Source organism: Anabas testudineus, chromosome 7 (assembly GCF_900324465.2).
Source record: "Anabas testudineus chromosome 7, fAnaTes1.2, whole genome shotgun sequence".
In the NCBI taxonomy this organism is placed as follows: Eukaryota; Metazoa; Chordata; class Actinopteri; order Anabantiformes; family Anabantidae; genus Anabas; species Anabas testudineus.
The window spans coordinates 17,004,843-17,146,035 of record NC_046616.1 but is presented as its reverse complement, the minus strand read 5'-3'; the positions used below and the strand labels follow the sequence as shown (position 1 = coordinate 17,146,035).

General features: G+C 41.9%; 9 protein-coding genes across 17 annotated transcripts in view; 8 read left to right on the top strand and 1 right to left on the bottom strand.

Annotated features, from left to right (window-relative positions):
- The window catches only part of fgd (faciogenital dysplasia), a 41,813-nt gene extending 3,382 nt beyond the window's left edge, over positions 1-38,431 (top strand). Inside the window, exons 1-19 of one of the 2 annotated variants that reach the window (XM_026367924.1) lie at positions 20,228-20,319; positions 21,731-21,901; positions 23,695-23,884; positions 24,108-24,723; positions 26,749-26,838; positions 28,212-28,348; positions 29,221-29,377; positions 29,570-29,708; positions 30,733-30,791; positions 31,296-31,442; positions 31,541-31,633; positions 31,744-31,823; positions 32,078-32,108; positions 32,794-32,898; positions 33,373-33,426; positions 34,448-34,549; positions 34,751-34,870; positions 35,847-35,987; positions 36,872-38,431. In XM_026367924.1, coding sequence (XP_026223709.1) covers positions 20,301-20,319; positions 21,731-21,901; positions 23,695-23,884; positions 24,108-24,723; positions 26,749-26,838; positions 28,212-28,348; positions 29,221-29,377; positions 29,570-29,708; positions 30,733-30,791; positions 31,296-31,442; positions 31,541-31,633; positions 31,744-31,823; positions 32,078-32,108; positions 32,794-32,898; positions 33,373-33,426; positions 34,448-34,549; positions 34,751-34,870; positions 35,847-35,987; positions 36,872-37,117 — 2,697 coding nt within the window. In that variant the 5' untranslated portion in view covers positions 20,228-20,300 and the 3' untranslated portion in view covers positions 37,118-38,431. Of the gene's footprint in view, positions 1-20,227; positions 20,320-21,730; positions 21,902-23,694; positions 23,885-24,107; positions 24,724-26,748; positions 26,839-28,211; positions 28,349-29,220; positions 29,378-29,569; positions 29,709-30,732; positions 30,792-31,295; positions 31,443-31,540; positions 31,634-31,743; positions 31,824-32,077; positions 32,109-32,793; positions 32,899-33,372; positions 33,427-34,447; positions 34,550-34,750; positions 34,871-35,846; positions 35,988-36,871 lie in introns of those variants that run through there. The other variant, XM_026367923.1, reaches the window with a different exon arrangement.
- Positions 38,432-47,260: 8,829 nt separating this feature from the next.
- On the top strand, positions 47,261-51,822 carry LOC113167854. Its single transcript, XM_026368753.1, has 5 exons — positions 47,261-47,784; positions 49,330-49,524; positions 50,388-50,535; positions 50,823-50,987; positions 51,099-51,822. The coding sequence occupies exons 1-5, from the start codon at positions 47,700-47,702 to the stop codon at positions 51,433-51,435; spliced, it is 930 nt and encodes a 309-aa protein (XP_026224538.1). The 5' UTR covers positions 47,261-47,699; the 3' UTR covers positions 51,436-51,822.
- Positions 51,823-51,880: 58 nt separating this feature from the next.
- LOC113167855 (caspase recruitment domain-containing protein 19-like) lies at positions 51,881-56,095 on the top strand. Of its 2 annotated transcripts, none has more exons than XM_026368756.1 (6): positions 51,881-52,006; positions 52,913-53,058; positions 53,177-53,333; positions 53,931-53,999; positions 54,743-54,808; positions 54,951-56,095. In XM_026368756.1, exons 2-6 carry the CDS (start codon positions 52,975-52,977, stop codon positions 55,055-55,057), a joined length of 483 nt encoding a protein of 160 aa, XP_026224541.1. In that variant the 5' UTR covers positions 51,881-52,006; positions 52,913-52,974; the 3' UTR covers positions 55,058-56,095. The 2 variants fall into 2 exon arrangements, with proteins under 2 accessions (XP_026224541.1, XP_026224540.1); XM_026368755.1 differs by having other exon boundaries at positions 51,908-51,991.
- Positions 56,096-66,896, bottom strand: LOC113167856 (ninjurin-1-like). Its single transcript, XM_026368757.1, has 5 exons — positions 66,787-66,896; positions 65,304-65,425; positions 60,449-60,687; positions 57,722-57,880; positions 56,096-56,232 (listed from the first exon to the last, which is right to left on the bottom strand). Exons 2-4 carry the CDS (start codon positions 65,312-65,314, stop codon positions 57,738-57,740), a joined length of 393 nt encoding a protein of 130 aa, XP_026224542.1. The 5' UTR covers positions 65,315-65,425; positions 66,787-66,896; the 3' UTR covers positions 56,096-56,232; positions 57,722-57,737.
- A 74-nt stretch (positions 66,897-66,970) lies between these two features.
- Positions 66,971-102,855, top strand: LOC113167853 (serine/threonine-protein kinase WNK2-like). Of its 4 annotated transcripts, none has more exons than XM_026368750.1 (26): positions 66,971-67,626; positions 79,293-79,465; positions 79,587-79,807; positions 79,905-80,062; positions 81,465-81,553; positions 81,998-82,217; positions 83,340-83,619; positions 83,708-83,820; positions 84,016-84,933; positions 85,521-86,711; positions 87,213-87,317; positions 88,685-88,993; positions 89,160-89,203; positions 89,997-90,156; positions 90,255-90,371; positions 90,465-90,632; positions 90,892-90,943; positions 91,213-91,305; positions 91,694-92,484; positions 92,873-92,930; positions 93,030-93,088; positions 93,286-93,950; positions 94,314-94,540; positions 94,747-94,971; positions 99,078-99,379; positions 100,137-102,855. In XM_026368750.1, the coding sequence occupies exons 1-26, from the start codon at positions 66,985-66,987 to the stop codon at positions 100,485-100,487; spliced, it is 7,731 nt and encodes a 2,576-aa protein (XP_026224535.1). In that variant the 5' UTR covers positions 66,971-66,984; the 3' UTR covers positions 100,488-102,855. The 4 variants fall into 4 exon arrangements, with proteins under 4 accessions (XP_026224535.1, XP_026224534.1, XP_026224537.1 ...); XM_026368749.1 differs by having other exon boundaries at positions 83,705-83,820; XM_026368752.1 differs by lacking the exon at positions 84,016-84,933 and having other exon boundaries at positions 83,705-83,820.
- A 407-nt stretch (positions 102,856-103,262) lies between these two features.
- Positions 103,263-113,813, top strand: brpf1 (bromodomain and PHD finger containing, 1). 3 transcript variants are annotated; one of them, XM_026368269.1, is made up of 16 exons: positions 103,263-103,550; positions 104,820-105,601; positions 105,873-106,062; positions 106,154-106,441; positions 106,658-107,175; positions 107,291-107,480; positions 107,566-107,706; positions 108,018-108,146; positions 108,652-109,051; positions 109,437-109,742; positions 109,888-110,166; positions 110,251-110,398; positions 111,452-111,585; positions 111,687-111,802; positions 111,918-112,072; positions 112,657-113,813. In XM_026368269.1, exons 2-16 carry the CDS (start codon positions 104,865-104,867, stop codon positions 112,838-112,840), a joined length of 3,915 nt encoding a protein of 1,304 aa, XP_026224054.1. In that variant the 5' UTR covers positions 103,263-103,550; positions 104,820-104,864; the 3' UTR covers positions 112,841-113,813. The 3 variants fall into 3 exon arrangements, with proteins under 3 accessions (XP_026224054.1, XP_026224056.1, XP_026224055.1); XM_026368271.1 differs by having other exon boundaries at positions 103,264-103,550; positions 107,575-107,706; XM_026368270.1 differs by lacking the exon at positions 103,263-103,550 and adding an exon at positions 103,612-104,194.
- A 2,968-nt stretch (positions 113,814-116,781) lies between these two features.
- Positions 116,782-123,736, top strand: LOC113167282. Its single transcript, XM_026367753.1, has 17 exons — positions 116,782-117,212; positions 117,385-117,400; positions 117,500-117,607; positions 117,695-117,774; positions 117,907-117,996; positions 118,086-118,188; positions 119,338-119,486; positions 119,573-119,641; positions 119,734-119,800; positions 120,183-120,370; positions 120,464-120,511; positions 120,591-120,636; positions 120,751-120,902; positions 120,997-121,053; positions 121,172-121,223; positions 121,340-121,447; positions 121,644-123,736. The coding sequence occupies exons 1-17, from the start codon at positions 117,066-117,068 to the stop codon at positions 122,588-122,590; spliced, it is 2,427 nt and encodes an 808-aa protein (XP_026223538.1). The 5' UTR covers positions 116,782-117,065; the 3' UTR covers positions 122,591-123,736.
- A 1,060-nt stretch (positions 123,737-124,796) lies between these two features.
- Positions 124,797-133,804, top strand: wu:fl23c11 (interleukin-17 receptor C). 2 transcript variants are annotated; one of them, XM_026367755.1, is made up of 16 exons: positions 124,797-125,151; positions 127,071-127,098; positions 127,199-127,333; positions 127,590-127,694; positions 128,900-129,015; positions 129,301-129,430; positions 129,519-129,557; positions 129,794-129,927; positions 130,009-130,071; positions 130,166-130,223; positions 130,327-130,553; positions 130,807-130,857; positions 130,962-131,007; positions 131,170-131,265; positions 131,348-131,386; positions 131,514-133,804. In XM_026367755.1, exons 1-16 carry the CDS (start codon positions 125,032-125,034, stop codon positions 132,329-132,331), a joined length of 2,205 nt encoding a protein of 734 aa, XP_026223540.1. In that variant the 5' UTR covers positions 124,797-125,031; the 3' UTR covers positions 132,332-133,804. The 2 variants fall into 2 exon arrangements, with proteins under 2 accessions (XP_026223540.1, XP_026223539.1); XM_026367754.1 differs by having other exon boundaries at positions 128,900-129,024.
- A 696-nt stretch (positions 133,805-134,500) lies between these two features.
- LOC113166829 (protein disulfide isomerase Creld1) lies at positions 134,501-139,896 on the top strand. The gene is made up of 11 exons (XM_026367005.1): positions 134,501-134,722; positions 135,786-135,906; positions 135,981-136,063; positions 136,573-136,683; positions 137,443-137,534; positions 137,687-137,866; positions 137,966-138,061; positions 138,156-138,239; positions 138,573-138,668; positions 138,768-138,908; positions 139,264-139,896. The coding sequence occupies exons 2-11, from the start codon at positions 135,790-135,792 to the stop codon at positions 139,482-139,484; spliced, it is 1,221 nt and encodes a 406-aa protein (XP_026222790.1). The 5' UTR covers positions 134,501-134,722; positions 135,786-135,789; the 3' UTR covers positions 139,485-139,896.
- The last annotated feature ends 1,297 nt before the right edge of the window (positions 139,897-141,193 follow it).

The following is a 141,193-nucleotide window of genomic DNA, read 5'->3' as shown; positions in this document are numbered from 1 at the left end:
AAAGCACTTCATAATGCCTACTGTTATTGAAAAAAAAAGCAATATTGTCACCAGTTTTCACCACACCCAGCTGTTCCCTCAAGTTGGAAACAGGCTTTAAGACAGTCACTCCCAGTCCTTTTGATTTGTTACGCCTAGATATGAGTAAAGCCTTCTTGTGGCATTTCATTCATTATGTGTCAAGTGTAGACATGAGATACGAGTCTTCCAGGGTGAGAGGAATTTCTTTTCCCCCTCTGAATGTTTAACTCGAGGGAAATCCTTAAAAAAACAGACGAAATATTTTGTTTTGCTTTTTTTTTTTTTTTTTAATCTTAGATTTATTTTGGGATTCCTTGAACGGTCCTGTGAGATCTTCTATTGGTTGATTGATATTAATGTAGATGAGAAATCTGTATTCCACACGTAACCACTGTTATGTGTGACGAATGGCTTTGCAACCCAAGTGTTTCAAACATTTTGTTGCAACAAACAAACAAAGGTTTTAAAAGACTGCAGACTCATCTTTCAACACAAGTCTTCTTTGGCTGGCGCCTGTGACTGAACAGCCGAGTCTTGACTGTGCTATGTGGCAGTGCTAGAAAAAAAAAAAGGATAGCAGCACTGTTAAGTGAAGTGCTGTTTGGTATTAGGATGTTTCTGCTCAGAGTAGCACTCCTTCCTGCACAATGTGTTTATACTGGAGGTCTCTTGGCCTGTAGTAGGGTCTGGCTGACACACTCACACACAAACACACACACACACACACTGAGGGCGGAAGTGACCTAGTTTTCAGAAATGGTACTAACTGTTGAGTATTTCTAGAAATGGACCGAATTATTCTGTGTCACCAAATAAAGAATCATTTAAGAAGAGGGCGTTGAGCGTTACCAGAGTCCAAATTAATCTCATCACGGCCGTCTAGATAGATCAAGTCGTATGTAAGCCAGACGCTGCACGGCAGTACTTTCAGGCTTGTGGGAGTGGGAGTGATTATTGACGGACCCTTTGTGGCTGTTCTAAAAACGGAAAATAATAATGTGAAATCAGCGCTGCGATCTGATAAACAGGACAGAGGAAAGAACCCAGTTCAGAAGCGTTTCACACCCAGAAAGTCTCCGTCACTCATATAGACGAGGCACACAGCTCTCTGTGTCTGTCTATCTGTGCCTCTTCTCCAGTCGGCTGTCTGTCTGTCTGGATTGGACCTACCCTGATGAGGGGGATTTTCCTGGGAAAGTCATATGGAAAGAAAAAAAAAAAGCCTTAATAGTAAAAGCATGTTCCATTCTATTTCTCTCCCTTTGTGTGTGTGTGTGTGTGTGTGTGTGTGTGTGTGTGTGTGTGTTTTATGACTCGAGCTCCTTTCTAGCACACTAAAGGCATTGTATTTTTGCTCTCTGATCATCAGAAGACTAGGCTCTCTTGATGCGGGGCTTCCTGTACACATTGGGGTGAGGCAGGGGGATGTGGAGAGGTGAGGAGGAAGAGTAGCATAGAGATAAAAATGGAGCCAGGTAGAGTCGTCTCTAAGTTGGAGAGTGAGCATCTGCGTTCGGGTTCACAGGTTTAATAACAACACACGGGGCCCTGAACGTGAAGCCTGACCCTTTGTGCCTAGAGTGCACACCACCCAGCTGCTGTAAATCCTTGTGCACCAACTGGAACTGGCTTCGGTTGGGTGCCACAGACAGGCAAAGTGAGACAGTACTGAGAGGTGGTGTAGAGCAGGTGGTGTTTTATTATTTTTTTAATCTTCAACTATTGATGTAAGCCTCAAAAATCCACTTTTTTCTGGGCTGCATTTTCCCAACAGTAGGTTTTTGGATTTATTATGCATTATTATTATTTCTACCTAGAAGAAATCGATTGACATAGATGATTCCATACAGTAAAAAAACATAACACTCATTTGAGTTTGTTAATCTTTGTCAAGTTACATCATTGTTATGTGGTATTTTAGTTGTGAGAAGGAGCTGTTGAAAAACTCCCTTTAGTACTTTCAAGGACACTCGGCTAAAGGTTTGAAACCAATCAGTAATCAGTTGTGAGTTTCATGCATTACCAGCCTACTGATTAAAGCAGCAGTCCCTGATGATAGACAGTGACTCTGACAATGAAATGAAACCTGGAATGCACCAAATAAATTTAGAAACTGATATCATATGCTTTAAAAATGCTCTGCAGTAACATAAACTGGAAACGACTTCTTGCCGAATCGACTTGCTCCTCTAGGACTTTTCATTCTCCATCTGTCAGCTGCACATCAGTCCAACCTCCCACTCTTTTAATCACACACACACACACACACACACACACACACACACACACACACACACACAGACAGAGCACCATTCACGTTTGCTCACCTGATACACCCATGAACCATTGTGTCACTGATTAGACATAGTCTCACTGATTGCAGTCAACAAGGCCTCTCTCCCCTGGGTGCCCTTCCACCCCCGACCCCTTCTGCTCTGTCCTTCTGTTGTCATTAACCATTGTCACTGCCCCTTTCCTCTTTAAGTCTGTAGATAAAAACCAAGCATGACAAAGTTTCCTACCAAAACACTCATGTGACCGGCGTAACAGTTTTTACGTTATATATATATATACATTTTCAAATGTTTGTGTTTCACAGTAGCTACATATACAGCAAGAAACTCTAAATGTTTCCTTGCTCTGTAACTGTTAGAACAGGGCTCTCATTTGACGCCAAAAAGCAAAAGGCAAAAGACACACTAAGGGCGATCGATTATGACTACAGTTTTAACTCGTGTTCTTTGAAAGTCATGTGTCGCACTAAATCACAGTTCTTATTAATGCTGACTCAGTAACAAGGAATAAAGTGACAGTACCCTGTCTATGAACCTCTGCCCTCTGTTTATAATATCACACAGTGATTTTATTGCCACCAGTTAAAATAAAAATCTCTCAACAGCTGCTATACCGCATGTACAACTGTGATTGTGCCACTAGATGGCACTGTTATGTCATTCCTGTTGAGTTCTTTATTGCACCAAGTAGGTGAAATAAGAAACTAGAGACTTTGTGCTTATCTTTAATGTTGAACTAATAATCACTAAAAGCATCTTTTTATAGGAGTGTTCATCAAAATGGGGGTCACGACTTACACACAGGGTCACAGGATAATGGCTGCAAGGTGATTACGTGATAGCAATGCAAAATGATCAAGTCAAATCATGCTCTTAATTTGCCTCTTAAAGCTGGTAAAAAAGAACCATTCACATTGTCAACAATGTAACTTTCAATAAATAGCGTTTTTTACTTTGCCCTGTGCTGGAAAGTAAACGTGTATGTAAAGGTTATCATTGCCGCTGTCTGCGCTCCAGACAGCTCCGTAGCTCAGAGGCTGTGCTGCTCTGTCTGGGTGTCATCGAGGTGTTTCAAACTAAAGGTCACCCTGGCAACAATAGGCCGACTCTTCTTTCTCCTATTGTAGTCTGCTCTGACCATCCACCGTTTATTATGGCGTGCTGCCCTGCCTCCGCAATGACTTTGTGACTTTGCACTGTTTTATGGGCGGTAGATGTGAACTCTGACTTATCGGTTTAATGATTGCAGTCACTTGCAGTTCGCAGTGACTTGCATTTTTTACAGTAAGTGCGAATTCCCCCTCCTCGTGTTAGGATGCATCAGCTAGATCCTTCCTTTGATTTAACATGGTCTCCTAGGAATTTTAAAGCGTTAGCTTCAGTGGCCACTGCAGCGTGCCAACCTCTCCCAGCATTCTTTGCACCAGCAACAGCTCTCATCACAGACCAGTGATAACACCCTGCACCTAATGAGGAGATGACATCTACATCCACACAGATGAATCCTGTTCCAGCGGTCTGCTGGGGGTTATCTTCCTCAAACAGTTATTCCAGGCTCTAACCACATAGCCATTTTTTCATTGAGGTGGTTATTCACTAACAATTACTTCATTAGAACTCGTATAGGTTGATCCTGAAAGGTCAAAATGTAATAAAACAACAAAGGCCGCTTGGCATCTGTTTTAGTCCGTGCATGCATGTGTCTGCGTTCGTGTGCATACAGCCTGTAGATACATGTGTGCCAGGTGAATCTCTCCAAAACGTGCTGTCTGTCTGCTGCTGTGTGTGCCCGAAGCAAAACCCTAAAGTGCATGTAGGTTGTTAAATTGTCATCAATCACCATGTTGCTCTTTGAAGATGAATGATGAGTGTCATTAACCTAGAACACACACACAGCCCTCTGCAGCATGACTTTGTGCCTGCTTGCTTGCTTAATAAGAGATAAAAACAAAACGTTGCATCTTCCTCTAATCTGTTTGACAGCTGGAGCCAACAGTACACTTACAGCTAAAGCTGTCATAAACACAACTTTCAGCCCTATTTCAATAAGTACGGTAGCGTGTGGGCTTGCCTCTCTTTGAGTGACACTCGGTGAAGGATTGCATCATTGTTGTTTCTCTTCCAGTGGAGGAAAATATGACCGGAGCGCCACATTCGGCTTCACTGTTTATGAGCTGAACTCTCTGAGGTATGAATGTGTTGACTCGGTTCCAAGTGGAAGCTTTGGATGTTTTTTGCGTTGTGTTTGGTTCCCACTGCTGGTCTGTTTGTCATGGTTAAATCATAGACATGCCACTGTAACTGAAGTCAAAAGGCTTATTGATAATATATTTAAAATACTGCAGCATGGGCATATTTTAAGACACGTGGACGGTATTGTTGGACAGACAGATTTCCCTCTGGAGGACGCTCTCGTGGAAACACATCAGGGGTTAAACAGTGTTGGTTCACTGAAGCGTTGGTCGTTTTTCACGCTGCTCTTTTGGGTGTACTTTACTTCCCAGTGCGTGATCAATCATGTCAAATCATTGCTGGTGACAAATGCCCAAGTGTGGACTCCTTGCTAGAGACATATTCCCCTCGAGACACACAGTCATACATGAACACTCGTACGCAAACCTCTGTCATCCATCACCGGCTCCCTTCCGAACACCTTTTCCACTAAAGCATAATGCAACACATGAAATGTGAGCGTGTGATTTTGATGCACGTTTGCCTTCTGTCGATGCTGAGCTGGGCGATGCTAACTGCTCTCCATCATCATCCTCTCTCTGTTACTTTGACCCCACATACCTCACATTTTCATTTCATTTTGTGCCAACCTTTGCCTCGTTTGAACTACGTATTTATTTTTACTCTCTGTTTCTCACTCCATCTCTGCTGCACAGTAATCTCTACTGAGCCGTACATAATCACAGGCCATCTGGGCGCCGCAGGGAGAGATGAGCCTGCAGCTCATCAGATGACCAAAATACACCGTGGGTGGACCTACACTCACGTGCATGCACTCACACATGCTATTAAGTCACACCCTTAATAGTTACAAATCATCACAGGGAAGTTAACAGCCATCAGACATTTCAAGACCTTACTCAAGGACGTACACTCCATTCAGACAAAGCACTGCAGTGTAACACAGGGGGAACAAACACAGCACCGCATTTGAAACCAAATCACACCTCTTTCAGCACCATGTAATGATGTTCCACAAGCACGATGGTGCACTTCAACGCTGGCCAACCACAAACCAACAGTGCAGGGAAAAAAATTAAAAGGGCCTTCAAAATAAATGACATTAAACAGTATGTATTGAAATATGTGTAGTTTATCTTCCAGTTATCATCCCGTCAGTCTTTGCTGTACGGCGGAATACAATAATCTGACCCCCAGACAGAGATTCAATCCAAATACCATGTCTACTGTATTTATGATCTGCTATGCCTAATATGCTTTACAGCCTCCTGGACTCATCTTGTCTGAGGGGCTGCACAAAAGCTCAGAGAGATCATTACTAAAATGCTGACTGCTGAGAAACAGATCATACAAAATAGATGTTTAAGACCCTTGCAATTATGTTATAATTATTCCAGTGAGTCTTATGTGATGTGTTGGAGCACATCAACAGAGCTGCTCCCGGTGAACAACTAACCGATGAAGCGGAAGTTTCTATTTTAACCATAGTGGAGCAGCGCTGGTGGTATCCGTTGTGTTTGTGAGAAATGGTGGTATAGCTAGCTGTCTGTTGTATATGCATTTCAATGTTTCTTATATCATGTTTCTACTTCTCTCCCGCAGCTATATCTTTTATCTTTTTTTGCTTTGCACCCCCCATCCTGCCTGCCCCAGACTCCCACAGTCAACATGCGACTAGTTTAGAAATAAAATTTCCAGATCTCGCTGCCACCAGTCAGCACTGCTCTAACAAAGTGGAACAGCAAGTCTGGTGGGTATTTTTTTTATGTTGAGGGGTAACATAGATACTGGGATTATGCCAGACTCTGGCCTCTTTGTAATTCAGATAAGACCTCTCTACTCCAGCAGATAGGTTTAAATATTAATTATGAATTTAAAGCGTCTCCTCTGGGTGAAATATTAATGACTTCTTCTTTAAAGAGAAGCTGTGACTCCTACGAGAGGACGGATGGCTGTGTGTAGATGTGTGCGAGTAATTAACATGTGTGTTTGTTAAAGTAATTTACATATCTTACACATTTTTTTTTTCTTTTAACTGGTGAATGTTTGAGGAGTCGTGGTTAAAGGTGGCTGTCAGGGCCAATATTTGTGAAGGCAGATATCATTAAAGATACTTCTTTTCAAGGACAAAAGAGGCACGCCAATTAAAGCTGACACATGCTTAAGACCGCCTGTCTTCATTTATATCTATAATCTGACCTTATTTCCTCCTGAAAGCTCTAATTGATTCCTGTATTGAATCTCTGTGAGTGCAATTCCCCTCAGAGAAAACTGATTGTGGGCTTAGTGAGTCAACATGAACGTGTTTCAGTTGCAGCGGAGGACTCCAGCTGCGTTAACTGTGTCCTTCCTCGACCTCTGTCGTCTGCCGAGGTTTGTGTGGATGTTGTGTCTAGCCGGCGCGCCACGATCTTCAGAGTGGCGTGAATATAAAAGTTGTTCATCCTCCAATCCCGTGCCTGTGTGTGTGTGTGTGAGCCTAAGCAATAGTGTGTAGATTTTGTCATATGGACGCACGTCTGTGTTGTCTTTCTGTTCGACGGCTTTTTGGAAAAATCCTGGAGTCGGGTCAGCATGCTGTGGAATGCGAATTGTATCCATGACAACAGCTCAGTGTCCTCCTTCCGGCTTTCATCCGCAGGGTGCATGCCATAGCAGCCAAACCAAGTGTGCCATGACATCAACCCACAGACTGATCCGAGCTATTTAAAAAGTTATTTATCTATGCAGATTTCCGTACTGAGTCCCCTGTGACTCTAACTGGGCTAAGTCCTCAGTGTGACAGAACTAAACGAAGAGAGGCGAAACGTGTTTGTGAGTGTTTGTGTACATCAAATCCAGCACAGTCTTTTAAAAGCCAGTTGACTGCACTTTGGCTGGTTTTCAAACAGCGCTGATGCAGTGTTTTGCATATTGTTGATGACATTATTATGCATGTCTCTATGTCTGCTACAGCACAGTGGAAGTCTCCCTAAGTGACGCACTGTTGACTGTTTGATGAACATTGGCTGACCTTGATTTTTCGCATTAAATAGGGACAGAACCATGTTTATTTTTCTTTTTTCAGCTTAAAATTTGTCAGTGGCAGTCTCGTTTTCTATGTTAAACTGGGAAAGAAAACCAGGTGATGAGTGGTATTTTCCATCCCTGTGTAACTGTCTGAGTAACACTCGGGTGGGGAGGGTGTGCGGTTGGTGAAACTATTGGGCAGATGTGTGACAGATGCCCTCCTTAGGGCATTAGAGCGGAGAAGATTTAGACAACTAGAAGTTGCCAATATTCCACTGTGTTCCTTTGTGACAGAGGAAGCAAATACTACGACACGATATCTTCTTTATGACAGATGGAAGGAGGTCCTTGTTGCAATCAGTCAGAGCTGTAAAGGGTGACAGAGAGGCAGGAGAACACTGCCAGCTTGGTTAATTTCCTCTGTCCTGCTACTCCCTGTATGCCACTCCACCTCTTATTTCTTACTAGGCTTATTCCAGGCTAGAACATGGAAATCAAAGCCTTCCAGTTGCTCCTTTTGAAGCCAGATTACACTCTGAGCAGCGATATCAGCCTTACACTAGCAAAAGAGAGGTAACAAGATGGCGAGAGGTTGAAAATTCCTCCCTAACCCTGAGCTCACATTCCTCTCTTTGGTGTAAAGAGGGGGCACGAGCACCATGCTTCATTAGATAACCCACAAAGGCGAGGCTCTATTCTGATTTGAAATGGGTTTTTCCCCTTTATTTGGATTGCCCCTCGGGCTGGCTGCAACATTCTCCATCTCATCTTTCTCTCATGTGAGAATATTTCACGTCGCTGTGGGGTTGAGTAGCCGGCCCTACTGCAGTGTAGAGCAGTACCTGTTCCCCGTCCTGTGTGATGCATAATTCACTGTGTTGAGAATTTCAATCTGTGGCCTGGAATCGACTGTTGAAGGTGATGGGGATTTACACGGGAGGACGAAGTTATTGTTGCTGCTTCAACAGGAGGAAGAGAGGATCAATAAGAGCCCATTTTAACCCACTCTCAGCCACTCTGAATTTCGCATCCTGTGTTTCCTGAATCTGAATCGAACAGAGACACCCATCCCCCTCTTATGTTCTCCCTCTCCTCCACTGTTCTCCTCACACCAAGCCTTAAAGCGCTGTTATCGTTTTGGGAGAGGGGATATTCCAGCGGTGTTTCCATGGTTATCCCTGGCATTTGTCTGTGGCTTCAGAGCTGTTGTCGGGCAGTGTCACCACATCTTTCAGACCGATGTCACCCCAACCATTGAGCGGGGAGAAGGGGAACACAGAGAGATATGAAGGGGGAGCAGCGGTTGTAATTATATGTGCATATGAAGAGGGTTGGAGCAGCTTGGGCACGTCACCCTGGCAGCTTTTATGATCTCTATGTCTGTGGGGGGAAGTAGCCCAGAGACGCGGATGTACTCCCCAGAGACTTGTGGTAAAGTGGGTCCCCAAAGAATACAACAGCATACATTATTTACACATCAGACATACAAATTATTTTCAGGAGAGAACTAAAATGATCCGTTGGTTGGTTAATGCAACAATCAACAACGGTTCTAATAATCAGCTGTTTGAGACATTCAAGAAACAAGCTGCAGCTACTCAGATGTGGCCATTAGCTGCTTTTTTTCTGTTTTAGTTCCTTATTTAGGCACTTTAGGAATACAGATTGTTTTCAGGAAAGAAAGGTTATTATGAAACTGTTATTTTGGAAGGTTGTCAATCAATCATCATTCATCATTTGCAAGTTTCAGGTTCTTAAATTAGACTCTTTGCTGTTTTTCACAAAACCAACTCAATAAGGATGATAATTAAATAGTTTGTTGGCAGAAAGACACTATTACAAATAGTAATATTAAAAGTAGGTTTTGGAATAGGTTAGGTTCTCCGCTTTACTCATATCCTCACACAGTCATGCAACAACTGCGCTGACACACCCACTGATACTTACACACACTTCCCCCATCTTTCATGCAGCCACTTCATAGCCTCTCTCCCTCCTCCACTTTTTGCTCTCTCACTTAACTCTCCCCTCCCTCTCCATCGCCCCCTCCTTTTTCTTTTTACCCCCCTCTACCTCCTGCCAGCCCGGGCCGTCATTAGTTTCCATGGTGACAGTTGGGAGGCATTATTGCCGGCGGAGAACTGCTTCTGGGATCCTTTCAGCGTGGCAGCGGCAGAGGCATTGTTTAGTCCTCTGCTCTGAATGATGCAGGGATCAGGACAGGGAGAGCGCAGGGCAGGAGGAGCACATTTTTTTGGGGCAGGGACGGTGCGTTTGTAGAGGGTGAGGGGAGGAGCAGGAAAAGGAGGAGGAGGAGAGCAAAGAGGTGGAAGGGAGGGCGAGAGAGGGAGAGAGGCAGCGTGGTGGTTAGAGAGTCGATGAGGGAACAGGAGTAGTAGCAGTAGCAGACTCACGCTGTCTCCCTGAGAGCACCACTAAAACATCCACACTCCTCCTCGTGCTGGACTAGTTTTTTTTCCTCTCTTTTGTATTTTTGTTTGTTTTTGTTTACACCCTTTTCACTCGGCAGGAGACGAGAGGATCTACAGAGATTGCATAGAAGAGAGAGCAAAAACATAGAAATCGTTAATAGCAGATGGCACGCTGAGTTTAGCTGGTGAGTGACAAAATATAAGACCTGTATGTGCATCTGTGGGTATAAATGTGCAGAATTATGCACACGAGTTAGTCTTAGTGTGTATGAATGTATGGAGCATGTGCTGATTCTTTACAAAATGCATGTTTTTCTCCAAACCTGTGTCTGGGTCATGTTTGGGTGTGTGGTCTTGTAGCTGTCTGTTGGATGTGGGCTAATTGTTGCTGGCCTCTGAAATATACATGCTAGTCGGCATGTTTTATTGACAACATACACTAGGGGCAATTTTCTCCTTCCCTCACTTTGTGCACTTACTACTGTTTTTTCTTGATCTACTGATGTGTGGTGAGTAATGTAGTGAGCAGCGAATAGTAGCAGCGTTCCTTTCAGTTCATTTCTCCTGTGATGTCTTTCAGATAAAATGGCACTCAGACTATTTTTCCCTCTGACAATTTTACAACTTTCAGTCGATACAGGAGCGGTCAAGGCTGTAGTGAATAAAAGTGACAGGCGAAGACCACTGCTAGCTCGATGATGTCATTTCATGGCCGCATTACAATGACTTCACAGGTGATTGAAAGCTTAAGTGATCACGTAGCCAGCACTTTGTGTATTTTGTCAGTTATTCACCGCTGCTGTGTTAGTGTTTATATTCAGTCTCTTAGGGTTTTTGGCGCACTATAATTTAGCTGACTAGGGAGTTGTCTTAAGGAGCAGGGAGTCTGAGTGTTTCCATGACAACCAGCAGCAGCTGTGTGAGCTGGGCTGAGTTAGTGGCAGACTCTGTGTCATTGCCTAGAGACGGGGAGGCTCAGTCCAATCAACGACCTTTTGACCCAGATCAATGGGATAGTGCTCAGCCATGGAAGCATAGGGTCTGGCTCATACATACATACATTTATACCATGGGATGGTGGCAGTGTTGTGCACCTTTACTTCAGCTTACACTTCCTGTATCATCACAACTTCCACTGGGAGCAGAGCAGTGGTAGTAGTGGTGTAGAAACAGGTTTCTCATACACTGTATATATCAGTTATAGCAGATGGATTCATTTAAAGTGTCATTAAAATTGGATTATTACATGTATGCAGTACAAATAACAAACACAATACTGAAGAAAAACACCACATATCTAGATTATAACCAGTTACTGACAGTTAACGTGTACTAGCTTTACCATCTTATGATCAGTAGTCTCTATCTAAGGCTGTAAAGTATCTTATTGTCCGTGTCCAAATTGCTCACACTTTGCTACAACAGCGTTGTCTAATTTCCCCTGCATCAGCAAAGAAGAATGGTGATCCTATCTCAAGGGTTAAAAAAGAACTGAATCAGCATCTCTGTGACGAAGTCTCAACAAAACCAGTTCACCATAAGCTGGTATTTATGGTGAGGCCGCCATGTAGAAACCTCCTGTGCTCAAGGCCAACACAAGGACTCACACAGTTAGCTGTGTGAAAGGCAAAATGCTAGAACCCCTGTGCAGTGGAAAAAGTAGTGAGTCACTTTTCATCCCCTTTTCTATGTACGGACAGGTTTACTTTTAGAAAAAGCCAAGGGAGAGGATGTCTTCAGCCCACAGTGTCCACAAGTATTCAATACAGGGGTGGGTCTGTAATGTGAGGGCAGCTACGCTGGAGGAGTCATAGGCAGTTGCTCTGTTTGTCTGCTTGTCTGTACTTTCTCTGCACTTTAAACTTCCTTCAAAACTCAAAAAGTATTTGTTTCTTGTCCACCTCATGTCGATACTATATAAACTAATAAAAGTTTGTGGTTTTCCCTTCATTCCTTGGTTGAGTCAAGAGGAAGGGCTTTCTTCATATTGGTCAGAGATGCTGAAGAACTTGTGGTGATACTGACCAAAACACACACACACACACACACACACACACAAACACACACATACTTGCAGATGCCAAGTTTAACAGTCACCCTGATTAGTGTACTCTGTCATCATGAGAATTATTCTCTCTATTTCCTCTTAACCCAAGCACCTGGCATCTTTCTCCACTTAGAGCCGGTGATGGTATTTCCTGTGTTGGCATGATAATTAGAAGAACAAGCAAACAAAAAGAAATGTTAAGTGATTTGACAATGACAGATGAGCAGACAATGCTACCACAGTGTTAACCAGACGAGGCAGAGTGCTTTTTATGTGCCATCAGAATGTATCACACTTCCTGCCTGATATTGCACTATTGAACTTTCACTTATGTTCTTCACATTTTAAGAAGTTGCAAGTGTTTTGTTTTTCATTATCATGCATGTCCTTGCGTCTCTGTTTGTGTGTGACTACGTGCGTGGGCCCTTCGCTTCTCCATTTGGTCTGTGCAGTCAGTCAGAACGTGTTAGGAGCTCTCTTGTCTCCACCGAAGCACGTTGTCGTATAAAACCTTGGCATCAGACACGGGAAGGAATAGAAAGATCACATGTTCACAAACAACTCTGCCAACTTTAGAGAGTAATATCTACCTTTTAGTCTGACCGTCCTCAGAGTGAGAGGCCCTCAGCATCTGTCTGTCACTTAAAATGTTTGCAAGGTTAAAGTGGCCATGCTGAAGCTGCCTTTGTAGTTGTGTCCTAGTGCTCTAGGAGGAGGGATCACTTCCAGAGGCCAGTTACAAGACATCCAATGAATTTCAGCAACAGTGAATAATAAGTGCATGTACAGTAAAGTGTGCAGTGCATGTCTTTAGGTGCTTGTTTGCATTTATTGATGCATAAGAGCTGCCATAATTAGTTTTAATATATTTTCCTTTAGGGATGTGTGGAGAATCCTTTACTGCTATTTTCACATTAGGAGGGAACTTTAATGTCTCCTCGTAAAGTGGAAAGTCAGTACCTGCACACATATGGCTGCTTGCAGTAACTGGGGAACTACCATAAATGGTAAATGTCACGACAGTGAGCTGTTCACAGTGATCTCCCAGTTTTTGTGGTTCGCAAAGCTTGACTGATCTTTCTCTGAGAAAGTGTGGGAATGGGGTAAAGAAAGGAAGAAAGAATAGGATTTATGGACTATTTAGTCGGATGAAGCCAGTTGCGGCTTACTAGAAAAACTAGAAAATGTATAAATGTATTATTTTTCAACTACTGCATTGATCCATTTGAGGAAATTGTTACTGTTGGATATCAGTGTCTTATCCAAGGACACTGCCACATATGGGAAGTGGGATAGGAGCCACTGATCCTGTAGTTCATGGACAAGGGCTCTACCAGTTGAGTCACTGCCTTTTTCCGGTATGTAGGAAATATATTGGCTTTCTCTTCACACTGCTGATGTATCCTTGATGCGGACAAAAGACACTGTGTAGCAGCAATAACCGCAGCCTCTTATGGGCTCTTTTTGATTATTTCTTAACCTCCTTTTGACAAATATAAACAGGCGAGCAGGGCTTTATTATCCTGCTTTGGCTTGTTTTTGGTTTTTTTAGCTCTTGGTTTGATAAACTGCAAAATAATTCACCACCATCAGTGGCATACATACATGTAGCAGTGGGTCAGCTTCTCTAGTTCAAATTCTAACAATGGCACTATATTCTAATAGTGTAAGTGTATAAGAAGCTGAGCATGGCAGACTAACTGTCTGCTGTGAGGGTTCACTGACATGGCTCTAAGCACTCCAGTGTACTTATGCAAGGGGAAATACTAGAGCCATTATAGAGGAAATAGGAGCCTTTATTAGTCTGTCTAGTGTACACCTGGCTTCCATAACAGGCCTGTCCTTGTACAGTGATTTCTGTGTGTGTGTGTGTGTTTGTGTGTCTGTGTGTTCATGGTTCTTGGTATGTCTTGGCTTCTTGCTCTCATGTCGTGGCTAATTCTGCCCTCCACAAACAGCAGCTTGAAAAACTTTGAAGGATGGCGGTTTCCATTCAAAGCTTTTTCTGCACAAAATCTTAATTCAGGCTTCTCCCGCACTGACATTTAAAAGTATTCTCAGGTTTCAAAGTTTGGTGACTCATCTAAGAAATTTCAGCCCAGTGAACTAGTGTCAGGCACTTTGTTCATGAGTTAAGGCAGACTGACAGGGGTTGCTTGCCTCAGATGCTCCTTGCCGGACAGATTCCCAATGCTGATGCTGCCACTCGGGAGCCAAGTGACATTTTGAACATGATTCTGACGTCAAATAAGACGCGTCAATGTTGAGTGCACAGTGACCTTTTTGTGTGTATGTTGGTAAGAGTCCAGTGTGTATCTGCACAGAGGAGCAGTGAGTTACCCTCCTGTTCATCACCTTTCTTTTTCAGCAGCCCAGCCCTTTATGTCCACACACACCCTTTCTGGATAAGACCAACCACACTGGACAAAACTGGACTGGAGTGGGCACCACATTGACCTGTACTCAACAGGGCTGTCCCACTCTGGGACACTTTGACTGTCAACAGTCTCATAGACACTCCCCTGCACATGCTGACATCCCTCCTGCCGGGAACAGATGCAGGGTGGTGCAGTGGGGACCCTCCCACCTCACCTAATACTACCAGAGAGCATTGGGAAGAACACTGTGTTAGGGGACAAATGACAGAAAAGGATAGTGTGGCATTAATGTTGTAGTGGGAAGGTGAGAAAGGAAGAAGTCCATGCTGTTGTTGAAGCCTCTCAAATTTAAGTATTAGCTGTTTTTTTGTACATTTACATATTGATTATAATGCCTTGGGATTATGGACAAATGTTTAATTATTTAATTATAATGTCAAAAAATATCCAAATCTTATCAAATCTATCAATGTATTCGTTATTTTATATGAAAATGATCAAATCCTCCCATTTGAAAAGCTGAAACCAGCAAATATTGGACCCATATCTCTTCTTCTGCAACTGCGCAATAACTGTTATGCGATCATCAAAATATTTGTTAATTAGTTAATCATTTCTAGTGCAAACATGTCCTCCCTCTAATTTTCTCATTTCCAAAAAATAGTGCATTGCAGAGTAGAAATGCTGTATTCAGTGGATATGCTCAGCATGCTCCACTTCCTTCTGTTGTTCTGTTGAGGGAGACTGGTTTTTCCAGAGGTGTAATTCTGTGGCTGCGAGAGGTGTTTTTTGGTTGCCTGTGAAATGTTCTCTCGGTGTGGGTTTCATTTTTATTTGGGAAAGGGAATCATTTGCTCGGCAGTGTTTTGGGTAGCTGCTCAGTGTTTTTCTGCGGTTGGACTGTAACAATTTGCAGCATGATGTAAAAGGTTAGCAGATTACGTTACAATGGTATCAGTGTTGACATGAGTTAAGTGTCAAAGACGTTTTGTGGTTTGTACTGCACATGGGTTTCTATGACGTTCAGCGACCCGGCATACAGATAGAACAGTACGTGCTCATTTACAGCGGCAGCAAAAAGTATGTGAACCTTTTTCAATTTTCATGCTTTTCTGCAATCATTTGTAATAAAATGTGATCTGATCTTCATCTAAGACAACAAATATGATGACTTTCTTGCCACTGTACATGTGTATGCACGGTCTTATGTGCATGTGTTTGGCTCCTGGAGACAATTGAAAAGCCACACGTCTATACCATCAATCTGTCAGCAATTAATCAATCATGGAGTCAACCGCATGACAAGTCTTTAACCGGTTCTGTCCCCCATGATGATTGGTTAATCCCACCAATCAATATATGGTAAAATAATCAATATATTCACACTTCAGAGACCCTTCCTCAATTTTGAGATTGGTCGAGGCTTGAACCTTTAGATTTAACTGCACCATCCCCAATAAAATCTAGTCTTCTAAGAACTAGGAATGATTGAAATTTGTTTTGAAAATGCTATTTCAGGCTTTGGGTGCTGATGAGTCATGGAGCAGACCTGTGTTTGTTAAGTCCTTCCACAGTCCCTGTGGGAATGGAAAGAGCTGTAATGTTTTTTTTCCAGCACCAGCAGTTAGTCATGCCCTTTGCTAGTGAAGGTGTGTTAGTGTTTGCTGAAATGGAGAGGAGAAGATGGTCTCTTTGTGCTCGGCTTCGCCCTGATTGTTGTGCAAAACAGTCGGTGGGGTTTTTAAGTTACACAGAGAAAGCCACCATTGAGCATGGTTACAGTGGGCTTCAGTAGTTTCTGGGACAGTCAGGCAGTTATCTCTGCAGGAAGGTTTGTAAACCCCCTTGTTCTTCTGTGTGTGTGTGTGTGTGTGTGTGTGTTGTCCTAATTGCGATCTGTGGCTGCTTCCTGTACAGTAATGCTCCGCACTGCGTCCAGACAAACAGAGGCTTATTGCTCTGCACTCATAAAAGTCACGTTTTAGCGGTTGCGGTAGTGGAAGGAAGCTGTAAAGTGGAGAGGTTTGTAGCCATGCTATCAAGTCGCCTCCTTGATGATAAATATGAATTTTAGATCATCATTTGTTATTTCCTAACATCATCGTACTGCTTACTGTAAACTGTGAGTGTCCTCCCATGACTTATACCATATCTGTAAACTTGGCAGCCAAATTGAAATGGCTTTGAGTCACACTGTAGGAAAGAGGTCAGCAAACGTGTTACTCACCCTCAACTTTTCTTCTGTCTAGCCAGCAAGGACACGGCAGTGTCTGGAGAATAAAGACTGCTCGTGGACTCATGTTTTGCGCATCCAGTCACACAAACACATGAAATATGACATTTACCGGCTATGACTGATTGCTGGGTGGTGTGGCTTTTGTGTAGATGGAAAGGACAATAGCCGGGATGTGTTCGGATTTATTCATTTGTTAATTCGTTTGACATTTAGAAGTCCACTTTTGTCTGAGCAGTCTGCCTACTGAAAGGAAAAGTAGTTCTTTATAGTTCATCATGACCTACCTACTATATTAGTGCTATAGATCAGCATTGTTGCTATGGCAATAGCCTCTTCTTTGGTGTCTCAGTGCACACTGAAGGACAATCCTTTCTAGAGCAACTCGATTTAATCTGGGTCTCCGCAAGGACAAAACTCAGATATTAACTTGTCTTTTTGCGTTTAGCTTTTGCCACTTCTGGTTGACAGTTACACTGTATCATTAGAGGAAATGAAACACGATAAGTTTGTTTTTTCTCACTGTATTTACAATAACTGCTGCAGATTGTGCTGAAGATTGCTAACACAACTCATCGCTGTTCTCGCCTCTGTCATTCAGCTGCACTTGATCGATGATCACCTTGTGTCTTCAATCATTCGCATTATCTATTTGTTTTGTGCTTCTGCTTACAACAATAGACTTTGACTTTCTGCAACACAATGCTGCCTCCTCATCCTATTCTCAACGTCTCAGTTTCTCCCCGGCTTATCTTCCTGAAATCTCATGGTCCTAATCAGTGGGAGCTGGTGAAATCTTCCCATTTAGTGTGGGAGACATGTCAGTGTAACTGCTGTGCCCACTGACCTGATTTAGCGGGAGATGACAGTCCTAACAAGATGACTTACCCCCCTTTCTCCTTTGCCCCCAGCCCCTGGGAAGCCATGATACCAGTGAAACTTGAGGCACCAGTACTTCTTAAATAACGCAACACAACACATAATCAAAGGCTCCACACTAATGGAGACATTGACAAAGAGAAGAGTGAATGGTTATGATCACAGTGCATGATGAAAAATAAATTAATATAGATTTGTAATCTGGGGCCAGATGCTACTGTACATGATTAGATAGCTGATGATCCTTCTCTATGTGTGTATGCGCATGATTGCACGTGTGTGCATTAATAAAGCCTGTGGTGAATTGAGACTTGGAGCCTCATTAGTCCATGAGGAAAATCTGCTGATTGTCAGAGATTAGGGATTCGCTCCCTAAACACTCTATGCTGGAGCAGCTGTTGTTATACTGACACCAATATTCCCTCTCTCGGCTGTGTTTTCTCTCTCGCTGCGTGTGAGATAGATCCTCTTAAAGTGATGCTCCACCCAAACTGTCCAGGGCCTCTTGGTTAAGACACATACCCACAATGTCACAGCTCAGTTCCTTCCGGTAGGACCATTTGTTGCACGTGGTACCGTATCTGTCTGTCGCTGTTTTTCTTGTCTCTCTGTTAAATAAAGGCAGAAAAAAAACAGACACAGCAAAGGTTTTGTTAAAGCTTGCTTGTTGTTCATAACATTATGCTTTTGGTCTGTTTTGTGGACACGAGAGCATCGAGCTCTGTATCAAATTAAAAAAATTGCCCCATTCTTGTGATTAAGGAACCTGACAGCTTTTTTTTTTTTCATTTGTTTGAATAATACGTGTGTATGTCATTGTCCCTGTGTTATTACTTTCTGGGAACTATCGGTGCGAGTTTCTCTGTGGATTCTGTGCATTTCTGGTTTGTAACTGTTGGGGTGATTTTTAAAAAGTAGATCAAGGTCAGCACACTCATTACTGTCTCCTGCTGCACAAGGGGAGAAGAGACACACGGGGAGGGGGGATACAGAGTGGTAGATGACATGGTGCTAAAATTAATAGTGACAGTTGCCTCTCTTTCATCTCCACTACCTTTGCGCCCTTCTAGCTGTTGGGGTTTAGCTTTGCTTGTTCCACTGTAAGGCTGGCTAAAGAAGTCTGTGGGAGTTGAGAGACTGCTCCTCAGTCTGACTGCAGAAAGCTGATCGATATGACTCTGGGTGGGGACAGGGAAACAGAGACATGGGCACAAGCAGAATGAGAGGAGATGAGCAGGTAATGCAGGCAGAGCCACACTAAGAAATTTGGTGCTGATATGGGAATAATGAGGTGTCGTGCTCATAAAAATGTCAGTGGGATTCAGTTATTCCTTGGTGGTGGAAGTAATGGGAGCAGGGCTGTCAGCTCAGCCCCACCAGGAGTTGGTTTGCAGGGAGGACACCTGATTGAAAGGCTGCCTGACTGCAGAGACTGCTGAATCTGAGTGATCCGTCTCCCAGACAGCACTGGGGCGAGAGGACTGTACTCAAGGGATGATGGGTAATAAATGACTCTGAGGGGGTCGCCTCAGGACTGACTGTGACTGACAGCCAGCTAGGCAATTTTTTGTGTGTACGTGTGCTTTGAGTCTGCAAGTCTTTGGGGTGTTTGAGGAAAAAGGAGAAAGAGCGAGTGAAGAGTTCATGAAGAGGCATACATCTGTTTTTACACTTATAGCTGTTATTTGGACTTCATATGATTTTATTTTTCATGCAAGACAGGACACAAACTGTGGACAACCTACTTAAAACAAAATGTTGCCAATTTTAGCCCAGTTTTTTGTCAACAGGGTTCTTTATGTCTACAGCTGGGTTATAATGGCTCTGTAATGCTGTACCTGTACTGTACATGTACATGCTGATGTGCAGCAGGTAAAGAACAGGCCCCACGTGTTTTTAAGAAATAGAGACAGTGAGAGAGTCTTTACATTTCTATAGAGATTCCCCAGTCAAATACCAGAAGGTATCTCAGTATTTCCGCACGTCAGTTACACAGCAGTCCTGACCTACACTGTAATGCAGTCTTTCAGCATTACAGTGTAGTTACTGTACTGTCTGGGAGCAAGTTTCATCAAAACCATGAATGAACAGACTAGGTTGTTTGTTGTATGCCTAATTAAAGGGTTGTACAGTGACTAATAGTGGCTGAAATGGTTTCTGCAGAGAAAGGTTGTCATAATTCCTACAGGGCGCGGTGGTGATAATGTCCTCCGATGTGTAATTCCTGTCTAATTGTCCTATTCATTCGTCCCTCAATAACTGGAACTGAACGGAGGAAATTAATGAGTGCAGATCAGTGCTCTCCTGTGTGATTTCACAAAAGCCCTCTTAAAATTACACATTTACTCTAGAAGTCTCATTATTTGGATCCCTTTTGAGTCCAAATCGCTTTAGTGTCTTGTCAGCTTCGAGCATTGTTCTGTAGAAAGAATGAAAGTGTGTGTAGAGTCGTGTGATAGGGGCAAAGCTGTCTGCTGTGGGCCAGCTGCGAGTGCGTGAGAAAAGATCGCTGGGCTATACCGTGGCATACAGTTATGTCACTTTGGCCCCAGTGGGAGGTACTTGGATCCAGTTTGGCCAGGTGCAGCTTCTTGAACACACCTGGGAAAGGATACGCGCATGTGTGTGTGTGTGTGTGTGTGTGTGTGTGTGTTTTGTGTTTGACTAAACTATAACGGATAAAGGTGTGTTTTTTTTCCACAGACTAGTTTCAGTTGCATATGGCAAACTGGGAGGGCAGGATTTGTTTTGATATTCAGTGTGTTGTGTGAGTGTTTTTTTTTCCATTTCACTTGTTCTTTGGACTTTGGCTATATGAACAGTTGGAGGCAAGGTACATGTAAAGTTTATTAACCGGCTCCTCTCTTTATCATAACATATTGTTTTCCACTCTGAATGATTTTTTTACATACAGCTTTTTGAAATCATTGTGATATGATATGTATAATGAGTTAGAAGTTACGTAGTCATATCTTTCACTGTGCGTCTCCTTGGTATTGTTGAACAATGATGTGTTGTGTTATTTTGTTCTCGAACGGTTAAGATTTTAATAAAGAAGAGTGTCAGCTCCTTACTCGCTCACTCCTGTGTTGTCAAGCCCCTGTTTGGTGTTAGGCGGTTTGATATGAGGGCCAGGTTTTGTGCTCATGTAACCATGACTACACAGTTTGCATAAGTGCGAGCCCCTACGCTGCCATCCTCTTTGTTGTTTGTCTTTCCCAGGAATGACCTCAGCTGGTCTTGGGTGAAATAGTTCTTCTCTAGGCAATCATTTGGCCAAAAGGTGTGCTTGTTCACATGATCATAGATTTTCCATGGAGTCGTTGTCATTTATAGATGGTATATAGCTCGGCCAGGTATATAACACAACATCTTTGTTGTTTGAGACAAAATCCAAGGACAGTCAAAGTGAAAATAAAACCAACCGACCGTAGATTTCCCCTGCATGCTATTCTGCTGTGGTGCAGAGAAGGTAGGAAAGCCTGCAGTACGCCACATGGGGCAGGCAGCGCAGCAGGACTCATTACACACTGAATTCTCTCCTTCCACAGCCTGCAGCATGGCTGAATAATACCAAATTATATGTGCCAGGGCTCATGTGGGGGCTTGGTGCAATTTCAGGATGTAACTCATTTGAGAAAGAGTTGAGGTGACTGTATCGAATCCATGAGCCTGCAGGAACTCTGTTGTATGGTTGTAGTTTGCATAGTTATTATTGTGGTCTGCTGAGGGTCATGAGCATGTATAATGGACATACACATAAGATAACAACTGAAGTGATTCTAAAGCACACACACACGGTACAGTAATCACAGGAGTCAAAACACAATGGAACAAAGTGCAGTCCAGTAACTTCCAAAGACAGGTCAGACTGAGCAAACCAAAATCAGAAGGACACAATTCTACATTGTTGAGCGATGTACTCTCTCTTGCGCTCACACACCATCTATGCACAGAGTGTGCAAAGAAGATTAGATATTAGCCAGTTCCTCACAGCATGGGAGAAACTAATATGCAACCACTGCTCCGTCTGCTGCCTCAGGCCTGGTGTTAGGATCAGTGCTGCACAGGTTTCTCTTCTATAGTTTCTTTGCTCTTTTCCCGTCCTGAAACACACACCGAGCTCAAGGTCGTTCTCCTGCAGTACCACATCATGATAGCAGGATTATTATACTGCATTTAGATGAGTCTCATCATACTGATCAATACCTCATATTGTCTTTCTTTTGTTCTCTTCCGCACAGATCTCCCTGCCTCCTCTCTGCAGTACCAGTGTGGATCAGTGGACTACCTGTGCTCTCCACGGCTGGTGAAGAAAAGTCCAACCCCAAGACAATGTCACGACAGGCCTGCCATCAAACCGCGGCCCCATCTCTCCACCTTATCCAGACAGCCAAACGCACAGAAACCTCAAGGTAAAAACTGTGACACAGTGTGGCCCCTTCAAAGACAGTTTTGACACTGGTGCTGTCATTATAATTGAAAGGTGCAGCAGGATCAGGCCGCTGTCATTTATTCCGCTCTCACAAACACTCTTCTATAACATGGTACATGTCAGCTGTCTGGCCTCACTCTGTCACTCATACAGCTCAGTAGGTCACCTCAGCAAACACTACTGATGTAAAGCAGGCCAATGGCTCCCAAGGGTGTGGGCATTTGAAGAATCACAAACATGAACAACCTGTGTTATGTTCAGGGAATATTGAGGAACATACTAGGACATTACCCCTCAGACTAGACCCAGTTTAAGAGGCTCACAAGTATTCAAAGTGTTTGGGAACTATATGACAAGTAGGATCCCTGCCTTACATATGACATTACTATATACTGTATATGAGCACTATATATAGATCCTTGATGAAATCACAATATATATCAACATTGTATTAGTTTGCTTGTTGTTTACCTTGTTATTGTTTTGCACATAAACTATCTGATAATTAGAAAAACATATATTTGCATTGCTAGTATTGTACAATCAACAGTCGCAAATATTCTCAATTTTCTAATCTATATATGGAATCGGAGAATGTTTTGAAACACTTCAGTCATTGACACATGATTTGCCACAGATCTAGTACTGACTGCATCTAAATGTCTGTCACAATGAACTACCAGTAACGTCCCTAGAGTATTATATTTTACTCGTAGCTTATCCTGAGAGAACAACTCAAATCAGAATATAAGCAGGACTTGGGACTTATTGAGTAGCATGAACCACAACATTAACCAACTTCTTGTGGTTGAAATATAGTTAGTGTAATGCAAGTTCCTGCGTCTCTCAAAAGGACCTGTTTTCAGAAAATGTTGAAGCACAGTAACATAATAAGAGGACCTTGTGGTGCCATCTTTGGACTTCCCTTTGCTGCTGATATTTAAATAAAAGCCTCTCAGATGTTTAGACACTCATGTTTATTTATTTCTAGCAGTGCTAAAAAAAATAAAGAAAAGAACAAAAGAAAAGAACATTTTAAAAGACGATTACCCTAAAAGGTTAATCAGGGTATTTATTGAATTATTGACTGAGATGTGTCTGTATTAATAGAGTATCAGTTATTTTTCTGCTTTTAAATTATCTTCAAAAGACAGAAGATAAATGTTTGAAACTAAATCTAGAAAAAACTCAAATTAAGAAACTAAATTGAGAAACTAAACAATTGAAACACCCAGCCTGTGTTGTTTTATCAGACAGTGACGCATACACTCAGAGGAAGTCCTCAAATTAACAACGGTACTATTCACATTTCCTGCTTTCAGACAAATAGGTTTCTGAAAATGAAATGTATGCAAAAAATACAGACTTGACGGTGAAATTGCAGACAGCGTGAAGGCATTCATTTTAAAGACAGCTCTGTCGGTTCTCTCTCTCTGTCTTTTTTTTATCTATCTGGAAATGCGGTAGCTTACGCACACACTTCTCAGCATCCTGTTCAGAAATAAGGAAGTGGGCCGATAGTTGATGCTCAGAGTCGATCATGCTCTCTCGCTACTTTACGTTTCTATCGTGAACTGAAATTCGTTTTTACTGTTTGGAGGTTTATCTTGAGGATTTGCAAGGAAACAAGCCACCCTAACATATGGACATAGCCATGGAGGTTTTCTCCCTTGGATTTATACGCGTTACCTGATTGTTTCTGTCAGTGTCTGCAGCCTCATGCTTTTCTGTTGCTCTGCTCTTCTCGCTTTTTCTGGACTCGTGCATTCGTAGTGCCCCCTAAACCTGTGCACCTGCTCGCCTCTGGGCAAGACAAGAAACCTAAGAGGATCCCCCCAGCGCCCTCAAGGCCTTTGCCAGCACCCCCTCCTCCACCAAAACCAAAACCTCCTGGCCCAGGAGCACAGCCGCAGAGAGAGGCCCAGAAGGTGGGGCTGCTCATTGAGAGGTTTGAGAATTCAAGGTAAGTTAATTAAGAGGAAATTTCAAATGATCGAATCAAATATCTTAGCCTACTTTGTCACACACATAGATGCTCTGTATTGGTTCAGGTGTGTGTGTGCTGATCAAGCACAGTCTCTACTTTTCTTGTTTTGTAGTACACCGTGTTGAGTCTCTGTTTGGCGGTCATTGATATTGTACTTTTTTCCTAGAAGCACATGTGATAGTGTCTTTTATTCTGATAGGGTTCCCATCCTGGGGGTGCTCCCACGCTCCCACCTGCACCTGTGTCTGAGAATGGACACTGTGTCTGACATCACTTCCTCCTCCGGCCCGGACACCACAGCTAAAGTTGCAGGAGAACCCTCCCCTGTGGACAAAGTTGCACTTGGCACCTCAGAACAGACTGATGGGGTATCTGAACTTTCATGTCTGGCTTCCATGCACATTGACGGCTCAGATGACGCCAGGCTGGAAGACAGTGCGGAGGACGACATCTCGCATGGGGTCAGTTGCCTTGACGACGTGGAGCGGGAGGAAGGCTCCTCCCAAGAGCTCCTGGACAATCCAGATTCCTCGGAGCAGAATGGGAAGATTCCTAACCGGGACAGTGGCATTGACAGCCCGTCATGCACCGCCGAAGGGGAAGGGTTCCCTGATGAGTGCGCCATCGACGAAGAGGACAATTACGACAGCGTCACTGAAACGGAGAGTGTGTCCTGCTGTGTTACCCTGGGTAACAAGCGAGACTCCACACAGGATGAGGACAGTGACTTGGATGAGGGGAGCAGTGGGGAGATCCACTCCCTGACAGACACACAAACTGGGTATCTGACAGATACACACTCAGAGGCCCACAAAGTAAGTACCTTGCATGCTTAAGCTTCATAAACTCATAGCCATAAAGCTGAGCAGCAATAATTTAAAGTCTGAATAGTCCCCACGCATCTCTGAGGTGGTGGTTAGTCTCTAACCCCCACACCTTGTTCCCAACTTCACTTTTTAATTTACATTTTGAGGAATTTGTATGGCATGTTTAAATTGAGCATGTGCTGCAGGTTTAAAAGCTTCACCTCAGACAGACAACCATCTCATGCAGTGGAAAAAGTAGTTATTATCTTGGCCTGGGTGAACAATATCACAGAACGCTTCTGCAAGAAACATTAGACACTGTTACAGCCTCAGTTTGTGACTTGACTTGTTTATAAGATGAACTCTGCGCATACAGAGGAAATGAATACCTGTTTGGAGGCTAAAACTGGAGCTTGTGAGAGGGTCTTTCAGTTTGACTATTGATTGTAAACAACATTGGTATGTCCAACAGTGCACATACTCTGCTTAGCAGCCTGTATGTGCTATTAGTGTTTCCAACTGTTTCTGGCATAAAATCAAAGTATGCTGGCATAAGAAAGAGAAATAGATTGTGGAGATGATGACAGAGAGATGAAACAATGTGAAATGAGAAGAGATAAAAGCTCAGACAAATTGAAAATGGTAGATAGCATTAGCTCATTGTGGATATTCAGTCCTGCAGCAGCCAGGCAGACCTACAGTATGAAGCTTAAAGCTGTGCAACACTGGCCAAAACTCATACGAATGTCACATCAATACACAAACACACAGCCTCTGCTGACCGCCCACGCCCCTTAGAGGAAAGGTATCCGCTCTTCAGTGCTTCCTGATCCCAGCCCTGCCGTGTAGAGGAAGGGTGTGTTGTTATGCGTGTGCTTGTTAATGTCTCTGTGTATGTGGCTTCACAAATGTGTCTGACATTGTAGCTGACATGTTGATGGCTGTAAAATGACAGCCTTTCACAGAGGATGTGGGTTTTTTTTTAGCGATGTGTGTTGCAAGAGGATAAGAAAGAGCTTAGCTGACTTCGGGTACCATGGTTATTGGAAACTATGATAATTCTGAGTTTAAGCCATGTTCGAGTCATAATAGCTGATCATGTCGATTTTTATACGGTATGATGATGATGAGGCGAAAGTCCTAAAGAATCCATGTGTGCGTGTGTATTTATGTGGTGAACAGCTGTTGTGAAAACCACATTGTCGCAATAGGATGTTTCATGACCCAGATGTGCGTTCAGTGTTACTGGGATGAACTTTATCGCCATCATAATCTTTCTACTTGTAATCATACTGTTTTTTTTATGTCTTCTCAGCTTCCTCAAAGAGGTCTTCACACACATTCACCACATCAGCTAATAAAATACCAGTTTCATAGTTTACCGCTGCTGAACTGAACCAGCGACTAAAATAGAGCTTTGTGAATGTCACTTTACAGACTACAGACTACAGATGCTGCTGACAGTAGCCTCAGCTCTAAGCATTAAATGACAAGTCCGTCATTTCTTTCTAAATTCAACATAAAAGAGATCTAAACCAGGGATTGATCCATAATAACAATTACCCACTCAGGAGAAAGCGAATCTTTCTTTATTGTTGTGCACAAATGTAAATAGACAAATACTCATTAGAGCACCACATACAATGAAGAAAATAGTCCCTAATAAAGGAAATCCTGCCTATCTTTAGTGCCACACATTGTTCATTTGGGGAATGATTTACCCTTTTGAAAAAATGACACTACAAATTATATATAGCTGTTCTAAAAATATCTTTAAAAAGGAACCAATGAGCTTGAAACTGGGAGGAATAGACAGGCTGGGCAAGTTAGAAAGCTTTGAGAGATGATTAGAGAGTTTGTCCAAAAGAAAAAGAAAAAGAGGTTTTAGAAGATTTAGTCTGAGATGTGGTGAATAATATGTTGATGTGGACGGTTTGCTCAGTAACATGATGAAGTGTCTTCTCACACATTCGTTCTTCTGTTTGTTTTTCACCTGTTGAGGCCTCATCTGTGGTGTCTTTTCTGTTTCCCCAGTGCTCAGAGGCTCAGAAGCTCCTGAACATCGCCAAAGAGCTTCTCCAAACTGAAGAAGCGTACGTCAAAAGACTCAACCTCCTCGACCAGGTAACGCTACCCCTCTCTCCCTGTCACTGGCTTTGTGTGTTTGTTGGCCTCTGGTCACCGATGTCCCTCTCATAAGTGCGCCAGTGGCCTTAGTGACTGAGATCAGTGTTAAGCTGGATTGGCACCGTGATCTGCTGGAGAGCAACGCTTCTTCTATTGACTGGATGACTCAGAGTAGATTAAGCACATGTGAGAAACTGTGTGTGAGCGTTGCAGTTTATATTTATATATGTGCAGCATATAAATACAGTTTTGTTAGCCGAAAACCTGAGTATAGACTATACGTGTACTGTATATGTGTCTATAAAGGGGCACATACATAGTTGCAGTGTGGCTCCTTCACCTAACTATTTTTTGGTAGATCTTGTGGATTTTGTGTGTTTCCTGACTCTTAGCTGTGTTTATAATTAAAACTTTCAGTGGGCTTCATGAAGCTGCCCAGCAACTTTTAAACTACACAACAAACTATACCATATATTAAAATATACACCGTATAGTATAATATACTCCTTTGAGGAGATTATTTCATCATGCTTATTTCAATTTCCCAACACACACAGCGTATGTAAATTTCTTGTTTGGTCTGATCAACAGTGCAGTCGTTACAGCTCTACATCCAGTCTCTTCCTTTGCTATTGCAGGACTTCCTCCAGCCTCACTCTTGGCTCCTTTGTTTGATTGCTTCTCATTATTATAAATTACTTCTAGTGTTTTTGTGTTCCCTCTGTGATGAGAATTTACTCCAGGTGGTTGGGTCTTCTTCCTCTTTCAGCTCATGTGGTAAAGGAGATGCACAGTTGTCCTATTACAGCACAGCTATGGTTTATGTGCCGCTGAGGGCAGAGAACCCTCACACTCAACTTCCTGTTTTTGACACACTACTTTCACATGACGCTGGTTTCCACAGAAACAGTAGCGCCTATCCATTGTTGTGACTGAGAGGGAAGCAAAAGGCGATGGAAGTGATGGGCGCAGTAATTTATCAGGGGTTATTAAACAGCAGAAACTATTATTATTCCCAGCTAACATACATTTGTAACAATGAGGAAGGATAATATTGGTGCAGTTCCCTGTAAGCCATTTACTGAACAGAAATACCAAAAATGTATCAGTTCCAGCCCATTAAATGTGTCAGTGTGCTTCCTTAGTAATCTTCAAAAGTAAAATGTATATTAGAAAGTATTTCTAGCTCCCACAATAACACACAAGCAGCAAGTTTATCGTATGTGTGAGAAAATGTGTTCATGAACAACAATATGACAATTTCATTTCTTAAATACCTGCTTCATAAATGGAAATCTGATTCAGTGTGTTTTGAAATAGTTGCTTTCAGTTTTGTATACAGATGTGTCTCTTGTTTTTTTCCACTGCAGGTATTTTGCACTAAGCTCACAGAGGCTGGAATCCCTCAGGATGTTATTACAGGGATCTTCTCCAACATCTCCTCAATCTACTGCTTCCATGACAAGTTCCTGCTCCCCGAGCTCAAGACGCGTATTACAGGAGAATGGTAAGGAAAAGCATTTAGCTTGCCAGTAGCGGCAGTGTGCCATTATTTTGACGGTTTGTAGTGGTCGTTGGTGTTGGCTGTAATACTCAGGACAGCTGGGCATTAGCGGGGGGGGGGGCATCATTGTCAGGTTTTCAGTGGTGTCTGCTTGCTCGTTCCTGTGTCTTTGTGTCAGAGTTGCAGAATGTAGGCACTTTCTGTCTTCTTTAACGGTAAGCAGGAAATGTACCTGCAGTGCTTGTGTGTTGATTTCCCAACATGAGCCACACTTAGTAGAAAATGACTCCTCTAGAGAACCCTGTTAAGGGAAATCACCTTTCACATGATGATTACGCTCACATTATTTTCTGGAAGTCATTAAAAATGTATTGGCTGAAATAGAAAAAACTTAAGTACTGTAACTCACAACAAGGACACAACCCAGAAAAAGGCAGTGCAGGAAAAAAGAAGGATTCATTTGTTCAAACCCCTAATGTCGTTCTTAAGATTAGTCTCATGTTTTAAATTTGTTTTGTTCTTGTGAATAACAGCATCAGCCCTTTCTGTCTTGTCAACATATTTTTTTATAAAATGTAAATCCGACTTTAAGAAACATCTTCAGAAAAGTGTATTAGTTTAAAAAAATACTTTTATTATTGACTTCACTGTATGAGGAGAGGATATAATATCCCAGCAGCTTTTGGGGATTTTTCTCTGAAATTGCAACTCGTAGTATTTGCATTTATCAACCGGCATGTGTTAGAACAGATCAACAGGCTGAACCTGCCTCTGAAGTTAATATAAAATAACCATAAATTGAAAACAGACAGAATAAAACCATATGAGATTTTAGGAATTCAAGCTGATCCTTGTGTCTGTTGTGTTTGCTGTAGGGACTCCAATCCTCGTATTGGAGACATCCTCCAGAAGCTGGCCCCATTCATGAAGATGTATGGGGAGTATGTGAAGAACTTTGACCGAGCCATGGACCTGGTCAACACCTGGACACAACGGTCTTCACAGTTCAAGAGTGTTGTCCATAATATTCAGGTAGGGGTTTGTGTCTGCTACGGGACTTTAATTAACTTTTACCAGCATGTAAAATTTTCAGTCTGACTTAAAAAATTTCTACAGCTAACAACATTTGAGGGTTGCAGACTGAGGGCAGGCAGAAGGCGTACCCATTAGAGTGTGTTTGCAGTTATTCAGTTAAAATCTTTGTTGTTGTGTTTGAACCAACAGAAACAGGATGTGTGTGGGAACCTAACCTTGCAGCATCACATGCTGGAGCCAGTCCAAAGGATTCCTCGTTATGAGCTGTTGCTCAAAGACTATCTGAAGAAACTGCCTGATGATGCTCTTGACCGAAAAGACGCAGAGAGTGAGACACTTAACCCACTGACTGTGACGCACTGAACTATTGTGAAAGATCAATTACAGGTTGCAGAGAACAACAAACACTGCAGTGGTTAGAAGGGGTTAAGAATTAATTTTACCTTTTGTTAGGAGTCAAACACAGCTTGTTTGAGAACACAAATCCTTTGAGGAAGGTTCCTCCTTGCGCAGAGCAAATCTTGTTTGGGAGCAAGTTGATGAGATTTAGACCACATGATACTACGTCCAGAGACTGGCTTTCTTACAGTTAGAGGACAGAGATTTCTGCCCTCAGCCAGGATATTTTAGAAAATACCATCTGGGGAGTAGAGGCGAACAGTTATGCAGAGACTTGGTGATTTACATTTACAGTTACTTATTTGGCAGATGCTTTTATCTGAGCGACTTGCAAGGTACAAGGCAAAGGCAGGGTAAGCGTAAGGAGGTCCTGCCTTAGGACCCCTACTGGAGGTAGGCGACTGCAGGAGAGTTAGTATGTTACAGCAAAAACTAAAATTACTTTTTTGATCTGATCATTGATTTACTGGAGTTTTTACATTAGCTCTATGCATTGTGGAACAGGAAAAGAGTTTCTCTCACCCACTCCAGTTGAAAAGCAGTTTATCACTGTTGTTTTGACCTGATTTCCTCCGGCTTTGTCTCGCCTGTTTATGTAGGCCATGATTAAGATGGCTGACTCAGGTGCTCACAGACATTAGTACTACACGCTGTACTGGCTAAAAGCCAGTACAGCGTGTATTACACAGGGTGTGCTTTAGGCATAAGGCACACCCTGTGTTTAATGTTAGGACTGTGCATCTTTAATGTTTGAGCTTGTAAAATATGCGTAACATAATTAGTGTGACATCCCAGCAAGTATTACGTGTGTTTGTCTGTATGAGATAATGAGACACTGCTTTATTTATATATCTCATCATCTGATAGACAGTTTTACTCCATCATGATATTATTATAATCTGGATTTTCTGCCAACAATCTTACATTTGTATATGTGTATATGTGCATTGCAGAGGCGCTGGAGCTAATCTCTACTGCAGCTAACCACTCCAATGCAGCAATCAGGAAAATGGTAAGTGGTGGTATTTGCTCAACACTTCATTCTTCTGTTTTTTTTTTCTTCTGTCATCTCTTTCTAAACTCTTTGCAACACCCTTTCACTGTCTCATTGAGCTTTATAAAGAAGCAGCTAATGTGTTACCCAATCAACAAACAGCTGCTGATGCTGTACTGCGACATTGCAAGTGTTTGTGTGAGAGAGTGAGCAAGTTGAATAAGTACAGACAGGAAGCTGCTGTTTCCTGCCTCGAGTTTCACAGCTTGCAGAAGCCCGACTGGCTCTCTTTAACACTCATCACTCCTCACCTCTTTCCTCTGTCTGGCCATAATACTCATGTTTCGCACATCCTTTAAATAACTTAAGCGGACGAATGTTTTTTATGAATCAATAAAGAAATACAACACCTGCTTTCTGGGCTTGCTGGAAAACCTATAAGTGGATAAAAGCCTGAATAAAATAACCCCCCTGACTTTCTGCTTCTGCTTTGCTCATCCTCCTTTTGCTCAATGTTTGCAGGAGAAGATGAACAAATTGCTGGAGGTTTATGAGCGGCTTGGGGGAGAAGAGGACATAGTTAACCCAGCCAATGAGCTTATTAAAGAAGGACATATCAAGAAAATGTCAGCCAAAAATGGAACAGCACAAGACAGATACCTCTACTTGGTGAGAAGACTGTTAGATTACTGCTAGAGGATGTCTATTACCTACCGCCTTATTATCTGCAGTGTTCAATATCCTAATTAATTCTGTCTCTGATCTAGTTCAACAATATGGTTCTATACTGCGTGCCTAAACTCAGACTGATGGGGCAGAAGTTCAGCGTCAGAGAGAGGATCGACATTGCTGGCATGGAGGTGCAGTCCTGCTTCTCAACCACTATTGTTTTTATCTAACACTCATCTAACACGGTAGTTATTGTGGTGGGTGCAAATCACATTTTCCTCTGCTCCCTACTTGACCTCAGGTGCAGGAGCATGTGAAGCAGAACCTTCCTCACACGTTTGCTATCATCGGCAAGCAGCGTTCGCTGGAGCTGCAAGCCAGGTAAAGATATGTCACTCAGAAAGCAAGACTGTGCCATGCTGTAGGAGCCAGTTGTGTCATGTTAAGGTTAATTGTGTGGAGGTCATATGTTGGTCCAGTAGGCTGGACTGAGATCAGTTGAGCCATAGGTGTCGCACATTTTATTTCAAATGTAAAAATACTTCAAAATTTCTATATTTTTATTTCAATTCATAGTTAGGATTTTTGTTTAAAAATGTAAACATATATAAAATAAATATTTTTTTGCTTTACAGGACAGCTGAGGAGAAGGAAGATTGGATTCAGGCAAGGACCACACACATGCATGCATATAGTACACCAGTACACCCACACACAGTCTGTCTCTTTTGCACCAAATATTCAATTTCAGGTCTTTGCTTTTGTTAGTTCGGCTTTATTAGAGTATTGAATGAGTAAAGATTTAAGAGATACACTCATCCAGTGGGTTTGAGAATTATATTCTTTAATAAAGCCGCTCATTATTGCTCATTTAGCCCATTACCGCGGAGTAAAGCTGATTAAAACATTTTCACAGGCAGGATGAGGGGGTGTTAATATTGCAAGTGGGGCTCCGGAGATTTTATGTGTGTTTTTAGTGTGTACAAAAGCATGAGAGTTGTGCTAAAATTAACAGTGGGAGCGTTCAGAGGAGCAAAGGACTGTGGAATGTAAACTTTAAATTTGAAGAGAGGAGGTAAGGTTTTGCTCCCTTCTAGCCAGGCCAGTCTCTGTGACACAGGCCTTTAGGCAGTAAGAGAGGATCATGATGCTTTGTCTGTGTGTCTGTGACCTGCCAGTCAGAATGACAAAGTATTTAGTTTCCTATTCAGGCAAGAAAAAGACAGCTTATCATTTACAGTCCTTAAAATCAAAGAGCTCAGACACACAGTACAAGATATGACACTTTGTGCTGGAATCTGATCAAATTTTCCTCTCTTTCCTCTGTGATTTCTCTTCTTCCAACTCTCAGGTGATCCTGGCCACTATCGAACGGCACAAACAAAACAGTGAAACATTCAACAAAGCTTTCAACAGCTCCTTCTCTCGGGAAGATGACCATGTCCCTGAGTCACCGGTGAGTTGTCCACTTCCTCAATCCATCAGTTCATTGATCAGTCAATTAGTGGGTTATCCTACGCTGTGAATCAGGGGAGGCTAGTGGTGCAACAAACAGAGTCCATCATCATCTGTTCTTTGTCCGCCTTAACAGCTCACCATCTATGGTTGTGGTTGTATCATGCACACAAAACACGCGCATAAAGAAGCTCTTTCTTTCCATTTCAACTGTCACACATTTAGCGTCTCCTTTCTCAGAACTCTCTCATGGCCTAATAAGGAAACCCCAAGTGTATACAAAACTCTTATGGATCTGCTTTGACCCACTTTGTGCTGCCTAGAGTAGGATCCTTGCCAAACATACAGCACCTTGACACGAACCAGAAGACCAGATTTAACAGGTCTCCACTGACACCTAGTGGTAGAGATATGTGACTGCAAGAGCAAGCTGCTAGCACTTGACATGATACAGCTTGTTGGTTCTTCTCTTCAGGGACCCTGGTGCAGCACATCCATGGACTCAGATGGGGAAAGAGTGCATGAAAGGGTAAGATATTTTACTATATCATATTTAAATGACACCTAGTTGATTATTAGTAATTAGCTGGTAACTTAAAAAAATGCACATTTATTATTAATGTGCATCGTGTAGATGCTTTAGATCAAAAATAATATATTTTCAACAACTAGGACAAGGCATTATGTATTATTGGTCATCATCATGCTGTTTTGTTTTGTTTTTTTTTTTTTTTTTGTGCAAATGAAATGACCTTATGTTGAACCTGTAAGTCTTGGGGCCCTGGGACCACTTTATTTTGATGACAATCTAGTTATGTCCTTAAGTCTTTTATTTTATGCCTTATTTACTAAGGGGAGATCTGTGAATACATGTTTATTGTAATATTATGAAGGTAGATAATCAGACATTTTTAGGGAAATTCTAGTGCACAATCAACAGCTCATTTGCATTTCTTCTGAAAGATTTGCCGAGCTGACCTTAATTCCAGTAGATTGCATTCAATATAGATCTACAGTGTTGGGATCATCATGGGGGAACTACAAACAATAGCGGAGGCGTTTAAAGCATTAGGTTTTACTTTAAAACTATCATGGGTAGCATGATCACCCTGCTGTGAAATCTTCTAAAGCACTAATGTTGTTTACAGGGCGTTGATCATATTGAATGATCAACCAAGTAGCACACCTAGTTTTTAGTAGCTGTTGTTTCCTGACACCTTTACGTGTTACTGATGTGGTTTTAAAGGCCCTGCACACTGGCGCTCACCGCAGTCAAATCTCATTTTTTCTTATGTGCTGTATTTTTGGTTTATTTTGTTTTGTTTTCACACCTCCATCCGATCTACACAGTAGCTGTCCTGAGGAGGATAGTGTGTTTGTGTGGGTGTCTGTGTAGCTTGTTAATAGAAAGGAGAAATGAAAGAGCAGACGACAGACAATTGGTGAAGCAAGAGAAGCTGTCAGACATTCCTTTAGGTTAAGTTGTGCTGAAATTGAACCACATGACTCCTGTGTTTTTTTTTTTTTTGTTTTGTTTGTTTTTTTTCTAGAAGAGTTCCAGGAAAAAGGAGAAAGAGAAGCAAACATGTAAAGGCTGCAACGAGAGCTTCAATTTCACCAAGCGCAAGCATCACTGCAAGTCCTGTGGAGCGGTGAGCACAGATGGAAGAAAAGAAATTTGGGCTGTGGCATGTAGAAAGGAAGGAATGGAGAAAAATCAGTGAACTAGTGGAAAATTTATTTCAGCCAAATTAACTGTTAACCACTGAGCAGCCTCTCAACGCTGTCTCTCTCCCTCTCTCTCTCTCTTTCTCTGTCCCTCTCTCTCTCTCTCTGTCTTCGTCCTTCTGCAGGCCATCTGTGCAAAATGTTCAAAGACCTTGGACAACAAAACGAGCCGAGTGTGCCCAGAGTGTTTCGAAGCCACCCTCAGTCTGGAGAACAGTGAACAGAAAAGGAAAGCTGCGCCTGAGGTGAGGCACACATTTGGACACAAACAAACATGTACACACACACACACATACACAAACACACACACACCAAGAAAGACAGAACAGCATGGGCATTATAGTTTAGTTTTCTGCCTTGATTCATGCCAGTCCAATGAGATCCATGTCTCCCAGTACTCAGTGTCAACCCCAGACTGCACTGATGGCAACAAAGAGAAAGAAAGAAGCACAGTGGCGTACTTATTAAGTCCAGTACACTTTCTCTGAGTACTAAAGTGTCTGTGTTGTCTATAACCACTGCACACACACCAAACACATTGTACACATGCAGCACATGTCTACTTGTACTGATAGACACATTCACACTGAAAGATCAACTAATCCCTATTTGGTGACTAATGTGATAAAGAGATCCCAGCTTAAGGAGGACTAGTCGGCCCTGCTGACTCAACAGTCTGGCTGCTTCAGGTGTCTGTCTCGCTCTGTCTGTCCTCTGCAGTCCTGTGGATGGATGTCCACTCTACTTAAACTACAAAGCATTCACTAGGACATCGTCCCGACTCTGAGTTAGGGTCAGTCCAGTGTCTGAATGACAGGAATCTTCACAGCAATGAGAGTTTGTCTCCACATGGGGGAGCCGTAGGCCAAACAAGGTTTAGATCGAGGGCAGCAGGAGCTTGAACACCTGTCCACGGGCACATCTCCCTGTGTCCTACATTGTTGTTATGTAATGGTGAACAGTGAAGGATATATGCTGACGTTCGCTCATCACGTTTAAATCTCCAAAAGATGATGCAGATGGATTTCAATTATAAAATTATACAAATAAATAGTGATAACAATTATAATGTTTTATTATTTTTACTTTTTTCGCAACATTACAAAGTGATTTATATATAAAATCAAGATGAAGTTGTTTAGTGTTGCGTTCTCTCAGCTGCACACTGGCGTTTTATATAAAGGGCTCCTTATTCATCCTTCTTTATTACTGTATCTTTAGAGAGCGATATCCCTAATAGGGGAGAACTGTCTACAGTGTGGCCACCTCCAAGTACAGGAGAAAGGGAAGAGCTGGACCAAAATGTGGGTGGCTGTCACCAAGGCTGAGCCACTGGTGTTGTACTTGCAAAGCAATGGACAGGTAAGATAAACACACACACACACACACAAGACATACGTGTGTGTTTATGTGCTATGATTCATTTCCATTAGTTTTATGATTATTTCATTCACACTCATATCCATTGAGTCTCTTCCTGCACACATCTGACCACCCGGCACATCCTGGCTGCTGCCTCTTTTTGAAGCAGAACATCTGCACGTTGTAACACCTTGGCACATCACTGAGTGTAAGGCAGATGTGTCCCACCCTACCTGTGCCAGATTGTCTGTGCACTCTGTGCGCTCTGGAGATTTGAGCAAGGAGGATTTGGTTGTCCTGAATCTGACCTCAGGTACAGCAGCTATGTGAAAAGCATTGTCGCTGATCAGATGAAGCAGCTCTTTGGATTTTCTGCAGTTCCTTGAAATCTTGGCTCTGAATATAGCAATAAATCTGCTCAGAACATCCCGAAGAGATGTGTGTAACGAGGGGTTTACACGCTCAAAATAAAAAAAAAAATGTTCCCAAAACATTTATGTCTGGAAAGCTTCCCGCCGTCGTTCATATCACAGTGGATGGCACAGAAGGAAAGTCAGCCTGTTAAAGCCTCCCTTGGTTTCATTTCCAAGACTAATATCCCAATCCCAGTGCAGAAAGCAGCCATTCCAAAGATTAGGATTAAGGATTGAGCGAGCATTTTCTGATTATACGGAAAGAAAGAGGGGGAAGGGAGGGCGGCGGACAGGGTTTACTATGCATGCCTGGTGGAATATATTCTCTTTCAACTGAAGAGACAAGCTGATGCTTTCCATATTCACAGTATGTTTACTATTTGAATGCCTAAAGAAAACTATTCAAGAGAAACCCACTTTTCCAGACTACCAGGTTTCTTCTGATTGCTTGTTATGTGCTAATTCCTATAGGAATCCAAGGGAGCACGGGCTGTGCCGCTTCCTGGGTTTGAGGTGAGCACGGTACCACCGTCAGCAGGCGAAAAGTCTGAGGCCAGACACGCACTTCGGCTCAGTAACACCCAGCAAACCTTGCTCTTAAGTGCCCAAGATGCAGAACTTCAGGCCATGTGGATGGATGTCCTCTCCAAAGGTGCCCGCGGAGAAACACCCACAGATGCATCCGTGAGCCTGTCTGAACACAGGAAGAGCCAGTAGTGGCCATGTTGGAGCCACAGGACAAGCGTCGCCTCCTTCCCTACTTCCTCCCTCTCCTGTGAACAGAGCACATGTTACTTGAATTCACTTTACCTTGGCACTTTTTTTTTCCTTATGAAGGACCACTCAGTCCTTCCTATGCCACTTCAATCTCGTCCTCATGACCACACAGCTACTTCTTTTTCTCTCTCCACCAAGAAGAAGGACTACGCTATCGATGCCACCAACGCCACTATATGTACGTGTGGTTAGGATATTTTATTTCTATCAGTGTTTTCAACAGCTGGAAAGAATATTTGAAGAACTTGTGATGTGTTTGAAACGTAGCTGAGAAAAGCTTCCTGTTGGACTTTTGTTTTTTAATGACGAAGGTTCTTGTACATTAAACCACTGTGTTGTGAAGCATTAACTCTTACATGTGTCTTACCATTTGTGCAAATGAGTGTATGTACTGTGTGTGTGCGTGTGTGTGTGTTTGAGTGTAAGCCCCCTCCCATGTTTATTAAGTATTGAATGTTAGTGTAAGAAAACCGTGCCACCTCTCTGTTCTCTTCACTCCTGTTGGGACACAGTGGCACTTGAGTTGGGTATTGTACAGTATGTATACTATAGTGTGATGTAAGGAAACGAAGGAAAAAAAGACATTTTAACTTAAAAAGACACAGAGATGTGTATATTTGTGGCTGGCCACCTGATGCTCCCACTGTCAGCTCCCATCTTACAGCCCCTCTCCTCATACTTCTCTCTCCTCTCTTGGTAATAAGTCCCTCATTGTCAGGATATGGTCATTATTGTGACTCACCCAGATGAGAGTACGCAGCCAGAATGGGATCACATGGCCTCAATTCTGACCCTGTGCTGCAGGTTCAGTCCCTCAATGTACAGATGCTAAATAAATCCTTTCCATGTATTTATCTCTCTCGCTCTCTCTCTCTCGCGCGCGCGCGGCATAGCAACCATTTGCCTGCTTCTCTCCCTTTGGTGATGTGATGGAAACCAAGTACTGTACTGTAAAACTGTTTATTCTGCCTTGCCCTCAAAACCCTGCTCCTATCAGCACCAGCCTTTAAGCGAAAGTAGCAAAAAACTTGTCATTGGATCTGTTTGTGCATGTAAACTCACTCATATTTATGTACCGTGCTTTGAGAACTTGCCCCATTCCCCTTTTTTATGCTCCAGAATTCATCCTTATTGTACTGTAAGTGAGCAGAGTCAGCGTTGAGTGTTTTAAACTGTGCACAGTGGAAAAGCAGTCAAGCATATCATCAATAAACAAACGTCGTGGTACATTCAGTACCGTGCCGTTCAAGAGTACCTCACGTCTCGAGCCTCTGTTGTGTTTCTCTTTGTCTTTTCCTTTATGATCCACAAACACTCTTTGCTCAAAGACACAGATGTTCACACCAAACAGAATCTAAAATAATGCTAGCAGATACTTGATTTAATATGCTGATGGCATGTAAGAGGATTAATAACTATGTTGCATATAACCTATTGTATGTGCAAATACTGTACGTATCTGTGTGTCCTCAAGGCTTACTACTGTAGTTTTTGTTCCATTGCTTTTGGATAGGATGCAAGAGGGCCATAAGAGGATTAATGACGATGTACCATGTAGTTTTTGTACAAATATTTTTCTGTGTGCATGTGTACAAGGCTTACTATACTATGGTTTCAGTTCCATGCCCTGGCACTTCCCGTTTGGATTATTTGTATTGTGTTAGAGTGTTATGTATTTGTGATTGAATTTCCCTGTGTACATCGCGGTGTAATAACAGAAACCGAAAGTAAGAACAACAACAAAACCAGCATTCATTCGAAAATCACTACTGCTATAGTGTCTTTCTGTGGCAATAGGCACTATAGATAACTTCAGTATAAGCACCCAACACAAGAACATAATAATGAAGCTACAGAATCATTTTTAGCACGTTAGTTTAGCAACTTATGATAGACTTTGCTGATTAGCAGTAAATACAAAGTAGAGCTAGGTTTGACAGGACTAAATGTGGGCATTGATTTCATAAGTTTAGATAAGCTGCCGCCTCCACTTAAACCACTAAGAGTAATTTTGCAAACAAGGACATCGGTGACAGTCTACCACTGATAGACTGACTAGACTGTTCAGAGTCCAGAGATTGTTCACAATGATAATCATAGCAATTTTCTATTCAATACATAAGTCTGATATTTTCCTTATTTACAGTAAGTATAACTTCTTAGCATGCCACTAGTTAATTATCACTAATAGCGTCAATCAACCCAAAAAAAAATTGATGGTGCTTTAGTGTTAGTGTTGCTCAGGTCTTGTCCGCTGTGGTTCATCTGCTATGGCTTCGTGTTGTGATGTGAGTGTGTGTCTCGATATGGATTCAAACTGCGAAACAGTGTAGGTTTATAGCAACTGTGGAAACAAAGCCCCTTATCGACAAGATGTCCGGTACGCTGTGTCTTTATGAAAACAGCAGGGCTGAAAACACCACGTACTGTGGTGATCTATGACAAGCTTCTCAAAATGGCAAGCACAATAGCAGAGCCATTTACGGTGATCTCATACAATCTGACATCAAAAGATAATGATTCCAGTGAGCCCGGGCGGTGTGGAAGACTCACAGTGATCGGTGCGACGAGAAGAAGAAAGAAAGTAGCCAAGCAGTTAACAATCTCAGTTCAGTTTACAGGAGTGTTGGATATTTCAAACTTCAAACAAGTTATAGTTGATTTATTTATGTAGGCTTCAAAACTAAACAGACAAATCAAATACGTTGATTTTACAAAAACTCAAGAAAACCTAAACAGTGTAAACTGTGTCTGATTTCAACCCTCAGATATGTAGCCTATGTGTACATAAAAGCTGGAGTGGGGTGGGTACACTTTCTACATCTTGAGTTCATTTATTTTCCACCTCCCTCCCTCTGTTTTGTCTTCACTTTGCAGTAATCACACTTGTTTTCGCAGTTCTTGTGGGCGTACTGATGTACATTTACAAAGCGGGGAAAGAGGACAGTTATTGATAAGTGGTATGAACCATAACTTCTTTATTTAGCAAGTCAACGCTGAGTGTCAAAATGATGAATTGGACGGCTGGTGTCTCTGTGGAGCTGCGAGCTGTGGTGCAGAGATAGAGAGCAAACTGCTGACTGCCTCCTTCTCTCGTGGGTTTACACGCTGTACATCTAGAAGAGAGTGCAGCAGGGAGGGTACTGTTTTTACTGCAGGACAGAGAACAAGCCGAGATAAGTTTTCATCATCTTCCGGTTGTTGATTTTTTTTTTTTTTTCACCAGTAAGATTTCCGCATTTTTTTATTCCGCGTCCCTCAGCAGTGGAAGTGGGACTTAGCTCACCGACTGACAACCTGTGCTTGTGCTTCTTTCTACTGCAAGTGTGTGAGAAGGTGTTTTCTTGTCGTCTCACACCTCCCCTGCTTGCTTTCAGTTCTTTACGTGTTTGCCAGTAAGACAGCTAACATAAGGGAGGCCTCAAGGTTTCCCTTTTATAGCTCTATTTATCAAGGACCTCTTTGAATGAGCACAAACTGAGAAGCTCACTGAACTGAGCCATTGTTGTTTCCAAATAGTGAACACACCTAGGTGACCACAAAGCGACGCAGCAGAATTTCCAATTACAAATTTCAAGTGAAGATGTTGTGACCACGATGCTGTGCTGCTCGTTCCTCTTTCACAGCATCTGAGGAAAATGGTTTTGATGGGAAAGCTGTCATATGCCACTGCAGGATAAGCCTCTTACCAGCTGTCTGTGTGTGTGTGTGTGTGTGTGTGTGTGTGTGTGTGTGTGTGTGTGTGTGTGTGAAACATTTGCATTTCCAAATCTCTGAATACACAAACCTGCTGACCTATCTTTTTTGGGAAAAGTGAGAAGACACACATCAGCACCCGTCTTTTACGTAGATTGCGTCTAATTTTACGTCTCTTCTCTTTAGTTTAGTACATAAATGTACATGTGTTAGGATTCAGCTCAAAGCACACTTTAGCCCAGCGTAATAATTCTTATCTTAGAGATTTGAAACCAGCAAAGCGGTTTCTTTAACAAGATTAGGAAAAGAACAAAAGAACAAAAGCTCATCGTTGACCTTGAAATATTAAAGTAATGTTAACTCAAGTTTCACTTAGTGCAAAAAGAGAAGAAAATATTCTTGCTTCAGTCGATCTCAGACACAGTAACTTGCAGTAAAGAGAAAGGAGTAACTTATTTAACCCAGACACGCTGGTTGAAATGCCTAAATACTTGTTTTTCTCTGCCTCATTCTTGGAAATTGCTGATAAAGACCATGGTTCAACTGTGCTTTTGTATCGTGAGATATTGGAAGGTTTCCCTTATATAAGTATCTGAAAAGTTCTAATAAAAGCTTTCTCTTCTACTTTGGAGCAGTGGAAACAAGTTGAGAGCCCAGCACTGATATATCTTCATCTTTTAAGTGTGCTGTATACTGTTTATGGTACTTGTTGTTGATGCTATTATTATTGTTTGTTTGGTACCTGACAAATTTTCAGCTCTGTATTTTGCCTCTTTATGTGTTAAATCAGACATTTGGGGTAAATGAGAGCTAACATTGTGGTGCTTTGGGTACTAATGGTAAACTTTTTATGCTACTACTACTACTTTTTATTCTATGTTACACACATAGTGAAGGGAAACTTGTTATTCTTAAAGCTGATAAAACTGGGAAATGTCCTGGAAGGGCCACTGTACAGCAGATAAACCCTGTGATGATTTTAAGCTATAGGTTTACACACCCTTAATGTGGACTTTAGATTTTTACTCTACATTTGCTACCAATAATCTCAAATTTCAGAAAATCTCTAATTTTTCATTTATCCATCCTATATATTTTTTCCATGTAGTGTTTTGTTTTGTTTTTTTAGGATTAATTTGTAATAGACTGCAACATGCAACACCTCATGTCTGCAGCAACACACCACCCACATGCCAGTAGCTTCAGTGTTGTCGAGTGAAGCGGGTAGATAGTTCTCCATTTCTGCAAAGGAAGTGGTCACGACTGCTTCCTGTGTTCTGTGTTTCTGTACCCTCCGGCAACACCGCTGCCTTCACCCACACCCCACTTGCGTGTTTTTGATGTCAACCGTTTTGATGTCAAAGTTTTTTGTAAAACCAAAGATGCAACGTTGATGCCAACATCTCTCTCATAGCTTAATCTCATTAGCCGAACTAATTTCTGGAAGTTCAAAATGGATACGGCTAAAAATATCATTAAATACTAAATACGTCACAGGACATAATATCAATCATGTCTTTGTCAGTGGAGATGATCATCATATTGTTGCGTGCTAATTAAGAAATGATTAACATGATTTTGATGCCGATCATCTGGCCACTATTTAATTAAATGGCCTCAGAAGAACAATTGCACTGTATGTATGGTTCCATTAACTTTAACACCCTTGACTTTGCCTCTCCTCCAAAACTTTCTAACAACACTCTCTCAACAGACAAGACTTTACTGTTTCATGGAACAATAGAGTATTTCTCTATTCATTATTAAGTAAACATAATGTGTCCCCCTGACCTCCACACCTGCTTTATTCTGACAAATATGCGAGTGTCTGTGACCGTACGACAGATAATGATAATAGATGCCTACAATAAATGATGAGTAATGAGCGGATGAACCGATTTGACATATTAGCGAGGCTGCTTTTTATGCTTTTATGTGTGACTTCTTTTTTTTTCCCCCCTCTTATTGTTAGCACTGAGGATGATGGCGGTAATTAAGGTGATGACAATGACAATAAATCTATTTTATTTTGTCTGTACAGGTGATAATGATCCATAAGCATCATGATGTTTGAGTGTTATGTTCTCTTCTCCTTTGTAAAGGACAATAAAGAGATGTGTTTTTTTTTTTTTTTATATGTGTGTGAACTTGCTCACACCTGAGCTGCATCAAATTATACTGCGGCTGAAATGAGCACACCTAATGAAGAAAACACCATCCATAACTGAACACTGTCTACTCGGGATCATTGAACAAACAATATTATAAATCATCAGAGCTGAATATATCATATTATACAGAACATCTAACACCTCATCAACATGTGTGGATGGTTGTGAAATGATGTTGAGGAACGTGGCAGCAGCTACAGCTCGCCGAGACAAACGAGGAGTCATTTGAAATAGCAGCAATCATTTCAGAACGAGTCATTCGGCAAAAGCATACAAACAAAAAGTGCGATGAAACCAAACAACATAACACAGTGCTGCACACAAACATAACCTACAATGGCACTGTTTGTCTAAGACACACACAAAAAAATGTTTTTTACAGTAGTGCATCCAGAAGAGCTACTTTATATATATTGTCCTGCGAATGGAAGATGATGCTGACATTCATAAAATCGAAACCAATGTTAGACACCAGCCCTGAAATTAAAAGCAGATCTATCAGTACGTTGTCTGTTATCTTTCTAAGTTGTTGCTCCTTTGCAAAACTTTCTACACCTTTCTATATTTGTCAGGATTAACAGCTCTGCACACTCCGGCTCACTTAACATTACAGATGTTTCACGTGTCATTTTTCACAATCTCTCTTTTCCTCCTCCTTAGTTTTCCCACCATCTGTGTTCACACCGAGCTCCCTTCTCTCTTACATTTCTGTCCTGCTTTGTTTAAATATAATAATATTTCATAGTCATCCTCCAGACTCTGTTGTCTATACGGTGCTGTCTTCAGCATCACTGGGCCGCCCTGCTGTTACTGTAGCTGTCAATACCTCAGTGGGAATCGTCCCACACTGCACCAGTTGTATTAAAGCTGCTCGGCACACACGGAAGACCAGGCTCTAAAGAAGCTACAGGGTAGCTCTGACACAGTCAAACTGATGCAATTCCCTTTGCTCTGTTTCGTCCTTTCCTTTACTTTCACCCTCTTTACCTTCAACTCTTTACCTTTTTTCTACTCAGTTCACTTTTCCTCCTCTCTGGTGATAGAGGTGGTATGGGCCTCAGGGTGGAGGGCTGCAGGATGACATACTAACTTGAACTATTGCAGCAATATGATATAAAGCATGTTCTAGACTGAAATATTTCAGCAACTATTGGCTGACTTGTCATGAAAAGTTTAAAAAGTAAAAAGAAAGAACAAATTCTAAAATAAGTAAACTCAACACAACACTGCTGAGTCACAGACTTTATTTTTAATAGTCCCCCCCACACTCTTTTCCTCTGCTTCAAAATGACCAATTGCTTTTTCATAATATAATATATAGAACATATATTCACTGATTCAGATTACAACTTGACCACTGAGGTTATTGTCCGTCATTGCTGACCTGAGGTCCTTAATATTTATATTGTTTATTACTGACATGGGCACAACTGTGGGGCTTATACATCATCAGCTGTAAACTGTTCACTTTTAATGTGTAAAGTCGGTGATGGAAATATAATTTTATCATATTTAGTAGATAGTGAAAACTACCCACATCAGCCGTGCCTCAGTGGGTAGATTCGTTGTCCATCGACTCTAGGGACAGCGGGTGGAAGCCCTGGACAAAACAATGAAACCCTTTGCTGTGCAGGGTTGCATCAGAAAGGGTGTCTGGTGTAACACAATCCACCTGATTTAGCCTTCCAGACTGTTGACAAAGATAGTCGTATCCCCAGCTGACTGATGGACATACACTATATGCACACTAGTATATTTGCATGTGTGTGGCTCTGTCTGAGTGCCAGGCAGTTACAAATAGGTCATCTTACATTTAGAGCTTCGTGTACTGCTCAGTTGGGATACTGTGCTATATGAACATATGAGTTTTAAGCTAAACATCTTATTTAACCTGCTTTAACACTCAAATACCTGGGGGAAAAAAGCCTGACTCAGTTTCTCTTCCTTAAAGTGCAACAGTAATATTACCCTCCATTCTAAGAAATGCTGTGCATTTGTAAGCCATGCCTTGCAAGCTGTGCACGTCTGATGTAGTAATGTGGCAAAGAAATGCTCGATCAACTCAATTACCTCCTAAAATCTCCTACATCTCCTTTCTCTTTCCATACTCTCTCTCTCTCTCTCTCTCTCAGAGACTAAAGAGGTGCAGATTTATGAAGCTAATCACCCCGATCCAACCTGAAGAAGTGATTTGTTCTGTGATTAGAGGCGCAGATAACAGAGAGAGATGGACAGATGGACAGTGTGTGTGCGAGTGAGCTGTCCTTTTGGGAGTGGTTTCTACTTGGCACTCAACCACATGCATCTCTCAGTACTACGCTCTATTCTTAATGAGAATCTGACATTAAAATGAAATGGTTTCTGGGAAGAACTTGATTTTTAAGTAAAGCATCTCAAAGTCCCTGTGTTTCATTTTTCAAAATAGAGCTTGTTTTGCAGTCCTGTGTACGATGATTCATACTACAGTGACCTCACAGTGGGCTTTATTTGCATATCAGAAATGTCTCTCTAGTCCGTCATCACCTGAGGAGAAGAAGCCTTAATTACATGGCTGGTGCTGTATAGTGGAGCAAATAACACTAATATCTCACTGGGTATTTGTTTTATCACTTCTCAAAACTAACCAAGGACAATCCACAGAGGGCGACTTCAGTCTCCTCCGCGCAGACCTGCAGCCATATGTGGCATGGTCCGAGCAGCAGTGTTGATTAGGTCGTCGGCAGGGTGAGACAGTGCCCCTCCTGCTCTACTTAATTACCTGTGTGATGGAGTGGCTCCCCCTCAGCACAGCTACTGTGTCAGGGGCAGGGCGGACACACGGAGCTGACCAGTGTCACCTTCCTCACCTTTCTCTGTTTCTCTTGTCAGAGCAGATTAATAATGAAATAGCAACAGTCGGAGAGTGTTTTCCTTTTGGCCAAGTGAATTTTTCTCCTGTATTTCTGCTTTTGCTCTTTGTCTTTTTTGACCTTCACCGTTTCTGCGGTCCACTTTCTGACTTGATACATTATTTTGTTGATGTTTCCACTTAAAATGTAAAATACCACGTAAAATACTCAATATGCCGCCTCATTTAGTAGAACAGGGGAATTAATGACTGTCCCAAGCTTCAGGACTCCTGCTTGTCTGTTTGCACAGCGTATGGAGCACACGGGCCCAGGCTCAGAATAGTGGCAGGCACAGAGGGCCTAAGTGGTGCCTGCTGAGACTATCACAGAGCACATTAACTGTTGCTGTAGCAACCTTGTCGAAATCAGAAGAAAACCCAAACACTTTAACCCAACTAATTTTGAAATGTGTCCTCATCCACTGCGGCTCATTCTCTATCTCTAAGTATTGATCTCTCTGTAAAGGTGATACAACATATTCTGAAAAACTCATGAACGCTCAGCATTTTGTTTAAGGGAGAGATGAACAGTCAGTGGTTTTACTTCACTGGGATTTTTAAAATTCACACCGGTGGAGACAATAATCAACCACAGCAGAAACAGTCTTTGCGTGACATTAGACCATCGGTGTGTAGTTTAAACAAGAAAAAAGTTCTACTTTCTGACGTCAATGAAACCTGAAAACAGGAACCTGCGTCGTGTTTTTATTCTGTTTCATTTGTCATCATTACATTTTCATGTAACACCTATTAACGGCTACTCCTTTTTAAGATGACACAGCAGTTGGAGCTTTCTTATCAGTCTTGCTGTGAATACGCTGATGTTCATATCCTCCAGGGTATCAGTTTGACCACAAGCCTAACACTGCATGACAGACAGGAAAGAGGAAATTCTGTCTGACTTTGGAGCATTGAGTAACAATGAGAATGAGGCAAAGTCAATGTACAGACTAAGAGGAGTGTTGATGTTTGATGCAACTGCTCTTAACACAAAGCTCCATCTCTATCTGTAGTCACTTTCCTCACAATCCCCCTTTTCACTTCTTCTTAAACTGTATTCCCTTTCTATTTGGTGTTATTCTGCTGTTGACACCCACCAGCATACTCTCAGTTAACTCTTTAACTTTAACACAACCTTTTGTCTGTAAACGTGATTGGAGTGTGCACACACTAACTGTGGAAATGTGGGCGTAGGAACTGTAAGCTGTATCCTACAGTGGCAAACAAAGCCATACATCTCATCTGGCCTCAGATTCCTTAAAGATAAGCTTTACGTCACTGGTGTGTTTTGCATATTTTGAATCCTGAAGCATCACATCCTGAGAGGCTCAAACTGAACAGCGGCGCAACATCCTGCCTACAACTAGGGTGCTGCTGCTGATAAGTCGTCAGTGCGCTGCTCTCAAAAGCGCAGGTCTGATGCACAACTTGAAGTGACTTGGTGAAAACCACAAAGGCATGTTTGCTTTGGGCAACAAAGTCTCGACCGATCACTTGTCTTTTTTTGTCGAGCGCTCTTCCGCGTACGCGAATGGAGCCAGGGCGCGCTGTCCAAACCGGGCACTGGAATAAGTAAAAGAGGCTCTATGAGAGACGGCGCTGAACTGTGGATGACACTCTAATAGGTAGTTAGGAGAATAACATCGCACGGAGCAGCTCACGCACAGAAACGCGAGTCGTTTACCCTGAAGCGGACACAGAGGAGCGCCGCTGCGCAGTCTTTACGCACAGCCAAAGCGGACCTGGGGGGTATCTGTCCGTCACCACCATGCCGGCGGCAACAGCTTCAATAGCAGATGTGTCCAGGACTGATATCTCAAAGAAAGATGCCGGCCATGAGCGGAAGAAGTCAGGTAAGACAGCTCCAATAGCAAATCGATATGAGAGTGAAGATTAGTGTGTGGGACGAAATCTTCTGTTACACTTTTCACTTCTCTCAGTTCTGTTCTTAGCATAAATGAAGCCCTGTGATGAATTTGCATACATATATTTTGCGAGAAGGTCATCAACAAGTTGTTTGACTTCAACACTGACTAGTTAACCACAACATTTTCAATGTGACAGGTAGACGTGTAGGTTATACCCTCTTGCGCAACAAGCTGTGTTGCTGTGATAGCAGTTTCTTAATAATTGTTATTGGATTAACGGGCAGGGTAGGGTGTCTGACGTGGTGCGTGTGCAGATTGTCTCCTGACTGAATTTCTGAGAAATAGAAATCGCATTAATCGGCGTCATCCAAGAGCGATCACGTTGGCCACATTTTGTCCTCTGCTACAGATGTCTGGACTGATTTTAAAAACAGAGAAAGGAAAGAGGAAGTGAAAAGGGAGGTGACAGTGGTCGTTTTAACGTGACACACTCCTTGAACAGATGTTGGGCACAGCACACACACACACACACACGCACACATTACATGAAAGTGATGCTCTCTGCTCATCGGAAGCTCGCTGCGTCCTTGTGTTACATAAACTTGAATATGGTGAGCTAGTGCTAATAGGACTAAGGGAAGTATTTATCTGAAGTATTTATCCCAACTGAGTCTAGTCCACCGTGGTAATATTGCATCAGAAGTTCCTACTGTAAAGAAAGAAAACGTCTTCCTGTCGTCTGTCTTCCTGTCAATGCAAACCACAAACCTGTGGTGTCATTTTACTACACTTCATGGTGATAACTGTGCATTTTTATTTCTCAGACAGCTGCACAGCTTCTCACATTCTTGGTTCCTTTTCTTTATTTGCAGTTTTAAAGAGAAGCACTGCAGAATGTCTCTTCTGTCACACACACACACACACACACACACACACACACACACACCAGAAGCAGGTTTCCCTCTGTAAACAAGCTGTCTTAGACTTTTTCCTGGACCTCATCTCGTTATCCTTCCTAGCTCTGATGGAAGCAGCTGAATTGACATCATTGTGTTTATTTCCATTCCAACAGCTTGTATCATGTTGAAGGGATGCTCCCGTGTTGTGGGTTAATCGTGCCAGACTGCTGGCCCTGTTCTGATATGCTGAGCACTGTGCGGCGCTGTGAGATAACCAGTTGTTTAGTGTGTCTCCAAGTGACCTGTGTGTTTCCACCGGCCTCACTGCCCCTTTTGTTTAGTGATTCATCACATTTCCTGCTAGATACTGTTAAAATTTGATGCAGCACGGTATCAGGCTGTTATAGAAAGGGAGGCAGTGTTTTTGTAGTGTTATGCATTGTCCCATCCCGCTCTGAATCCCGTCTGCAGAGCTTCATCCTTCTGTGTTTTTCATATGATTCCACCTGATTTGTTGCTACCTTTCGATTCTGAGCTCTCTCGTTCTGTTTTTTTCAAAGAAGATGTTCAGCCATTAATGCATACTTTCGTTTTCTGATTTATCACCATCATTTCTTTCTTCTATCTCTAGGTCAGTCCCAGGCTCAGTGCAAACCTGTGCCGCTGCCAGCCCTGGGCACCCAGAAGATCATCCAGGGCAATGGCACCAACGTGGGCACAATTATTTCCTTGCAGTGCCCAGCCAAACACAAATTAGTAGGAAGCGAGCTGAAATGTGTCATGGCCACCAACAGCACCTACTGGGTGGGGGAGACTTACTGTAAACGTGAGTAGAAACGAAAATAGGAACTGAGACCTTGAGATGACAGTTTATACAGAAAGAATAGTTGTGCAGGCACATGTCACCTTATGAATCTCATTTTTTATTCACTTTATAACTAAACTTGTGTTTGTGTGGAGATTAAATGTTACTGGAAGAACTGCAGAGGCTGCAAAACAACACCCGAACTGTCTGTCTGCTGATTATTCTGAAGAGATGGAATTTATATTAGACATTATGTGAAAAGCTCGGTGGCTACTGGGCCATATTACACAAAGGTAGTATTTGGCTTAAAACAATTAATGCTCTAATTTATGTGCACATTTGAGAGAAAATAGCTTGTTGCTTGGGGAGAAAGCTCATTAAAGGGGTATATTAATGCTAATGCTGGTAGAAGGGGATCATTTCAAGCAGGTGCACATTTAGTCATTCCTTTGGTGAGTCATGGAAAAAGTGAGAGCAGGATCTTAATTATATTTCCGAATCAATCACCATGGGAGAAAATAAACTGTCTGATGTGAAACTGAGAGAAATTAAAAATGGAATTTATGTTTTATTGTTCTTTCCATGGTAAGCTGGCAAGCACACTTTGCTGCAAAATGACTTTTTATTTTTGCCAGCCTCCATTGGTTACAGGGTAATGACGGCCTTGTGATCTATTCGAGCAGTCTATGTAACTGACTTTATCTGTAAACCCCCCGAGCAAAGTGATAGTGTTTTGTGTTGGTGTTTGAGTCGAGTAAAGAATTGTAAAACAAACATGCAGCATGATGAATGGAGTTGTCTAACCCGCTGTGTGAATTACATGGATATGAAGTCATCAAAGCAGTTACACATCATCGTCTCTCTCTCCCTCTCTCTGACTCCAGCCTTGTCTCCCTTTGAGGACTATGGTTTCCGTGTGGCCGTGTTGGCATCCATTGTAAGCTTAGCCATAATCTTCCTCATGTCCATGGCCTTCATTACCTGCTGTTTGCTCGACTGCATCAAAGAGGAGGAAAGGCAAAAGCAGGAGAGGTGAGTGAGAGGCAAACACTGATGGAAGAGTATTTAAATGTTATGTTGTTAGACTGGTAACAATGGTGCATCATAAATAAGCAGCAGTTAAGCTCAAGGTGCAAAAACGAATGGCTGTAGCTGTGAATGCTATATAGTGCAATGAAAACTACAATACTCCGCTGTGAAATGGAGTGAAGTAGAAGTAACAAGTCCAACTACCTCAAAAAGAAATTCAAACCTTGCTTAAATGGAGAAATCTGTCAGTGTCCTACCATGCACTCACAAACTGAACTACTTTTCAACAGTGAGCCGGATGCGTGGCAAAGGGAGGAGCAGGCCCAGCATCAGGAGGGCAACAGGTCTTACTACAACCACAAAGGCAGGAACAACAACAACAACACCCGGGATAAGACGGCCTCTCTGTGGGACGTCCACAACCCCGCCATGTGTGACAGCATGCGAGCCTGCAGGTGAGACATGAGCTGACTTCAGCTTGAATGCAATTGTTGAATTCAGAACACCCCTGTAGACATGCCGGCCCACAGAATAAAGAGACGAGGTCCTGTCTTTCTCCTCCACAGATGTCACCAGGAGTATGTGTACGCTCCTGCCTGCACAAATAGCGCCACTTCTTCCTTTGCTGCTCTCCCCGGCCACGATTATGAGCAGCCTCTTTTACCCCAAAACCCAGGATCTGTAGCGATGTCTGGTCCACCTCAGTACGGAGGACTTCATCCATTCTCCTGTCAAACTACAAGCCCGGACCTCGTCCAGACATCTGCAGTGGGACCTGACGTGTGGCAGTATGGAGAACAGCAGAGGCATTTGTCAGGCGTGAACCCGTCGACGACAGACGAGTCCAGCAGGAGGAACGTTAACCCTGCCAAAGAGTTTTCCATACGGATTATATCAGTGTGAGGACACATTACACAGGGAGGTGATTACCATCAGAACTTGTTTGCTGACTAAATATGTACAACAGTGTCAACTCTATCAATGTGGACTATGTGGTGGAGGACCTTGCCCTTCCTGGGCCTCCCTGCACTCTGAAGTCAGACTGATGGGACAGACTTTACGTGCCTTTTGTGAAATGTAATGGTGCACTGCCCCCTGTCGGAAAAGGGCACTCATTGCACATCAGAACAGGAAGTTTGATGGACTGTGATTGTGTTTGATTGAATATAAATTAAATGGTTGCACTGAGGTCCAGTTTGTGGAATGTGAGAAGCAGGTGTCAAGCACTGACGTGTATGTAAATATAACTTTTAAACAGTGTAAATAAATGAAACACTGCTGTTGACAACGCGTGAGACTGGATTGTCTTCATTGACCACCTGTGCGCGCTGTGACTAGGAGCGTGTGGCGCCGTGCAGCGGCCCGGCGAGCTGATGTAGCGGGACGGCGAGGATCGCCACACGGAGGGGTACAGGAGGTTTTACCGGTCTCTCACGCCGTCGATGTGTCAGTATGGCAGGTTTGTGAAACAAGGGTAAGATGTTTTGTCTTATTGAGGATGATTTGGCTAAATCCTGCGCGCAGACGTCCGCGACGCGCAGGATCGCGCATCGCCCACTCCGAGTTCGTCACTTGTTGCGTAAAATCCACGCTTTAAGTTTCATTATTAGTCTTGTGTGTAGCAGGTTTTTAGGCGATTAACACCGATTGAACGAGTGTGAAGACGGTATGTTACACCTGAGCTGCCATTTGAGCCAGGGATCTGCTTAATGTAGTGTATGTCACATATGTAGGTCATATGAATCATTGACACTGGAAGGATGGGGTTATTTCTGGTACAATGGAAAAACTAGCAGCTGACACACATTTCTTACCAGCTTGATTTTGTCCCTTCGAAATCTTTTAAAAGTTGGTACAAAATAAAAGAAATGACCATTGAGCTGTTAAACCAGCACATCTAACAGCTCCCAGACAACACAAGCTTCACCACAGTGGTTACAGCTGGGCTTTCTGTTGGAAAAGCTTTCTGTTATCTGTACATATTGTCACTTTTAAATTGCATTGTTCTTACCAGCTCCATGTCTTGGCTGCTGCGGTTTCCCTTTAAGGTTTAGTAATATCTAAAAAACACCCAATCTCGGTGCACAAGTTACTCATACAGCAACATTATTTAGAGTATTAGCATTGAGCCAAATAGGCAATTTTGCAGCAGGCGTATTCACCTTTCTAAACTGAGAATAAACCTCTTAGTAAATTATTTTCAGAGCAAGACTGATGCCAAGACCAGCTTACAAAGAAACTACTTAAGACTAAACATAAAATCTGCTTTGTAACATGCTAGAAAACAGAAACAGGTTAAGTACGAGGCCATAACCTGTAAATAAAACTGTCTCCTGCTTGTCTTTTCTTTAACTGTGTAATCCCTGTCTGCCTTGGCTAGACATTGACGGCTACCATGAGCAGCTGCAGAGGGATGCCCAGTTCCTGTGCTCAGATCAGAGGATGGACACGGAGCTAATTGACAGACTGGTGCTGCAACTGAACAGGATCTACCCCCAGATACTCAGCGACAAAGAAGCCCACAGGGTCGCAACAAATCATATATGGCACCGACAAAAAAACAAAACAAACACACATCCACTTTCAGAAGGATCTTACGTAGGCGTGTGTACAAGGATTCAATGCAGCATATGTCTGTCTCCAGTTCAGGAAACTGAGTGTGCCAACCAAGGTCCGGCTAGTGGAGCTGCTGAAGCACTTATATGTACAGGGCGAGGAGGCGTGCCATGAATTCTACAGAGGGCTTCACATCCACGCTGAGGACGTCTACTCCAGCCTGCCCAGCAGAGTCAAAGAAAGAGGTAAAAATACTGCAGGGCTAAAAAACTGTCAGTAGAACGATTGTCAGGTGAGAACGCCCTCTACTCAAACACGCAATCTGAATGTATTAAAATGTACATGTTCTGAGATGTGATTTAATTAGTGTGGAGACAAAGTTAAAGTGGAATCATAACAGGTTTTTATGTATAGCGTGAGGGACCTCCAGAAGATGCCAAATGTGAAGGTAATCACATATTAGTGTTCAAACATATCATATTATGAGTGATAATAATAATGAACAGACACTTTATGAGGTGGTTTTAACCTCAAACACTTGTTCCTTCTTGCACCAGTCATTGTCTGTATTAGTACTTTTATTTATAATTAACCTCCTAACTTTTTCTTTCATTTCTCAAAGTCCAACATGTTGTAAGTGAGGCACTCCGCTGTTCTGTACAGGCAGACTCCCTGCTGCGTAATTGCCCTGTCTGGCCTTATGCAGGTTTATCCTGTTTAAAATACAGATAGATGCCAGTGTGCTGCCTCCACTTCAGTTCAAGTAGTTTAGCTGCCATTACACAGGGTGTTATTTAAAGTGGTGGTGTTCAGCCATGAACCGTTTTCACTTTCTGTTCCAGAGTTGGCAGACTCAAGTTGGACTAACAGTGTGACAGTTCACCCAGAGCGATACGTGCTCAATGATAGAGGTAAATGCATTCAAAAACATGTACCACGTACAGCAGAGGAATCGATGGATCAAGTTAATTTGTAAGTTAGTTAATGTGTAAAAATGCGGTCTAATCTCAGCACATTTAAACAGGGAAACAATCACTATCGACAGTAGTGCAGTGTAGCTAATAATGTGGTTAATGAGCGAAAATAAGCCTTTAATCCTTTGACTCCACTTTAATTTGGCCACATGACTGCTGGATTGGCTTTTTTTTAAATCGAGTGGTCTTAGTGTTTTGTGCGTCCTTTTTTTCTTCATCAGATGTAGTTGTCTGCTGAACCTTTTAACCCCCCTGACATCAGAATGTGGGCCTCACAGCTCTGCAAATGCTCCGCCATTCATCAGCCCATTACATGCAGGGCTCTGGCTTCGTCGGCCAGTTAAGCTCCTGTGTAAAGCCCCCGTCCAAAACAGCTTCTGTCCTGCATTCCTTTGAACAGTCAGGAGCGCAACCAGTGGGTCAAAGGGAAATGGGTCATCAATGATGCAGTGAGACATTAGTCAGACCAACAAACACGGGCTAGTTAAGACTGAATAACAAGACAAATGTTTTCTCAAGCTTCTTGCCACGCCATCTGCTAGTTTTTCACTCTGTTTACTTTTTTTAGTTACAGTCCCACTATGCACATTTAGTACTTAACGCTCCAGCTTATCTTGATATTTATACTGCATGCTAACAGTTGCTGAGGAGAACTTTATTTCTTCTCTTTTCTTCCGCAGGACCAGTTTTCTTCCTGAGCTGTTTAAGTTTTGTTGTTGGAATTGCGATGCTCTACTATTATAAAGGTGAGGGTAGCCATCCAAAAGCCCCTTAAACTGTTTTATTTAAAACACACAATTATTATTATTATGTATCATTTCTAAACCACTCTGCATTTTTTACTCTGAACTCTATACTCTTTGTTGTTGCTACTCTTTCTGCTCACAGAGGGAGAGACACCAAGATGCACCGGTCTGTTTCTTCACTGTTCTGCAGCAAGACTCAGTAAAGGTGCTAAAGATGTTTTCATTTCCTATGCAAAAGTCGGAAAGTAGAAAAAACAAAACGAGGCCTTTAAGGTTCTGAAAGGTTTAATAAGTAGCACTGGGAAACAGCTCGACCATGAAATTTGCCTCTTTGCTGTGCCAAACCCAAATGCACTTTTAGAGTCAAACCTTTTAGAAATCATCAAGAAACTGAAATTTACTACTCAAGTTGTCAACTATTCACTGTAACAGTTATTTAATATTCTCCCATGGTACTTGTATGCTTGAAACTTGAGTTAGTGAAATCACTAACTCTATGTACAAATGAGAACAATGACGTCCATTTGCACAAAACAACAGTAGGATGATGTCAATCGAGCACCATGTGTAAACACCCACACTGTCCTTACAAGGTCTAAGTAGGCAACATAGGTGAAAGTAGATGTGTGGGTGGACTATTGGTGTGTGGCGACGTTAACAAAGTAACTTGCAACAACAGATATTTAACACCAGCTCACCCTCTGCCAGCGCCTTCTAATAATGTGATAATGATATTGTTATACATCTGCTAACTGAAGTGCACTATAACAATGTTTTCCTTCTGTTCAAATAAAGCACAAACCGCGTTTGACATCACTTGGAGTTGCACATATTTCTGATCTTGTATGACAAAGTCCTGATAAAGATAAACAGTATCTAGCAATAAGCATTTGATTGGCGTCAAACAGGCTATGTTGTATTATTGTGTGTGGATGATTCCTGTCTGGTGTTTAGTTTGTTTAGTCTGCTACGAGATCAGATGTTTGCTTGTCCTGTCCACATGAAATTGATATGATGCTGAAAACATTTATCTCATTGATTGAACAGCATTAGTTAATGCACTAGAGGGCACTGCTCCCTCACTCCACTCATGTGAAAAGATTCTGATGTGCTGTAACAGTGACAAGTGGGAGCAGCAGTCAGCCCTCATCAATTAATAATGACTATCAAATTGATTGAAGGGGTAAAGTCAACTTAATTAAATGCTACATTAAATGCTGTTTGCTTGACTGCAGAAGAAAGACGCGTGAATGGTGGATGCATTTCATGCTCACTTTGAAGCACTAATAATTTTAATCCAGTAAGGAAAAGGATTTATTAAAGACGATATATGCAGGTGCAGGTCAGCTCGGGAAGAGCGCTCCAGTGTCTGGCTTCAGGAGGAGGTCTGCAGCATTGAGCAGCACTTTCCACCTCTGTCTTCTCTGCAAAGGCAGATGAAAGAGTGCAGTCAGAGAGCGAGGAGGGATGGGGAGGTGCTACAGTGTCACCAGAGTGATTGTTCATTTAGAGTATTTGCAGCCACATTCCTATGAGCGAGCCTTTAATAGTCGCAAGGCTGAAAACTCCTCCTGATTGTCAGCATCCTCTGATGTTCTAACCCCTGCCCCCACCGTGAATTTGTTAAGAGCCAGAAATATAGGCACCATAGATATCCATTATATATATATATATATATATATATATATATATATATATATATAATCTCAGTCTACAGATCTGCCAAGAGTGGAGCTGTGTGTGTCATCAATCTGGCTCTTGGCTCGTCTGTCTGTTTCCACGGTTACCAATGATAGTTGTGGAGGAGGAAAAGGATAAGATTGTGACGTTGGTTTATCATTCGAAAGGTGCTTTTGGTCACAGTCACATTAAAAAAATTATAGATAAGAACATGAATATTCCTCAGGTATTTAGCAGATAATTATGTGAATCACACTGCTTTTATATTCTTGTGTTAAGCCACTCAAGTGTATAAAATGAGCATTTGCTTGGACTCTAATTGGGGTTTCAGTGACATTGCTGAAACACGGTCTAATTAAGGCTTCCATTTTAACAAGCGGTTCTGCTGGGGGTCTGTGCTGTGTTGTCTCTGACTCACCAGAAAAACCACAGACACATTCCAGCTTTGCTCACAGCACATGGAGTCATGGCACAACCAAACACTGTTATAATTGAACGTTAGGTGGTTGAAGACAGATGTGCGGGTCAGGTTAAAGCTGTGGAGGTGGGCCCGAGTTTTGAGAGCAATGGGACACACCCTGCTCTGCATACATGTGCTCAGCAGACCCAATCGAAGCTCCTGGTTCGAGCTGTCTGGAAAAAAAGCACCCCGACTTCTTGTTTGAACGTCATCAGTGCAATTAAAAATTGAAGCCTGTTCAGCGGTTGTGTGTGTGACTGTGGTTGTGCATCTGTGTGTGGCCAGTGCGTGGGGTCACTCCCGGGCAGTGCAGGAGACAGACCGTGTGAGATCACATGTGCCTGACTGTCGTTGTTTCCACCTTCCTGTTTGTCCACTAGGAACAAATGTTGTGTTGTTTACGCATCAGATCTCTTTGCCGCTACAGCTGTTTCTCTTTTCTTCCCTGTTTTCTCTCCACGGCTGCAGCAGTGCAGGAGGAGGATTTTCCAGAAAAAAGAACAGTGGCCGATTTTTGAATAAAGTTGTTTTCCGCTCGAAATTTCCCTGTGAGCCTGGAGAGGGCAGTGTGTTTGTAGGTCAGGTAGGGGGATTGTGAAGGTCAGGTCAGGACAGGAGAGGACCAAAAACATGCTGACTACATGGATGTTTATAGGAACAAACAGCATAGTAAGGCAAGAGAGTACTGAATACCTGCTTGAATAGAAACAGAGGTGCAGGGACAGAGTGTGTAAATAAAGACAATGTGTGTTTAGCAGAAAAAGAAAGAATACCCGTGTGTTTTCTTGGTCAGTCGCTGCGGTTTGGCCGGTGGACTCCAAAGGCTGTTATGAAGACATTCGCTACGACGATGATGAAAACCAGGCCTGTGGCCAGGTTTTCCATAGTGTTCAGCCTCCAGTGCTTTTGCTCATCATTCAGGTTCCATCGAACTGTGGATAAAACCAGGAAGCCGGCTTTTACAACACACAAACACACACTCGGCGAATGTCAAATAAAACATCCGCAGTCTACGTTACTCTGGGACTCCAGCCAAGTCATTACGACACACAGATTTACCATCAACCATAAATCCATATGTACTTAATTCTGGGTTCAGAGAGCTAACATGTCTATGAGGGATAGAATAGAAATGCAGAGTATCAGATTTGTCATTCTGACAAGGGCATATGAGGATAAAGCAGTGATGTGATTCAGTTTTCAACTGAACACTTGTTTACTACAAAACTGTGTCTATGTCAGTGAGACACAAAACACTTTCAGTTTGTATCGCCAATTTTACAAGGACTTTCTAGGCTGTAATTAATGGTTTTAACACTAGCCGTACAGCAACATCTGGGTTTCCAGGTTGTTAAGCATATAACAAATTTGTGTTTTAAAGAGGCCTTTAATTCATCTGGGAGGAGACTCCAGTAGAATCTTTGACCACTCACATTTGACAAAAAGTCCACAGGACATTTGGACCAAAATCTGTGGAGAGACTGTTTATTAACAACACTAAGTGAATTGCAGTTTTCATGAGTGTCTATAAAACACTAGCCTTTCATTTTATAACGTTATTTCTCAAGTTAAAGGGCAGAATATTGTTCATTTAAATCAGGTCTATTGACTAATGTGTCATGTGGAGTGGGCACCACAAATATACATACAGTAGGACCATCTAAAGCCTTAGTCAAATAATGTAATTGTTATTTCTAGGAATAGTCCAAATACTACTAATACTACTTCAAACTTCTACTGCTGGTCTATAAATGACCTAATGATTTGGCTCCTCTGTATATTACTCACTCACCTTATAGTAACTTTTGATTATACCCAAACCTTAAAGCCTATTAAAGTGTTTTTTTTTTTTTTTGGATGCGTTTTTCTTTATTTTCACAATTTGTGAAGTTCATTTTTTGTTTAGTTTTGCTTTTATGCTGATGTGATGTGTGATACCTTGCATTGCCACTGTGTATGGAAAGTGCTTTACATATAAAACTGACTTGACTTGCAAGACGAGAAGCGTCAGATTCAAACCACTCAGAGCAAAACAGGGAAGGGTGAAAACTAATCAAGAGAAGTTTGTATTTCTTCTTATAACACTATGCTGTGATAATGACATAATCTTCATTATCACAGTGACTGAACTATTAATAATGATCAAATTAAGGTGTGATTGGAAAGATGCGTGTTGCGGGGAGTACACAGAAGCTGCTGTGACTCTCCACGCACATGCATATGTACATGTGCTTCTGTGTGTATTGGTGGGAGCTTACCAAAGGTTAAACAGTTTAAGGGCCCTGCCTAGCTGTGTGTGTGTGATGTGCCTGGGGTGGGATGAGTTGGGGTTGGGGGTTGGGGGTTGTGGAGGTGATATGTAGGTCACTCACATCATGCAACACTGCCTCTCCATTAGACAGAGCTGGATCCACGGGAGAGGGAGGCGAGGATGGGGTGGGCACAGAGAGGGGAACAGGGTTCAGAACAGTCATAGAAGATGAAGGAAGACTGGAAAAGAGCAACGTGAGATGTGTTTTATAATCTGGTGAAAACAAGGGGGTGGGGGGTTGTGTTGGGGGGGCCAGCAGAGTCCAAGCATTTGGTGGAGGAGAGGACATGAACGTGTGATTACTCTCACATGCTTCTTTCTGACACGTGATCCTTTGCAAAGCAGAGCAAATCTGAACTACAAGTTAATTATGCTTTCTTATAGTACTGTAGGTTAATCACGTCAATAGTCTTTCTAACACAGTACAAATTGATCGATTAGCAATTGATTACCCCTGTGGTAAAAATATGTGAAAACAGAGGTTTCAGCAAAAAAAACAACTAAACATTCACAGGGGCGAGTCCTAAAATATTTGATTACTAATTGATTATGAAAGAAATACAGGAAAGAGGTTGGGTGGTTATATTTATAATGTGCCTTATGATTTACTCCTGCTGATAGAGTCATTGTGACCTGGCTAAAGTTCACTGACCTGTTGTTCAGTCTGTCAGGGCCAAATTAAGTGCAGTCTCATCCTAACTCATCTCCCCATCTCAAGTCTTTCCTCACATGTGTGAAAAGATATTTATTTTTCATTTTTCTGTTCCCTGTTACTAATGCAATACCTGCAAAGACACACACTGACACATATTGACACATTTACACACACACACACACACACACACACACAGCAGAGAAATAAACCAGCCCCTCTCCCTCACTCCCACAGGTGCTGACATCAGTACTAAAAGTAAGTGAACTCTGACCTAGTGTCTGTGTGGTTACCATGGTAACAGCTAGAGTCCATCTGGTAATAAGTTGTTTGCTAAGTCAGTGAACTTGACAATGATGAGGGGGGGGGGGGGGTGCACTGTAGAGCAAAAGGTGCCCCGGGTTTCAGTCTCACTGAGCGACGCGATGGAGGAAGGGATCAAACGTGAAAAGCAGGTGACGGGGAAGAATGTGCCCGTCAGACACAAAGACACCTCTGGTATAACAAAAGGGCTTTGGACTCTGTTTACTTTCTCACCTATGAAGATAAGCAGGATCCCAACCGTGACTTGCAGACAGAGGGAGATGCTGATTAGGGTGATGATAGGGGCATAAAAGGAGAAGTTTGGCCCCTGCTCCAAAACAGCCTTCAGCTGGGAAGCGTTTGCCATTAATAGAGCTACATCCAGCAAGCTCTCAGCTGCACTCTTCTTATTGGCATAGTGGTTCATATTGAGCAGGGGCTGCGCTGCTGGGCCAAGCATCTGGTTGGGAGGCCTGCGGAAAGAAGAAAGTAATATGCACAGAGATAATGTTTATGGCTTTGAGATAACGCCTGAAAAGGAAAAAAAAAAAAGCCTGGATATAAACAGAGAGGCATGCTCTGTGCTCTGTGCTCTGTTTCGTTGTCCCAGCAGAGCAACACAGCAGCAAGTTGATGAGGCCAGCAGTAATTCAGTGCTTCCTGTGCATTGATGGTGAGGATCTGTTTATCATTCTGTGCTAATTAGCACAATATGCAGCTGCTACAGAGGAGAGACCTTTGAAAACACTATATTACAACCAAGAGATACTAACACACTAGTAATAGCCCATTACAACGTAGTGACACAACACACAATATTTTATTTATGACATTACATGCATTTTATAGCAGGGACTTAAGAAGGCTTGTGGCTTTCTTTTAGTGATAAGTAACACATTTAACAAAAACACGTCTTAATTTAAAGGTGACTTTTATAACGTATTGATTCTTTCTGTGTGGGATGATTAGGTAAGATACGTGGGTTTTGCGTTAGTGTCCCAGTGAACTCTGTACCACAGAGAGAAAATCACACACTGGGCCAGCAGGTACTGGACAAACAATCCACTTGTTGATAAATAAGAAACCCCCCTATTTTAAAATGATAAAAAATACATTGTGTTTGCACTTGGATCTCTTGTTCAGAGTTGCCTGCACACCTAAGCGCCGACACTGAAGATCTGACTGTGTCAGAGTCAAAACCTGAGCACTATCTGTGAACGGGAAGTACTCAGAAGTGCAAGACAGTCTTTTCCTCAACACCGAAGCTCAACACCCTTTTTCTCACAACACTCCCCTGCAGCTGCAGAAAGCCGAGTTTGTCAGAGATTAAACAAACCACAGAGTTGGTACAAACTGTCTTCCCTGTGCTCCAGGGATAGAGGCAAAAAGAGAGAAAACAAAAGCTGCACCCTCTAATTTGCTACAGGGGAGGCTACAGCTGAATTACAATGTCTTTAGGAGATTCATAACAATCAACTGGCATGGTTTAGTTGATGTATGAGGGGGAAGTACAAATTGTAGAGTAGACATGGTTGTGGTTTCAGTAATTATTTTGATGAGTTTTTTTTTTTTGCAATGATGTGATAAATGCTGAACAAGCCGTGTTTAATTCTCTTTATAATCCTTTTGCTTTTTAGGACATGGATTACACGTCACAGTTCTTCATTTGGCAGTGCACCTACTAGTTTAGATTTTATAATTTGGCATCACCTCGTGCGAACACTGTACAGACGTGCCGACAGCAACTAGCAAACCTTTTAAAAATGCCTTCTCAAAACCCAAAGCCTTATTGACTCGTGGTATGGCTCATATTAGGCGGCTCTTCACAACATGTCTCCCTGCATTCCACGGGCGAAAAGCAATGCGGCGAGGTGTAGTGCCCTCGTGACTGTGATTTGCCACAAATGGCACACTGTCATGACGTGTCAGGGTCAGCCATTCTGCTCTCAAATACTAACAAAGGCTTTACAAAGACAGCCCTTTATCTCCGAGTCAACAGACCACAGTGAGATAATGCTTGTTGTGAGATTTCAGGTTGGAAACATGCAGTCAGTGTGTCTAGAAGCACAGCAGATGAATTTTCTCCAAAATTCACCAACAAACACAGTGAGCTCTGATACACACCAGGCGAAGACTAGAGGCCACAGGACTCATCCTGCTGTGTGCTCATATAATAAGACTGAAAACATACAACAACTAATCACAGCAGAGGAGACATGATGGAAGATGATGTGGTGAATATATGCTGTGGTATTTCACGCTGTACTGTCGCGAGGGGGAAAACACGCAACACATGTAAAAGCCTAAATGACAGGATACATCCAATCTACGCCTTCATTTGGATAACACTTCAAACTGAAAAATGCAGAATACAGCCCACATTTGCATATTTACACTGACTTTTGTTTTCCCATTTGACAAACAGAACCCTTGTGTGTCACCCTGCCATTACAGATCTATTGTTATTTTACACAATCTAAAATGAAAGGTTCTCATTAAGAAGTCAGTTGCTCTGTATTGGTCCTATAGGCGTCAATGCCTGTTTTTTGGGAAACTGCATTCCTTGTCTGAAATAGACTCACGGGACACAGCGAGGAGAGAGAGAAAGGAAGGATGATGTGAGGAGGGAGTGAAGACAGTGAGCAGTTGTTTGAATATGTATTAACACATCTTCCTTCTCACAGTGGAATTACAGATGGTTTCATGGAATATTTAACATGTCTTTCGTTCTGCAGAATCAAATGAGGTATTGCTAAAGTTACAGTAAAAGAGTGGAAAGAAAGTGGTGTCAGATAGTCAAATCATTTATTTATGGAGAATCTCATAAAACGATTAATATCGCCCACATTGCTACACATAAAAATGAAAATGCAATTAAATAATCTGAATGAATTGGTGAATAAATTATTCACTTAATAGTTAGACTCATGCATAAATAAAAACAATAATAACATTTCCTATTATGAATAGTTTAATGCTACAATAAATACAATAACAATAAACTTTTACACCCACTATTCTTAAAGTCATAAGTGAGTAAAGTTGTGTCCCGTCATAAATAACTATATGTACTGTATGTCTGCCTCACAGCTGGCAGCAGTGCAACAGGCTGCCTGCTCTGAGTTTGCAACCTCTGGAAAAGCTGCAGCTCTGGAATTCCTGAGACTGAACCCAAACTTTAAACCTAATTGAACCATAAAACTGTTTTTATTGTGCATTCAAAGGCTAACTAAAGCTTTGGCTGACTTCCAAGCAAAAGAAATTAACTCATTGAACTTGTACACCTAATCCTAAACTTTCCCCATTTTCCCACATGGCCTCTCTAACTGATTACAGTTAAGCAAAATACCTGCATGTCACTTACTGAGAGAGTATGCCGGCCTTATTGCTTTGTACTGCTAAGCTCTGTATCTGACATGTAGGCAGCTCCTTGCAGCAACAATGCAAGATGCCAAATGGTGAGATCCTGCATTTATTATTTAGCTAATTGAACTGGCTGCCGTTCAGCAGCATGATGAAAAAGCTAATGAACTAGCATCTATAAACGCATGGCTTTGTGCTTCCTCTTCCTTTTTTTTTTTTTTTCTTAATTCTCATACTGTGCATCAGCACTTCTTTGCTTTCCATCCATCATGTCCCATCAGCACTCCTTCTCTCGCTCACCTCAAACTCTGGACCACCTCCAGATGAGGATCGACCCAATTGTAAATCTAATTTCCATGATTCTCTGTAGGGCTTTTAGTTTTACAGCCTTGGAGCAAAGCAAACATGGCTGTTACAGAGTATGTTTGATTGTGCTATGGCAGTCAGAAAATGAAACATTTGCAGCTGCTGTAAAAACCTGATTAACAAAATAGGATAAGCTTGTGCTGCTGCTGCTCTGAAATCTGACACAGAGTCTGATTGGTCTTAGATTTCAGTTTAACTAATCTCTAATAAGATCGTCACTTAGCAAAACAACTACAGATGGATCCCATTGTACATAAGACACATTGTTAATTCTACCAACGGTATAGGTGGTTATGTTTTGCATACAATTGTGACAGTCACAAGGAAGTAGCTCTGATCTGTCTCTTTCTCTTCCTTCTCCTGTCTTTCTCACACACACACACACACGCATATCTATTTGAAATTAAATGGAGCTATGCGCAGGCAGCAACCATAGAACTGACACAGTAAAACCTATTTAGTTTCCCTGTAAAACTGGATGGCGCTCTGAACTACCGTATATTGTAATTACTTGTCAAATGGCAACTTCAATTGCCACATAAAACACAATAAATGCCCCTTGTCCCGCTGCAGTCTAGTTATGCCATGCAGTCGGATGACATTATGAAAAAGTAAAACTGTGTGTGTGCATTTTGGTCAGTGAAGAAACAAGGATAGCTGGCATTCATTATTTATAAGGTCACTCAGGTGCCAACAATGCTGCACTCCTCAGGTGAACCAGACTGTCATCTGACCTAGCATATCTGCAACATACATAAAGATCTCTGTATAAATGGTTTTGCTATTGACTTATCGAAGTATGGGCATGCAATCTATCAATCTATAACACTCATCTCTAACATCATTTCTATATTGTTTTGTGCATGTTCTACTTTTCTGCCTTGTACCGATTGCAAGTCAGAAGAGAGAAAGTGTCATGGATACGTTAACATGATCACCTCACATTAAAATGCAACACTACAAAGCACGTCTTCAGAAATGACCACAAAGATGAATTAGTAGCCCTGCCCAAGCCTACCGCTGCATTTAACTGTATTTTCCCTAGAGCTCATTGTGTTCCTCTCCCCACACTTGTCTGGCACCTGTTGGATTTCTCTGTTGTTGGATTATGTGTCTATATCCCAAATGTGTTAAGTCGGATTTTACTAGTTCTCCATTCCACTCTGCAATTATTGGCAGGAGAACAACTGTTGTCAGGCAGAAGAACCGTTCCTGCTATCTTTAATTTGTCATACTTCTAAATTTTGCAACCTCCAACTTATCCACAAACACATTCCAGCTCCTCAGAAATCACATAGTTATTGCAGAACCTCACAAAGCAACACATCCTGACACATAACAGTGTTCTCAGATAGCTTACCTCGGTCTCATTTCCACTGTTGCTGCTGCTGGTGTTCATCATTTTCCTATTTGGGTGTATATGTGCTGCTGTACCTCAGCTGCAGGGTGCAGCTCCCAGAACCTGAGCTGCCAAGTGTCCTGCTGAACAGCAAGAGAAGAGGAGAGCTGCAGTCACATTACCTACTTGCAAAAAAGCAGCAGATGCATTTAATCTGTTATGGCACCGCAACAGGGATGATTTTTGTTTTATTTTATTGTTCAGAAAGTTGTGTTGTACAGCTGGCTGTCGAGGGAGAAACCTGATTGAACGAGTCTCTGAAGGGCGTGGAGGAAATTTTACACTTGATGACAGGTTTTTGCAGGGAATAATCATTTAACCGCCTTGTTATTTAGCCGCGTTAACCGTAAACAGTGGTTGCAGGTCTTTTCATGTGAGATACAGTGTGTGTCACTGTTGAACAGTGCAGCAGTGAGAGGGGGCTCCTGGTCCCGGCGCGCCGTGTGATTGGACGGTCCCTCCGGTCGTTACCAGGGGCGTGGAACCAAGCGAGCTCAATGGGAAACACATTTCTTGAGCCTCGCCGGTGTGTTAAGGTAATGGAGAGCGACGGTGACAAGCGAAAGCAGTCGTCCGCCTAATTTAATCGCCGAGGAGACGACAGGAAAAGTACAAATTTCCCTGTCTCAAAGCGGCCACGACCGGTGTTTACGCGCTCCGTGCGCAGCAGCCGCGGAGAAACAGCGCAGAGACTCGGCATCGCTAGCTGCTCCGTGTGGCAGCCGCCGGGGACGAGGGATGCGAGGGACCGGGAGGAAATAAACACAACGCAATTTTTATTTATTTATTATTATTATTTTTGTTTGTTTGTTTCTCTTCCCTGCCAACATGGGCGGTGTGCTCAGTTAGCGAAGGGCCAGCTGAGCCTCACATTGTCTGCGGTCCCTGTGGCGGAGGCTGCCCGTGAAGATGAGGATAATGTGCGGATAGGGCGTTTTTAAAGTCCACCTCTCGGCTAATGTGAGCGACTCCTCTCCTCTTGTTGTAGACCTGGACCTGGCAGTCTGTGCGCATCGCTAGCGCGACTTTAGCCGAGGGTGTTTCGCCTTTTTTTTTGTTTTTTTTTTTAACTACTGTAGGTAAGTCCCCTTTTTGTTGAACGTACATGTGATGTGGACATTTGAATATGAATGCATTAAATCCGTGTGCTGGGTGTGATTTTAGCTCCTGGGCACGTCAGCTGAGACCTGCCGAGCTAACTTAATGTGAACTTGTGTCGTCGTCAGCTTGCTAGTTTCTCCTCCACCTGGGCGACGATGGCCTCTGCTAACAATGTGTTTTACCTCATGGGCTTGTCTTTGCATCCACCTGCGTCTATTGACACAAACTAACTTCAGCTCCGCAGTGACACCCACAAACCCAGCCCTCAGTTTGATCAATGTCCCCCCCCCACTACCCACTACCCACTACCCACCCCATCATTTGTTGGATTGTCTTGACTAACTGGCCAAATCTCTTTTGCAGCTCTTCATATCAGATGAAATCTCGTTCATCCGTCTCGGTGTTGTTAGGGGCCTCTGCTGGCAAACTGCGTCACCGAGTGGGCGCTGCAGGTATTCATCTCTAAATCTGCATGCTGGGGAGTCTAGCCATGGCACGAATGACCTGGAAACCAAAGTGACTGAACTTCTAAACCATCACCATGGAGCCGGGGGCAAATTCAAACACCGAGGCCCACCAGCAACCGAAATATCCATCTGTACCCAACTCTCAGTGTGAGCAGGCCTTAAATATGTATGAAGCCCGGGGTGATGGAAATATCAGTCTTGTGGACTCTGTAGTGAAAGGTGGGAGTGATCCCAGTGCATACCCATTATCCAGCTATCAGAGGAGTGTGCATCAGAGATTCATCAGGAGAAGTCTGTGGTTTTCGGATACAGATGAGCAGGCCTTTGAAGCCCCTGAATGTGAAAGCAGGAATAAGATCCTCAACATAAACCTGCGAACAATAGTGGACAAGACAAGGGGGACTAGCTCCGGGATACAGGAGGGTTCCACCGATGTGAGTCAGCGAGAGCAGGAAGTCGGTGCAACAGGGAGAGCAAGTGCTGATGAGAAGAAGGGCGGCGATGCATTGAATGTTACATGCAGCGATGGTGCTAAAACCGCCATCAAGGCGGCCAGCGAGGAGAACGAGGAGGAGGCAGAGATGAAGGCAGTCTCCACGTCTCCAGGAGGAAGGTTCCTGAAGTTTGACATTGAGCTGGGGAGAGGATCCTTCAAGACAGTCTACAAGGGTCTGGACACTGAGACTTGGGTGGAGGTTGCCTGGTGTGAGCTCCAGGTAAAATACTAACACGGTCCATGTGATTTACAATCTCTATATGAAAACGTAGTGTCAGTATCACATAAAGGTAGACCAAGCATTTTCAGCAGCCACATAAGGTTTTAAGAAGAGGCCTATACTGCACTTTTTTTCCACTAGCACAGAAGCATCTTTAAATGATAAATGTAATATTTGAGATATTTATTTTAATGTTTAAAATATCTGTCTTCACTTTGGTGTTCCCTACAAAAATGACACACGTCTTTTTTCAATTAGCCAGAGATCTATAGTAGTGGCTGCAACAGGAAGCACTTTCTCTGTGCTCCCTTCTCTGCTGGTGAAGGTTCACACATCATGATGGTATAATGGTGCAGTCTTCGGGGAGCTGTCAATCAGCCGGCCTCATGAGGGAGCCTGCTAAGTTGCAAATGGGTTGCCACTACATTTTAAATGGTTTACACTGGAAAATTGATTGACAAGCATGAGTTACTGCTGTGGAAATGCATACCACCACTCAAGTGTAGTGAGCAGCACTTTTGCAAATGCACATGCAGAGTCTATCTTGTCTTGCATTACATAGAACAAAAATGCCAGCTTAGTCTGTGCAAAAGTATTAACTAATTATTTCCGTCCTTTGGAGACTGCAGCAGGGATTATCTCTCTCTCTCCCAGGAGGCTTAAGGGGGACTACAGTAAGCATGATCAGTCTCCTCTAAAAGAGAAAACATGTTCTGGGATTTGTTATTCTTTCACCATTCAGATTATAGTTGTTAAGGATTCATTTCCAGCAGTTCATATTCAAATGTCCTTCATTTTTGCTCTACTCATTTGCCTAGCTAATAATGTAATGACACTGAGCATAGTTATTAGAGCGGACAGTGCAGGGGAAGCTTGTCTGAGCTGCGCAACTCCCTGGCTCCCTCCCTCTGTGCAACAGGAGGTAGGAAGACAGGAAGCAGCTGAAGTGTGCTGCGGCCTGCTGGGAACAGTGTGGCGGTCCTGTGGCCTCAAGGACTTCTTTACCCAAGAAACTGTAAACATGCTGCATTAGGAACCTGAGAGCCTAAAGAATGCAGACCACTTGCACAATGCATTGAAAAGAATTAAGCCATGTTTTTTTATGCCTGTGGCGTTACAAGACAAGGCTGCATCTCATCACTGCAAAGGAATTTAAAGATAACATGCCCCTGGAAGGGAATAAGTAAAGATACAGTAGTACTGAGAGAGACAGGATGACTTCATTGGGGTGGTGATGTCATGCTGCCTGATAGTAGCGGTGAGAACCCCCACATCTCCCCATCTCCCACATCTGACAACACTGAGCACCGCACATGGACTCAGTGGATGATAGGTTGTGGAACAGGAAGTAATTTACTGTGTTTTATTCTTCCCTAGTGACACGCTATAAAACTCCCTCTAGTGGACGGTCAATACTTAATATTAATTACAATGCAAAAGATTTTTTTCTCATCTAGTTACAGTAATGAACATTTGAGCTGAGTCTTCCATAAAGACAGCTGGATAAACAAAATGCTATGCTGACCTTATCAGCGTGTTTCATCAGCTTAATCAGCAGAGACTTCGTGTACCTGTCTGTAGCTTTATTATATTACAGTTGTTGAGTTATCGGTTTATTTTCTTTATTGTTTGGTCTGTAAAACATTAGTAAAGAGGTAAATATCTACAGTTTACCAGAGATGACAAATAACAGCTGCAACAGTTGGTGGATTAGTAAATTATACGATAAGCATACAATTAATTGGCAAAATATTTAATAGTTATATATATAATTTGTAGTACATAGTAACAGTTAATGGTTTCTCAGTCTAGTATAAAAAAAATTCTCTGCCTTATGTCTATTACAGTGAATTGATTGATTCACTTGATTGATTGATTGACACATGAGGACGTCAAGTTTCTAAAGAAATCACTAGAATAATAATGAAAATAACCTACCTCTGATATCTTGCTTTGTTCAACCAACAGACCGAAAATGATTTACTTTATTATTAAAATAAACCGAACATGCCACCAGATATTCACAGTTCATAGTCAAAGAAATTCACAAAAGACATATTTTATGGTACAGAAAGTGACACTTATGTCAAATAATTTGAACAAGGTTAATTTAATTTAATTGTAGTCCTGTGAATAACTTTCTGAAAGAGATCAGTTTATCTCAGTGGCTTATCAACATGTTTAGCGTTGTTGTTTATCTAACCCCTGCCAGTGAAAAATCACCTGATAGTATGTTATAAGTTATACAAGGACTGGTGGTCTGTGCACAACACTTGTGCTGACTATAGTCTCACCACATTTTCTCAGATAGTCAAAGTACAGGTATGAACTAGTCTTAAGATTTCAAGATTTCAGCAGCACCCATGTCCATGATACGCATTTTTACTCTTGAGTATTGCATGTAGATTATGTCAGCTTTGCCTTGCTCAGTGAACTGCTGTAAAAAAATGAGAAGACAGGCGAGCACTCTGTAGAAGACAGCAATAAAGAGTCATGACAGTGATTTTCCACTGTTTTCCCTACTTCCAGTAGTCACGTGGTTTTCTTGCCTAGAAATTTTAATCTGGTTCTGTGTTTATTCTTTGTGCCTGTCTTCCCCTCTCTCTGTCTCAAACCCCTGCCCCTCTTCCTCCGATGCCCATCTCCCCCACATCTCTGTCTCTGTGCCAGGCTGCTGGCATAACACAGATGGCCCTGGCACAGGAAAGAATGTTAATCTGAGAGAAAGATGCCTGTTGTGAGTTTTGCATTGTTGGGAAGAAGTGTTTCCTCTTGTGCTTCTTTTTTTGCCATGTCTCATACTATTATTGCTCAGTGGAATTTATTTTTTAAACTTTGCAGACTTCCCATTTCTGCCAATTGTGGCTCTGTGTATAGATTTTTATCTCTGTGTTGAATGCTATGCTCAGACTCTGAGACACAGTTTACTTCTGACTTTGTGCAGACGTCTCTGTGGTATTTGGCAGTGAGTTTGTTGTCCTGTAGATTAAATCTGGTTCTCAGCTTGTGAATGCAGAACTGGTGATGATACCGGTGATGTGAAGCTTTCTCAGTTTATCTCGGAGTATTTGTTGGAGATTTGGGCATTCTTGAAGCATACAAATTTAACAAATAAAATGATTAGGTCAATAGGTCAGTGCTTTCAAACAATGTATTTTCCTCTAATGGACTATTGGGTAGAACAACGTTATAGGATAATGTGCATTTGGGTGCAGCTTATGGTTGTCTCTTTGGATTACAGTTAACAACAACAGGCCCTCCTTGACACCTCAGATTGAAAAAGGAAACAAAGTTGACAGTGCCCAAGTCGGTCATTGGTTACAGCCCATTTGGCATTAGGAGGCCCAGTGGAAGAAAGGGCAGCCGGACTCAGTTGCTTTAGCTAATAGTGTCTTGTCAGTGGTGCCTGTCTTTTGCATGCCTGTGCTGTCGTGTCACTCATGAACTGAAGCCACAAAGGGAAGAATGACAAGCCTGTTAGAGCCACGACAGTGTGGTCTTTGGTATAGCTTCAATGGCCTTCTTGGTCAGAGGCTATTTAAAGAACTCTAATAAAATAAGAGAAAATCAGTAGGCAGCATTATTTTCACAAGATGTTAATAATGCTGAAAAGAAAAATTAAAACCTTTCAAAGCTTACTTACAGAAATTCTAGCTTTTACAAATATATATATATTTTTTTAATTGATCCTGTCAGAAAGGTAGGTATTTTACTATGTTTACTATTTGAGCCTGTGGTTTGGAGTGGTGTTAAGCTGAATTGCTTAGTATAGATGTTTCTAATGTTTTTGGCTACTCCATTTACAAAGATGAGGGAATTTCAATACAATATTACCACTTGCTATAACCTTCAACATAATGCACACCTTTCAAAAAGTTTAAACAACAAAAAGTGGCCAGTATTTGCTTTATAAATTTAGAGTACAGGTGCAAGAAAAAGTATTTGAACCTTATGGAATTACATGGCTTTCTGCATTCATATGTCATAAAAAAAAATTTGGTTGCATGACTTAACTTTTACAGAGTTTCAGCTGACGTACAGACATTCTCACATTATCCTGAAGAGTTTTTGATACACTTTGGAATTTAACTTACCACCAATCACTGCAAGCAGGCCAGACCCTGATGCAGCAAAGCAGGCCCAAATCATGATGCTTTCTCCACCATACTTTACAGTTGGGATGATGTCTTCATGATGATATGCTGTGGCCTTTTTACACCAGTTGTAGTGCTGTGTGTTCTTTCCAAATAGTTCAATCTTAGTTTCATTGGTCCACAAAACATTTAGCCAATACTGCTTTGAAGTGTCAATGTGCTCTTTGGCAAATTTCAGGTCTGCAGTAATGTTCTTTTTATAAGCAGCAGCTTTATTCATGGTGTCCTGCCATAGACACCCTGCTTGTTCAATGTTTTACCTACTGTAGACTCGTGAACACAGATGTTAGCCAGTTCCAATTGTGCTTTTAACTCTTTGGCTTTCACTCGGGGTTGTTGTTTTATCTCATTGATGAGTGTTTGTTGTGCTCTTGGGGTAATTTTGACTGACCGCCCACTTCTTAGTAGAGTAACCACAGTCCCAAAGTGTCTCCATTTATAGATTGTTTGCCAACTGTAGACTGGTGATTTTCTATAGTCTTTGACATCCCTTTTTAAATCTTTATTCTAGTCTGTGTATTGTGGCCCAAATACATATATTCAAAGATTATGAATGCTTATATAAGACAGAATAAGAAAGACCTTACACTGCACTAGCCCAGTATCTGTAAAGCTTTTATTGGTTGTCAGGTGGGTTTTTGTTTTTAGCTTTTAAACCGAGAAAACAAAAAGTTTTTGTTCTGTATTTCCATCAGTTTTATTGAGGTCCCTACTGTCTCCATTTTCCAGTGCGACTTAATTTGACATTTCTTGATCAGAGTGGAGACTTTTCTTCTTGCCACATTTCATAATATTATGACTATTACGACAATTTATGACTATCCTTCAGTTTATTTTATTTTATTTATTATTTTCATTTAATTCTGTTGACTTAAACAGTTAATTGATTATCAAAATAGTTTTCCAATTCCAGTTAACAAATTTTCTGTCAACTTACTAATTGTAGCAGCTCTGTATTACAGTATTGACCAGTAATGACACACCAATTCTATCACTGGATAACTAACCTTGTTTATCCATATGCGCTGCTTTGTTTGACTTAAAATTATTGTCAGAGAAACAGGAATATGCAAACTTTTATTAAAGTTGTCATATACTTCACAACAGTTGCAAGTAGTCAACCTATAACATTTTTGTTCTTCTTTAGTAGTGGCGATAATGTTTTCTTTTTTGGGTGGGGGTATTTACCTGTATTTAGTGAGGAGATTCACCTTTCACTCCTGCAGTCTTACCATTATGATGAAGATTTAGCTAAATGGACTTTGACCTCCCTTGTCCCTCCACCAACAAGGGGATTAGTAATCCCTTTGGAAATTTAAGAAGGTTATTTGTATGAATGAATCTGGAACGTTGCTGTATCCTGTTAAGGCCTCCTTCTTAGGCTGTGTGGTATGAAGACAAGGGTTACTTATAATCTCTAGCTGACCTCTGCATCACTAAGCTATTTATGTAATAATAAGAGAAAACAAATGGCCACACTGTAGCACTTGAAGTCATTGATATGGTAAACCGTTTTTTATTTTGCCAGCTTATTATAAATGATTAGAGCATTTGTGAAGACAGTTAATGGAAATGTTTTGGTTTCCAAACATGTTGTCATTTGACAGGGATTCAGAAAAACGGGACTCTCTCCTCAGTAGATTCTGCTTCTTGTAGAAGTTGTCCTATAATCTTTGAATATCAGGAAGATCAGGATGCAGAGCAATTAACCAATCATGGGATCAGTGTTCCGATTCCCAGCTCCTCCTGTCACATGTCGAAGTGTCCTTGTGCAAGATACTGAACGCCAAGTTAGTATCAGGTCAGCAGCATGGCAGCTCTGCCATCGGTGTGTGTGTGTGTGAGAGAGTGTGTGTGCGAATGGGTGAATGTGAAGCAGTGTAAAAGCGCTTTGGATACCATTTAGGTAGAAAAGTGCTATATAAGAACAAACCATTTACCATTTCAATGCGTATTACGCAGACCTGCAGTGTTTAGGTTGCATATTCTGCTGTTATGATGCCTTTTAACCTACTGTAGTTCTGGAGTAATAGTTCCACTTGTGTTACAACGCAGCAGTTTTGAAGTTGGTTTGTTATTGACCGTATAATCTGGGCAGTGTTTTGTTAAAAGCACCATGGAAATGAAGGACTGCTTTTAACGTCTGTGCTTGTGTCGTGCCCGTGCAGTGTTTAGTCTGGTGTTGGTGTATTATGCTGAATCAAGGCTGTCTTTCTGGCTGTGTGCCCCCACACTGCAGCAGCTGATAAAATGGTCGAGGGAGGGGGGTTGGCCGGGCCACCCAGTCCAGCTCAGAACATTAATACCCAGCGCACCACTCTTCTCCGCCTTGTCTCAGATCCAACGCTCATCATAAGTGATCTGGGAAAAGGGACCCACCCAAAACCCTCGTTCTGGCTTGCACCAGTCTGAGCTGGCTCCATTAGGTTTTAGTCATTTACATGGGCTTTGAGCACATTTGTGAATATGTGTCTCAAGAGTAGAACAGATGGGTGAAACCGCTATCATGGTCATCATAGCACCACAGCTATTTGTAGCTACAGTAGTATGGCTTTTACAATGGGTGTGAGAATCTGTGCTTCACCGTGAAGCAAGGATGTTTGGTGGTTGTGCCAGAGTGTGTGTGTGCACTGAAGGTGTCACCACCAGCTGTGCTTCAAGTAATGCTAACTCACAGCTTGATGATGTGAATACTATGGAGCCTTATCGTACCAGCTATTACGAAGGATAAATAAAGTTATTTAATAAAATTGTTGATAAATATTAGTCAGTTGACGTCTAATTAATCAATAAATAGCTTTAGGACTAATAAGGGTGAGGCCAGTGTTAAACCTCACTCTCAGGCCCTGTACATGGGCTAGGAGATGGGAACTGGTCCGTTTTCTCCCACATCAGATTTCCTCCCTGTTTACATTAAGATCTTGGTTAAATGGGCTGAGCCACCTGTCTGAGGATCAATAGCTAATTAATCATATTTAAATTTGTTGCAGCCCTAACTGGCGTATCACAGATTAATATTGAATATTTAGATCAGTATCTACTGTATTTCAAATAAATAAGTATTTTCTTAAATTCGAGTATTGGCCTCAAAGATCCAATGTAAATTAGACTCTAAACAGAGGTGTTATCAGTCAGTAGCATTAGTATTTTGACGAGGAAATTGTGTAATCAGCATTTTTCTTTTGTTTCTCTGTGCCTGTGTCAATGAGCTGTCTGTTTGTTAGCCTACCATTAGTCTGTGACAGGAAAGAGGTTTATAGGAGGTTTGTATGCCCTAATCCACATTGGCTAACTGCTGGTCATGGTCAGATATACTTATACTCATGACACAGATGCAACGAGTGCTATTCTCTATAGGCCACTTAAAGTTCACTACAGTCATAAGTGCATCAGTGACATAATGATGTGTTTTAATCCTGTCTGTTTCTCTGTAAGTAAGGGTGTGGTAGATTCTGTCATATTTCTCTTTCTCATGGCTTCTCCATATCGCCTGCTTTTTCTTATTTGGCTCACTCCCAACACACAGACAGCAGAGTAGTTATTTGGATGTACAGTACAACAGCTTAATTATAATCTATTGTATTGTTGTCTTACTATAACAATATCTTAGTGGCTTGTCATCATGTTCCTGTCTTGAAAGTTCCTTCTTTGACAAGCCTTTGTTATAGAAAAAGTATGTGATGTTGTGGTTTCCTGCATTAATTTCTCATAAAATGTGATCTACTCTTCATCAAAGTTGAGAGTATTAACACATGTAATGTGCCTCAAATAATCGTTCATATGTTTGTTTATTATTATTATTATTATTATTATTATTATTATTATTATTATTATTATTATGGAATTAATAACTGGTTAACCCCCTCAACTGCAGACTGGTGAATGTCTAAAGTCTTTAAAATCACTTTGTAACCCTTTACAGCTTCATCTATATCAACAATTCTTCGTCGTAGAAGAATTGTTGATGAAACTCCTTTTGGCGAGGCATGGTTCACGTAAGCGTATTCTTCTTGTGCAGAGTGTTTTTTGTCAGTCAAAGTAGCTGTCAGTCATTATTAGTTTATTAGTCATAGTTTTTTCCATTAGCACTATGAGGTTTTTAGGGTTGTTCTCTATAAAGACATGAAAGATCAGAATTGTTTTTGCGTTATTATTTTAGGCAAAGTATATTTGTTGATACTCTTGACTTGGATGAAGATCAAATGCAGAAAACCACGAAATTCCAAAAGGTTCATACTTTTTCTTGCCACTGTTTTGGTATTTGTGCTTCAGACTTTTCAAATTCTTTTCAAATTAAAATAATATACTGTGCCACAGTGAGTGCCAGTGTGCCAATTATTGCATAGGTGTAGAGAGGCAGCATGGCAGGGCTGTAACACTGAAACAGAGATAACAGGATGACCTGCACAGCTGTTGCCAAAGCCTCCTGCAGTCATGACTGATGGGACACAATTCATGGCTCATCTTGCAATAGTCATCTAGCATTAAGGATGGATGCAGAGGGTGGCAGGGTGACCAAATAAATTAGCATATCTCCTTCAACCTGGCAACCTTGTTTTATGTCACCCAATTCCAAACATCCTCCATATTTAAATGCCAGGTTAAGGTGCAAATAACAAGCAGCTGGAGGGGTGGTGTTCTGTAGCACTGGATCAAATGATCATTGAGACTGAACCCAACAGTGACTACATACATATGGATATATGGTATGATATATGGTAGCCAGCAGGATCTGGCCTCTCGTGAATTAGTAGTTCTGGGGATGTGTTGTGTTGAACATGTAATTTTCTGGAGCTGCAACTGGACAGTTGTTTTCTGACTGCCACCAGACATATCAACAATGGTGCCAGTAGAAATCCCTGTCACACTGTTGTTACAAAGTCCAAATGTTGTTAATCTGCTCTTAGTTAATGAAGGATCAGGATGAGGCCAAGTTAATGAAGGGGTAAAAAGAAACTCTAATTAGAACACAAAGCTGTGAAGAAAGACCAACCTGACATAGTGTGTAATTTAGCTGCAATAATTACCACTTATGTTGAACTCTCTTTCTTTTGTACTACATTTAGACCTTGGTTGTGGACCTCACAGCTTCTCAGATTTGTATATTTTGTAAAATTAACTTATAAGTAAACATTTACTAATTTTAATGCAGAGAAATGTCCTGTACCGTTATAGTTGGTTAGGGTTGATCTTTGGAACTATTTTGTTTCCAACTTATTTTTTAATTATTTTATTATTTTTATATTATTACTGATTAATCTTCAGATTCTTTTTTCCTTTAACTGATTTGGTTTATAAAAATTCTGAACATAGCAAGAAATGCCGTCATGCATTATCTAAACAATTATTAAAATACCTGCTAATTTACTGCAGGCGTGACACAGTGCAGAGTGACCCTGTCTTTACGTTTCACTCGCACACAGAGTCGCTTATGCCAGCCAGAATGTGGCCAATTTGAACCCATACGTTTGCAATAACACAGCGTTTGTTCGTTTTTTTTTATATATTATTTTAATCTATTACCTGGTCCATATACCATCCAGAGACCCCCTGTGGTCATATCTCGTTCCAGTATGTATGTAATGCTATGTGAGACCAGAGCTGTGGAACTAATAGAGTTCAACACAGTGAGTGAGCAGAATAGAGCACAGCATTATAGATTACTTCCAGCTAATGTCACAGTCTATTTTCCTGTCTTTGCTATCTTATGACTTTTTGTGTGTGTTTAATCTTGCCCAGTCTAATCTTGTTAACATACTGAAAGCATCCTATTTTCAGCAGTTTGGATCTAAAATGTATTTAAATATTGAGTCACACTTGTTATAAGTGAGGAATGGGAGTGCTATGAACTATGAACTCATATTCTCATAATGCATAAAGTCATACTCCTATTAATGCTTTGTCTGGTATGTGCAAGTGTGTTTGTCTTGGGAGTAACATTCCTCCAGTGTCTCAGTGTGCATATGTGCATATGTATCTGCCTGTGTATCTCACCATGTGGTGCACAATACCTCTGAGCCTACATGTGGCTTCTGAATAATGCAGAAACCCCAGTGTCTGTTGAGAGGGAAAACAGAAGTGGGAAAGCAAATGGAGGTGTGCTTTATATATAGATGTGTGTGTGGGGGGGGGGGGGGGGGGGGGGGGGGACAGGGGGGACAGGGTATGTTTGGGGCTTAGGGAAATGGGGGTTGTTTTGGGGAAAAGCACCAAGATTCTTGAAAGATGAAAGATGATAAGAGGAGGAGGCGAGAGCAATAAAGGGAAAGGGGTAATGAGGGGATAGGAGCAGAGTATCGCCCAAAGGCAGGAAAGCTGCAGTGCTCAAGGGTTAAAATTAGCTTTAAGCTGTCTGTCTCACTGTCTCTCTTTTTAGACCTGTGTTTTCAGGTAGTTTTCAATCGTCGGGCTGCTGCTGTGCAGCAAAAAGCACTCAGGGATGACTTAGCCCAACTTGGGCGGCCCCAGCTTTTCTATTGCTCAGCTTGCCTCAGTAGAATGGGTTCTCTGCAGAACTGAATTATTCATGATACTTCAGAAGAGTGCAATGAAATGCCCCAACCCCCACACACTTTGACACAAAACCTGATATGCCACACTGACAAATGCCATGCTTTATCATCCACTCTTCAACACATTGCATCACAGCACATCTTGTTTCATTGATAATTTTTTGGTTATTGGGGCAGATTTGTGTTCTGCTGTTTCATCTCACAGGGAGTTGACAGTGGCTGAATAATTAAATAGATTAGATCTTGCTAGGTTGTGTTCATTGCATTCCACCATCTGTGTCATCGGTCTCTGTGAGGGGTGGGTCGTGTTTCTAGTCCATGCTCACTGCCGAGCGTATGAGTGTGTTTGTTACGCAAGTTGTTACTGTGGTGGTTAAAAAAGGAAATTGCAGTAAAGAAACCGTTCACTCTAGTGCAAGGTAGATTTCACTCATCTTAGACTGGGGTCGGCCTTACAGAGAACTGGAGAGGGGAAATGACTGAAAGGGAGCGTTTAGTGAAGATGTACTGTATTTCACTGTGTGTGCATGGATGTTTGGGCATGGAGAAGGGAGTGGCTGGCGTTAAGGTTGCAGAGAGGGAGACAGTTTGCGGGGGAGGGAGGAAATGAGCAAAGGGTAGTAGCTGAAGAAATGAGAACGCAAGTGTAGGAGATGGAGAAAGATGGATTGATGATACTTAACCTTTAGCTGCAGTGTTTTGTGACAGTGTTTAATGAGGGGGGTTACTCTCCCCCGCAGTTACTGTGGTTTGTCACCCTTTAATTTCTCTTTACACAGCCTTTGTGTATCTGGCTTGTGTATAAAAGCTAACCAGCGACGAGCTAACAACAAAACTTGCATTATATAATAATACAAACATCATGCACACACACACATGCACAGAGCTGTATGTATGAAATATTGGATATATGATTTTTCCCATGTGTGGTAGTTAGTAGTTGATATGCTGATATGGAATATTTATCATTTGGGTTTATTCTTAACATGTCTTCCCACAGGATCGTAAGCTGTCAAAAGTGGAACGTCAGCGCTTTAAGGAGGAGGCAGAGATGTTGAAGGGCCTCCAACATCCCAACATTGTCCGTTTCTATGATTTCTGGGAGTCTCCCATGAAAGGGAAGAAGTGCATTGTTCTAGTGACGGAGCTCATGACATCAGGAACACTAAAAACGTGAGTAGTGACAAAAAGGTTGCACAGGCAACAAATACGTGGATAGAAAGTATCACATACTGCAGTAACTATTTCTCCATAGATACATGTATAACTGATATTTTCTTCTTCCTGACTACAGCTATTTAAAACGCTTCAAGGTAATGAAGCCCAAAGTACTCAGGAGCTGGTGCAGACAGATCCTGAAAGGCCTCCATTTTCTCCACACCAGGACCCCTCCCATTATCCACAGGGACCTCAAGTGTGATAACATCTTTATCACTGGACCTACTGGATCAGTCAAGATTGGTGATTTAGGACTAGCGACACTCAAGGCAGCTTCCTTTGCTAAGAGCGTCATAGGTAGGAGACTTAGAAATGTTGTCAGTAAGCAGATTTATAGTTCTTGCACAAAACAAATGATTGACATATGCCTTGGGCACTCTTTTGTTTTTTTCAGGCACCCCAGAGTTCATGGCTCCAGAGATGTATGAGGAGCACTATGATGAAGCTGTGGATGTCTATGCGTTTGGCATGTGTATGCTTGAGATGGCCACCTCAGAATACCCCTACTCTGAGTGTCAGAATGCTGCTCAGATTTATCGCAAAGTCACTAGCGTGAGTCCAGTTATGGTACAATTATCGAGTTTGGTTCAGCCATCACATATCTGACTTACTGAATATGAGTTCAATGCAATGATATATATTCATCAGCAAAATAAGCTTGTCTGTGTCAAATTCTTTAACAACCCAACTTGTAGCATGCATTTTGTAACAACTTGGGGTCATGCTTTATGAATCTTTCACATGGGGTATATAGAGATCAGGTGTGTTTTTAGCTGCTTCACCATGTAATAATACCAGGAAGTTTTCTCTTTTTATTGTATTAGATCTGCTTTCAGCTACGTGGATCTTCAGCCTTGAATTTCTTTGATGAATGATGAGCCATATGTAGTGTGTCTGCTAACCCAGCATACTGCAAACTGTTTTAGATTGACAGCCTTCCTAGTTGGAGGAGTATTGATTTTCTGATCTGGGACTTTCATAGCCTGTGAGAGATGACTCTTGCACCTGCTGTTAAGGAAGCAAACGGCTCTTTGCTTATATTAATAGTTAGGCAGCATTAGTGTGGCTGTCTCTAGGTACTGTTCTCTGCATTGCTACTGTATGCATATCAGAGAGCCCTGCAGGGCCCACTGCAGGATATTAATAGGAGATTGATCAAAGAGAAATCTGATAGCTTTATACTATTCCCTGGGCACATAGAGCATGTAGCTCCATAATTGGTAGGAGTGGTAATCCAGTGGAACTAGACAGCACATGCCTTTGTTGCTAAAACATGTATTCCCAAGAATCCACCGTTTTTAAAAGTGATATTCTAACTAAAAGAATCAGTAACTCTTTCACACGGATTAAAAGTGGTAAAAATGTCAATTCTCTAAGAACCCTCTCCTCTACTCATGATATTCACACCAGGTAAAACAAATGTATTTATACCAGTTGTGTTCCAGTAGTTTAAAAACAAAATCAGCAAATAGGACAGACTCAAGATAGCTGCCTCTTCTGGCAAACACAAGTGAAGAATTTATGATCCGGTGTGCAAGAATCAATATACACATTTAGAACAAAATGAGCAACGCTGCGTCTTAGAATTGAGATGGAGGTTGTATATTAAGCTAGAATTTGGTGGACGTACTCATCTCTCAGATAAACACATGGACAGAAAGACACATAGACTATGCTGCAGAAGTGGTTTGAGAAATTTCTATGGATTTTTATTATTTTTGTTACACATGACCTGGATTCAAGCTGACTGCAGCTGCCATGCTCTGTCAAGGTCAACAAGCCTACAGGGTGTGTGCATGCGATACTTAGCAGATAAGATTTGTGGGTGGAGTATCACAAAAATATGCCCACACACTCACACACTCTGTCTCTTTCCTTCGTCATTATATTTCATGAATGCAGCATCCTTCCTTAGGATGTCCTCAGTGTTTTGTTTATATTCAATTTTCCTCAGGGAGTGAAGCCAGCCAGTTACAACAAGGTCATGGATCCTGAAATCAAGGAGATTATTGGGGAGTGTATCTGCCAAAAGAAAGAGGAGCGGTGAGTAAATGTCCCCATTATTGTCTAGTGTCCAGCCAACAATGCCCACAAGGTGCCCTCTCATCTTTCATGCCTCGTCTCACCTCCCTTGCTCCCTTGCTGGGGTATTGACAGTTGGGTTCTCAGCAGCACTGCAGTCCCCTTCCATATCTGCAGGGTGTCTTTCAATTCTGTTACACAATGAACTTGTACAGAGCGGAAAATAACCCATAACTGGCTTTCAGTAGCTTTTTGTATTGAAGCATGATTGGGTTCAGTGAGTGATTATGTCCCATTAGCACTGGTCCTATGTTGGATTAGGCCCAAATGCCCTTTCATTCAAGATTACCAGAATTCTTTTACCACAGCTAAAAATAGTGATGTCAAGACAACAACATTACAGATAAATGGCAGCAGTTTGTGAAGTCCACATTTGAGTCTGAGCTTCGTTGTTCCATCTCCCAGGTACACCATCAAAGACCTGCTGAACCATGCTTTCTTTGCTGAGGACACAGGTGTGAGGGTGGAGCTAGCTGAGGAGGATGATGGAAAAAAGGCATCAATAGCCCTGAAACTGTGGGTGGAGGACCACAAGAAGTTAAAAGGGAAGTACAAGGAAAGTGGTGCCATCGAGTTCACGTTTGACTTGGAAAAGGATGTCCCAGAGGTTGTGGCCCAAGAAATGGTGAGTGAATAATTTAAGGCCTTTTTTATAACATAAAAATAATGTATATGTAGAAAAATCAGCATTTTGTCTTATTCCACTGTTCTGAAGTTTGGGTTTATTTAGAAATGACCTTGTTTTTGGCAACTGTTACATGACAGCTGTTGTCAGGAAAGGTAATGGCACATGTTTGGTTGCAAGTTGATTTTAAAATGTCCATAAGTAACTACTTTTTCAAGATCACCTTATAATATTACCAACAGTGGCTTTCTATGAGTCCCTGACATCTCCTATGTGGGCATATGTGTGAAGGCAGAATTGACATAGCAGTGTTTTAGAGAGAAATGCTGCCGTCAAGGGAAACGTCTTTTCCTGGGAAGTCAGTGGATATTTCAGCAGGACAATGTCAGCTCTCGTTCTCATTCTGCATGTGCTACAATAGCATGGCTGTATAGACACAGAGTTTGTTTGCGTGACTGGCCTGTCTGCAGTTCAGATCTGTTGCCTATTTAAAATGGATGCATCATGAAGAGGAGAGTAAGACAATGATGATGCTGGACTGTTGAGCAGCTGATGTCTTTTATCCAGCAAGGATGAGCAAATAGTCCACTTGAAAAACTGCAGAAAGAAGTATCCTCATCCAGTTTTTAAAAAGAATCAAAGGGAAAGGTGACGTAACACAGTGTTAAGATGCCTCTGTCCCAACTTTTTTGAAGTATGTTACAGGCATCAAACAAAAATTTCTTACGTTTAGAAAAAATAACTTTGTTTGTTCAACCTTTGACAGATAATTAAAGGTTCAAGTGAATGAACAAATCATAGATTTTAGCTTTTATTGCATTTAAGAAAAGGTACCAACTTTTCTGCATATGTATTCTGTAGAACATGCTTTATGCACTGTCTTCATCTTGTTGCTTGCAGATGCAACGGTTCAGACAGATCTGTTCTGAACAATGAACAAAGCTGCTGACAAAGGGAATAGTTCCCCACTGCTTTGATCCTCCTAAAATAGATTTCCCATTCCTTCCTTTTCTTGCTTTCTCTCTACCTCACACACTCCTCTTTTTATTGCACCTTCTCATCTCTCACATGCTCAGTGCTAAAAATATCCTGGAACTCATGCTCTTCCCTCTCCTTTGTCAGGTGGAGTCTGGCTTCTTCCACGAGAGTGATGCTAAGACTGTAGGAAAGTCGATCAGGGACCGTGTGGCACTGATCAAATGGAGGAGAGAGAGAACGGTGTCTGCTGCAGCTTTAGTGGATCAGGTTGAAGGAGAACACAGGGTCCAGGTGACATCGTCTCAGGGCATCTCTGCAGGGGCTGCACATGTGGGGCAGCCCCCTTTGGTGGAACCAGACGAGCCAGAATCCGACCAGCACAACAGGCTGCATAATCTACCAGCCAGTGCCACCTCAGTGACATGTAAGAAATTCTCTTCTCCTTCACTCACAAACACACAAGATTAATCCGACTTTTTTGTGACTACATGATTTGGGTGTCTCTGCAGCAGACAGCACACTTGACAGTGGCATGGGCTCCACTGTCTACTCAGACTCTCACAGCAGCCAGCAGAGTGTCCTCTATCAGTCCCTGCTGGAACCGATTACTATGGCAACACAGCAGGTCTGTATCAGGAGCATACACATCCAGGTGGACTATGTACATTCAGATTTATTAAAATATAAATGACCTTTGACAGTAGCCATTACCTACATGGCATTGGTACTAAACAGAGGTGCGCAAATATTGTCTTCATTTTAGTTAATGACGTGTTCATTTTAAGTAACATGTTTTGCTTCTGGGTTGCTCTTCAATCAGTGCCAGAGCAGTAGCCCTTTATTAAGAGATCAACCTCACTCCTGTGAAAAGGGTGAAGCATGGGCGGCATCTTTGAGCCCAGATCTCAGGACCCGGATGGGAGCTGCAGCCCGGAGAGGAAGTGCCCCTGTTATTGACACTAACAGAGCAAACCGCATTGCTCAACTTCATGCCCTCATTCAGTCTCAGAGATCAATCAGTCCCACCCCCATAGTACAAGAGCGCCAGTCAGAACTCAGCCCCCCTGCCCTTCACTTGGAGGCTGAAGACGGGTTCCTATCCCCGAATGCTCTGTCAGTGCAGCAGACCTCCCCTGTCTCTGCACCCTCTGGGTATCGCCGGCTAAGTGACACCAGCATCAGACCACTATCAGAGACCACCAGTGAAAACATAACGTTGCCTCTGCCAAGTGGACGGAGACACTCTGACCTTAGCAGTCTTCTGAGTCTAACCTCTCATTATAGGCAGCATTTTGCAATGCATAAAACCCACATGTGCCAGGTTTGCCTTTCTTTGCTTCTTTTGAGGTCACGAGAAGGGAGCTGTGACCTCCCTTCTGTTGTGATGCCAGGACACAACTGTCCATGTGACTTAAAACGCCATCCTTCCTCTGGTGGAACAACAACAATCCCTGGTTATGGACGGCTTAAAGGTTCAAGTGATTGTTCTGATTTCTCACTGCTGCAGAAATCCCTATTCAATATAATCAGCCGCAAAGCAGCCCCTTGTCACGTCACACCCTCTCAGTCCTCACTGCTACACCCGTCAGCTGCCAACAGGCTTGCCCGCAGTGATGGTGATGGCAGCCTCAAGAGTCATCTCCTGAGTGGCAGTTCAGTTGGGGACCAAGAACCCCTCCATGACTGCAAGGATAGATTCTGTGTCGGAGAGCAGGAAGTTACCAGGGCTGTGGGAGTGGTAGGTCACAATAGTAGACAATTGATTAAGCTTCCCATCTGGGGCTAACACCTGCTTAAAGTATTTCTCCCAGCCAGTAGGAGGTGTAACCTTATCATGCATGTAGCTGGTCTGTTCTCCTGTCTACTGTTTGACTCTGGCTGCCATAGACCTCTAGAGCTGACCATTTCCTTAGAAATCACAAATTTGCTCATTTCAGTGTGCAATGGTGCAGCTGCTAACACACCACATTTTCTTGCTGATTAACCCTAACCAATCTCTTCTAGAACTGGCCTAGATTTTAATATTTTTGTGTTCTGCTTCACTGGGTCATTGGTGTCTTTCTCCTAGGCCTTGGATACATGGTCTCTGATTCAAGGGGAAGGGTCAACTGTCAGATCTCCTACCTCTTGATTTCTCCTTTGTGTCTTTATTTTAGCCTGCACCTGTCACCACCTGCTCATTGTTGAAATAGATCTTTTAACTTTTTTTTAATCATTTTTACATCTGCTAGATTAAATGTAGCTGGTACATTTATGTAGATTTATTTTTCATGACAAATAAAAATTACAGGGTTTAACTTACATTTTTCTTCTGTGTGGTTTTAGACTAGTTCTTCAGGTCACCAGAATCAACCATCTGTCCAGGGCCTGGGTTCTTCCAGCACAGCGGTGCACACACCATTGCAGTACCTCCAACCTGGACAAAACTATGCTGCTGCTTCATATGTTGGTCAGCCCGTTGCAACACCATCTCCTGCTAGTCTGTGTCCGGTCAACATCCAGCATGCAGCCAGTGCTGCTAGCTATACACCACAAAGCGTACAGGCTCAAACTGCAGCGGGTGTTGCAGCGTCAGTTGTGTCCCAACATATTGCACAGAACTACCAAGCATCAGTCCACCAACAGCAGCAGACAGTAGCTGCTGACTCTTTGGCTTTTCCTTTGCAAGTCCAACAAATTCAGAACTTTATGGCCCAAACTGAACAACATGCTCCGTGTGCATCAGGATATCCTATTCCAGTTCAGCAACAGACTGCAGTAGCAGCAACCACTCTGTCCGCACAGCAGCCAGCACAAAGCTACCCTCTAGCATCTGTTGCCTCAGCTATAGGGGCCTCAGCCCAGTGTCATCCTGCACAAGCGCCTAGTACACTGCAGCAGGTACAGGCGACGGTCAAACTTCCAAGTCAGCAGCCTGTCCAGAGCTCCTCTACACCAGCACTTTACAGTCAACAGATGCCCATTCATCTAGAGCACCAACAGCCCCTACTGCAAAATACACAATCCAATACACAACAAACACAAAAGGCTGGACAGGCTTATATTCAGCCTCAACTCCAGCCTAGCCAAGAAACTGTACATCCTATACATCAACAAATGGTGCAACAGGCTATGAGTGAGTCTCAAAGTCTTCAGTCCTCTGGTCAGCAGCAGGCTCTAAAGCAGCACAGTCAGAAAACCGTACAAACAGCGATGCCAAAACAGAGTCAGGATGCATCCCAGTCTAGAGCCCTGCAGGTTCAGTCACCAGCATCTCGGACTCATCCCACAACCCAAGTTATTGCAGCCAACCTTCAGAGTTGCCCTGCTCCAGGTCTACTTGATACTGCTTCTGAAACCTATGCACGATGTGCCCTCAATCCACTGCAGCAACAAACTGCTCCAGCTCCGAGCCAGTACCAGCCTGCACAGTCTACTGCTGTTCCACAGATCTATGGAGAAGCTAACCAAGTACTGACTTCTCAGAGCCTTCCAGTCTCTGTCCAGCATAGCCAGCCTGCATATATCACCCAGCAGGTGAGGTTTTCTCTTTCTACCCTGTTTTCATTTTTCTTACAACCCTATCTTTAGTAGAATTCCTTCATCACAGTGGGAAATAAAGTAATGCGTTTAAACAATGTAACATTGATATTTATGCAAATGACGTTATGGTGGCTGGTTCTGATATGGTGCAGCTGTGCGGGGTAACAGTAGGTGAATGGAATGAATGAACAGTCCAATAAACAGTAGCTTCCTCGGACAACAGCCAACAGAGAGATAATAGAACCAGTAACGAAAACAATAACAGTGGTTTTAACCACTGCATCCGCCAGCCCTCCCAGGCTTGTGTGTCTGTTTTATGGTACTCCAGCAGATTCTGATTGATTCTGTGCTCAGAGGCAGGATGGAAAATGTGTGCTGTTCTGGTCTGGGTCAATAGCAGGAAATACAGATTTCCAAACTGAGACATGAAACTGGAATCCCAGCCATAGTTGAACTTCTGCCTTCTTTCCTGATCTTCTTTTTGTTCATCCATAGAATATTCCTGCTGGTCAGAGCATTTCACAGCTTAGTCAAGATGGACAGGACCAACTTCAGCCTCTACAGATTGCAACATCTTTACCGCCAACACATCCATCTCAGGTACTGGGGATTTGTGCTGTGACTATACAAAGATTTTTTTTTTTTTTTCAAACTCAGCTGTATTTACAAAACGGATGTGTCATCCTCCTGTGTTTGAACTTTGTTCTGCAGATTATTTTATTTTTCTTCTGTTTCTTCCTTTTTTCTTTTCCCTTCAGTTTCCTTCACAGTGTCCCACAGTCCAGGTGATGACAGCTGTGACTGACTGTGAACCCTCTTACCCTCACTCTTGCACTGCCCCTCACCCTTCAACCTCCTCTTGTCTTAATCACATTTTTCTTTCTCCTGGGCAGTGTCTACCTTTAGCCCAGTCTGTTTCCCCCATTTCCCCTCTGCACACGGACAATTCATTAATTTCGCCCATCCCAGTGTCCCTTATACCTTCGCCCTCTCCTGCAGTGGCTAAAGTGGGGCCGTCATCCCCACAGCACCAGTCTACTGCTGCTCTGCAGCAGAGTCTCAAATGTGAAGCTTCTCATTCACAACCTGCATTTATATCCTCATTACCCACCCACACTATAGACACACACACTGGCCCGTCTCAAAACACACACCCTCCCACAAATGGCAGCACTCAGCCTCTAATACAGGTAACTATAATAGTTGCAGTGGAGTGCAAATCTTTAAGGGGTGTGTGTGTGTGTGTGTGTAATTTAAGGGTGCTTTTACTGTAGTCAATCACGTGTGTCTGTGTGTCTCTGTGTGTGTATGTGCGTGTGAAAGGCCCTGCAATATTAATCAACTTTACATTAAACAAGTTCATATTTGAATTCTCAGCTACTTTCCCAGTCATCAATAACTAGACTTTTGATCTACCTAATTGTGTAAAAAGGTATTAGACATAGACACTGGTTTATAACAGTAAGTGGATCAGCAAAGAAATCTATTGCTATTTCATATTGTCATTTAAGCTTCTTTAGCCTTCTGCTCAACTGTTGAAGCAGAAGCTTCAACATCATGATTGTACTGTTTTCTATAGTTGTAGCTGTTTTTTTCATTATGTAAATATATCAGCAGTTGATTAACACTTCCAGCACTAGGCAGATGTAAAGTGAGAATGTTTTCAATAAAATTGTCATGAATGTAGTAGTTATCAATCTATCAAAGCAAAACACTAAAGGAAATTAATAATTGGTGTGACCACCATTTGCCTCTAGAACAGCATCAATCTTTAGAGCACTGGCACATATTTTCATGGTAGGTAGCGTGTGTCACGGTTCTGCTGTAATCACATTAAAATGCCTAAAACTTTTGCATAGTGTGAGTCATCGAGGAATGTGGCGTGATCTGACATATCACCTTTATGTTGCTAAAAATGTCCTGGAAAATAACAAACCCTGATAATAATGTGTCATTGCCCTTTATAGGTTCCCCAGCTCAGCCATCCAGAGCTTGTCCCCTGTGCTCAGCCACCTCAACCTGCAGTCTTCTCCTCACCTGTGCAGAATGGGGTTGACACAAGCACAGCCACTATTGCTGCGCAGCAGGACAACAATAATGCATGCCAGCTGCCCCTGCAGGCCCAAGTGCAAAGTCAGAGCCAAATTCCTGTGCTGCAGCCCTCTGACTCTCAGAAAACACCATTTGGGTCTGCCAGTTCTAGTTTGACTCAGCAGAAACAACTCAGTACTCTCACTGGGGCCCCAGGTCATGGTCCAACAGAGGCCAACACAGAGGTGTGGACACATGACTTAACTTCTGCAAGTTATAGTCCCCACAATTATTGCTTTCCCCGTCTACATTACATTTAAAAGATAACAGTATTCGCCAAATGCAGTGTCACTGTACTTACACTCACTTTTCTTGGTAACATAATCTAAAATTAAATGTTTTTGTCTACAGGATCAAGCCACAGAGAAACACACTGGCGGGCAGAGCTATGACAGGTACTAGCTTATTCCCTCTCAGCCATCATTTCACTATGCTTACCCTGCCTTTGCCTTGTACCTCTCTGTAAAGTCCCTTTGGATAAAAGCATCTGCTAAATGACTAAATGTAAATGTACTGTAAATCTGAGAAATATGTATTGTATGAGAGTAGTCTCAGGTGTGACACACCTTTATTCCTAAAACTACATACATACTGTCTGATAAGCAGGGACATGTATGTTGACATAATGAACACAATGTTGTTTGCTTTTGTACTGTGGAAGTACAAAAGATGCCTATCAGAAGCTTGCACTGATTGATTACATTGCTGCTGTTGTTTTGCTGAGGCAACATCCTGAGGCAGAGGCAGTGTTTACCTTTAGAAAGGGTGTTCCACCTAACATCAGAAATGACAGAACAGCGCATGACTACTTAGCTGTTCCTATTAAAGTAAAAAGAGAGACTATTTCTGAAGGCTATACCTTCATAATGACAGCAAATAGTTCACTCCCAACAAAATCCATATCTTTTTAAAAATTAGGTTTATTTTCATCCATGCCTGACATATCAGCCATATATACTTTTTGTCAAATCTTACAAAACTGCCCATTTAGCTCTATGTTGAGAGGAGATGAAGACTACTGGCCTTTTAACAATTTTATTGTAAGATTGCTGTCTATTGTACCCAGAAAAATAATACTAGACATCAAGGGAATACCTATGAAAACCAACCTACTTGTTGCGTGTTTTGTATTCATTTTGAAAAATGATCATTTACAATGATAAACTTGCCTTTTCTTCTCAAAAACAGTGTCAACTCTGATGCCACGTCAGGAAAGGAGTGGAGTGATGGTTATGAAGGGATACATGGAAGTAAATGTGAAGGGAAGGTCCGCAAACACCACCGCAGGTCCACACGAACTCGTTCTCGTCAGGAAAAGATTAGCAGACCAAAGCTCAGTATGCTCAATGTAGGTACCCAAAATGTATTCTAGTGAGGAGCACATGTATTGTACCCCATCTCCAACAGTATTGTAATAGTATGTATTTGTTTTGTTTACTTTTGCAGGTTTGCAACACTGGTGATAAGATGGTAGAGTGTCAGTTGGAAACTCATAACCACAAAATGGTCACTTTCAAGTTTGACCTGGATGGAGATGCACCAGAAGAGATTGCAACGTACATGGTATGTATGCTGTTGTGAGGTGCAGTGTGGCTTAAGTGAAGCTTTAAGATGCCTTTATTGTTCTGATGTTTTTTGCTTCATCCCTCCCTTCAGGTGGAGAATGATTTCATTCTGCCTCTGGAAAAAGAGGTTTTTATTGAACAGCTGAAGGACATTGTAGACAAGGCTGAGGACATGCTGAGTGAGGACACAGAAGGTGAGAGGAACTCTGACCAGGGAAGTCCCAAACACAGTGAAGGTGCTGGCACACCAGGAACTGAGGTGAGAAAGGAACTATTGTTGTTGATAGTTAATAGCTGTAATGTCTATCCTCAGCCATCTGATACATTTTCCTGACAGCACTCTCAACATGACTTTTTGTGCAGCATTGCCAACAAGATACCGAAATGCAGTTCTTGCTTATGATATTTTGATTTATCACAGTTTATTACATGGTTCTGCTTTTAGGTGGCTGGAGAAACCTAAATAAATATGTCTAAACAGGTCCATAAACTCTAAACTAATCTTGCCTTTTCTTTAGGGATTGAAGGCGTTAGCACTGAGCTCACCACAGATGGTGTACCAACAAAATGGTAAGTCTTTTGACTGCCTGAAGCTGAAATAGCCACTCAAACAATCCACTCTCACTTGAACTGAGGTGCTTCCCTGTACATTGCCATTCTTAATATGCCTGTTTATGGTGTGATATTGGAAAGAGATTTATTTCATGAATTGCATAGAAAATTTTTGGTTGTTGTTTTGCTTTGAAAATGATCATTTGTTGCCTTTAATACTTTACACTGTGAATGTTTGGAGTTGATGAGTGAGTTGCTGAGGTTTTCTGTCTCTCTGTCCTTGACAGTTCTGCACACTGGCAAACGCTGGTTTATCATCTGCCCTGTGGCTGAGACGCCCATACTAGACAAAAAGGAGACGACATCTCACACAACCCAGGGTATACTACTCACTGCTGCCACTAACTGCTTAGTGTTTACTAAACTATGTTATGGGATTTGGCTTCTCTGACATCAGTGTGTTTCCCATCAAATAAACTTCATCCATTGTGTATTATTTGATGCTATTGATACTGAAGATGCACATGCGTTAGTGTGTCTCTGTGGTTCATCCGTTGCGGTCAGTTATATAAGAGTGCTTCTGCAGTGGTTCTAGGCAGAAATGAAGGGCAGGATTTATACTTCAGCTGACAGAGCCTGATGGGGGAAGACAAGCAGTGATGTAACACTCTGGCATCCATGGACCCAGCCCCGCTTCTTGATGGCCTTTGTTGTTTAACTTGCAATCTGTTGGGCTCCTAATGAACTCTGATCTTCTTATTTCTCCAGAATCTGAAAAGTCATCCTCGTTGCCAGTGAGACCTAACAGCAACGCAACTGCAGTCACTACACCAGCTGCATCTTTATCTTCCCAAAGTCCGTCCTCCTCTTCCTCTCTGCCTCCTGCAGCTCAGACCTCAGTACAACCTCCAGACCAGTACACTGGCAAACCCCGGGTCCAGCAACCTCAACCCTGTGTAACTAAACATGCCCTTACTGCTACTGGTGTCAGCCATCACAACTCCCTCGCTGCAGAAGAACCTTGCATCTCTGCTGTCTCCATGGTGACGGACATGCCATGCTGCTCCATTGTGCCACCTGTCTCTCTAGATGTGAATGCTATTGATAAAAGATCAGCTGGTGGTTTGGCTTCCTCTCAAACTAATCTTCCCAATCAGAAGACTAGTCCTACCAGAGAAGTGCCTCCTCAGTTGACCTCCCATCAGTCTGTGGTCTTGCAGCAACCTTACGCCATGCCCATGCAGCCTGCGACAATGACCTCACAGCCCCAGAGTCCAGCACACCAGAACTCTCAGTCTTCCAGCCACCAGCAGCCAGTAAGTGGGGGGCCAGGAGAGTCAGACAGTGAGGGTCCACGCAGGGTGGAATTTGTTGATCGCACCATCAAGACTTTGGATGAGAAGCTGAGAAACCTTTTGTACCAGGAACATGCTCCGTCCCAGCCGTCCAGCACTGCATCTGACCCCCAGGCCTCTAGCACAGAGGGAGTGAGCTCCCCTCCAGTCTCAGACACCCAGAGCACTGAAGGAGCACTTGCAAAGAAGAAGTCAGAGCCACTGGTAAAATACACTGTGTTTGTGGAAATGGTAGCATTATTAAATCATATCCCTGTGATTGATCTGACTATTGGCTGAACAAAAGGAATACAAATACTGTGTGTAGAAAGAGGGGAGGGTAACCAAATTACTGCTGTCAGCACAATAATTCATTATGATCCCTCACTTGGGAGGTTCATGTTGTGTGTCTGTGTGTTTTTTGTTTTTTGTATGTCTGTGTGTTTGTGTGTCTGTGTGCGTGTGTGTGTACACATGCAACCAAAAACAAATCGAGTCTGAGTCACTTAGAAGATAATGGTTAGCCTTAGCATACTGATCCAGTGATTTAGCACTTGGCACTATAGAAGTGATTGCAACCTCCCCCACACACCTTTTTCTCTTTCTCTGTTAGCCTCAGATTCCTGAGTGCACAGATAGTGTGGGTGCTCTAAGTGATTCTGCAGTGGCAGGTAGGTAACATTATTTATGTAATGTCCATATCACATCATTATGCATGATAGTTAAAAAATGGTTTGTTTTGCAAAACCTTCTCCATTCTGGTTCTTTAGACTCTAACCGGGTTTTGAAAGGAACAGATGTACCTGCCAGCTCCAAAAGCCGTTTTCAAGTAAGAATCCACTTTCAAGCTCCTAATGAGAGATGTGAGAAAAAATGTAACCTGAACAAACTAAATGACATTAGAGGTTCTGACCTATGCCATTTGTTTTTTCCATACTTGTTGCTCAAACATTGCATTATTTATCGTATGGATAAATAATGCATGGAACATAATTTTGTTATAAACATGGCTTCTCCAACCTCCAGATCATTGCCACTCCACTTGATGTCATCTGTTGTTCAGAGAAAAGCAAGACGAGCTGCAGCACCTGCAGTTCCCCAGCACCCTCTAGTGGTTCTGGAGGGTCTCACAAGCAGACACAGGTCATTTCCAGAAAGGGGAAAGGTTGCGTGGCTGTGGGCAGGTTCTCTGTGACAGGTGCAGTGGATGATGAGAATGCAGGAACATCCAACACCCACAGTTGTAACCGCTACTCAGCGCCACCAAACTTCTACCAGGCCACACCCACTACCAGTCCTGATGTCACTCCACGCCATATACCACGTGCGCAGACTATTGATACCCCAACTCATCACTTCCATCAATACTCCTCTCACCTCTACTCTGACTCAGCAGATGAGGACAGCAGCAGCATAGCCCTCCCCCCGACCCACCCAGCACCCCCAGCTCATGCCTTGTCTGAGCACAGTGGAAGCGACCTCATGAAGAGGGCAGTGGCCTTTCTGCGACGTTCTGGTCGCAGCAAAAGCGAGCAGGGCTCTGATTCACCGAGCCGACTGCCTGTGGCAATGAATGGTCACGCTCCCTCGCCTTCAGCTGGGCATGCCCACTCGTCTTACATCAGCAGCGACAATGACTCTGAGTTTGAGGATGCAGATATGAAGAAAGAACTTCAAAAGCTGAGAGAAAAGTAAAGTACACACATGCACTCACTCACAGCTGTGCAAATAGTTTGTTAGCAGTGTTTTCATGAAACGTTGAATCCTAAAGGTTAGTAGAGAACTCGTCTGAACAGTTTAGATGTAATTTTCTTTTCACTGCAATACAAGAGACATGTATTTACTTCTCATGGTCTGACTAGTACAAAAAAGTTACATGAATGTGTCGCCAGAAAATCCAGTTTTCAAATGTGAATTAGCTAGAATGGTATGGGCAAGCCAGCATTTAGTTTGGTACCATAAATTTAAAAATGATGGTTTTAACAGTTTATATTCTACTCATAAAATCTGTATCCGTCAGTGCCCTTTCAGAAATCTATAATTTCTCTCATCAGACACATGAAGGAGATCTCTGAACTGCAGGCATTCCAGAGGAGTGAAATTGAGCATCTGTACAAGGAGCTTGGAAAAACTCTGCCACCCAATGTTGGCCTACTACATGCGGCACCCCCAAATGGCCGCAGGCGCCGAGCCAGCAAACACAAGCTGAAGGCTGGAAAACTGCTCAATCCAATGGTGCAGCAGCTTAAAAACAATCTTAACACTACTGCTGAGAGGAAAGGTGTGTGGGATGGGCTGGTGGGTGGACAAGTGGTATGTGATGATGTGTATGCCTGTGAGAGCATCTTGAGTCTGAAGCACACATTTAGTTGTTTTTAAGTGGAAAACACAAGGATGATGCCAGGTAGGGAAAAGTGTGGGAGTGTGTGATTCACAGTGTGATTCACTGAGTGATGCACTTTTGTTTTGTGTTTTTTTTGCATCCAGGTGAGAGTGGTGCCAGTTCATCCAGCTCTCCAGCTAAAAGTTCAATTCTCTCAGATGGCTCTGCCCACTCCACTGCCAGCTCAAGCTCCTGCAATCAGTCCAGCGCAGCTCCAGAGCAGGTTCACACCCAGCAACCCTGTTCCATGAAGAGCTCTTTCTCCTCAGACAACATCTATGCTGGGCAACATGGTGACCGAATGGCCAACCAAGCAGGCCCTGGCCAAGGTACACATTAGAGGTTCATGTGCATTCTGGTATGTTTGTGTGGATGGGACATGCTAACAGGGCCAAGGTAAAAGTTTAAAATTATTTGTGTTGGCCAAACTGTCCACAGACTTGTGAATTCAAAGATCAGTAGATTTTCTCTTTAAAGGATTACGAACACAAACAGGACCACCTGTTAGCCTTATTTTATTTACTGTAAACCTATTACTGTAAGTTTCCATGTTTTACCTAGGACCACTACATTAATACTTATATTCACTGAAATTAAGCCGCTTGCTAGACATACACACTTACGCTGGCTAGCATCCGTTGGATTGTGCAAAGAAGCAGTGGCACTTTAGCTGTACATAAATGTTTGCATTGTGTCGTCATATGAATACAGCGATATGGAATTTCTGAGCCGGTAACAATAACTGATAAATGACTGAAAGCATAGGTTGGCACTACGTCAAATACTTAAACTGATTCAACAAGTTCACGTTGTAAATTCTCGTAAGTGAATTAAAGATATACCTTGTTCATCTACGAGACGTATGAGCTGAAAACAATAATTCAGCTCATTCCCAGAACTGATGTAAAGAATACATGTACACTATGGGGGAACTAAAGTTAAAACAACAACAACATGGTAAAGGAAGGATCCCAAAGTATAGGACAATAAACAAATGGATATTATTAGGGGCAAAACCAAGCACACAGCCACAGAAGCCTTACCCGCTGTCTGCTGCTCAATAGAGCCACTAATAAATCTCTCTATTATCAGTTGTAATTATTGGCTGAAATTCCATCATCAAACTGATGACAGTAAAGTTTCCCATTGATCACCAGATAATATACTGCCATCCTGCATATTGTGCACCTCTTAGTATCCTTTTCTGGTGCTTTTGATGGTGGGGGTTCTCATCCCAGTCACTGTGCACTTTTACAAAGTGTCTCTCTTGTTTCTTTTCTTCTTCCCTCTTATATTCATTTTTACAGGCTGGACGGTTTACCACCAAACGTCAGAGAGAGTCACCTATAAATCTAGTAGCAAACCACGCACTAGATTCCTCAGTGGACCTGTGTCTCTGTCCATCTGTTTGTATTTGTTCTTTTCTACTTCCCCTCACTCATTTCCATCTTCTCTTTATTTAACCTACCTCTCTCTTCTGTAAGCCAAGTTTAATTTACAGTAAACTGTGTAATATAGTGGATATTCTATCTCACTATCCTCACAGGCGTCCTCATATGTCATAGCTCAACAGTTTTATTTTTTTTTTCTCCACTGCAACCACTCACCCTGTCTCACCTTATTAATTTTTTTTTCTTCTGACGGCCAGAGGATAACCATCACATGCACACACAGTGTTAGTATGTTAAACTCATACCTACAAAGTCAATCTAATTTGGCTAATGAAGCCACATGCTACCAGAATTAGAGCCAGGAAGTGTTTCCTTTCCTTTAAGTGATGAATGATGCAGGTTTCTTGGTAGCTTGTCTTGTGTTTCACTTTGCTAGGAGTACCCTCATCTTCTTTTAAGACATTTTAAGTGTGCAGGTTTATCATTGATTAATCTGGGGTTTGCCTTTGGTAAACATTTGTGTAGGAATTAAGATTCTGACAGAACAGAAGTAACTATGTCTATAAGCAGAAAAGAGTCTGGACATCATTTAGCATATTTGAAGACGATTGAAAAGGAAACATTTCCATGGCATACATGCTTTTATACATCTGTGTGCATAATCTCAGATACTCATAAACAATTAAGTGTAAAGTAAGAAGTGTACGTACTTATCTGTACACAGACGTTCCTCTGGCAATCATCCACAATTCACAGAACCACTGTTACACTAATAACCATGAATCTAGAGTTATAATGCCCTCTCCCCATCATACAAATGCTTTGTGCAGCGCTTCTGGCTTTAAGAAACAGACCCCAAAGTACACTGGGGCTTGTTAATGGCTAGTCCTCTCCAAACATGGGGCAGAGGTTAGATCTAAAATCTAAAACAAGACTGTGTGTGTGTGTGTGTGTGTGTGTGTGTGTGTGTGTGTGTGTGTGTGTGTGTGTGTGTGTGTGTGTGTGTGTGTGTGTGTGTGTGAGGGGGGGGGGGGGGGGGGGCACAGTCTTTATACCCTATTTATTGTGTGTTTCCATCCACTGTTATGTTTGACTGTGTAGCATATCCCAAGTCAAGCCACTTTGCCCAAGTCAGCAAACCTGTGTATACTAACACAGAGAAACCCTCCCAGCCATTCCCTGATAGGCAGGCTCTTTGCTGTGGTAGAGGAGAGCTCTCTCTGTCCCTCATGTTTGGACGGAGAAGACGTGCATGGTGCAGGAGCCAGGCAGGGCACTGATGGAGACTTGCTCCGCCATTTGAAGGGCTGTATCATCAATACTACTACTTTTGTTTTCCTCTTTTCACCTTTTCTGAGTTACCTGCATGTTTCTGACAAGTGCTGACCCTGATGAGCTTAAGCTAGTATCTACACGTTCTTTCAGTTTGAAGATTTTTATTTTGATTTCACATTTTGTTTTGCAGGCATTCTCACATCAATAACAGGATTTCTTGTTTAATCCAGGCTCCAGTCTTCCTTTCTTTTCTTTTATAATTTATATTTTTTATAAGTGGAGGAAGTAGGATTTACAGATGATGGAGTTAAATCTTGTTTAAATATAACTCTTTCCAAGCAAGCAAAGACACATGAATAATAAGAGAAGGTATACTAATCATATGACTGAGGACCAAGGTTTTCCACCTATTAATTTCCATATATCATATTATTTTAATACCTAATAACAATAAGACAAGTGGATCTTGTACTGTCATACATTGTCATTTTTCCCCATTTGATCATTCAACATTTAACATGTGGATGTTTTTTTGTTATAGGTTATAGCTGCTGGTAAATCTAAATACATAAGTCAAAAGCAAGGGTTTAAATAGGTGCTCCAGGCATTTGTAATTTATATTTTTTTATAAGTGGAATAAGTGTGGATTTCTTGCTGCTAGAGTAGAAACTCCAAAATATATCATTATTAGTTATTAGTAACCAATTTGGTGTTTTTTGTGCATGGGTAAACTTCATGCATAGGCATAAGTTGTTTTCTGTTGCAATTTACAAAGGATCTCCCAGTGTTTTACTAGAATTGCAACTTTTCTCTCATTTCCCATTTATTTTAATGTAGTAAGTAAAAAGAATTCCTCCCCCTTCATAAATGTAAAGAGGATGATAGTGACTGAATTTTTCCAAGTTAATGCAGAAGGCAGCATAACATCAGATGGTCTCCATTGCAGTGCAGGAAATCATTAATATGTTGCACCATAACACCATAAAGCAGGGCTAGGTGTGCTCTCTCTCTCTCTCTCTCTTTGTTTAGTTTGTCAGGTCTACTTTCTAATAGGCAGCTTTTCAAATGATTATAAACTCCCAGACTTCTTCTTGTCCTCCACTGATTTGAAAACCCGTCCTCCTCTCCTCTTTCTCTTTCCCCAATTCTTTTGATAGCTGAATGTGCTTTTAAAGCAGCTTGTCCACTTACTTGTGGTGTGCAGTGTGTCCTGGCCTAACTGTTTCTGTCTTGTGCTGTTTTACCTCTTTATAGGGTCCACACTGAAACGACTATGTCTAGGCAAAGAGCGCAGTAGTAGTAACTATCTCATTTACTTTCTTACTCTGTTCTCACCATTTTTGTCCTTAAGTTTGTATGTGCACTTTATTTTCTCTTTATTTAAAAAATGTAAATGTTGGTACTCTGCGGATTGTTGCATTAATTTACATTTGTTGTCATTTTGCATGGTAGTGTGCCTACGTGTCTTGGTTGCTGAATTTTGTCATTGCCTGCAGATGAAACATAATTTGTCTGTAATCACTATGAAGGTCCTTTATGTTGTAATCCTTTGGCTGCTTTGTTGGCAACATATGTTTCACAATTGGAGCTGTATACACATTTATTCAGCTAAACCATAATAACACGCAACTGACATTATACAGCAGGTTCATTATATGAAAAGTGCCTTAATTTATGCAATACAGCAGCCAATTGATTGACTCTCCCTTTTTATTTATTTATTTATTTATTTTTGACTGTGCAGATGATTAAAACCTTTGTCTTTTCAGGGTCTTCTCTCAGCACCGCCACCGCTCAGCCACCCTCCAGTCAGCCACAGTCGTCACTCACCACAACAACACCCTCACCATCTCCTCAGCCAATCATGCGACTTGCTCAAGTTCAGACCAACAACAGCAACAACAAGAGAGGCACATTCACTGATGATCTTCACAAACTGTTGGATGACTGGACGAAGGAGACCGTTGCAGCAGCCAATCAACCACGACCCTCTCTGAACCAGATCAAACAGCAGAGACAGCAGTGGGACCTGAAATCCAAAGCACCACCCATGGGAGCAACATCACATGAGGTATTACACTCAGTAAGAGATTATTTAGGAGCACACTACGTTGATCTAGGGTGTGGGTGATATGACCAAAAAAATTCTCAATATTCATAATTATTATATAATAATTATATTACATAATTAGTATATGCATCTGATGAATAATCAGATTTTTGTTATCTGTGTTTTAGATTGTGTTTGGTTTTTAGTCAAACTTTAGGCAGACTAGCTTGGATTAGAAGGAGGCATTGGTCCATGTAAACATGTCTCCATTCAGCCAGCCACCTTACTCCACTGTTTTGTCTGTCAGGAGATGAATGAAATGTTTCTGATTACTAAATAAACCACTTTTTTATCCCAGCAACTATTTTTGAAAAAGGAAAAAAAAAAGTGATCTGCAAACACACATATCAGCTATTTAAAACTGGTATTGGCTGTTGTATTTACTTTTAATGAGCCACATAATATACATTTTATTTATATAATTAATTTATTTTTTTTTTTTTCTGTCTGGATAGTCTCCGATCTGACTGACTGCAGGTAATGGCTAAAGGGGGTTCCAGTGCCTGTGTGAAAACAGCTTTACTATAATTATCAAATAAAAGATAAAACTTTTGTCTAAAACCCATCTTTTTATCTTGAACCCAAATGTCTTCAGTGTACAGCAACACTCTTTGGGAGTTATTTTCTTATTAATTAAGAAAATTGTTAATTGCCCAGTGCTACTTTAATCTATGACATTTGATGGCTCAATGTTGCTGCTTTCTCGCTTCTGTTTCAGATTAAATCTCGTGCTGGTCCCAGAAAACTCCATCTGCCTCTTTCCTGCCCACTGACTGCTGCTTTAGGTCCTGGTATGCCCACAGCCCTAGCTCCCAACTCTTCAGCAATGCTCCCTCCTGGGTACCTTGTCCAATCAGGCTCCTATGGCGGGATGGTTCCCTGTCCTCTTTACTCTCAGCAGTGGCCCAGCATGCCTAGTCCAGTAGGATCCATTGGTCCTGTAGGCCTACTTGGTGCTGCAAGAATAATGCCCTATGCCACAATGGCAAACCCAGGGATCCAAGCCTACCCTCTGGTCATGCACAACCCCGAGAATGGGCCCTGTCCAAAAACCACTAGGACTACCTAATCTGCTAACTGAAATGTGTCGTTCTGTATGGACAGGATAATTCAACTCCACTTTGTTCACCAGAGCCACAAGTGTATATAATCTGACGCTGTAAATAACATTTCAGAGTGTTGATATTCTTTATACAACACATACAAGTAGTAAAGTGTGTGTGTGCGCGTGTGAGAGAGAGAGAGAGAGAAAGGGAGAGAGGATGTACGTATATGTGTGTATACTATACAGTACATGTGAAGACAGTGTCTGAATACCCAATGCTTTTTGGCTTCAGTCTTGCCTGAACTCAGCCATATGAGACTTTTTGTCTGCAGTCATGAAAAAATGTTTCACTACATTCTTTGTCACTGCAGTTTTTCCATTGATTTTGCCTTTCTGTTTGTGTTAAATACACTCTAAACACTACATTGGAAACCAAACACCAGTGGTTTGAGATACAGTTAACAGGACAGTATTTATGTTGAAAGTATTTGAAGGAATGTAGTGCCTTGAACATTGATTTGTTTTTTTTGTTTGTTTCGTTTTTTTCCCTTCTGTGCACAGCATGTCTGCATCCCGGTTATTTTACTTGCGTGTAGCTTGAGTCCATTACAGACACTTGTTTTTGGTTTACATATGAATGCCCTTGTAGTACTGCACTATTAACACAGTATATGCTCTTACTTAAATAATCATGTTTTAACCCTCGTTTACTTTCCACCCCTGTGACAGATGGAATGCCATAGTAGGGAGATGTACCGTTGCCTTGCAGAAACAAATTGTTAATGTACGACCGATGGGAGAAGAAAACATAAATACGCCAGCAGCCAAAATCTACTGTCAGGTCAAATGGTTCAGTCGGACACAGCATGTTTTTGACAGGGCAAGATGTTTCAGATGGCGTAAGAGTTGGCGTTGTTGTAGCTTTGTGCTCAGATGAAACACGGTGTCCAGAGCCATGAATACTGTAAATAGTTCTTTCAACAGTATATGCCTCTGGTAGTTTTCTGATCAGAATGTAGCATCTAATATGTGAAGGCTTGAGGCTTAAAAGTGCAATTTAACCCCTCCACAAAGCTTTGACCGTGGCCTTGCCACAAGCCTTATCTCTGATGTGTGCACCAGGAGCAAGATGTATAGATGAACAAAGATACAACTCACCAAGCAACAGACAAAAGTTACCAGGCAAAGCAGAACCATAACCAACCAACCAACCACCCCGTAAAGTGAATTCACTACTGCTAAATGTCCTTCGAACTTGGCTGTCTTATTACTCAGCCTACACTGTATGTAAAATGTTCTGTGCAACCACCAGTTAAGTTTGACGTTTTTTAATTTATTTGATGTTTAATGCCTGAAGATTTTTTTTTTAATGCTGCTATTGACAGAGGTGATTCCACTGTACAGTTAGGCATTACTATTTGTTTAAGATGGTACTTAAAGATAAGTGTTTTTTTTTTTTCTTCTTTCAATTAAAGTATCAAATGAGATGCTCACAAAGCAGTGTTATTGCCTTGTTGAATTTTTTACTGTTTATTTGCAAAGGTCACTTTTAATAGCGGCCTTCATTTTTCTCTCCATTGTCTTTTCAGTAATGAAATGATACTTGATGTGGGAGATTTGCACAACATATAGTCTCCCAGAAGTCCTACGTTGTACATAGTGGGTTTCAACGGTTGTACCTTTTCTTTTTTTTTTTTTTTAAATCACTGAGAAGCATGGCTGACTTTTCATGTCTTACAAAGCAAAGATAAACAATACAGCTACTGTGGTTGGAAACATCACGTACTCACAACACGTTTCAAACGTTTCAGCTCCCCCCCCCCCCCGATCTTGCCAAGCTGTGAATTGTACAGTTTTCTTGTAGTTTATATTTGTACATTTTGTTTGATTGTTTTGAGGTGGTCAAGGGGTTGCTTTGATGTATATTAATCCATCAATTCGGTTTGAATTGGACTTTTATAGAAATATTATGCAGAGTCTTCTGCTTTTGGTGAAATACTTCCAGTAGTAAGAGATTTATGTTCTCTGTTACTTGTATCTGGTATGTTTTTGTTCCACCCCTCCCCACGCTGCAAAACCCACGGCCAGCAGAGGAGGGAACAGCTACTGTTGGCATATTTGGGTGCATTATTAAAAGGGAGTGGTGAGATGTGCAGAGGGGCCAGTCCTGGCATTTCCCACCACTTCTGCTTGTCTCACCTCTCTCTGGAGAGCGATGCCCCCTGGTGAATATGCTCTGTTCAAAGCTTGTGTTTAGACTGTGTGTGTGTGTGTGTGTGTGTGGGATTGCTTCTGCCTGCTGTATATCCCACTGCATTACCTTACCATACCCTGCTGCACTCTAATCACAGGCTGTATGTTGACAGAGAAATAAATATTATTTTGTGCTTGATGGTGTGTCATTGTTTTTATTTCCTTCTTATGAGGCCACACCTGATTTTATATTTAAAGAATGTGATCAGGTAGAAGCTGGTGTTGCCTCTATAAATACATATGGTTCTCTAATAATTAGTCAGGGGGTGTTTTTTCTTTCTAAACAGGATGAGCACGTGTTTTCTAGACTTGTTTGAAGGTGTGATGTTCAGGCCATGTTCTCACACTCAGTCCTGGCAGATGTCTTTTCAAACAAAGCCGCAGATTCGCCACAGTCGGCGCGTCAAATATAAGTCGACTAGGACTGAAAAAAAAATATAACAATGGATGATTCACTTGATGCCAATTTGTGTTAAGCTGAAATGTTGGTTAAACGACGCATACGGGCTTTATTTTAACAGCGAAGCCGAGAAACAGGTCCTGCTGTGTGTGGCGAATGTGCCGAGCCGCGTCCACGGCTCGGCGCTAGCTCCAGCTATGTTTTGTCCCTTTTGTTCAACCGACTTTCTGAATTATTCCCAACACAATGAAATGATCGGGATATGACAGAGTTTCAGAAAGAGAGGGGGGAAAAAAAACAAAAACATTTCACTGGGCCCACGCTTTTGTGCGACGCCGTCTGGGATGATCTAACGTTAATGAATTAAAGTCGATCCGCCACCCTCTGCGATCAGGAGCGAGGTTTCCAGCAGCAGTCTTGAGGAGCGTGTAGTAGTAAGTGTCTTTAACGGTACCGTCCGGCGGCTCGGGGCTCGGGGCTCGGGTCTGTGGCGGAGCGGGTCGCCGCTCGACTCGCCGCTAGCGTAGCGTTAGTGTGCGGTCAATTATTATTAGCATTATTTCATCTTAACCCTCCAGACACGGAGTAGTAGTGCCCCGATGCAGCACAAGCATGCCTGACTGTCTACTCGCACTGCATTTGAGACGTATTTTTTTTTTTTGCTACAGGGAAGATTTTAATTCATTAGCTGTTTGGCTCTTTTGGCTAACGATAAGTTACGACTGTGATCACAGAGCAGTGCGCTAACACCATGAAAACAGACGTTACTGTCATTTTGCTGCTAAGTACCTGGGATTCACAGGGTGAGGTCGTTGTGGAGGGAAACACTGTGTCTGGGTGTTTGACTAACACACAGTCAGGGAACAATATAACTTCAAACTTCCGTATGGTTTTAACTTTCACTCCAAAAAAAGACTTTCACGTCAAACTGTTCGTGTCTCTAACGTCTTCCCTGTGTATCCAGCTACAGTTTAGCATGCGAATTAAAACAAACAGCTTAAGGCTAGTGAGCTGATAGAAACACCAAGTGGGGACAAACGAACAGACGCTAACAACAGCAAGTTTCTAACATGGTGAAGTGAGTAACTAGTAGTTGTGTTTCCCACTTGGCTAAGCTACGTGCAAATGGATGTTGTTGTCCGCTTAGCCGCAGCTAGCTCGCTGGCTAACAGCGCCCGACTGCAATGTTTCATTGTTTGAGGAAGAAGCTGCAGCAAAAGCTAAAGCTAACGTTAGCTGCAGCAGAATTCATTAAGGCCTTTTATGTGGTTTTGTGCTTTTCGAGCGAGTTACATTTTGGCCTGTGCTGAGCTTCACCTTGTGTTTTTATACTGTCTCACAGACTGTGAACGAGATTGAAGGCGCTGTTAAGTGTCATGCTGTTTCCCTGCACGACTATGACGATCTGACAGTAGAAAGCAGACGGAGGAAGCAAAATATTGTCCTGAATCGCACCTGTTATTAGTAACGTTACCACAACATAACAATGTGTTTGCTACAGGGAGCAGGGGGACACGGTCACGTGATTGCACCATAACAGGTGCACAGTGTGCAGGCACGATTTGTCTAGACTGGTGTGTCTTAACAGCCACAGTTCAGTGGAGTGGCGAGCATCTAACCACCTGATTGTATTGGGAACAATTCACATATCACTCAGAACAAGTCATGAATTGATCCTCCCTTGGTTCTTCTTTGTATTTCAGATGTAAACTTGAACAGCATCTGTCCCAGCAGTGGCTGTTGGCACAATGGGGCTGGACTTTGATGTAAAGACGTTCTGTCATAATCTGCGGGCTACCAAGCCCCCGTACGAGTGCCCTGTGGAGTCCTGCCGTAAGGTTTACAAGAGCTACAGTGGCATTGAGTATCACCTTTACCACTATGACCATGATAACCCAACTCCTGCACAGACTGTACCCCAGAAGAAGAGAAAAGGACGGCCTCCTCGTGCGTCATTGGCTGGATCAGGAGACACGGATGATGGTGGAGGCAATGGAGGTGGAGGAACTGGGCACGGGGGGAACACCCCTGGTAGCCCCAACCGGTCAGATCACTCTCACTCCCCGGGCAGAGAGACGATGACCTATGCTCAAGCACAGCGCATGGTGGAGCTGGAGATTCAGGGACGCATTCATCGCATTAGCATATTTGAGAACATTGATGTGGTGTCAGAGGAAGACAGTGATGCAGAAGATGCACCACCTACTGGTACTGGTGGTGGAGGCGTGTGTAATGGTAATGATGGCGGCGCCGGAGGAAGCGAGGTAGGAGGAAGTGGCAAGGACCGGCCAGATATCCCTTCTTCTAACGGCGGAAAAGCTACCCCAAAATCTGGGAAGCATAAGAGTAAAGAAAAGAAGAAGGATGGTCCCTCTCATCATCACAGTGCTCAGTCTGGGCCTGCAGTCAAACTTCCTGAGGCAGTGTTCAGAGAACTGGATCAAGAGAGACCTGATGCCCCTCCTCGGCCATTGTCTTACTACAGGTCTGTATTGACATATAGGAGCTGATTCATTGTATCAGCTAGAAGCAGGATTATTGTTAAATCCATGGCTGTCATTTTAAAGACAAAGACAACTTGGTATAGAGTGTGTGTGTATATGCAGAGGAGTATGCAGTTGTACACCCCATTGTCACACAAGGACTAGTGCATAAATGTATTTTCTCTCTCTGCACAAGATCTGTGTTTGTGTTATTACTATACCACCACTTCACCAACTTCATATAATTGCACTTACTTTAACTCTTGTGTTCAGGTACATTGATAAGTCTGTGGAGGAGCTGGATGAGGAGGTGGAGTATGACATTGATGAGGAGGACTATATCTGGCTTGACATTATGAATGACCGGCGGCGGCGTGATGGTGTGACACCCATCCCTCAGGAGGTCTTTGAGTACCTCATGGACCGCTTAGAAAAGGAGTCCTACTTTGAGAGCCACAACAAGGTACCTTGACCTGGATACTGAGGAGAAGATTATATTTAAACACTGAAACATAAAAGAAACTCTGATCTCTCCTTGTGCTTCTTTCCCACAGGCAGACCCCAGTACCCTTATCGATGAGGATGCTGTCTGCTGCATCTGTAATGATGGAGAGTGTCAGAACAGTAACGTGATCCTCTTCTGTGACATGTGTAACCTGGCAGTGCATCAAGAGTGCTATGGTGTGCCGTACATCCCAGAGGGCCAGTGGTTATGTCGGCGCTGCCTGCAGTCTCCAAGTCGAGCTGTGGACTGTGCTCTCTGTCCCAACAAGGGAGGTGCTTTCAAACAGACAGACGATGCACGATGGGCACACGTAGTGTGTGCCCTTTGGATTCCAGAGGTAAAAGCATTGACCATTTCATACATGTTTGACTTAAATTACATGATGCAGATATTGAGGTGTGCTGTATTTTGCAGTGTTCGTCTGTCCTTCAAACACGTTTCAGGATTAGTCTCCAATTTCTTAAGAATCCTATCTGATTTAATCTTATTGACCAAATGATTCAGCTTTAATTAGAATACTGCAATAAATTAACTTATTGCTGCTTTTCCTCAGGTCTGCTTTGCAAACACAGTCTTTTTGGAGCCGATCGATAGTATTGAGCACATCCCTCCTGCACGCTGGAAGCTCACCTGCTACATCTGCAAGCAGCGTGGTTCAGGAGCCTGCATCCAGTGTCACAAAGCCAACTGTTACACAGCCTTCCATGTCACCTGTGCCCAGCAGGCGGGCCTTTACATGAAAATGGAACCTGTTAGAGAGACGGGGGCCAATGGCACCTCTTTCAGCGTCCGCAAGACGGCTTACTGTGACATCCACACGCCCCCAGGTTCAGCCCAACCTTTAGGAGGAGTAGGCGGAGCCAGCATGGGTTCATCTCACAGTGAAGGTGAGCTGGAGGATGATGACGAGCCCAGTATCGGCCACGATGATGACTCCAAGGGCTGGAGCTCTGAGAGAGCCAAAAGGGCAAAAGCAAAATCTAGGCTGAAGATGAAGAGAGCGAGGAAGATCTTAGCAGAGAGGAGAGCTGCAGCACCAGTGGTGTCTGTACCATGCATACCCCCCCACAGGTATGCTACACCTTACAGCTGTACTGTTTCCTGCCTTACAGCTCTGTGAAGCACACATGCAAGTTTACCTTTTCTCGCCCCTGTAGGAGTTAACTTATAATGTTGTTTTCTCCAGGCTGAGCAAAATCACCAGTAACTTGACAGTACCCAGGAAGAGCCAGTTCATGCAACGACTTCATAGCTACTGGACACTGAAGAGGCAAAGTCGCAATGGTGTCCCCCTGCTGCGCCGGCTCCAGACCCACCTGCAGTCACAGCGACATATTGACCCCCTCCCACCACAGCCTTCATCACAGCTTCCATCAGTAAGTCATGTTGGTGTGTGCTACTTTAATTCGACACATTCTCCTCATTGGGTTGTCAATCATATTTGTGGGTTTATGCCTGTTGGTGGTGCAGAGGGACAGCGAGGAGAAACAGACTGCTTTAAAGGAGCAGCTCAAGGCATGGCAGAGACTGAGACACGACCTGGAGAGGGCTAGGCTACTGGTGGAGCTCATCCGCAAGAGGGAGAAATTCAAAAGGGAGACGGTAAGATATAAATGAAGTGTATTTCTATAACAACAGGCAATGAAATACAATCTCAGTAATTAAAATAAGACTAATAATCTAAGACATTAAAATATATCAGTAGTATGTTTTTGTTTTTCTACATCGCTGCAGTCTTGTATTCATTTTATTTAGACTAAAGACAGAAGGTTTTTGTTTTGGTTGGCTCTTGGGGGCTTGGGAAGGTTAATTGCTGCCTAAACATGCTGTTTTTAACTCGCTTTCTTCACATCCTAGCATTTTTCTTATTTATTTAGTCAGCTGGTATAGTGTGAAAAATGTGTTGTATTCAGATTAAAGTGCAGCAGATGGCGCTGGAGATGCAGCTAACTCCCTTCCTGGTGCTGTTGAGGAGTACATTGGAACAGCTACAGGAAAGAGACACTAACAACTTCTTCACTGAGCCTGTGCCGCTGGCAGAGGTAAACGCACACAGTGACACACGCACACATACACACACAGTTTTGATGTATTTCATTTGGCTCCGTTGCCTCTTCCACTATACACCGTATAATGTGTTAATTATTTACCCCTAATCCAGTCTTCCCCTAATTGTTTCTTTATTTCTTATCATTTATTGACACAGGGTAATACTGTATGTATATTTATATTTATAACCTCTGGCCACTTTATCAGGCACACCTGTACATTCTAGTGCAGTCCACTACAATAACTGTGCTACATTTTCTACTTTTACAAAGCCTATCATTTATTTATTTTTTTTGTTTTTATTCCAGCTAATTTGATAATGGTATTAGCCTCAAGCAATTATTGATTTATCTCCAATCTTGACCTCACATTTAATGTCTGACAACATTAGTTTCATTCAACTTTGCTGACTTTACACTCACACCTGTATTGTAAATGATAAAGCTTTTTAGAACTCAGAGCGATGCCTCTGCTTGATCTCTGCCCTCTGCGACACAGGTGCCAGACTACCTGGACCATATTGATACTCCAATGGACTTCCAGACCATGTGGAACCTGCTGGAGTCCCATCGCTACCTCACTTTTGAAGCCTTTGAGGGAGACTTTGGCCTCATTGTCAACAACTGCCTCAAGTACAATGCCAAGGACACGGTCTTTTATCGTGCTGCCCTGCGGCTCAGAGAGATGGGCGGAACCGTCATAAGAGCCGCCAGGCGCCAAGCTGAACGAATCGGCTTCGACTATGAGACAGGCATGCACCTCCACCGAGAGCTGAGTCCAGAAAGTCAGCGTGACCAAGAAAGGGAGAGGGAGAGGGAGAGGGAGAGAGAGCGGGAAAGAGAGCGGGAGCGAGACAGAGAGAGAGAAAGAGAACGCCCTTTGTCTTCTAATGAAGATGGTATGTGATCTTTTTTCCCTCTAGATTTGTGGCAGCTAACGCATTTTTCTTTTCTCAAAACTGTTTGGCATGAAGCAGGGTGGGAGGTGGAGTGTCTGAGAAGCACAAAGAACTGTGAAGTTTAGAGTCTTATTATTATAAGAAGAGGGAAATGTATTACAAAAAAGTTTATCCTTATTGCCTATTTTCTACCCAGTTACTGAATATATGTGTCATTTAATACATTACTTGTCACAAGCATTGAGCACTGAATCACATTTGTAGTGCCTGTCATCAAGATGCTGGATAAGAATTTATTGAGAGAGGGGGATAAAAAAAGATTTATGGAGGGGAATGAAGCAAACTAAGGTACTTGCCAACCTTTTTCTTTCACTGCCTTTCACAGAGCTGCTCCTACCTGAGAACAGGCGACGGCTACCACTGGAAGAGCAGCTGCATTACCTGCAGGTACGTCTTGATGAGGTCAGCTCAGGGAAGCACAGCATCGGTCAGTCTCGTAGAGCCAAAGCTCTGAGAAAGGAGATCAGCGTCATCAAGAGGAAGCTTGCACACCAGCGGGAAGGAGGCTCCAGCATGGGTGGACGGGAGTCTTTGTGTGGAGAACGGGGCTCTTCTCTCCCCCATCATCCATCCTCTGGGGGACACCATGATGAGGGAGGAGAGAGCAGCAGCCAGGAGATTGGTGGAAAAGGTGCGTCTAGGAAGATTTGAAATATTATAAATATGCAACACAAAAATGATCATAGTTACTGGAAGATGCATAGCTAATATTTAGTTAGAATTTTGACACATAAACCTTTCGTCCTCTTTCCTCTCTCTCTCTCTCTCTCTTTAAGATTTGGGTGTGTCCTCATCGGCCCTGGCTCCAGAGGTGGGCCGTCGGACATCTGTCCTTTTCTCCAAGAAGAACCAAAAAATGGTTGGACCCCCAAAAAGGCCCGGACGCCCACCCAAGAACAGGGATGCCGGATACACTGGACCAGGGGTGAGCCAAAGCCCTATCGGTCCCCCTCAGTTGCCCTTGCTGTCAGCAACCAGACAGAGGAAAAGGCCCCGCAGCCCTCACACCAGCTCAAGCTCGGACAGTGACAGTGACAATGATGACCTGCTGCCAGGTACAGAAGACAAAAGGGCAATAAGCTTCTAATATACACTTTTTCAGTCACACAATCAATCCATTACCTTTCTCTTTTTCTCAGGTTTGCCAAGTAATGGTTTTGATGGCGGAAGCCAGCCAGTAACAGAGAGTTTCCGTGTGTACAGAAATGAGCCTCGTCTCCCTCGTTCAAGCTCGGACTCGGAGTCCACAACCAGCAGCAGCAGCAGTGCAGCTTCTGATAGGACCAGGTAATTAGTGCACTGATACTGAATGTGCTCAGTAAGGCACAGAGGAATACATCTGATCTTCTCAAAGCTTCTCTAATCCTTACATATTTATGTAATGAATACATATCATGTAATTGATGACATGACTACATTTACAGCAATAAACCCATAGACTGTACAGTCTCATTGCTCTTCAACAGAAATTTCTGAAAATGGCTTATTCCCAGTTCTTTCAGCAGCTCTGTTACCAGCTGCTACAAATGTACTTAGAACAATTTGATATTTTATGTCACATTACTTTCCAGTGACTTCCTAGTCATCACTTTGATGCAGAAAAGCAGTTAACTGCAGGAAGTCACTGCATGTGACTAATGGTCCACAAGGAACATTTTAAAGCCACAACTTCTAGTTTTCTTTTAGTAGTTTTACATTTCTGCACCTCTAACCCTCAGCTGAAAGGCTAATTATTAAATGTCCAAAAATGCCAAAGTATTCATTTACAGCTCTAATGTTTCAGTAGAGTCAGCCAAACAAACCAAGGGGTAGTATGGCTGTTTGCTTTTTAACAACTGATTACAGGGACACCCAATCCTCTGATTGGAGGTATTACAGAGTCATAGCTCCTATCTCCTGTAAATAGTCTCTGGCTACAAACATCCTTTTTGTATTGGAGACGGTCTCCCCACCAACATGTAAAAAGCACACACACAACAGTATGTTTCCTTTTTTTAAATCATGACATTACTTATTAACATTATTTAGCAACAGCTTTCCTGAGCTGCTGTTGGACATTTTAGCCAGCAAACAAGTGAGCTAGAAGCACGGTAGCCTGCGGGAGGGGAAAGTCCTCTAGTTAAAGGATCATACGCTTCTTGACGCTGTGAGAAAAACTGTAGTTAATAAGCTTTACTAAACTAAACAATTTACATTAACATAGTTAGGGTTTTTTTTTTTTTCTTGGGGGTTCTGCAATTCCAACATCCCGTTGCTTTTTTGTTTGCTTACTATTATGTGCTACTATGTCTGTGTCATTCTTTATTCTGTTCTTATCTTATACTGTTTCTTCTCTCATAGTACGACTCCCTCTAAGCAAGGAAGAGGAAAGGCGTCGTTCTCTCGCTCCGCCTTCCAAGAAGACAGCAGCGAGGAAACATCAGGCACAGAAAATGATTCCTACTCAGTTGGAGGATCACGGAGTGTTTCGCATTGTGAGCTTACACTCTCATACCAACATGACATATACACGTACATATAGAAACAAGCTTGCATAGTGATGCAATCTTCTTTCTCTTGTCTTTCTTACCACTAGTGGTGCGTGGTCGGGCTAGGTCAGGATGTTGGATGTCCTCTGATGACTATTCTTCTCTAGAAGCCCTGGACCTGGTGTGGGCAAAGTGCAGAGGCTATCCTTCATATCCTGCTCTGGTGAGGCACAAGTGCACAACACTGCAACACAGGGCAAAGTCAAGAGAACTGCCATCCTTAGAGCACAATGTACGATAAAGCCTGTATTTGTAAGTCTGCCATGGTTTTCCTGCAGATAATTGACCCGAAGATGCCCAGGGAGGGCGTGTTTCACCATGGTGTTCCAATCCCTGTCCCCCCATTGGATGTGCTGAAACTTGGGGAGCAAATGACCCAGGAGGCCAGAGAACACCTCTTTCTAGTTCTTTTCTTTGACAACAAGAGAACTTGGTCAGTGCTCTGTTTCATCGTGTGTGTTCACTAACTTTATTGTCACTAGTCGCCCTTAAAATTTGTCCCTGCTTTGTTTGTTCTTCCTGAAATTCTGACCTTTTTTCAAAGTGCTGAAACAGCTAAAAAACACAATATACAACAAAATTGACTTGTGATGTTAGTGCATAGTGCGCACAGTCTGTGGCAGTAGGTCAGAGGAAATCACTCTGCTTGTACCAGAGCACCAGATGACAGAAGTTTGTCAAAAGTAGGGCAAACATGGTTTTTGAGAATAGAAGACGATGGAAAGAATGTGTTGTTTTAGGTCACTGTGTGCAGCGTAGTCACTTAATGTTCATGTTTTGCTTTTAAGTTCAAAGAGAGAAAAATCTGTAAGAAACTGTTCAGTGTTATTCTCAACTCACTGTAGGGGGTCATTAAGTAATAGAGCAGGAAGAAGAAACAGGAACTTGTTTTCCACATGAAATGACTTTTGTACTTTACTGTAATGTACTGGAAAAACAACTATTTAACTTTGGGCTTCCTGCTGACGCCTGTATATTTGTGATAACTTACATACATGTGTGTTTGTGTGCATCCAGGCAGTGGCTGCCTCGCTCTAAGCTGGTGCCGCTCGGGGTGGACCAGGAGCTGGACAAAGAGAAGATGCTGGAAGGCAGGAAATCCAACATTCGCAAGTCTGTACAAGTGGCCTACCACCGTGCCATGCAACACCGCAGCAAGGTGCAGGGAGATCCCAGCAGTGAAACCAGTGACAGTGACTGAACACACAAACACACACGTACATAAACCTTAGGATTTGGTCCTTGTGGGAGTTGTGGAGTACATGTCTCTACACAGAAGCCAACCCCACATCAAAGAACACAAACAGTGCCAGTGGCACAGTAGAAAAAAAAAAAAACCACCCACTACTTTGGCCCCAGGACAAACACACTCCTGCACAATAAGCTGTATTTAATCTGGCATGTAAAAATTTGTATTTAAGAGAAATGAAAAAAGTGTATTACTAATAATAATTATGATGATGGAAAATATACTATGTTCAGAATCATGAATCCGAATATTCCTTGTGTGTGTGGTCGATAAAGATGTGTAATAAAAAAAAAAGAGATGATGGTTTACAGTCTCAAAAAATGAGAATTGTATTACACTATGATGCATCCACAGCTCTGCCTCTCCTTACACTCCTTTTTTGTTTTTCTTTTTTTTTTTTTTTTACACATACATTCACACATTTATTGTTATTTGAACAGGGAAGTGCATGTAGTGTACAACGACATGTGCACACGGCTGTGAATGCCCTTGCTCCAGCCCACCTGGAAAACAGAAAAACAGGCGTGGTGCTAGTGTCCTGTCATTTGTCAGACGAGCACAAAGAGACTATTGCAGCCTGGACGAGGATTTGGGCAAACAGATGTTAATGTTATTTATTCTGCGTACTAATTCTTACCAAGGTCCACAAGCTTGTTTTATCATGGACTACTTCTTCTACTTAGAATCCCTCTGGTTATACAAGATGCCATGTGACCCTTTCCGTCTGTCACTTTTCATCATGTTCCTGTTTTTACAGTTTTGTTAATGTATGTCTGTGTTACACAGCTCATATAATGAGGACTAAAGTGAAACATGTGATCGCCTCACTGTCTCTTAGTTTCAGGCTGACGGCTGTAGAACTTTTATATATACTGATTGCATAAAGATAGAAGTTTAATAAAAACAGAATTGCATTTTTTTTAAACTTGCGTGTTTGCGTTGTGGTCACTGTGAGTCTGCATCCCCGAGTTGTGTTTGTTCACCTTCTGCAATTTCCTTTGTAACTTTAACAGTACATTCTGACTCACCCATATAGTTATTTTCAAGGAACTAGTGACTCATACTCTAAGTACTTCTTAAGACACAGCATTGACAGTTGTATGTCCTGTGCCTTATTTTATGGTATGTGTGTATGTATATATTAAGCAAAGCCTCATTGTACAGCAGTTCTACCGGTCGTACAACTTTGACAAAGCACATGCCCTGTTAGAAAAACATTTCTGAGGACATTGCATAAACTGTCACTGTGTACAGGCACCTGTTAGGACTGTGGTTTTGTTTCTTATGGATTGTATCTGATTTACATTAAGAAATAATTTGTATAGAATCCATGGATAAATAGATATGTTAACAGGTTCGAAGGCCTGAAAAGATAGGGGTAGGAGTTATATTAAGCACTGCATTTCCAGCTGAAATACGTTACTGACATTACATTTTGTACACGTTTTAGCCTTTAGTTCCCATAAGTCAGTATGTATGTGTGAGTCTGGTTGGTTGTGATGACAAATCAATGTAAATTTCCTCTCCACAAACCAGAATTTATGATAATTCTTTCCTCACACGATAAAGATCCCCCACCCCAGAGATACGCCCACTCACCACAACATCTGTATCTTCAAATATGCAACCAAAATGACACCTCTGAGTTAAGATGCCTTATTTCCTGCACTGTGCAGTGCTCAGAACGTGAGTGGAAACAACTGATAGCATCCCACAGTGGTTTCGGCAGAATTCAGCTAACCCAGGTCGACTTGAGGTGTTGCTGAAACGTGCTTTCTTTTTCTGCTATTTCCCCCCTTCAAGCTGTAACTATCACATGTGCTGTAACTTACAGTATGTATGTACACGCCCTGAAACAGGCTCCATTTTTAGTGTGATTATGTATTGGATGAATCTTTTTATGCGCCCACATGTTCTTATAGTCACATACAAAAACAATTGAATTTTCATACATAAGGATCTGAACACTATTTACAACCCCAAGCCAAAAAAACAAAAGGAAAAACACAATGCAATGATTTACAGATCATGCAAAAATCCACATTTTATTCACAATAGAATGTAGAAAACATACAGAGAAAATGTTCTATTAAAAAATAAGGTATCTAAATAAGTTAAGTTGCTAAAAACTATGTTCCTCCTCGTAAAGCTTTTGAATATATCATCATATATTATCACTTAATAACAACGCTGGGACATCGCTCCTCTCCCAAAACTCCACCAGGTCTTCTCAGACATTTACAAACTGTTTGACACACATTGTTCAGTGTCCCGAACAAAGTCTAAGCTTGTTTGTGACTAAATAGTTTTCAGAATTTCTTTTTTTGCCACTACATTCATGTAACAAGACTTAAAGTCTGCCACCAAGCTACGTCAGGCTGTTTGTAGGAAAAGCAGTGCTCAGAGCCGTCTAGTCCAGCATTTTATCATGTTGCTATAAGAGTTGTCAGCACAAACCAGAGTGTAAGACAAATAAACGAAGCTAGTCAGGGAATCCCCAGTGGATTGATTTTACCTAGGCTAATTGTGTCGCTGTGCAAACAAATCTGCTCCCAAGTTGCAGGTTTATTGCAGGCTCATTTTAATTTTACCTCCTACCAACACAGGTTTTCCAGGGTTCCCTGCAGTTATGCATGTCAGCCCCATCATGCTGACAACACTTTATGATAATGTGCAGTGTTCGGTTTTGTAGTCTGATCAGCAAAACGCTCGGTCTCTGCAGCCCAGATGCTATGACTTCTGTTGGGACTTCCTCTCTTGGCAACTTTGTCAGCTGTTCTTCAGGGGATAATCAGTGATTGGGAAATCTCATTTCCGCCCACTGACTTGTACTTATCAAGCACCTTTTGTGCTTTTGTCAAAATGCTGACTCAACAAAAGCCTAACCTGAACCTACTTGATAGATGTGGATTATAAAACGGCTACTGAAACGCAATGAGAACATCTCAGTTCAACCAACCATGTTGCCTTTAAAACACACTTGGTGATTTAGGTGTGTCCTGCTAACAGCGGGTAAAGACAATCTGATGCTGTCCACAAGACTCCAGAAACCTGGCACATTTGTCTTCCAGCAAGACAATGGGTGTAAAGTGTAACATGAATGCCGTGGGACGGCCATGTCGACTCTAGTGCTTTTCAAGAAAAGAATGAGGAAAAACTGAAGTGTTGAAAAACCGATAAAGACCTGCCCACACCCACGTACTCAAGGTTGCATGTGCTCCCATGGAGAACGACCTGTAAGGGGACACGAGTGTGCAGACACCTACTTTGTGCTCTATAGGTGCAGTTAATATGGGCCAGGTATAGATAAGTTTACACTTTGACACAAGGACGTCACATGAAACCCAGTTTGAACCAGTGCAGAAGAAGTAAAAGAATACAACATGAAAACAAAAGGAGTTCAACGTTTTTACCCGCATTTTATTGATGATCTAGCTGCAGGGGAGAGTTTGGTCCAAACATTGGTGGGTGCACACACACGGTGCTGGAAAGTATTAAAGTGATTGTAGTTCTTATGTCCAAATGGCTGTATACAGATATACAGATATATAAAGATGACCAGCTTCAGGTAACAAAGAGACACAAGGAGTTGGTGCCACTGAGGAACCAGTTCTCCTGGCTGTGCCTCTGAACCATCCCTCAAAACTGGCCTGATGGAAAAGGGATAAGAACACATGAAGGGAAGGCCCGTTTTTTAATGAGAGAAAAGGGCGTCAACAACAAGAAAGTCGCCTCAAGGGGGTAAAATGACGACCGGTGTGTTGATGGTTACTGGTAAAAAAAAAAAAAAAAAAGCTGAGTTAGAGGGAGGCTTCGTCTGATTCTTGACACTGCAATGAGAGGCGGAGTTTGATTTTTGATGCGTAAAAGAGTGATTTAAAAAAAAACAAAAAAAAAAAAAAAAAACGCCTTCGTGTTCAGTTATTCACCACAGCAGGGGAACAGGCAGGTTAAGTTAGGGCAGCTCATAACCCCCACAGAGTTTTCATGCGGTGCCACTGTCGTTTCCTCAGGGGGTGGACGGTGCTCCAGCGCCCGGCTCTAGCGGCAGAACGCGCGGCACCGACCTGAACGATCTCGGAAGGAGCTTGGCAGCAGAGAGAGAGAGAGAGAGAGAGAGAGAGAGAGAGAAAGAAGAGAGAGCTGCAACCCGGACAAGCGAGGAAACCATGGCCTCATGAGGGCTCGTCACTCTGGACTTAAACTTGGCGAACATTTTCCCACCATCGGCGCGTCTTGCTCGGTGAAAATGCGCACGGCGCTGGCACTTCTTGCCGTCCTGGCCTCTCAACTGCTGCTCGGATGTACCAAAACGACATGTCAGGTGAGTTTAAGAAGGGTTCCCTGTGGGAGGCCACCTGTAGATATTTAATTGATTGAACAGCCTTTTGTAATAAAGGTAGTGAAAGACGCGTAATGGAGTAAATGTCCAATTACACGCGCTTTGTTGTGACATGTTCTAACGTGATGTTCTTTCCCTCTGCTCTTTACTGTAGATAAGAAATCAAACTGGTGAGTTTTCTTTTTGTTACTAAGGGTTTTCTCCTTCGTTTAGAGTCCTCAGTCTCGCTTCAGTTTTGTTGGTGCTCTCCTCTCTGTGTGTGTGTGCAGATCATGTTCAGGGACTCTGTCCTGTCAAACTCACCTCTGTCCAGTATGAGGAGTACGGACGACTTTACGCAGAATGTGTCACTCTACATGTGTGGATGACAGCTGATGGTATGGAGTCTGTTTTGTAATCTTATACATAATTGTGTCACGTTTTGATTTAAATGTTGAAAAGAGCCTACAAATGCTTTCTTGCAGACTTGTGCAAGGCGCCCAAGATTGAAATTCTCTCACCAGAACAAGATATAATTAGGCCTGTCATGAAGAAGATGAAAAAGGTCAGACATTTCCCCACTGCACCTGCCCCCAGACTTTCTATATGTATGAACTGTCATGATGCATTTACAGTTATTGATGATTGGGTGGGTTACAGAGGCATCATCTCGCTTCCTCTGTTCTTTCTAACTTAGTGTCGCTATGAGAGAAATGTGAGAAAGCGAGTCAGGTGTGACAAGGATATCACAGAGCAGCCGCCACACAACAGTAGCAGTTTCCCCTTGGTGAGATTACACTGCTTGTTGTAGCTTTTTGCATGCTAAGGACTTCTTTCGATGGAGATGGTTACAATGCTGTGTGTTCTTTTTTTCAGTGGGAGCTTGAACATGGCTGTATCATAGCTGGAGTACAAGACGTTGTCTCTGTGTCCTACAGCACAGCATCAACAAGCTGCAATCTCAGTTACACAGTACGAGGTACAGTGTAAAGGATTTTTGCCATCAGGCCTCATGTGCCTCTGTCGTTCATTTCTCCTTCCTGCCACAGCACAATGGCAATATGAGCCATCCTGTCTGAAATGCAGAACAAAGGAAATGACAACATAACGTGTCTTAGGGAGATGTTGAGTCGGGCCCACTCATAATAACTTTGCACTGAATGCCCTTAATTGACAGAGGTGATACATGTTTCTTGACTACGTGTGACTCACAGATGATATCTTTGCCATTGTCATTAGCTCTGATATCTGTCTCAAAGAACAAAAGACATTCCCTAAAACTCAAGTTCCCTCTCTCACTGCATCCTTAGGTACATTCCCAAAGCACTAATACTCCGACCGTCCAGCATGGTTCTTATATCTCTGTAACTTGGGCATCTGCGTTTGTTATGTTTATCAGCTCACTATCTATGTTTGTCATTCCATTTGTTTTCACCTGCCAGTCTACAACCTGTACGCCTGTATACAGGTCTATAAATAATGAAATGAAGTTAAGTGTTCTGGCCTTTGTGCTCTGTGTATCACCATGTTTCAAATGAAAACACTCCCCATGTGAGCAAACTCAAGACTTTCAGCTTGAATTCTAATGATTTCCATTGGTGTGGTCTGCTCCTTAGTTACTCCATGGCTAATCAAGCAGATAAAAGGCCTGGGGGTGGTTCAGAGTGTTACATTGGCATTTGGTAGCTGTTGCGAAAGCTACCCTAGAGTTTCCTCTGAGTTACTGAAGACTGAAAGACCCACAACACAGCAGCTGAAGTGAGGTGCAGCAAAGGCCTGGTAGAGCATCCTGAGCGAGGAAACTTAGCATTTTATCATGCCCAGGGCTTCTGGCCTCAGGCAGTCATCGACTGCAGAGGTTTTCTGCAAAATATCTATCCATCCGTCCATTATCACAACCACTTTTCCGGTTAAGAGTTGCAGGATTGCTGAAGCTAATCCCAGCTGTCACTGAGCAGGAGGCAGGACACGCCCCCTGTCACAGGGCTGACGTATGAAGACGGCTTGAATTCAGGCTGGAAGTCTCGACTTTTCTCACATCTCGAGTGTTTTATTTGGGATTCAGCGTAGAGGTGTACTTATTCCAAAACACTCATCACCACTCCATTATTTATGGCCCCAACTGTAGATCCCATACCAGCATTTGATGTGTTCGTGAATCAGTCATCTAAATCCATCACTGTAACCGTGGAGTCTGGGAAGAAAGTCTACGCCAGATTGTGCTACAAAAAAAATGAATTTCTCTGCAGCGGTGTGCCAGAATCCCCCCTAGTTACAGTGAGTATCAGTGTAACATGTATCTGCATGTATGTACTTTAGTTTGTACACACATTGTTTAACTGTAACGTATTTGTTGTTTTTAGATTGATCCATCTCGGTCTCAGTCTGCCCACTTTAACATCACTTACCTGCTGCCGTGTGTGTGTGTAGAGGTACTTTGACCTTTCTGATACAAGCAGTGCTTTTATTTTGTTGAATCTGTTTAGTTTTCAGTCCTGTGTATATGTTTTCTCTGCACTTACAGGTATATTACACCCACACAGATGCCATGCGGAATAAAAAGTGTCCGTTTCAAAAGGAAAGAGTTGCAGGTGAGCGCGACGGATGATTCATGTCAGAGTCAGACTGAAAATAAAAACAGTGGGGACAGCTCATTTTAGGGGGAGTTTTTCTTAGTTTTGTGATTGACAACTTATTTTGTGTTATGATTCAGATACACAAAAGCAGGGTATTCCCCTTCATGTTGTTACGCTATTTGGGTGGTTGTTACAGTTGTTAAATGAGAATCAAGAGCTTTTAAATGGGACCCATGTAGCTGTTTTCCAGTTTTCTTGGGGAAAAAAAAAATCCTTAAAATCATCTGGGACTGGGGTTGATGTACTTTCAGGTAGTCTGTGTGTCACTTGGGTGCTGTTTAAACTCTATTACGTTATATTATTATCGCTAACCTCTGTGTCCACAATCCCTCAACAGATGTCAGAGATGTTTGGCTCACCTCTGAAGTCGAGCTGTATGAGTCTAGTTTGCACTGGATCACAAAGTGTCCTGCTAATGATCTGCCAGAGAAGATCTCTGCCTCCCTCTGCTGGAAGCAGCACGAACACCTCTGCACACCTGTACTCGGCTCCACGCTGGAGGAGAATGATGACGGGAAAAACCTGGTAGGTTTGGACTGTTTGTGGTATTGATGATAGATTCCTGTTGAGTGTGAATACTGGTTTCTAACCCCAACACCCACCGTGTCTCCTCGACAGACGTATAACACGTCCGCAGTGGACAGACACCCACAGATGTGTGTGCAGGTGAGAATTTGCTTGGAGTGGGTATCCAGTTGTCAACGTTTTAGTCGCAGATTCACATATTTGTGTCTCATATTTGCAGTTTTCTCTACAAGGCAGCCAAAATATCCAGTGCCCGTTCCAAGCTGGTGAGTCAAACACTGGAATAAAAAAGTATAGTTAGCTTGTTTTTCAAGTTTATAGCTGTGAAAAATCTGTTTGTCTGTTTCCCTGTTTTGATTCCATCTCACCTTGTCTTACAGATATGTCTTCATGGGAGGCGCACATTGGACCAGGCAGACAAAGCGTGATTGTGTATCTCACTTCTCTTGTCCCAGCAATGTTTTCGGCTCAGTTTTGTGTCCTTAATAAGACGGGATGTTCACCCATTGGGCCAGTCCATGCTCTAAGAACGGTAAGCACGAGTAGGCATGTGTTCGTGACACAGGAAGAGCTAAGGCGATAGGAAAAAAGTGTTAAGTTGATATTAACATGAATGAATTTTACAGGAGGGGACACAGATGAACATGCTGCCCCACTTTACTACTGAAAGGCCGTGTGTGCAGGTACATGCAGCGAGTTTGTGCAAGACTGACAAATTGTTTCTGGACATGGTAGATTTTTTATTATTATTATTTTTTATTTTTTTTGTCTTTTCTCACTCTTTCATCTGCTTTTCTGCAGGTGTGGCAGTCAGATCCTGCTCTTCACGGTAAAAGAATTCTGTGCCCAGACTGTAAGTATACTCAAGGCACACACACAAGCCCAATGTGGATCACTTGATGCATGAATGCATGCACACAAAACTCCTACAAACTAAACAGATCCACTGCCTTGTCTTTTATTCCACAGACACACACAACAGGTACGGCATGTATGCGGCGGCATTATTGATATTTGTGGTTATGGTTGCGTTACTGGGAATTTTCATCCACCGACTTACCAGGAGTGGAGCTGCAGGTTAGTTCAGCAACATCAACAAATACAAATGAAAGGAATGGTCCATGTCATTTGAATCGTCATTGTGTCAATTGATTTGTTTAATTAGTATTAGTCTAACTGTACTTAATTTACAGTCTTAAAGGAACGAGTGATTTGCAGCAAACTAATTATTACTAATCTCTTTTTTCTGCCCTGTCTTTCTGAATATCTCTAGGTTGGCTGTATATCCAGAAGCCAGTGTTGCTGGTGTGCTCATCAGAGCTGTCTTCCCATGTCTCTTCTGTGTGTGCATTAGCCTCAATCCTGCAGGGGGAGCTAAGTGCCACAGTGCACATGGCTCTGTGGGCCCAAAGCTCACAAAGGCAGACTGGGGGTGGCACTGGAGTGGCGGATCTGGGTCCACTTCCCTGGCTGTATGGGCAGTGGGAATTAGTGCAGAAGGCACAAGGCAAAGTGCTGATTATTTGGAGTCCCGAGGCCAAAGAAGCCTATGAGAAGTGGAGGGAGGAGAGGGTGAGCCTTCATACGAGCGGGAGGAAGAAAGAGGACGACATCCGGTCTGAGCTGAAACACGAGAGAATAAAAGTAGACGCGGAAGCGGATTATAAACTAAATGGAAGACTGGGAAAATACATAAAGGAGAAAGCAACTGGAAAAAAAGACTGCAGCAAATTATGCAATGATAAAGACTGGTGTCAACAGAAAATGCACTCTACTGTGACTGGACCAGTGTTTGCAGCTGCACTGGCATGCCTAGAGGGGGCACTGCAGCAGTCCAAAGGTCAAGGAGTTGCTATTGTCTATTTTCAGGGCCTTGGCCACAGTCGAGACATTCCAAAGGCCTTCAGAGGTGTCCCTCGGTACTGCGTACCGCAGGACTTCAGGGGTTTAATACAGGAGCTAGGAGGGATGAGAAGACCAACACAAACTGGTAAATTTACATGGCACTGCTGGCCCAGACTCCTGTCTAAGGTTCTATCAATATGGCTGGCACGAAAGCTGGCCAAAAGACTGCAAAGACTGCTGCCTCAGACGCAAGGAAAGAAAACACAAGAACTGAAGGTCACATCATCACAGAAAATAAAGACACAGAGCAGACTCAAGTTGCTCCTGGAGCAAGAGCCTCTGCATGAGGTGTCAAAGAGAGCAGAGAAACTTTAATCTCCAGTTTCACGTGCCTGACAAGGTCAGAGTTTTTGTTCTGGTGGAAACATGATACGTACGCTCACGAGACACCAGAGCTTATGTTCCATTGTGTGGCCTCAGAACCAATCACTCAGTAAAACCATTAATTACTTGACACTGTCAGGTCAGAAATGCCACCACTTGCTTTGCATATTCGGTCCCATCCATATCACCTCTCACAGAGGCTCTTTCTGTTGATTTCGTGACTGAAGTCGAACACCTGTCTTATCTCTCTGTAAATATGCTAACCGCTATGAAAATTTTGTTGCAAATGACATTCACTTTTCTCTATGAGTGTATTTACGTTTGAAAGTGTCATGACCGGCGGCAAACTGTGCGACTGCTGTTTGCAGCAACTCGCTGATTTGCATAGGGCCTTCTGAACATAGACGCCGAGTCAAAGCATTTTCAAGAGCGTTAGTTTACAGGTGAAAATGGTTGACAAGTGTGTGACTTGTACTGTGTTTGACCATGTGGTATTTGCGTAAAAGTATTATTTATCTTTTAATGATTTTTTAGTCTACTACTACTGCCTTCAGTGGGCTTTATAGAAGGCCGTGTTTGTCCGCAGCCCTACAATTAAATATTTACACATGTGCTACCTCCTGCATTCAAATACAAAGTATTAGTTTTTTTTTTCTTGCAGATTATGTTACACCGGTTCAGTCAGCAAACGTTACTAAACATGACATAAAAAAATACACCCTACCTCACTTAGCTACGTTTCCCCAAAGACAGAGGAGAATACCAGTATTATTTGAATGTTAGCAATGGCAAATATACTGTACAGATGTTACCTCAAAATCTCAGAGCATTAGAGGAAAAAAAAAACTTGCCTGATGGTACTTTCCCAGGTCTTATTTTATTGCAACACTTCCATTAAGTTCAACAGTAAATTTTATGCAAAGGAACTTTGCAATTTAATTGTCCCTTGAAGAAATATATATTCAGTATCTGCCAACTGTCTCTTAAGGTTTATCCTGCTTCAGTGAACAGTGAGGACAAATCAACACTGTTGGTGTTATACATTTTTATAAATGGCATAAAACAATAAAAAAAAAAAAGACCAATGTGTAATTACTGACATGTTTACGTTACTGAAAGCATTTTTTGCAGCATTCAGAATCTGTATCTATAACTTTAATGGGATGTCTTAAACTTTTTTTTTTTTTTTTATGTCTAAAAGCACAACAGTGGCGCTCGGTGAGAGACCTGCTTAACAGGGTGAATCAGGAAGTGGACTCCTACAGTTCACTGAACAGTTGACACACTAATTTCTCCCAAAACATCCAGTACATTACACAATATTTAGTCTAGCGTAAGAGAGGCTTTCTTTATGTGATGTGTTCTTCAAGTTACACAGGGACAGAGCAATACAAGGAAAAACTGAGCTACAGTAGACGTTTAGGTAAATTTAGCGGTTGGATATGAAGATCACTGTCTGTAGGTCAACTTAGTTACACGGGAATGGATTTATTCCCCAACATAAAGCGCTGAATCACACAAACATATGTATTATGGCAGAGTATTAAGCTTAAGATCCACACTGAATTTGCATTTTTCTGATTGCACACAATAATACGCTGCAGTCACACAGTTAGCACAGGTGCTGGAGCCCCAGATAAGCAAAGAGTACCTATTACAAACGAGCTGTTCCCTTTGATAATGATTAATGATTTAACTTAATCTAACTGAAAATACTCAAACAACAGCCACTTTATTGATAACCACTGGGTTTTAAGCTGGTCTACAGATAATGGGGCCATCAGATTACAGGTTCAGTTTCTGCAGCAGGCAATAATTGAAACTGATTGACAGTGTGTTTGAGCTGCTGAGCTGCTGTATACAACCTGTATTGAAGCTGCTGTATATATAGTTTCAGTGAAATGATCAAAGTGACACAAAAGTCGCCATAAAAACGTTGACACACTGACTTTATCAGTGTTATTATCGCTGCTCGTGAGATCATCCACAAAATATTTGACATTTATCTTTTTTCCATGATGCCAGAGCCGAGCTCAGCCTCTCTGTTGTTGGCACATAGGATCGTGTTTGTTGCGTGAGCTCTGCTACGTAGGACGAGTCCCCAGCCAAGCAGGGACTTGTTGCTCACGTGACAAGTTTCCCCTGTCCCACCTGAACAGGTAACAGCTGCTGCACGTCCAACGTCAAAGCCGTCAGTCACCTGCAGGCAGCGCAAAGTCACGGGAGCGTCGCAGCGGTTGGCAGCTGTGGGAAAACCATGATCGCAGGGGCGGTGTTGTCGGACCGAGCTGTCAACTGGATCCAACTGTCACACCTGGTTTTGCTCGCTGTGTTCCGGATGAGACGGGGTTTGGCCGCGGAGCAGGTCGCGTCACACAGCAGACAGTAACCGGGCTCCGTGCGCCCCCGGACTGGAGACCCTTTCCTCGGACATGGCTCCCACGCGTCTCCGCACGCCGCTTGTTTGCTTCCTGCTGCCGTCAGCGCTGCTCATGTCGGTGAACTCGTTGGAGAAGATCAACCAAGACGCACCTGAAATCACCTGTAGCGAGGTAACAAGGACGCTGCGAGACGAGTATCAGAGCTGTTTTGTTTCAATATATATATTGTACTATGATCGGAGGTGGTCGCGCACTGAAGGAGACATGCGTACAGGTCTCAGGTACTTTCACATTCCCTGGATATGCGTTTACTCCACTGCAGCGCAGAGGGGAATATTGTGCATTTAGTTCACAGCTGTACTAGCTATGTTTTGCAGACCAGTTAATAATGTGTGATCTTTGTTATGAACAGCCTCAAATTCAGTTCAGTTCAAAACGCATTGGATAGTTTCTTATATGGTGCAGAACAAGAACATGCTCTTTTATTTTGGTACAGATTTTTGTGTGCCTATACCCCCTCTGACAGAGAGAAGGAGATCAGAGCTTAATGTCCATTACTTATTTACTATTGTGCCCGAACAAGACACCCTACTCCACTTATCCATTTTCAGTGAGGGTTGTTGTAGTTTGAGTTTTCCCAGAATGTTTTTCATCAGGAATCGGCTAAAGGTCATCAGGACACACTGAAGCAAAGTACCAGACCTGTGACAGAGGTCACTTTACATTTATACTTTAGTCAATGACCAGACTGATGTTACCAACTACATTGAAATAAAGAGACAGAGGAGCAGATCTAATATGATGCATATACACAAGAAAATGTATGTGAACCTTTTGAAATTTCAATTTCTGCAGATATTTGTCATAAAGTCTGATCTGATCTTCATCTAAGTCAAGAGTATTAACAAATATGATGTGCCTAAAATAATAAGACAGAAAAATTCCAATCTTTCATGTCTTTACTGAGAACAACCATAAAAACCTCATAGTGACAGTGGAAAAGATTAATAGCTGGTTGACGGTCAGTGTGCTCTTTGGCAAACATCAGGCCTGCAGTAATGTTTTTTTAATAAGCAGCAGCTTCCTTCATGGTGTCCTGTCATAGACACCCTGCTTGTTCAGTGTTTGTACCTACTGTAGACTCATGAACATAGATGTTAGCCATTTCCAATGATGCCTTCAAATCTTTGGCTGTCACTCTGGGTTGTTGCTTTACCTCATTAATTCGTGTTTGTTTCTGAAAGAAAGACATGAAAGATTAGAGCTTCATTTGTGTTATTTTTTTAGGCTTAAAGATCAGATCACATTTTATGACAAATCAATGCAGAAAACCATGAAATTCTAAATGGTTCACAAACCTTTTTTTTTTGACTCTGCATAAGAACAAGACGTCCAAAGCTACACAACAAGAAGGAGGACTAAATATTGAAAAAGAAAAAGAAATCTAAGCACACAGTCAAACACCTACACTGAACTCCGGGTTGTTTTTGACCTGGATTTTGTCACCGTTCTGTGAATGTGAAAGTTAATGTTGGACAATTCTCTCACTAAAGACATGACAAAAAAATGAAAAAAACAATTTTACTTTTTATAAATGTTGTTATATAGGGACAATCTGTTTATTATGTTTATTTGGATTCATACATATTCACTGTTCATGTAAACTTCCATAGCTTCTTTGGTTGTGTAAAGCTGCTTTGTGACAATGTCAATTGTAAAAAGCACTATACAAATAAAATTGAATTGAATTGAATTATATATAAATTCTATTTAAGAAAATAATGTATAAAATATATTCTCTAATTTGCTCATTTGTTAGGTAAGTCAGTTTGTTGCTCTTATATGAGTCACATGATTTATACCTAAACAAACTAGAGCAAAACAATAGACAGGCAATTATCCATAATCAGGCAGCACAGGTACTTTTAGCCTGTGGTTGAGTGACTCCACTTATGTCAAGAATCTAAAGATGTATTTCACCACAGCTGGTGTGACAGGCCATAATGTTTGAAATGTGGGTTTCATAATGGGTGAGTGGAGATAGCGTATGCTCAAGTTACTATACTCATCAGCGTCTGTTTTTTCTTCAGGGGTTGACGAAGTGCCATGTGAGCTCAGGTAGTAACATGAACGACTTATCTCATAGCATGGGAATAATATCACCGCAGCACAGATCGGCAGCTTGACTAAAGCAGAAGTGTGTTTATTATCTCCACAGTGCCTCAGTTCGCTGCTGCGCTGCCTGATCCAAGCGATTCAGTGGATGTTACAGACATGAAGCTTAAAGTTATTCTGTGCTGTTCAGCCCCACACGACTGTAGCCCATGCCTGCAAATCAAGATCGAAGTCCAAGGTAGCCCTGTCATACAGTAACGTCTCATTATTTTATGTTATCGTAATGGTGGCACACCCTGAATTGTTCCACCAGCTATTTTTTTCATGATAGTTTAATCTTTTTTTTTTTTCATGATAATAAATCTTATTGTCATCTTTGTTATTGTTCAGTCACTAACTTATTAGCTGTTCTACATTCTTACCATAGTTGCTTGGTTAGTTGAAAACTGTTGTCTTTTCTGATTGTGAACGCCTTTTACATGTCTTTGCTGAAGTGGAAAACGCATTGGACGTTTCTGAGGAATCTGGAGACCACTTCGATGAAGAGGAGTCCAGTGACACGGTTGAAGTGGCAGAGGGAGGTGGTCGTAAATCAAGAGGTATAAAACCATACAGCTGTCCTAATTGTGACACAGATGTGTTAAAGTTAAGATCAACATCAAGAATGAGTCCAAGGTTCTTGACCTGCTCACTGTATATTAATCTGAAGATTAATGTCTGTCTCTGTCACATCCAGCTCTTGATATCATCAGTGCAGTTTACCAGCTTACTAACTGGGTTTAGCTATCAGAGGACAAAGAGACATACATATGAATGATATAATATACTCTCTCATAATAATTCTACCAAGTGGGACCATGTATAGATTAAACAGAAATGACGCTAAGATTGATGAGATGCTCAAACACATTTTAATTTTAAAACACAAACATCAAACCATTTGTCCTTTAAATAGGAAGTGACCCAGGTGAGAGTGCAGCCTGGTAGTGCAGCAGAGTCCTGAAGTCTCTTAATTAAAATATTAAAATGTGTATCAGTGGTGAGAAATGCAGCAGAAAGATCAAGGATCATCAAGGATTAAGGTTAATGATTACGCTGATAATAGTTGTTTCAGTGCAGTTCTTACTTCTACTTTCATCATTATATAATGTTATTATTTATATAATATTATTTATAATATAACGATTTTTTTATATATAATTGAAAAAATGAAATAGTCCAAATGCGTGTGGACAGCGTTTAACAGTATTTTGCTGATAAATAAATAAAAGGCTTAACATTGTCCTTTTTTTTTTTTACACATGCTTTTAAATACTTATTCTCACACAATGGTGTATGTTTAGTTTTGTCATGTGCCACACTTACAGAAGAACAGAGTTAAACTCTGGCCTGGTGGGGATGAAGTGAGGGGGGGGGGGTGTTGACAGAGCAAGGCTGCTCGATCACTTGATCAAGATCAGAGAGGAATTGCACAACTGTTCTTCCATCATGTGTCTGTTTGAAGGAGAGAGCGTGTCAGAGTTATTTACACAGGCGTCGCCAATGTTGTTTTTAATATGAACAACTTTGTCATACAAGAACTGAGTAAGCTCATTACATTTGTGGGTTGAGATGTTGATTTATGGATATACGGAAATTTGCTGATGCTGCTAGAGGCATTATTCCAATTGTTGGTGATTAAATTAGAAACGTGTAACTGTATGTTGTTACAGCATTTCTCTGGAGGTTCTACTTTAGTAAATCTAAACTTATCTGTTTAGGTTGACTTTAATGTCAGTCGTCTTCTCTGCTCTCTGTGTTACAGCTTTGGTCAGAGTGTGTCTCGGCAAACCAGGATCTATTGATATATGCAAGACGGTAGAATTTACACCAAGGCACTCCAGTTTACACCAAGCTTCTCATCTGCCCACACATAATAAGGTAGTTAAGGTAGACTCACATTTTAACTCTATTTTATATGATTTCACTCTTGTATCCAACAACATCTCAGAGGGGACTCTGATAGTCCATTTATCTGATAAATACAGTAACTGCTTTTTTTTTTCTTAAGTAAGTATCAATATAAGTATATTTAGTACATTATATATATAGTATAAAGATAAGTTATATACAGTATAAGATAATACTGCTACTCACTGCATTCCTATAGCATTGCTTAAATAATATTTCCAAAATGTCTTTACATTATGTACATGTTTCCTGCAGATGCAGATGTGGATCAAGCTGGTGCTCGAAGAGAACCTGATGTTTGGCACCCCAGTTCTTGTTAACGTCTATTCACATTTAAATGGAACTAACCACAACCAAACCATCAATGTGCCACCTTTAGAAGAAGGTGAAGGTTAAGTGGTGAAATTGGAGCAAAGACAGACCGACTTGCTGAGTAAAATCACTGAAAATCTGCTTCTCTCTTTTTCTTCCAGTTTGCTCTGTGCACCAGAACAATGTAAAGGAATGCGATGGTAAGAAATACTGTCGACTTAAATGGGATCCTTATCTGCAAATGTATTAGGATATCATGTTATTAACGCGTTAAGTGTTATTTGCTTCTACCGGTTTAGCTAGTCTAGTATTTATACTATATATGACCATTTGTATGCATAAGGCGTTTCCATCAAAAAAGATTTGAAATACTCCTAAAGTGATACCTGTTCAGCTCAGTTATCATTTACAATGACTGATGTTTTTTTTGTCTTAGCTCCCATTGTCCGACTTGTGCATGATCTGAAGAGAAATCTGGTCCTCCTTAAGCTCAATGGCACTGTGCACACACAAGATAAGCTCCTGTGCCAAATGCTTTGGCATGACATGCCTGTAAAGACTCTTACGTGGGTCAGTCAGAATATGTATCAATATCAGTGTGTTTCTCCAAAATCACTATTATCTGTTTGTAACTTTATTTAACCTTTGCAGCCCAAAGGGAAGACAGAAATGATCATTTCTTCAGACTTAGTTGCACCGTGCCTCTGCTTCCAGGTAGTTGACATGTTGGCTAACAGACAATAAATAAGAGCTTGAGAGATTTTGAGAGATTTTTGAAAATAATACCATATATCCAAACTCTTTCCAGGTTTGGTGGAGCGGAAAGAACGTCCGAAGAGAGCTCTGCCCTTTTAAAAACCAGCAAGGTAACCAGAGTTTACACGGGTTAACCTCAGGTCAAGACATTTGCATGGTTTTTATAGGGATATGATTTCAGAGATATACAACACAATAACATGTTTTTTTCAGATGCACATGAAAGAATGCGACACAACCTGTCTGTCACTGTGGTGGAGTCTCCAATGAGGGGCGGAGAGACAGGGCTGAGCTGGAATGTGACTGCCCCCTGCAGACTGGAGGCAGAGGTGTGGCTGTGCAAGAAAGATGTGGCAGGAAGCCAGTGTGAAGAGGTGGCGGGCTCCAGACAGGCGCTGAACAGCCATGAAGAATGGAGGACAATACACAGTGGCCTCTGGGTAAAAGCAATAGAAATACCATGGTCAAGTTATTTAAATATATGTTTAACTATATATACATTTTATTTGCAAAGAGGTGGTGGTTTCTATAGATTTGAGTGGTTTTAGTGACTTACACACAGTATAGCAGTTAAATACTGTATTATAACAACTAAACTCAAATGACTGCACCTTCTCAGTGTAATATTATGATATTATGATATTTTGAACTTTCCCTTTCTTCCTGATTTATGAACTCACTTCTCTTTTTTAGAGTAAATCGGGGGAGTTCAATGCTACATCGCATCCTCTACTTTGTGTTCAGGTAATACTTTTGCTCTAAACACCCAAACTATATGAGACATGATATATATCACCATTGATTTCTACTCGACAAAATATATTAACGTTTGTCTTACTCGTTTTTAGATGAAGATAAACGTGTCATACTTAGAGCCCCAGTGTCCATTTGCAAGTAAGTCTATTACTGTAATACTGTAATTACTGTATTGTCTATACTTAGATTAAGGGAGCTTAATGTTTAATTTCCTTCAGCTGAAACAAACTATATTTTCATTATTTTGTAGCAAAAAAGTAATTACACTCCACAATTTAAATAATTTATTGCTTTCTGCAGCATCTCGATGGAGATGGAGCCTGATAATCCTCATCGGCTTGTTGCTGATGTGTTTGGCCATACTAGGAGCCTATTTTATACAAGGGGTCCTGAAGGGTCAGTGTTCTGTTTGTAACTCATTAATTAATTATAGAAACTTAGCAGAAGGCCTCAATGGGTGCTCTGTTCTTTTTTTTAGGTTATGTGTGGAGATGGTTGAAAGATGATGATGTCAAAGGTATGTTAAAAACCAGACAGTCGTTCCAGACTGGGCACCTACTGTATACTGTTAAATATTACATGTTTATACTTATTGATCAATTCCTTTAAATTAAATAAAAGGTTTTAATCTTCCTCTATCTCAGGTGCAGTGGGTGGTGGTCATGTCATCTTGCTGTACCCACCTGATGACAACAAGGCTTTGCCAGGTCTAATGTGTCACCTGGGCTTGTCGCTCCAATCCCTCGGTTTCACTGTGTCTCTAGACTTGTGGAGTAAGGCTGAACTCGGCGCACTGGGCCCCGTACCCTGGCTGCACTCAAGATTGGACCAGCTGAAAAGGCAGGGTGGCAAAGTAGTGCTAGTCCTCAGCCAGGCTGCCTGGATAAGAGCTGAAGAGTGGGGGGCGCGTGGCTGGGAGAGAAACACTCCCAGTAGGAAGAACAAAGACACAAAAGAAGATGAAGCAGGAAAAGGTTACCCTAACCCTTCGTCTCTTCCCTCTCTGGATGTTTTCAGTGCGTCGTTGAGCTGTATTCTAGCAGACTATCTACAGGGACGTGCTGGTGAGCGGTTTACATTGGTGCAGTTTGAATCACTTCCACCTGAACCTCCAGGTGGTTTCCGGCCACTGCCAGAACTTTTCCGTGGCCTTCATCTCTACAGCCTCCCCTCCCAGAGCCTGGGTTTTCTGACTGAACTTGCTGGGACTAGGCAAGTGGCCACTGCATCAGCCAGGCGGAAGAGGGCAGGAGGGCTTAGGATGGCATCCCGGACTCTGGCGAGCGGACTGTCAAGCTTCACAGCAGGGACAACTGTGTTACGTCTTGCAGGGGTGTCCCAGGGGTGTGTTGGGGTACGAGAAGAAGACTCAGGGGAAACTGTGCCTTTGCAACCATGTCTTCTTACACCCCCCTCCAGCCCTGATACAAGCCCTAAGGCCAATGAAATGGAATGGCTCTGAGAACCTGAGATAATGTCCCACGACCAAGTTGCAGTGTTGGGATAATTGGCCAGTAATGTTGAGTGATACTCTGGGAAACTCAGATAAATCACTGTCAGTTTTTTGCTTTTGCAATTGTAGGTCTGAACATCAGGGGTGTCATAGGTGTCAAAAAACTATTTCATGTTTCGTGTGTTTGAACAAACAGTATCTTGTTTTTCAAGTAAGAGTTGGATTGTTAAAGCTTTGGTTGTTGAAGGTTGAGCTGTTGGTTCTCTGCAGAAATCAAACAATATAAAATGGCAGGGCTTAGTAGACTACCAATATTACCTAAAGAGAATCTTTCAGGTGTGTTAGTCCTCAAAGCCAGTGTGTGTGTTTGGCATATTCATTTCACATTCTGCATGGACTTTTACTGCATTTACAATTCCTGAAATATGTGAAGAAAAAAAAAAGCAAACAGATATAAGCTATTTCCTTTCTCTGAGTTTAGATAGTAGTGGGCTGTAATGTTTCGCTTTATTGACATGGTGAGTCTGTTTTATACTGTGTTTGTCCTGTTGTACTGTTTGAATTGAATAAAGAACTGTCTTGGTCTCCTGGTTATAAAACAATAGTTCATGTTTCAGATAATTCTACATCAGCCAGAGGTAGAAAAGATGTGTTTAAAATAAAGACAAAATTGAAGAGTTGTATCAGCTTACAGCTTCTTACAATGGAACCCACAAGCTGCACTTTGGTTTAGGATAAGAAACTTAATCTCTCTCTGACTCAGAGATGTATGGTCACAGGTTTTGACATGTAGGCATTTATTGTTCTTGAATATATTGTAAATGATGCTTTTTATTCTGTAACTGTGGGTATTTCCAATTGACTCTTGAGTTTTACATGAAACCTGTTAACATGGGGCAAACAGAGATGCGTATGAGTGTTGGCTTAAGGACTGGCTCTATATCAGCCTCCCTGATAAACAGCTAGTGGCTGGACAGGCTGTGACAATTTACACATTCTCAGTCCGTTTGAAACTTGTGTTTGTGGTCATTATTTTCCTGTGCTGTGTTTTTAGTATGTGTTATTTTCTATGGGGGTAATACATCAAAATGACAGATATGCACATGTGCCTGCACCACTGTTCTGTTCTCCCTGAAAAGAGTTGAAATTAAAAGCTTTTTTATCTTGTATACCTTCAGACTGTTGGGAGGTATACGATAATACCAAAACACAGTTAAAAAAGGATGAATTAGTTCTTATAAATGTCACAAAATATGCAATGTCAGCACAAATATAATGTGAGCACTTAAGTAAGGTTGATAAGCGGGTACTGTTGTGGTATTTCAAGCAGACTCATGACTTTAATTAGTTTGACAGTTGTCCTTGGTCTTATAAACATATGATCATGTAATGTAATCTTCAGCAGATTGAAACGGCTCATTTTGCTGTTCGGTATTGTTGAGTGCACCACAACAAGAGCAAATAAAGAAGATACTGTGGTTATCTGATGGGAATATTTGTCAAAAAATGTCAAGGCTGCAAGTGAATTTCCAGGTAAAACGGAAACACAGAAGAAGCTCCTCTGTTCCATTTGATTGCTTTACTGTGTCTCATTTATGCAAGCAGGACTCCACCAACCATTATGACATCTGGTAGTATTGTTATAGAATTACCATCTTTCTGACAGTTTCAACAAAAACTCAGACAATATAACTTATAAAAGTAGCATTCATACATTCATGGCAGAACGGCTGTATTGGATTACATTATTACGTATGTATAAAATAATGTTACATCAAAAATCTAATACAGTATGTCTGTTCTGTTAAATATGGAAACGAGAACAGTGGATGCTTTTCCCTTTTATCGGTTTTAGTTAGGGCTATTTCAGTGAAGAAACTGTATTTTAGGTGGTAGGGAACCATGACTTTAAGCTCGTGTAGAGCCATTATGTTGACTATTTTGTTCTGATGTTGAATTATTATTTATGCATTGTAAACAGACTTTAGACAGAGTTTCACTGGCAGAAAGACTCCTGACTCCATGTTGCACCTGTTTTTTCAGAATAAACATCTTCAGCTTGGGTAAACATTTAGTGCTCATTGATGTGTGAATGAACCCCCCCCCCCGGGTTTGGGCGGTGCCGTGCATCCTGTGGATGAGCTGCAGGAAAATCAGAGAACCAGCTGGAAGCTGTTGATTCGTTCATCCCACCGCAGCATGATCCTGTGTGAGCACCACCAGCGTTAGCGCGCTAATCATTCAGCTAGCAGGTCACCACGAGCTAAAATGGCAGGTTTGAGTCTTTACTGGCTCTAAACTGGATATCCAAAATGTAAAACTCTGCTTGCATTGTGCGGACCAGCAGGGAAACAGACGATCATCAGTGGTGCAGCGGCGGTGTAGTGGTTTTGCAATAAGGTAAGTTATGACCAGAGTAGCTAATGAAAACAGTTCAGTTAGCTAATTTCAGAGCAGCTACAGGCACCATTATTTAGCAGATATTTAAAGCTAAATACTAGTATGCTCGTGGTTAATTGTCACTGTCGCTGAGTTGAAAGACAAAGATAGGCAGACTGTATGGGACAACGTTAGCCTGAACTTAGAGCTAACTAGGTACCGACTTTAGCCAGCTGCTAGGTGGCTAATTGTGTGTGGTGCTGATGCTGCGCTAGCTAGCGTCAATGCTAAGCTAACGATGGATGAAGAGCATCCCATCCACCTTATAGTACGTGATTTAAAGCTTTTCTAACGAGACCGAATAAATATAAGAATATCTGGGTACTTGTCAGTGAATCACGATGTGCTCAGTTTTGTATTTAGTTGTGTGTGGCTTCAAATTTACACAACTAATGACAGATGACTGAAATGAAAATAATGCCATTAACATTTCCGGGTAGACGAGCATCATAATGTGAGTCATGTAGACCACTGTACAGCAAGAGCTTAAAGAATATAGATAGCATAAATTAGGTTACTATAAGCTGACACTTTATTAGTCTTTGTTATACTATATAGCACAGAGCTTCTTGTTGATTTATCCACCCCTATCAGTAGCTAAAATAACTATACCAAGCTGAAACTGCTTGAAGCAGTGTATAAACGTAACACTCTGTAATGTAGTTGTATACATGTGTCAGATTTGTTAATGTATTTATTAACAATAATAACTCCTCCTGTATTGCACCCATATGTTGAAACAGATAATTAATGAAAATATAGTAAAACACAGTTGTTGGTAACAGTTAATATAACTGTGTTTATTAGATGTGTTATTGTTGTAATACTGCAAATTAATCAACGCTAATAGTAATAAACAATACATTTAAAATCTTCTTATAAGTAATTGGTTAGCTTTTAATAGTGCTTATAAATGCTAATAGTAGCACTAAAGGTTAAAGTTATTCCACGTTATGTTACATAGTGTTAAAACCCAAACTATTTTTTATTATTGTCTTATTGTTTGTGTTTATTACCCCTGGAGGACAATGTGGTGTGCCTGGCCCTTCCTGCCTGCTCTGATGCTTCTGTCTGAGCTCTCTGTGGCGAGAGTCCAGACAGCACCGTGCCAGACTTGCCGAAAACTCACAGAGAGTTTCATCAAGGTACTGTAGTATCTTTATGAACCATCATTTCATGAGTCAAGTTATTCCGAGTCCTGAAGTTTCCCTCTTTCTAGGGCTTGGAGAGAACAGCAAACAAGAATTTTGGGGGAGGCAACACTGCCTGGGAAGAAGAGAAGTTAGCTAAGTATGCACGCAGGTAAGAGTGTGTTTTAATTGCAGTTACACTGTACTTTACTGAGTTTGTTGGAAAAAAAAAGCTATTGTAGGTTTCATCATTTGTTAAATCCAAGGGTTTACATACTTTTTGTATCAGCCCCATGGAAAAAGTTTAATAGGAATGTTCAGTAAAGACACAACATATTTTTTTATTGTTTGTGTGTAACTAGTTTAAGCAAACTCTATTTGTCTGTACTTAAATAAAGATTAGATCACATTTTGTAAGCAGTTGCTGCTAAAAATAAATACAAAAACAAAAAAAAACTGGTACATCCAAAGGGGCATTTTTTTAAAGTCACTACAGTACATATTTCCTTTGATAATCTATTGATATTGTTATACAACTGACTTTAACATTAATAAATCTTTCAGTTTTGAGTGCTTTCCCTCCTCATATATGTAGCTGGTTAGTATGTACAGACATTACATAAGAAAACTATTTTAATGTGATGCTTTACATCCCAACTGTTGACTTGTTTTCTTTTTTAGTGAGACTCGGCTCCTTGAAATAGTAGAGGCTGCTTGTGAGAAGACTGATTTTGAATGTAATCGGCTACTGGAGCAGATAGAAGACCAAGTGGAGACGTGGTGGTTCCACAGGTGTGTGCACAAAAGCCAATAATCAGACTCAACTGTAGTTGAATTTATTTTACTTTTTTTATTCAGCATGACATGTTGACATGTGCTGATTTAAAGTTATAGTCATCCTGCTGATGTCACCAAGTATTTTTTAGGACAAATTAAGAAGAGTGTTTAATTTTTTAAGTGTTCTCACAACAACCTATACTAGGGTTGGTCCTGGTCCTTAAGGGCCACTGAACACACCTGATCTAGGTAATCAGTATTAGATAGGGCAATGATAGTTGGAAAACAAGCAAGACAGTGGCCCACAAGGACCAGGATTGCGCACCCTTGACCTATACAGATGTGTCGATCTCATCAATCTCAATCAAAGCAAAAGATGATGTTGGCATTCTTAACCGTACCTTGATTTTTCTTAGCTGGCAGAAACAGACATCAGTGGGCACAACATTAGACCTATATGAATATTTCTGAACAAAAAATAAATTGCACAGTTAAGTCTGATTTAGCGTCACTTTTTCATAGGAAAACAAAAATAAGCAACATTTTAGTGAATATAATATCAAATTCTAACATTATGAAAGTGACAAGTGTATAAAATGTGATCAAACTTAATTCTTTTTAAAATAATTGAATTTAATAATTAATTTAAATAATTGAAAAATAAGTTTTTTTTTTTCTTTTATTAAGACAGTGATGGCACTATCTGTGTGTGTGTAAATACTGTTTTACCGTGCCGCTTTATGGCATGACTGATGGGATGTATGTGTCCTGTAGGCAGCAGGAGGCACCGGACTTGTATGAGTGGCTGTGCATAGAGGAGCTCGGACTTTGCTGTCCACCTGGACGCTTTGGACCTGACTGCAAAGGTGTAGAAAAAAACAATCCTAGGCCCTAAATCATCCATTTGACAAGTGATTTATCTGTAAAACAGAGTAAAATCAAATTATTGTAATTAGATTAATCCTTTTTAAAGCTCTGGTTTTCAGAGTACCACTAACAGCTTGTTCACCAAATACAGAGTGTCCATCAGGCCCTGGTGGTGTGTGTGGTGGTCTTGGCCGCTGCGAGGGGGAGGGGACTCGCTTGGGCGATGGAGAGTGTGTCTGTGATCCTGGATACTCTGGCAATTTGTGCCAGAAGTGTGCTGATGGCTACTACAGAGAGAAAGGTTCCAATGACAGCACAGGAGCCTGTGCAGGTACCTCAGATCCACACACTGTTTCACGGTTATTACATTCTGTATGAGGTTGTCCAAAGTTGACCCTTTTATTGTTACTATGTCTCGCTTCCTTTGCAGCTTGCTACCACTCATGTAAGAAATGCTCAGGGCCACAGGACTACAAATGCCTCGACTGTAAACCCGGCTGGCTCCTTCATGACAACAAGTGTGTGGGTGAGTATGAGTTCAGAGGTCAGGTGGCATTTCAATGACTTTGTTTCAGAGTTTTAGATGTGTGTTGTCTAACCGTCCTTGAAATATCTTTTAGACATAGACGAATGTGGCACAGAGCTGGCTCGTTGTCCTTCTAACACATACTGTCACAACACAGATGGATCGTATGAATGCAGAGGTAGGCTCTCTTGGTAGTTGATGTTTAAGGTACGTTGTTTTAGTGAAAACAGGCAGATACTCCAGCTCCCATCGTGTTTATAATTAATTTCTGCATAATTGGTGAAATTGTTATAGAAATTTACATTATCTCATCAAAAAACATAAATAGTTGTATATGAGACTGTTGTGTACATACATAATAATTTGTTGAGTATTTTCTATTAGTATTTATCTTTTCTGAATGTAGTAGAAATTTGTCATTTGTCATTAGACATTTCTAAGACATGATACAGCTTGTCTTAATTCCTAGTTTAGAAAGTAATGTTGACCACTGTGCTTCTGATGTTTGCAGGCTGTGACCAGGCATGTGTGGGCTGCATGGGTAGTGGTCCTGCCCGCTGTAAGAAATGTGCACGTGGCTATAGATTGAAAGGGGCCAAGTGTCTTGGTAAGCACGTACTAATAACTACTTTCTATATAAATGCAATATTTTGAATTCCATTGTCCTAATGTCTTTTAAACTGTTCCTCTTTGCTTCCACTCACAGATATAGATGAATGTAGTGAACGTGCAATAGCATGCCCGGGACTCAATGAGGCCTGTATCAATGAGGAGGGCTCATTTCACTGTGACTGTGCTGATGGATTCATCAGAAGAGAAAGCATTTGTGTGGAAAATCTGCCTCCCGGTAACTCACTTTATCAGGAAAATATGACACATTCACATCCTGGACACTTAATTAGAAATACTGTACAATCTAATGAAATCCAATACAGGAGCTCTGCCATGAATTATGCTTTTACAACATAATAACTGTCAGAAAGGTGAAAACTCAACTGTAAGTCTGTTATTAAGGTCATAGTAGGTGGTGGAGTTGTGTGAGTACTAGGTTTTTCTACTGTTTTTGCCCCCCATGTTTATGCTATAGGCCAGCATTCGATTGTACCTAATAGCTTTAATAAAGTCGTCAGTGACTTTACATTGTTGACGTTGTTCTCAGATCTGTTGGCTAATTTTCTTTTCCTGTTCTTTTCCCCCCTCAGCTGGTCCAGAGAAGGGACTGTTTGATGACATGACGGATGATGAAGTCCTTGTTCTGCAGCAGATGTTCTTCGGTGTTGTAATCTGTGCTCTAGCTACGCTCGCTGCTAAAGGTGACATGGTTTTCACTGCCATTTTTATTGGAGGTGTTGCTGCTATGGCCGGATACTGGCTGACAGAAAAGGGAGACTACATGCTGGACGGGTTCCTCAAGGGTCGCTAGACTGTCTGGCACCACATTTTGATAAAAGGACCTTGGAATATCAGCCAGTAAGACTGAGAAAAGGCCTCAGTTGAAGGAGGAGACAATCCCCACAATGCTAGTCTTTCAGGGATTTATTTTGGTTTGGAGAGTTACTTGAAAGGGCTCGGGTTAATTTATGTTTAGAAAATAGGATAGCGCAGGAAAAAGGGAGTAATTGAAGGTTATGAAGTTGTAAATCTTGAAGAGGAAATAACAAAGCTACACTGCACTGATGTAAGGGAACAGAACTGAATCCCCTACCTCCACTTTGTTCGGAACAAGTGACATGAAGACCATTTCTGAAAATCTGTTATGCATTTGGATTTTATATCTGGCTTTAATGTCGCTCTAGATATGTCTTTTTCTGCACAATAAAAACCTCCAGAGATTATGTCCATAATTTTCATTATGTGAATGCTGTAAGGCAGAGGTTGGTTTTGACTGTATCAGGATACTGCAACACTAAGGCTTCTTGCTATGGGCATCAGGTTAGATGAGGAAATTTTGAGAATTTTCCAAATCAACCCAAAAAGACAGCTCATCCAAACTCTGGGATATTTCCATAACGAACCGCTGGTTCTGTTCACAGAATGATATTTTACCTCTTTTCTTCATGAATGAATAATTTTAGTAATATTGCATGATAATAGAATTTGAAATGAAAGTTACAACACTGTATGTATTAATTTGTCTTACTTTTGTATGGAAGACTTTTCCCATCGACTGGGTCACCAACATGCTATGTGTACTGCTACTGACCACTTTATCTTTGTTTAAGGGAATGTTGTGAAATACCAGCTGAAAATCTGGATAATGCAAGCCATTTTTCAGTTGCTTTTAATTTATTTTGAGAGCAATATTTATAGTGAAGAGGTTTATCATATGTTGCTTATGCAAATCCCTATGTATTTCTGTATGCATTTTTAAAGGTCTTTAAAAAAGTCTTTAAATCTACAATTGCAACTGAAATAGTAGCATCACTTTAGACAGCCAATGAAAACGCACTTCTCACCCACTCATCTAATTTATCTTTAGTTTACTTTGTGTGGAAAGTTGTCCAGACTCCTTTTTCATTATATATTTTTTCTTTACAATAAAAAGTCAGCCTTTTGGGATTTTTATTTGATTTCTTTTCTGCTTCATTAAGTAAAGAGTCCTCTTTTCACACACAGGAGGAGGATAAACAACCTTACCTGGGGAGAATTATCTTCTACAACTGCATGTTGCATGATAAAGTATGAAACATGCAGGAAGTAGTGATTTCAGAGAGAGTTACAAGATCACATTTTTTTTAAAAATTTACCCCCAGATCTGTGGGGGAAAAAAAACTGGTGTAGAGTTACGTAAGTAAATTTGCCCCACCATTAAATCTCAATCCTTATCTCTCATAAAAGCCACATTAGCCAATACTAACATAGCCCACCCATAACAGATCTGGTGGTGGTTACGTTGCATTGTGCATAATGTGTGGCACATTTTGACAATGAATGTGAATGTGGAATAAAAAGATGATTTATCTGATTCTGTTGCATGTAGTTTGATACTTAAAACAACTGGCATTTACAAGTCTGACACAAAGAGTGCAATGCTAAATTGATGGAAAACTGTTAAATGTTATGGAAGCCACTTAAGCAGAGATGAAATCCTTTGTAACATGAGATGAGAAATGCATCAGCCTGTCTTACATA

Coding starts and splice junctions, on each gene's coding strand:
- LOC113167854 (XM_026368753.1), top strand. CDS start 47,700: ATGCCGGCGGCAACAGCTTCAATAGCAGATGTGTCCAGGACTGATATC. Junction 49,525..50,387: donor GGGGGAGACTTACTGTAAAC/GTGAGTAGAAAC, acceptor CTCTGACTCCAG/CCTTGTCTCCCTTTGAGGAC. Junction 50,988..51,098: donor GACAGCATGCGAGCCTGCAG/GTGAGACATGAG, acceptor TCTCCTCCACAG/ATGTCACCAGGAGTATGTGT.
- LOC113167855 (XM_026368755.1), top strand. Junction 53,059..53,176: donor GCGACAAAGAAGCCCACAGG/GTCGCAACAAAT, acceptor GTCTGTCTCCAG/TTCAGGAAACTGAGTGTGCC. Junction 54,000..54,742: donor ATACGTGCTCAATGATAGAG/GTAAATGCATTC, acceptor TTTCTTCCGCAG/GACCAGTTTTCTTCCTGAGC.
- LOC113167856 (XM_026368757.1), bottom strand. Junction 57,881..60,448: donor GATCCTGCTTATCTTCATAG/GTGAGAAAGTAA, acceptor TTTTATCCACAG/TTCGATGGAACCTGAATGAT.
- LOC113167853 (XM_026368749.1), top strand. CDS start 66,985: ATGGAGCCGGGGGCAAATTCAAACACCGAGGCCCACCAGCAACCGAAA. Junction 79,466..79,586: donor ACATCAGGAACACTAAAAAC/GTGAGTAGTGAC, acceptor TCCTGACTACAG/CTATTTAAAACGCTTCAAGG. Junction 93,951..94,313: donor CTTCAAAAGCTGAGAGAAAA/GTAAAGTACACA, acceptor TTCTCTCATCAG/ACACATGAAGGAGATCTCTG.
- brpf1 (XM_026368269.1), top strand. CDS start 104,865: ATGGGGCTGGACTTTGATGTAAAGACGTTCTGTCATAATCTGCGGGCT. Junction 111,586..111,686: donor ATCACGGAGTGTTTCGCATT/GTGAGCTTACAC, acceptor TCTTACCACTAG/TGGTGCGTGGTCGGGCTAGG. Junction 111,803..111,917: donor ATCCTTCATATCCTGCTCTG/GTGAGGCACAAG, acceptor GTTTTCCTGCAG/ATAATTGACCCGAAGATGCC.
- LOC113167282 (XM_026367753.1), top strand. CDS start 117,066: ATGAGGGCTCGTCACTCTGGACTTAAACTTGGCGAACATTTTCCCACC. Junction 117,997..118,085: donor ACAGTAGCAGTTTCCCCTTG/GTGAGATTACAC, acceptor TCTTTTTTTCAG/TGGGAGCTTGAACATGGCTG. Junction 119,487..119,572: donor CAGAATCCCCCCTAGTTACA/GTGAGTATCAGT, acceptor TGTTGTTTTTAG/ATTGATCCATCTCGGTCTCA.
- wu:fl23c11 (XM_026367754.1), top strand. CDS start 125,032: ATGGCTCCCACGCGTCTCCGCACGCCGCTTGTTTGCTTCCTGCTGCCG. Junction 127,334..127,589: donor AATCAAGATCGAAGTCCAAG/GTAGCCCTGTCA, acceptor TCTTTGCTGAAG/TGGAAAACGCATTGGACGTT. Junction 131,008..131,169: donor GCCCCAGTGTCCATTTGCAA/GTAAGTCTATTA, acceptor TGCTTTCTGCAG/CATCTCGATGGAGATGGAGC.
- LOC113166829 (XM_026367005.1), top strand. CDS start 135,790: ATGTGGTGTGCCTGGCCCTTCCTGCCTGCTCTGATGCTTCTGTCTGAG. Junction 138,062..138,155: donor TCATGACAACAAGTGTGTGG/GTGAGTATGAGT, acceptor AATATCTTTTAG/ACATAGACGAATGTGGCACA. Junction 138,909..139,263: donor TGTGGAAAATCTGCCTCCCG/GTAACTCACTTT, acceptor TTCCCCCCTCAG/CTGGTCCAGAGAAGGGACTG.